This window comes from Balaenoptera musculus, chromosome 2 (genome assembly GCF_009873245.2).
Source record: "Balaenoptera musculus isolate JJ_BM4_2016_0621 chromosome 2, mBalMus1.pri.v3, whole genome shotgun sequence".
NCBI lineage: Eukaryota > Metazoa > Chordata > Mammalia > Artiodactyla > Balaenopteridae > Balaenoptera > Balaenoptera musculus.
Genome location: NC_045786.1, coordinates 143537088 through 143672075, shown reverse-complemented (window position 1 = coordinate 143672075; position 134988 = coordinate 143537088). Strand labels below are relative to the sequence as shown.

The 134988-nt window shown below is 45.9% G+C and overlaps 1 protein-coding gene across 5 annotated transcripts; it reads right to left on the bottom strand.

The window, feature by feature from the left end:
* Window positions 1-40313: 40313 nt before the first annotated feature.
* On the bottom strand, window positions 40314-131920 carry SUSD6 (sushi domain containing 6). Of its 5 annotated transcripts, none has more exons than XM_036841624.1 (6): window positions 131645-131920; window positions 89542-89746; window positions 50644-50841; window positions 49526-49664; window positions 45521-45939; window positions 40314-43572 (listed from the first exon to the last, which is right to left on the bottom strand). In XM_036841624.1, exons 2-6 carry the CDS (start codon window positions 89660-89662, stop codon window positions 43547-43549), a joined length of 903 nt encoding a protein of 300 aa, XP_036697519.1. In that variant the 5' UTR covers window positions 89663-89746; window positions 131645-131920; the 3' UTR covers window positions 40314-43546. The 5 variants fall into 5 exon arrangements, with proteins under 5 accessions (XP_036697519.1, XP_036697520.1, XP_036697522.1 ...); XM_036841625.1 differs by having other exon boundaries at window positions 89542-89681; XM_036841627.1 differs by lacking the exon at window positions 131645-131920 and adding an exon at window positions 131253-131531.
* Between the last annotated feature and the right edge of the window lie 3068 nt (window positions 131921-134988).

Below are 134988 nucleotides of genomic sequence, written 5' to 3'. Positions count from 1 at the left end.
ATTTATTTACTGTTAAAAAGTTTGTGACTTCCACAAATTGTTCATTAGTAGTTCCTAGTGACTTAATCTACTCTATTCTAAACAACTTGTCTTCTGCAGTGTTTGTTTTTTCGTGAAAACTGCCTTTCTCCCTACCAGATTTTCTTACCAACTTCTCCAATAAACACAAAGTCATCTTCCATGAGCAGAATTACTCTCCCTTCTATGTGATCCTACAATATTCTGTGTACACCCCTATAATTCCTTCACCACTGACTTATAATAAAGATATGTGTTATTCATGTTTTTGTCTCCAGGAATGCCTAGCACAGAAAAGACTAAGTATTTGTAGACCTGGGTTTGCATTAGCATTTCTTTCAGGTGTTCCTGTTCCTATATTAATGTTTCAACAAAATGACTTGGCATCTTTTTCCTAAGACATCCAAGTGAGTAGCAAATCTTTAGTAAAGGAAAAAAGATGCAAAGAAATTACAGATTAAAATAAACAGAGTTTATCAAAGCCATCTCTTTGGGAGACTTTCAGCATAACTGTGGGAAGTTTCCTTCATCACATCCCTGATTTTTATCTAACTCAGGAGTCAGCAAAGTATGGCCTTTGGGCCTAATCCAGCCTCTCAACTGTTTTTGTATGGCCTGAGGATGATTTTACATTTTTAATAATAGGGGGAGGGGAATCCAAAGAAGAATAATATTTCATGACACATGAAAATTATATAAAATTCAAAGGTCAGTATCCATCAATAAAGTTTTTTTGGAACACAGCCACTCCTGTTCATTTGCTTAGTGTCTATATCTGTTGTCCTGCCACAAAAGCAGAGCTGAATACTTTCGACAGAGACCATATAGACCAAAAAACCTAGAATAATTACTACCTGGCCCTTTTCGGAAAACGTTTGCATACCCCTGAGCTAAGTGATTCCTAAACTTCAAACTGCTCTGTAAATGCTTCACCCAACTCCCTTTGTCAGAAAGTAAACTCATAAACAAGGAGACAGGATTTGATCTTTATTTTTAAATAGTTTCTTTTGTTCCAATTATAAAAAGAAATAGATACTCATTGTCACAAAAATGTTCAACAGGAAGAATAATCGAAAGAAGGGAATGCTCACAATCTCCTCTCATCAAATCAACCTCTGCTTATATTTTGCTGTATTTCCTTCTTATGTGTGTTTTTTTTTCTGACTTTAATTTTTTTTCCAATTCAAAAGTAATACCTCATCATTTTTTAAAACATAGATATGAGAATTTAAAAGGTCATTCTTGGGGGCTTCCCTGGTGGCACAGTGGTTGACAATCTGCCTGCCAATGCAGAGGACACGGGGTTCGAGCCCTGGTCTGGGAAGATCCCACATGCCGCGGAGCAACTGGGCCCGTGAGCCACAGTTGCTGAGCCTGCGCGTCTGGAGCCTGTGCTCCGCAACAAGAGAGGCCGCGATGGTGAGAGGCACGCGCACCGCGGTGAAGAGTGGCCCCCGCTCGCCGCAACTAGAGAAAGCCCTCGCACAAAAATGAAGACCCACCACAGCCATAAATAAATAAAAATAAAATAAATTAAAAAAAGAAAAGAGTGAAAGTGTAAACAAAATTGTATTTAAAAAAAAATAAAACCCACCTCTTAACCTATGTCGCTTGTCAAAGCTGCCCCATCTCACCTTTCCTAAGCCAACACATTTAGCTACAGAGCAGGTAGTTTTTACACCCCAAGGTGCCACTTTCTCGAGCTCTCATTCACCTACAGCTGGACCTCCACCCCGCCTCTCCACTGAACTGCTCTCAACGTTCACCTTAACCTAATTGCAGAATCCAGTGGCCTCTTTACAATCTTCATCCTCCTTAATGAAAGCTGCCACCAATCTTTCCCTTACTGTATGCCAGGCATAGTGCTTGGGGCTTTGGATTTATTAGCCAATTCAACCTTTATACAACTCTCCAATGTCAGTTCATATCCTCTTTTCTTTTTTTAATATGTTGAAACCAAAGCACAAAGTCACACAGCTGGAAATGGTGGGACCTTGATTCAACCCCGTGTGCCTTTTCTAACTCTGTGGATCTAAAGGATTTTCTTTCCAAAGTTAAATGACTTACTCAAAGGGGAAGTCAAAACCTTATAGCATTTTTTAAGTCAGGAGAGCAAATTTTGCCTCATGGGCAAGTAACTTTAGCTATATTTTTGTCTCTGTGTTACAAAGATGCGGGCTAGAAGGTGTAAAAGGATTCAGCATCAACCCTTACTAGCAAGGACCGAAGCATCTAGGCTGTGTTACAGGTGACATCTACAGGGGAAGCAGCTGAGCCCATCAGCTAAACGTGCAGAGCTGGAATAAGACGTGTGTTGGAACTTCAGACTCAACACTTAGTTTGGGAAGCTCCAGAGACTAAAACAGGGCCTGGCATATCACAGGCACTCCAACCACATTTGTGAAGGAGAGAATCCATGACTTTCAGTATGGGGCTGGACCTTTCTAAGCCTCAGTTTCCGCATGTGAGAAATAGGTCAATAATCGTAGTTAATTCATAGGGTTATCATGAGAATTAGGTGAGATAATGCACGTAAAGTATTTGATCCCGTGCCTGGCACGCTCCACACATTTCCACTCTAATGAGTGATCCAGGCAGCCCTACCTCTCGAGTCAGAAGGGACAAAAATCACAGGGGAGGTTAAACTGCTATAACAAAGGGAACCAACAAGACTGGAACTTAAAGTACACGGAAGCTTCTTTTTTATGCCCTCAAATCCTTTGCAGGTAAATATAAAAGACAAACATTCCAAAGTGAAACCATTCATGGCATTCATAAAAAAGAGAGAGAAAGAACTGGACAAGGGCCTTTTCTACCCAAGAGGTACCCCTCAATGCTGGTTGTCCTCTACACCTACTCCACCCCACAAGCTGTCAGCAACTGGGGACTGACCAACTACCAGGCTCTTTCCATCTCTGATATCCAGAGGGAAGCCTCATCATAAGGGCAGAGCTGTGATCCAATAGACCTGGTACATTTATAAGAGAGGAATGGACACCAGAGCTATCTCTCCACCATGTGAGGACACAGCAAGAAATCCCCATTAGCAAGCCAGGAAGAATGCTCTCACCAGAACCTGACCACGCTGGCACCAAGCTCTAGAACTGTGAAAAAATAAATATTTGTTGTTTAACCACTCAGAAAAAGAAAAGAAGTAGAAGAAGAAGGAAGCCTCAGAATATCAATTCTCCATATACCAATTCCTAACAGAGCCATTGTGGTGGGGTACACATGTTACCAACCAGGGTTCTTGGCCTCCTTAATCAATAGAAATTGATACGAGGCCAGATAAGAAATTCAGGCAAGACTTTATTGGGACCCCTGCTGCAGCAGGAAGGAGTGAGAACAAACAACATGTTCCCTTGCTTGCTTGCTTGTTTGCTGAGGGGAGTGAGCTGGTTCCTTATATGGGGTGAGGGTAGGGGCGGGTCCAGGGGTGGGGCCGGAGGCGTGGCTTAGGTGGTTTGCCCCTCCCTCTGGTGGTGGTGTGTGCAGGGGGCATGCGCAGTACCCTGCTTTTGCTCCAGGCTCTTCAGAAGTGGCAGTTGGGCTTTTTGGTCTTTTTGTATCTTGTTGTCCATAATTTGCCCCAGCTGCCCATGCATACAGTTTTTTTTAGTCCCTTATAGTTTCTCTGTATTTTGTTGCTTGAGGAGATGTCTGTCCAGGTGCAAGGACTGCAGCCAAGTGTCCAGGTCCCAGGGCCCAGGGCCCAGCCTGTCTCACACATACCTCCAGAAAGAGACCCCCTCCCCCAGATCAGCCTCAGTCCTGGCAATGATTCCTTCCCTAGTATAATTAGAGTCAAGGCACACAGGACCATTCCGGTGAAGAATACCTGACATTTATCTGTTTGATAAATCAGAGTACCCAGAAGTGGGCCAAGTTTGGTCCAGAAGAAATGGCTTACTCTCAGATAAAGGGTGTGGAAGGGAATGGGAAGCTTCTTCCTGATCACTGTATCTCAAATAAGCAGTCTTCTGATTTAAGAGCTTGGATATTGAGTATTAATTCAAATGGCCTTGGCCTAAGGAGAATCGGGGTCAGATATCCTGCTGGTGAAGCAATTAGTCCATCCTGTTGAGCTCTGTGGAGATCTTGTTGCATCCACAGTGAGATATTATTAGGAACCAGAGCAGCAGAAACTTGGATCCTGGTGGAAAGCCAGTGACCAGGAAAGGCCCAGCACCTCCAGCATTAGCATATACGAACTAGTGCAGCTTCTGGGTTGAGGTTTGGGGCTTCCAGGTGATCTTGATGAGGCTGACTCTAATCTTCTCTGATGGTTTCCACCACCCTAAATCCTGATTAAGGCTCATGTGCTCCCAGACCCTGTTCAGAACAGCAGGGCACATGGTATAAATAGTTGAGTGTTGTATAAAATGGAAGCAAGGAAAGGGGCTGGAGGTGGAGACAGAGAGGAGAGTGGGGGGTCTCATCTACCATGTTAATGAGCTGAGACTTTATCCAGAGGACACTGAGTAGGTGTTGCAAGTTTTTATGCAAGAAGAAAATATGATTAGATTTATGTTTTAGAGGGGGAGGGCTGGGAGGGGGACAGTGGCCAGAATCAGGACTTTTTATATGACAAGGAACAGAATCCCTGGTACAACCATCTAAAAAAATGAGTTTATTTATTGGCTCGTATAACTGAGCAATTTACAGACAGGTCCAGCTGTAGGCTTGGTTTTATCCAGAGCTCAAGCAGAGCTCTGGCATCCATCTCTTTGCTCGACTTCCTCTGAATATCAGTTTCATTTCCAGAAAGGCTTGTTTTGTGTTAGCAAGATGCCAGCAGCCCTAGCCTCACAACCTCACACCTCCAAAGTCAGAGGAAGAGAGAGCATCTCTTCCAGGATCTACCAATGAAGCAACTCAGATCCTCCCAGAAGCTCTAGCAAACATTTCCTAATGTCTCACTGCCTTTCAGTTGGGTCATCTGCTCATCCCTGACCCTATCACTAAGGCCAGAGTGACTGGATCTTAGTCTGTTCGGGTTGCTATAAGAGAAGACCACAGATTGAGTGGCTTAAACAACAAATATTCATTTCTCACAGTTCTAGAGGCTGGAAGTCAAAGAACAGGGTGTCAGCATGGTCAGGTTCTCAGTGAGAGCCCTCTTCCTGCTATGTCCTCATAGGGCGTTCCTTGGTGTGAGCACAGAGAAAGAGAGACCCTGTGTCTCCTCTTGTTTTTATTAGGGCACTAATCCCATCATGAGGGCCCCACCCTCATGACCTAATCTAACCCTAATTAACACTCCAAGTCTTCACCTCCAAATACCATCACGTTGGAGGATAGGGTTTCAACACATGAATCTTAGAGGGACACAAACATTCAATCCATAGCAAAATATACTGATACGGACTTTAGCTAAGCAGGATCCATACCGCAAATGGGGACCCTCACCAGAAATGGTGGTGGGGCAGCTCCACTCAAACTATAGCTTACCAGTGGGGGAGGGGTGGTTCCCCAAAGGAAAAGCAAGAGATTGTTTTACCCAACAAAAAGGGTAAAAGGATGTTGTGGTAGCCAACTCCCAAGATAACCCCCAAGGATCCTTACATCTTGGTATCCACACCTAGCCTCCCACATGTATCAGGTTTGGTCTATGTGACCAATAGAATATAGCAGAAGTGAAAATGTTGGAAATTCAGTTTTAAAAGACGATGGCTTTAAAGTAAATAAAAACACTATGGCTTTTTATAAAGTTCTTTAATTTTGTGTCTATATGAGATGATGGATATTCACTAAACTTACTATGTTAATCATTTCATGATGTATGTCAGTCAAATCATTATGCTGCACACCTTAAACTTATTTGGTGCTGTATGTCAACTATACCTCAAAACGCTGGAAAAAAAAAAAGAAAAAAATCATTAATTAGAAATTAAAGTTTTTACTGAGCTCTGACTGCCACAGCAACAGTCAGCTCTACCCACCACCAGAGCCTCCTATCAAGCCTCTTAGATAGCCTCAACCACCAGAGAGCAGACAGCAGAAGCAAGAAAAACTACAATCCTGCAGCCTGTGGACCAAAAACCACAGTTACAGAAAGATAGAGAAGATGAAAAGGCAGAGGGCTATGTACCAGATGAAGGAACAAGAAAAAACCCCAGAAAAACAACTAAATGAAGTGGAGATAGGCAACCTTCCAGAAAAAGAATTCAGAATAATGATAGTGAAGATGATCCAGGACCTCGGAATAAGAATGGAGGCAAAGATTGAGAAGATGCAAGAAATGATTAACAAAGACCTAGAAGAATTAAAGAACAAACAAACAGAGATGACCAATACAATAACTGAAATGAAAACTACACTAGAAGGAATCAATAGCAGAATAACTGAGGCAGAAGAACGGATAAGTGACCTGGAAGACAGAATGGTGGAATTCACTGCTGCGGAACAGACTAAAGAAAAAAGAATGAAAAGAAATGAAGACAGCCTAAGAGACCTCTGGGACAACATTAAACGCAACAACATTCGCATTATAGGGGTCCCAGAAGGAGAAGAGAGAGAGAAAGGACCAGAGAAAATATTTGAAGAGATTATAGTCGAAAACTTCCCTAACATGGGAAAGGAAATAGCCACCCAAGTCCAGGAAGCGCAGAGAGTCCCATACAGAATAAACCCAAGGAGAAACACGCTGAGACACATAGTAATCAAATTGGCAAAAATTAAAGACAAAGAAAAATTATTGAAAGCAGCAAGGGAAAAACGACAAATAACATACAAGGGAACTCCCATAAGGTTAACAGCTGATTTCTCAGCAGAAACTCTGCAAGCCAGAAGGGAGTGGCATGATATACTTAAAGTGATGAAAGGGAAGAACCTACAACCAAGATTACTCTACCCGGCAAGGATCTCATTCAGATTTGATGGAGAAATCAAAAGCTTTACAGACAAGCAAAAGCTAAGAGAATTCAGCACCACCAAACCAGCTCTACAACAAATGCTAAAGGAACTTCTCTAAGTGGGAAACACAAGAGAAGAAAAGGACCTACAAAACAAACCCAAAACAATTAAGAAAATGGTCATAGGAACATACATATCGATAATTACCTTAAACGTGAATGGATTAAATGCCCCAACCAAAAGACATAGACTGGCTGAATGGATACAAAAACAAGACCCATATATATGCTGTCTACAAGAGACCCACTTTAGACCTAGGGACACATACAGACTGAAACTGAGGGGATGGAAAAAGATATTCCATGCAAATGGAAATCAAAAGAAAACTGGAGTAGCTATACTCATATCAGATAAAATGACTTTAAAATAAAGAATGTTAAAAGAGACAAGGAAGGACACTACATAATGATCCAGGGATCAATCCATGAAGAAGATATAACAATTATAAATATATATGCACCCAACATAGGAGCACCTCAATACATAAGGCAACTGCTAACAGCTATAAAAGAGGAAATCGACAGTAACACAATAATAGTGGGGGACTTTAACACTCCACTTACACCAATGGACAGATCATCCAAAATGAAAATAAATAAGGAAACAGAAGCTTTAAATGACACAATAGACCAGATAGATTTTATTGATATATATAGGACATTCCATCCAAAAACAGCAGATTACACGTTCTTCTCAAGTGCGCACGGAACATTCTCCAGGATAGATCACATCTTGGGTCACAAATCAAGCCTCAGTAAATTTAAGAAAATTGAAATCATATCAAGCATCTTTTCTGACCAGAACGCTATGAGATTAGAAATGAATTACAGGGAAAAAAACGTAAAAAAGACAAACACATGGAGGCTAAACAATACGTTACTAAATAACCAAGAGATCACTGAAGAAATCAAAGAGGAAATAAAAAAATACCTAGAGACAAATGACAATGAAAACACAACGACCCAAAACCTATAGGGATGCAGCAAAAGCGGTTCTAAGAGGGAAGTTTATAGCTATACAAGCCTACCTAAAGAAACAAGAAAAATCTCAAGTAAACAATCTAAGCTTACACCTAAAGAAACTAGAGAAAGAAGAACAAACAAAACCCAAAGTTAGCAGAAGGAAAGAAATCATAAAGATCAGAGCAGAAATAAATGAAATAGAAACAAAGAAAACAATAGCAAAGATCAATAAAACTAAAAGTTGGTTCTTTGAGAAGATAAACAAAATTGATAAGCCATTAGCCAGACTCATCAAGAAAAAGAGGGAGAGGACTCAAATCAATAAAATCAGAAATGAAAAAGGAGAAGTTACAAAAGACACCGCAGAAATACAAAGCATCCTAAGAGACTACTACAAGCAACTTTATGCCAATAAAATGGACAACCTGGAAGAAATGGACAAATTCTTAGAAAGGTATAACCTTCCAAGACTGAATCAGGAAGAAACAGAAAATATGAACAGACCAATCACAAGTAATGAAATTGAAACTGTGATTAAAAATCTTCCAACAAACAAAAGTCCAGGACCAGATGGCTTCACAGGTGAATTCTATCAAACATTTAGAGAAGAGCTAACACCCATCCTTCTCAAACTCTTCCAAAAAATTGCAGAGGAAGGAACACTCCCAAACTCATTCTATGAGGCCACCATCACCCTGATACCAAAACCAGACAAAGACACTACAAAAAAAGAAAATTACAGACCAATATCACTGATGAATATAGATGCAAAAATCCTCAACAAAATACTAGCAACAGAATCCAACAACACATTAAAAGGATCATACACCACGATCAAGTGGGATTTATCCCAGGGATGCAAGGATTCTTCAATATACGCAAATCAATCAATGTGATACACCATATTAACAAATTGAAGAATAAAAACCATATGATCATCTCAATAGATGCAGAAAAAGCTTTTGACAAAATTCAACACCCATTTCTGATAAAAACTCTCCAGAAAGTGGGCATAGAGGGAACCTACCTCAACATAATAAAGGCCATATATGACAAACCCACAGCAAACATCATTCTCAATGGTGAAAAACTGAAAGCATTTCCTCTAAGATCAGGAACGAGACAAGGATGTCCACTCTCATCACTATTATTCAACATAGTTCTGGAAGTCCTAGCCACGGCAATCAGAGAAGAAAAAGAAATAAAAGGAATACAAATTGGAAAGGAAGAAGTAAAACTGTCACTGTTTGCAGATGACATGATACTATACATAGAGAATCCTAAAACTGCCACCAGAAAACTGCTAGAGCTAATTAATGAATATGGTAAAGTTGCAGGATACAAAATTAATGCACAGAAATCTCTTGCATTCCTATACACTAATGATGAAAAATCTGAAAGAGAAATTATGGAAACACTCCCATTTTCCATTGCAACAAAAAGAATAAAATACCTAGGAATAAACCTACCTAGGGAGACAAAAGACCTGTATGCAGAAAACTATAAGACACTGATGAAAGAAATTAAAGATGATACCAACAGATGGAGAGATATACCATGTTCTTGGATTGGAAGAATCAACATTGTGAAAATGAGTATACTACCCAAAGCAATCTACAGATTCAATGCAATCCCTATCAAATTACCAATGGCATTTTTTACGGAGCTAGAACAAATCATCTTAAAATTTGTATGGAGACACAAAAGACCCCGAATAGCCAAAGCAGTCTTGAGGCAAAAAAATGGAGCTGGAGGAATCAGACTCCCAGACTTCAGACTATACTACAAAGCTACAGTAATCAAGACAATATGCTACTGGCACAAAAACAGAAACATAGATCAATGGAACAAGATAGAAAGCCCAGAGATTAACCCACGCACCTATGGTCAACTAATCTATGACAAAGGAGGCAAAGATATACAATGGAGAAAAGACAGTCTCTTCAATAAGTGGTGCTGGGACAACTGGACAGCTACATGTAAAAGAATTAAATTAGAATACTCCCTAACACCATACACAAAAATAAACTCAAAATGGATTAGAGACCTAAATATAAGACTGGACACTATAAAACTCTTAGAGGAAAACATAGGAAGAACACTCTTTGACATAAATCATAGCAAGATCTTTTTTGATCCACCTCCTAGAGTAATGGAAATAAAAACAAAATAAACAAGTGGGACCTAATGAAACTTCAAAGCTTTTGCACAGCAAAGGAAACCATAAACAAGACAAAAAGACAACCCTCAGAATGGGAGAAAATATTTGCAAATGAATCAACGGACAAAGGATTAATCTCCAAAATATATAAACAGCTCATTCAGCTCAATATCAAAGAAACAAACACCCCAATCCAAAAATGGGCAGAAGACCTAAATAGACATTTCTCCAAAGAAGACATACAGACGGCCACGAAGCACATGAAAAGATGCTCAACATCACTAATTATTAGAGAAATGCAAATCAAAACTACAATGAGGTATCACCTCACTCCTGTTAGAATGGGCATCATCAGAAAATCTACAAACAACAAATGCTGGAGAGGGTGTGGAGAAAAGGGAACCCTCTTGCACTGTTGGTGGGAATGTAAATTGATACAGCCACTATGGAGAACAATATGGAGGTTCCTTAAAAAACTAAAAATAGAATTACCATATGACCCAGCAATCCCACTACTGGGCATATACCCAGAGAAAACCGTAATTCAAAAAGACACATGCACCCGAATGTTCATTGCAGCACTATTTACAATAGCCAGGTCATGGAAGCAACCTAAATGCCCATCAACAGACGAATGGATAAAGAAGTTGTGGTACATATATACAATGGAATATTACTCAGCCATAAAAAGGAACGAAATTGAGTCATTTGTTGAGAAGTGGATGGATCTAGAGACTGTCATACAGAGTGAAGTAAGTCAGAAAGAGAAAAACAAATATCGTATATTAATGCATGTATGTGGAACCTAGAAAAATGGTACAGATGAGCCAGTTTGCAGGGCAGAAGTTGAGACACAGATGTAGAGAATGGACATATGGACACCAAGGGGGGAAAACTGCGGTGAGGTGGGGATGGTGGTGTGCTGAATTGGGCGATTGGGATTGACATGTATACACTGATGTGTATAAAATTGATGCCTAATAAGAACCTGCAGTATAAAACAACAAACAAAACAACTAATACTAAACTTTCATTGGGTTATTTGTATGGAAATATGTTAATATAAATGTTTCAGACATTACATGAAATTTCTAAAAATCTTATATTTGTATTTGTATGGAAATATGTATGGAAATATGTTAATATAAATGTTTCAGACATTGCATGAAATTTCTAAAAATCTTATATGTTCTGGTATAATGTTATAAGTAATAATCCTAGTTATTACTTTAAAATGTATATCTCAGAAATAACTAATTTTCTTGTCAACTGCATTATTATGAACTTTCATCAAATCTTTAACCGTGGTCATTTTTAAGTCTTTTGTCATTTACAGACAGTTCTGGGTGTACTCTGATGATTTTGCAAATATGTTCCTATAAAAGGGTTTCATCTTCAAGAAATTCATGGAAAAGACTCTGACAAGTACAGGTTTCTGGTAACTGACTGTACTGCTGAACTGAATGAATAAGCATTTTCAGAACTCTAATGAAAAACTGATGAACTCATAAAAGTGCTAACAAAAGATCAAGATGAAAAAAAAATTAATTACATGGGACTGAGTGAACTGATGAGGATGAGTATAATTTGTGTGACTTTCTGTCTGAATTTAAAAAAAAAAAAATCCCACAAGGACTCAGAGGCAAAGAATATACAAATCAATTTTCACTGCAAAGTAAAGGAGCTGTTACAGTGAAGGATTACTGGACTGAATGTCAATATTATGACATAGTATGAGTGTGTTTCATGTTTGGTAATTGCAATCATTGTTGCTTTTGTTGTGGTCATCCATGTACAATGCTTGGTGTCAGTCTATTTATCTCTTGTAAAAATAAAATACAGTGTGTGTGTGTGAAAAAAAAAAAAGTTAGAAAATGGATCAAATCCTTGTAGGTGGCAATATTTAGTTTGGGATTTGCTCTGTCTTCATGGCACTTTAGTTACTATGATCCTGGGGAATTTTCTAGACAAAAAATGCTCCCTGTTTTCAAATTCGTCAATCCATGTCTTATCAGTGGTTGTGTGTATAAATTTTATTGTCTGTAAATAAAGAATGTAGTGAGGGGAAGCATTTGGGACAAGACATAGGCTTTCATAGAAAAATAATCAGCTTGAAGCGTTTAACTTGAAATGAGAATTAAGCACACTTAGATAACTGTCTCAAAAAAAAAAAAAAGAAATTAAAAACACCACAAGGATTTACTGTATAACACAGGGAACAATATTCAATATCTTGTAATAACCTATACGTAACAGAAAATAATCTGAAAAATATATATATATTACTGAATCACTTTGCTGTATACCTGAAACTAACACAATATTGTAAATCAACTATACTTCAATTAAAAAAAAGAAATAAAAACTTAATTATGTTTTAAAAAAGACTATGGCTTTCATCTAGAACTCCTCCCTCCCTCCCTCTCTCTCTCTCTCACACACACATACACACACCCCACTCCCCTGTGGGGAAGGCAGCTGCCACATTGTGACCCTCAGGTAACCTATGGAGAGTCTAACTGAAGCCCCCAGCCAACAGCCAGAAAGGAAGGGAGGCCTCCCAACAACCACGTAAGTGAGCCTGGAAGCAGCTCCTCCAGCCCGACGAGCCTTGAGATGACTGCAGCCCTAGCTGACAGCTTGACTGCAGCCTCAGAAATGACCCTCAGAACCACTCAGCTAAGCCTCTCCCAGATTCCTAAGCCTCAGAAACTGTGGGAGATAATATATATTTGTGGTTTCAAACTATTAAGTTTTGGGGTAGCTGGTCACATAGCAGTAGATAACACAGATGGTGAGGCAAAACCAACAGTTGTGCATTAAGTGAATCATGGGATTGATGGGGCACTGGCAAAGGAAGGGGACAAATGGGAGTGATATTGAGGAGGCAAATTATAACAACTTGGTGATTGATTTGACATGGAGAGTAAGGGCGATAAGAATCAAATTTCACTTCCAGGCTGTAGAGTGGGTGCAGTAGAGGATACAGGAAGAAGGGGTAATGCCCGTGCGCTCACTCACGTTAGTTGAGTTGGAACATCCTGGGAGGAGATTCCATCAGGCAGCAGGACCCATAGGTCTGAAGCATAGGAGACAGATATGGGTCAGAGCAGTTTCTAAGATCAAGTTGAAAGGAATCCCCATATATATGACTAGGAAAATTTAAAAAGCCACTCAGGTTTTTGATGAGACAAAGACATGGAGGGAGTATTTTGTGAACAGATTAAGAATGTGTTTGTCTTGGAAGGAGCTTTCCAGTGACCAGTGGAGAAAAGCCCATCAGCCTATAAAATCCCAAGCATGAACACTATGGGGACGAGGGTTTGGGGAGACTAGCGGACTAGAAACTTACAATCTGGGCTGGGGCCAAAAGTATAGGGATAGGACTAATTTGCCTTCAAATTCAGACAAGACCCTGGCCCAGCTGGTGTGTGTCTACTTTTCACCTTATACATTTGCATATGTCAACATGGCTCACATACTCTGGATTAGTCCATCAAAAACACATTCTTGCTTTATTGCATTTAACATTTATTTGTAAATACATGTTCCTGGTTGTTATCATAAGGCACGTTAAGTGTATTTTTAGTGTTTCATTCAGTAAGTCATTTGCCAACCTTGACATGGCCCGGAGTCTGGGCTGTTGCCCCCACAGCTCAAAGGCATCTCGCCTGTCTCTAAACTCCTGTGGCCTTTCATCTTTGTACATCTCCTCTAGCAGCTGTCACAGGCTGCCTTGGAGTATTATTATTTGTGGGAAGATTATAAATTCTTTGATGTCAGAGACACTGTTTTATAAACCTTCGCAGCCCACTCAGTGAGAAGAACGATTCCCCATGAACCGTAAATTGTAGGAACCAGCTTTCACAGGACGTCACTTGCACTGTCTGGTCAGTGCCTACTCCTTGTCCTTGGGAAGCAGCACGTCCTGTCCTCATAGTAAATTCTCTCAGCAGTTATATTGCTGCTGCCTGGAGCTACTCCACAGGCATCACTAATACGCTCATCACAGATCAGTGAGGTTCTCTCCACCCCTGGAATTTGGAGTTTTGAGCTGAAACACCCCACACTGAGGCATCTTAATGGCAGCGTGCTGGAAAGAAGTCGGCTTCCCAGTCTGTGGCTGACATACCCAGAGCTGCCCTGATGCTGGCACCTTCTGAAACTGATTTAAACCTCCTGAATTTCATGAGATGTCCCAGCACCTTGCACTAATTTCCTCTTTTTGTTTCAGCTAGCTCAAGTTGACTTCTGTAACTTGAGCATGAAATAGCTTAACAGGCAAAATTATCTAGTGCAAGCAGCAAAAGATAGGTTCATCACTGAGGACTCAGAAAGTGTCTCATGAAATCCAAGGGCAAGAATGTGCCCAGGTCTGAGAAGTAGTCTGGAAACAGGAAGTGGGAACTGTCAAGAACTCAGGAATATAGTCTCCTTTCTCCTGTCTGTTTTCTGTTTTTGTTTTTACTTCATTTCCTCTCCCCCTGCAGCCTGGCTTTCCCTATCTCTCAATGCATATGGCAGAAGATGGACACATCATATCACCCAGGTTTTATATCTCCTCCATCCACAAGCAGATCCCAGCATGAGTGGAACCTCTTTGTCCCAGTTTCAAGTTCCCTGGAGAGGAAAATCTGATTAGCCCAGTTTGGGCGAGATGTGTATCCCGGTCCAATTGGAGGAAATGATATCCCATGGCACAAGCATGGCCATCAGAGAGCCCACATCATAGATGAGGATGAAGTTTAAGAGGGGCGTTGTAAACTAGGCTGACACCCCCAATGCTGAACAAACAAGCAGCTCAACTTCAAAATGGCCCAGTGTGCCCTGGATCTAACTCACAACCACCCACCACCCTTCCACCAGAGCAAGCCAAACTGGCTTATCTGTTTTCCTACACCAGGCTCTGCTCGGGTGAAGGTGTGTGAAACCACCTTGTCTGCCTGAGTCATGCCTGTTTTCCTCACTATGTCTAACTAGGAAGATGCCCTTATAATTACCTACTGTACCTGGTAGCATTTAGGAATAATTGGGGGCCTACTATGTGCCCAGCACTGTGTCAGGGTTTTCATAGACTTATCTCCTTTGACCTTCACATTAACCCTAAGATGCGTATTGCTGAGCCTATTTTATGGGAGAAGAGCTATGTCCCAAGAGGTCTATATAACAAGTTCAATAACTATTAGTGACAGCCGGGGATTCAAACCCAAGTCGGTCGAAACTCTTTCCACGGCCAAGGTCACCTTCATTATGGAGTGGAGGGGTGGATAGAGTTCAGCGATGTGCCTCTGCAAGCAGAGGCTGAAGGTGAAACTGAGTTCAGGCTGAGGAGCTCAGACGCTGTGGGTGCCCCCCTTCCTTTCTGAGGCTCTGACACTGACATCCCCGAGCCCTAACTCAACACACTGCCTCTCTGCCTCTCTGCCCCAACCTTCCCCAGGAAAATGGGGCCAGGGAGGAGCAGAGTTAACGTGATGGAACAACAGGGCCTGAGACCTGTGCAGTGGTTTCTCTTCTGAGTCGCAAAGCGTTTTATGAGCATCACCTGTTCCAGGAAGACTTAAAAGATAGGCTGAATGCAGAGCAACTGTCAATAATAATACTAGCTCGCATTTATTGAGTGCTCACTGCTCCCGACACTGTGCTCAGGACCTCGTGTGCATTAAATCACTTAAACCTCAAAACAAAACAAGTTTTCTTTTGTAAGAGAAGAACGAGGCTTATTGAAAGTAACTTCCAAAGGTTGCATGCACAGCAAGTAAATATTTTAACTCAAGCTGTTTATCTCAGAGAGCTCAAACTTTTACTACCATGACAGAGCAATAAATATTGGATATGTGCTGAAGAAAACTTTAAGGACTTACCCAGAGAAGTTTAAGGAAAGAATAATGCACATAAAGGGGTGTATGAGGCTAAGAAGCCACTTTCCCATGGAGGGGAAACCAGCTGAACTGAAAGGCAGCTCTGGGTGTGATGGGCCCCAAAACACACCAGGGAGCAGCTGCCACCTCCTTGACGGTGAGTCGAGGTTATGTTTACGTCGAGTTCTCAGCTGCAGCAGCTGTTGCACCTAGCTTGCCCATGTGTGAATGCCTGGGCTATGTGAACCCCTGGGGGACACACCGAGACTTCCCAAGGGATATCTGGGCACTAAATTCCATTTTAAGAGGCCCACCTGCCATTCAAGATCCTTGTCATAGTGTGGGCTGCTATAACAGAATACCATAGTCTGAGTGGCTTGTAAACAACAAATATTTATTTTTCACAGTTCTGGAGGCTGGGAAGTCCAAGATCAAGGCACCAGCAGATTAGGTGTCTGATGGGGGCCCTCTTCCTGGTTCGTAGACGGCCGTCTTCCCACTGTGTCTTCACGTGGATGAAGGCACGAGGGAGCTCACTGGGGTCTCCTTTACAATGTCACCGATCCCGTTACCTAATTATCTCCCCAAAGCCCCATCTCCAAATACCACCTCTTTGAGGGCAACATATGAATTTTGGGGGACACAAACATAAAGTCTGTGACAATCCTCCAATTTGATGTGAACTCCTTCCCAAGTTGATCTGACTGTGAACTTTCCCGTTGGTTCAGGCATCTCCTTTCCAATAGCCCCTTTCCCACTAGACAAAGATTCCAGATGAGTGAGAGGTTAACTTTCTTTTGTCCAGTGGGAGAGGAGCACCTCCGAGGTATCAAACGAAGGGATCATTAGAAATACTATTGGGTAGGTATCGAAAAAACAATGTGTCTAATAACAGGATTACAAATCCCTTGTGAGTCAAATGGTTTCCAATCCTTTGCTTTCAGAGTAATTGGAGGGGGACATAAGCAGGTTGCCAGCTAACACCTCATTAAGCATCATTTTTGATCATTCATAAAAAGGTTTTTTATGTATAACTCAAAAGGAATTTCACAAACTGAGTGGGATTATGGCAACAAAACTCCACCCATTCCCATCGACTTGTCTGTATAAACAATGTTCTTCAGCACTTAAATGTATAGATGTCTCTTTCTTGCAATTAATATTATTCATCCAAGGTTATATGGAACAAATAGCCCTATCCACCCCATTAAGAGATGTATTTCCAGTGAAATTACTTTTGAAATGGAATAACTATCAAAACTTGTAATATGTTTGTAATATTTTATGTTGTTTTGACCACAGGCAACTAAATTTTTAAAAATTTCTATTTATACACCTAATTTTGATGCATAGAAATATGAAGCAGTGCTTTAAAATACTTTCAGATATAAAAACACATTACATTGGGGTAAAATTCTATGGGGTCAGGGGAATGGAAGTGAGCTCAAGAAGAAAAGGAATGATATAAATTTTTGTCCCATTAGAAGAGCTGGTTCCTGTGTATTAAAATGGATCATGATGGGTATCAAATTGCAATGATATGCAGATACCAATGGATTTATTTAAAAGTGATCTAATGGTTTCATTTTGAAATGTCAATACTGAAATTACACCTGAAATTACATCCTTTGTAACTATTTAACTAGATGATGAAAGATTTTAGATGTCTACTTAAAAATGTGGGGAAAAGTACATAGCTTTCCAAAATTTGTTTAAAGGCTAGATGAACAGTAAGATCGGAAGACCACAGGCCTGAGCCACCGAACTCAACACATGAGCACAGGGGGTTAGATTTAAAAGGGTGAGTGTTGGGAGTTACCCCACCCCCAGAGAGACTGAGTCCTGGCCTCACCCTAGAGCCTCTCCCCCATTTCCCTTCAGGTGACATTCTACGAAGCACAGGGCTTTTCTCAAAGGCCCATTTCAGGGCCCTCTCGTGGCACCTGTAGCCCTTCCAGTGGGGTCACCAAGTCTATACAACCACCTTCTAAGTCAACAGCTCTCAAACTCAGAGAAACACCAGAGTCACCCCATTGGTGGGTCTGCTTAACAATGCAATTTCTGGCCCCTCCTTAGACCCATGGAATCATATTCTCTGGGGGTTGAGGAAGAAACTGTCCCAAATCTAAGCAGGAGTGGAACTCTCTGGTCTGGTATAAATAGCTGTTCTTTCTCAGAAGAATTTTGCATTCTTGATAAAACACTTGAGCAATTTTCTGATAGACATTAACAGGCTTTAGTACATTTTCTGGAACCTCACCACCCTACCATGGTCTTGGGAGGAGCCTACAGACTTTTAACCAGTCCTAGGAGGTTTCTGATAATCTTTAACCAGACATCCTTCTCCCCTCCCCCTCCTTCTCCCTTCCTTTCTCCCTCTCCCTCTCCCCCACCCCCTCCTCCTCCCTTTCCCCTTCCCTTCCTCTCTTCTTTTCTCTTCTTTTTTGCCTCCAGTATGACAATGATTATCTAAACCAACACTGTTCAATAGAAATATAATGAAAGCCACAAATGCAAACCACACATATTATTTTAAATTTTCCAGTGGCCACATTTTTTAAAAGGTAAAATGAAACAGGTGAAATTAATTTTAAAAATATATTTCATTTAACTCAGTATCTTCAAAATATTATCATTTCAATATGCAATTAATATAAAAATTATTAATGTGATATTTAAAATTTTTGCCAAATTTAGTCTTGGCAATCTGGTGTGTATTCCACACTTCAGCACATCTTTTTTAAATTAATTTTTATTGGAGTATAGTTGATGTACAGTGTTGTGTTTATTCAAGTGTTCAACAGCTGCATGTAGCTTGAGGCTACCATATTGGACAGCAGAGATTTAAACATTTTTATTATTTCCTTTTAAAATGTCTCTGAATTAGCTTTGAATTAGGAGTCTTTGAATTAGCTTTGGTTTTTTTTTTTCTATTTTTTTAGAAAGCTTCCTTCAGTGGAGGAACAAGGGTGTCATTGGTAAGAAAGTAATAATGATTCAAAAGGAACAGGGGTTGTGTGGCCTTGGCCAGGGCCCCTTAGCAACATTGTTTTAGGTCCTGTTAGAAACTTTGTCTGACTACCACCAGGGCTAGGAAGTGAACACAGGACCTGGTTTCCTTACTACAAAATGAAGCTACTTGTGGGATGTTGCATCCCCAAACCCTTTATCCCAAGCTCTGTACCTAGGTTGGAAATCACAGTTGCTATGTGTTATAGTGACCTGCATAGCTCAGAACCTTCAGGGAAGAATGGGACATTCCATTCTCCTGGAAAAGATTTCACATAGTAAAATTTCTCATGGTACATGGATTTTTAGAGAACGGTGTTTCTCAGCCCTATGTTGTTGATGTTAAATAACACAATCGGTTTTATGGTTCCTAATGGTAACAAGAGCTAAGTGAGATAATATATGCAAAGTGCCTAGTGCATAGTAACAGCTCAATAAATAAATGGCAGGTGCTCTTACTGTTGGTAGGAACATTGTTAGCATTAGTGTTATTCATCTAGGTTTCCTGTAAAATTATCCTTTCCTTCTGCTGCATGGGCTGCAGCCAGTTAAAGTTGGACAGTTTTTCTTTAAATCTTAGCCCACACAGGATTGCTCCATATAGAAGCACCACAGAGGCTCCTGGTCTAGGAGTGTCTAACACTTCCCAGAGCCACGAGTTATCTTTTTACCAGTGACCACTGCTTGCCTTACCTAAGACATCTGTCTTTGCTCTGTCGGGGCTTTACTTCTGGACTTTATTTTTCATGCACAAATCACCTAAAGGCTCCTTGAAGAAGAGAACCTTATTTTATCAGGAGCCAAGCCCTCATTTCAACCCTGCTGCACTGGGTCAGGGCTACTTGTCCAAAGTGCCCCCACCCTGACACACACAGGAGGTCCAAAGTCTCCCCAGGTCCTGTTTGTTTTTTCTATACAACGCCCACACCTGGATCTCCCACCTCCACCCTCGTTCACACCTGAGGAGACCAGGTAGTTTTCAGTGCCCTCCCTCAACCTGTCTTTGTCAGACAGGTTCTCCCAGCTCTGGAAATTTCTTTGAGTGTAGAACCCAGTTGGTGGTACTTCTTTTTTTTTTTTTAACAAGGAATCGAACCCATGCCTCCTGCAGTGGAAGCACGGAGTCTTAACCACTGGACCACCAGGGAAGTCCAATTTTTTTTTTTTTTTTGGTGGTACTTCTTGTTTTCAAATGCAATGATACTGGGATTACTAAAATAAAAATGTATTTATTTTGAGTGGTTTAATTGCTTTTAAATAAATTGCTTATTTTTCTATATGCATCTCATAGGGAAAAAAGTGGACTCCTCAGATAGGCAAGAAGAATCCAAAACACCCCCATAAGCACCCTCCACACATCACCGATGTGTAGGCAGCCTACCAGGGCACCTTCCCAGGCATTTTTATTTATTTATTTATTATTTATTTACTTTTGGCTGTGTTGAGTCTTCGTTGCTGCACGTGGGCTTTCTCTGGTTGCGGTGAGTGGGGGCTACTCTTCGTTGCGGTGTGAGGGCTTCTCACTGCAGTGGCTTCTCTTGTTGCGGAGCATGGGCTCTAGGCGTGCAGGCTTTCTCTACTTGTGGCACGTAGGCTCAGTAGTTGTGGCGCACGGGCTTAGTTGCTCCGCGGCATGTGGGATCTTCCCGGACCAGGGCTCGAATTTGTGTCCCCTGCATTGGCAGGTGGATTCTTAACTACTGCGCCACCAGGGAAGTCCCCCAGGCATTTTTTTTTTTAAGGCATCTGTTCTTTTGTCAAATCAAAATGAGGATCACCCTGTTGGCAGTATTACACCTTTTTTTTTTTTTTTTTCACTTAGCAAGAATATACCACAAACATCTTACTCAGATTTTGACACCACGACTTTAAGTAACTGCTTGTCATTTATGAATTTCATTTGCAGTGTTACTGAAGGCCTCGTGGCTTTTTCTCTTTGTGATGTTTTTTCAGCTCCGGAAACACAGCACTGAGGGGGTGCCTAGCGGGTTGCAAAAGTGTGACATACAGCTGTGCATCTCTCTCTGGCCAGGACAGGAGGTTGCTTCACCCTGTCCCTCTAAGCAGGACAAGCTTTCTTGAAAGAAGCCACCAGAACAGGCCACAGATACTAAGGGCTCAGCAGCGGTCAGTTGGACATATTTATCTTGTGGCTAATCTGCAGTTCCAAACGTCAAAAAAAACACTGCATTTTAACACGTTTGGGATCATGCTACACTTGACTATTAATTCTTTTCAAACTGCCTTTTTCCATAAATCAGGAACATCTTTTCCCATCAATAAGCATAATTTGAACCCCTCATTTTAAAAAATTGTACAAAATTGATAAACTATTGGCAACTGTTGAAGCACAGGAATAGGTACATGGAGGCCTGTTGAACTGTTCTCTAATTGTGTGCCTGTTGAAATTTTCCACAATAATTTTTAAAAAGAGGTTATAGTGTGCTCTTACAGTGCATCTTTAGTTTTCTGAGACCAAACCCTAGGGTTAGGGAGATTGAGGTGGGTGGCCAGCTTGGAGCATTAGACCAATTGGGAGATTTAGGGTAGATGGGCCTCACTCTAGAAAAGCCGCTGTAAGGTGGGCAGGACCGGAGGCGGAAGAGGAAGCAGAAGGGAGTGTGAGGGTTCGGGGGTGGGGATGGAGGCGGAAGGGGAGCGGTCGCTGTGCGCAGCTGCAGGGCCCCTTCCAGGGAAGCCACGGTTGCTGGTTTCTTCCTGCCTCTTGCTTAGGCTTTGGGTGCCCCAGCCTCTCTTTAGCACCTGGGCTGTGTGGGAGGAGTTCCCTCTGTTCCCGTTGGAGGCAGACCTTGGTTGCCCACAGATGCTCAGGATAGGGATGGGGATGGGGTGGAGAGGTCTCCCCAGGGAGCATTTTCTACTTGCTCCCGCCTAAGGCACGCTTCTCCCCTCCCACACATACTCCCCCGTGAGTACACGGTTGCCGAGTAACTCAAGGATACGGGGGAGAGGTGGTCGCAGAGGAGAATGGGGGCTGAGGAAGGGCAGGCAGTGAATTAAGCAAACATGCAACTTGTTCTAGAACCCAGGCCTTTCTGTGTGATTCCACTGAATTGATTTGACTCAGGACAGGCCAGCAAATGTGGGGGGACAAAAAAAAAAAAAAAAAAGAGGATTGATCTCTTACACAGAGAACTAAAACTTCTGGCCCTTCAGGCTTTTTGTTTTCTTTTCCTTCTTTCTTTTTTGCTTGCACAGTATTTAAAAACCAAAATAATAAACTTCTAACATTTGGTCTAAAACCAAAGTTATTACTGCTAACAATGAAAAATTAGGGGATTTCACTTTAAAAATTGTATTTTGGGACTTGTTTAAGAGCATCTGAAGATTGCAGACCCTTTGGCTGTGGGCGCCGGCTGCTGGGTCACCCCCTCCCCCTCCCCCAACCCCAGCAGCCTGGCCCCGGGGGATTTGAGCACAGGTCCCTTGGTTATAGACTCACAGAATGTCAGGAGATCATTTAGTCCAGAGTTTTCCAAACTGTGGGTCTCCCTTCATTAGTGGCTCTTGAAGTCACTTTATTTTGAGAGGAGAAGAGAGGAGAGGAGAATGCAGGCTGACAGAGGCAGCGAAAGTGCTGGTAAGATGTGTGTGCTGCAGGGAAGTGAAGTCCAAAAAAAAAAACCCCAAAAGGTTTGAGAATTACTGGATTAGCCTAATCCTCTCATTTTACAGATAAAGAAATTAAGGACCAGAGAAGGCGAATAACTGACCCAAAGTCACACAGCTAGCTAGGGTGACCGCTGGAGGAGGATGTAGGGTCCCTGAGCCCAGGCTACCCACCTTGCTGGGGGTTGGGAACACTGAACTCAATGTGATCAAATCAGGCTCAAGCCAATACTCTTCACTTATTAGAAAGGAAATGCCCAGGTCCTTAGGACAATGTTTCCTCAAGGTAAGGGACCACCTGTACCAGGATCACCCCAGATGCTTTTGACAGATGCAGATCCCAGCCTCAGCCACTTGCTCACCTTAGACAAGTTACCTAACTTCTCTGAACCATTTCCCAGCTGTGAGGTGGGGCTAGTGAGAGCGTCAGCCTCACAGCATTGCCTGGACGTGCTCCCACATGATTTCTGACATAACGGTGGTTACTATCACCTATTAATTCTCAGCTAGGAGCCAGCCATTGCACTGGACCCTGGGGGACAGAGATGACCTAGCCAGTCCCCCTCTTTAGGGAGCCCACAGTCTAACCACTGATCACACCGGGTCCTCCCTCTTCAGAGCAAGACTCCAGCTCCTAATGATTCAACGAGGCCTATGCCGTTTGTATTTTCCCCAGAACAAGTAGGTATTTGCACCAAAGAAAGGAGCCTCTTTCTGGTTGAAACCAACCTCTGGCTGGTTGAGGGAATTCTCCTATCCTGAACATGATAAAGCCCTTCTCAGTTTCCTTATCTGTAAAATGGGCTTTCTCCATCCTCGGGGTGGGGAGGACAGCGTGCAGATATTTGGGCTGAGTGCAGAGGCCTGGAGAGCAATCCAAGAAGGTGAGACTGGCAGGGACAAGACGTCCTGGGAGCAGGACCCCGTGCTGGCCCCTCAGGAAAAGTCCTGGACCTATGGGAAGGGCACCACGGGCAATGAAGCCAGCCAGGTGGGAAACCCCGAGGCCCTGCCCCACCCACCTGGCCCGCCAGACCTGTCTCCCCAGTAGGGAGAAGCTAATCAGAGACGTCCCTCCTCTGAAGCCTTCACCTTTCTCTTTCTTTCCAACCTTGACTCCCAAGGTGAATGGACACGGTTCTCCTGTTGATTCCAGCCCCCAGGCAGCAGGAAAACCAGCACCTCTGTTGTGACAGCTGCAGGGAGGGCCACAGAGGGAGGCCAGGAGGTGCCTCCCTCCCCATGCACCAGCCTGGCACCAGCAACAAAGCTGCCCTGTTGCCACTCCTGCAGGTGGCTTCAACTACGGGGTGCCGTCCAGAGAAAAGTCTGGGGAGACACGCCCCTCTCCTTTGGCAAGGCTTTAACTTCTTGCATTTAAGTTTGAATAAATGTAAAGTGATTATTTCACCTAATTGATACAGATCCCTTAACCCTCACACAGTCCTGTTCTTATTCCGAGGCAGCAGAGGAGACCCAGGCTGCCAATAGCGGCAGACCCGATACATTTGACCACTAAAGCAGATCATTTCTGAAGACCAGCTTTTTCTATACAACAAAATTATTTTCATCAAGAATCATGGAATAAAAAAAAAAAAAACATGGAATAAAACAAATAATAATGGCCAGAAAAGAAACACAGTGAAGTTTGTCTCATATTTAACTTTGTATATGAAAGCATATATATTTTTGGCGTCATTTTTTTATTCCTTATCAAACTATTATAGCAACAGTGTATGATTTGTAAGAGAGAAAAAACACACACAAAACTCCTGTCCCCTAAGGGGACCATGGAGAAATAAACACAAGAGAAGAAAAGGACCTACAATAACAAACCAATAACAATTAAGAAAATGGTAATAGGAACATACATATTGATAATTACCTTAAATGTGAATGGATTAAATGCTCCAACCAAAAGACACGAGCTTGCTGAATGGATACAAAACAAGACCCATATATATGCTGTCTACAAGAGACCCACTTCAGACCTAGGGACACATACAGACTGAAAGTGAGGGGATGGAAAAAGATATTCCATGCAAATGGAAATCAAAAGAAAGCTGGAGTAGCAATACTCATATCAGATAAAATGGACTTTAAAATAAAGAATATTACAAGAGACAAGGAAGGACACTACATAATGATCAAGGGATCAATCCAAGAAGAAGATATAACAATTATAAACATATATGTACCCAACATAGGAGCACCACAATACATAAGGCAACTGCTAACAGCTATAAAAGAGGAAATCGACAGTAACACAATAATGGTGGGGGATTTTAACATCTCACTTGCAGCAATGGACAGATCATCCAAACAGAAAATTAATAAGGAAACACAAGCTTTAAATGACACAATAGACCAGATAGATTTCACTGATATTTATAGGACATTCCATCCAAAAACAGCATATTACAATTTCTTCTCAAGTGTGCACAGAACATTCTCCAGGATAGATCACATCTTGGGTCACAAATGAAGCCTCAGTAAAATTAAGAAAATTGAAATCATATCAAGCATCTTTTCTGACCACAAAGCTATGAGATTAGAAATGAATTACAGGGGAAAAAACGTAAAAAACACAAACACATGGAGGCTAAACAATACGTTACTAAATAACCAAGAGATCACTGAAGAAATCAAAAAATACCTAGAGACAAATGACAATGAAAACACAATGATCCAAAACCTATGGGATGCAGCAAAAGCAGTTCTAAGAGGGAAGTTTATAGCAATACAATCCTACCTCAAGAAACAACAAACATCTAAAATCAACAATCTAACCTTACACCTAAAGGAACTAGAGAAAGAAGAACAAACAAAACCCAAAGTTAACAGAAGGAAAGAAATCATAAATATCAGAGCACAAATAAATGAAATAGAAACAAAGAAAACAATAGCAAAGATCAATAAAACTAAAAGCTGGTTCTTTGAGAAGATAAACAAAATTGATAAAACTTTAGCCAGACTCATCAAGAAAAAGAGGGAGAGGACTCAAATCAATAAAATTAGAAATGAAAAAGAAGTTACAACAGACACTACAGAAATACAAAGCATCCTAAGAGACTACTACAAGCAACTCTATGCCAATAAAATGGACAACCTGGAACAAATGGACAAATTCTTAGAAAGGTATAACCTTCCAAAACTGAACCAGGAAGAAAGAGAAAATATGAACAGACCAATCACAAGTAATGAAATTGAAACTGTGATTAAAAATCTTCCAACAAACAAAAGCCCAGGACCAGATGGCTTCACAGGTGAATTCTATCAAACATTTAGAGAAGAGCTAACACCCATCCTTCTCAAACTCTTCCAAAAATTGCAGAGGAAGGAACACTCCCAAACTCGTTCTATGAGGCCACCATCACCCTGATACCAAAACCAGACAAAGATACTACAAAAAGAGAAAATTACAGACCAATATCACTTGTGAATATAGATGCAAAAATCCTCAACAAAATACTAGCAAACAGAATCCAACAACACATTAAAAGGATCATACACCACGATCAAGTGGGATTTATCCCAGTGATGCGAGGATTCATCAATATACGCAAATCAATCAATGTGATACACCATATTAACAAATTGAAGAAGAAAAACCATATGATCATCTCAATAGATGCAGAGAAAGCTTTTGACAAATTTCAACACCCATTTATGATAAAAACTCTCTAGAAAGTGGGCATAGAGGGAACCTACCTCAACATAATAAAGGCCATATATGACAAACCCACAGCAAACATCATTCTCAATGGTGAAAAACTGGAAGCATTTCCTCTAAGATCAGGAACAAGACAAGGATGTCCACTCTCATCACTATTATTCAACATAGTTTTGGAAGTCCTAGCCACGGCAATCAGAGAAGAAAAAGAAATAAAAGGAATACAAATTGGAAAAGAAGAAGTAAAACTGTCACTGTTTGCAGATGACATGATACTATACATAGAGAATCCTAAAGATGCCACCAGAAAACTACTAGAGCTAATCAATGAATCTGGTAAAGTTGCAGGATACAAAATTAATGCACAGAAATCTCTTGCATTCCTATACACTAGTGATGAAAAACCTGAAAGAGAAATTAAGGAAACACTCAGATTAACCATTGTAACAAAAGGAATAAAATACCTAGGAATAAACCTACCTAGGGAGACAAAAGACCTGTATGCCGAACACTATAAGACACTGATGAAAGAAATTAAAGATGATACCAACAGATGGAGAGATATACCATGTTCCTGGATTGGAAGAATCAATATTGTGAAAATGACTATACTACCCAAAGCAATCTACAGATTCAATGCAATCCCTATCAAATTACCAATGGCATTTTTTACAGAACTAGAACAAAAAGTCTTAAAATTTGTATGGAGACACAAAAGACCCCGGATAGCAAAAGTGGTCTTGAGGGAAAAAAATGGAGCTGGAGGAATCAGACTCCCTGACTTCAGACTATACTACAAAGCTACAGTAATCAAGACAATATGGTACTGGCACAAAAACAGAAATATAGATCAATGGAACAGGATAGAAAGCCCAGCGATAAACCCACGCACCTATGGTCAACTAATCTATGACAAAGGAGGCAAGGATATACAATGGAGAAAAGACAGTCTCTTCAATAAGTGGTACTGGGACAACTGGACAGCTACATGTAAAAGAATGAAATTAGAACACTCCCTAACATCATACACAAAAACAAATTCAAAATGGATTAGAGACCTAAATGTAAGACCAGACACTATAAAACTTTTAGAGGAAAACATAGGAAGAACGCTCTTTGACATAAATCACAGCAAGATCTTTTTTGATCCACCTCCTAGAGTAATGGAAATAAAAACAAAAATAAGCAAATGGGACCTAATGAAACTTAAAAGCTTTTGAACAGCAAAGGAAACTACAAACAAGACGAAAAGACAACCCTCAGAATGGGAGGAAATATTTGCAAATGAATCAACGGACAAAGGATTAATCTCCAAAATATATAAACAGCTCATGCAGCTCAATATTAAAAAAACAAACAACCCAATCCAAAAATGGGCAGAAGACCTAAATAGACATTTCTCCAAAGAAGACATACAGATGGCCAACAAACACATGAAAAGCTGCTTAACATCACTAATTATTAGAGAAATGCAAATCAAAACTACAATGAGGTATCACCTCACACCAGTTAGAATGGGCATCATCAGAAAATCTACAAAGAACAAATGCTGGAGAGGGTGTGGAGAAAAGGGAACCTTCTTGCACTGTTGGTGGCAATGTAAATTGATACAGCCACTATGGAGAACAGTATGGAGATTCCTTAAGAAACTAAAAATAGAGTTACCATATGACCCAGCAATCCCATTAGTGGGTATATACCCTGAGAAAACCATAATTCAAAAAGAAACATGCACCCCAATGTTCATTGCAGCACTATTTACAATAGCCAGGTCATGGAAGCAACCTAAATGCCCATCAACAGACGAATGGAGAAAGAAGATGTGGTACATATATAGAATGGAATATTACTCAGCCATAAAAAGGACCGAAATTGGGTCATTTGTAGAGACGTGGATGGATCTAGAAACTGCCATACAAAGTGAAGTAAGTCAGAAAGAGAAAAACAAATATCGTATATTAACGCATATATGTGGAACCTAGAAAAATGGTACAGATGAACCGGTTTGCAGGGCAGAAATTGAGACACAGATGTAGAGAACAAACGTATGGACACCAAGGGGGGAAAGTGGTGGTGGTGGGGTGGTGTGATGAATTGGGATATTGGGATTGACGTATATACACTAATATGTATAAAATGGATAACTAATAAGAACCTGCTGTATAAAAAAATAAATAAAATTCAAAAAAAATAAAAATAAAAATAAAGTAGGTAAGTATAAAATGTCAGTATCAGTGACCTATTTAGAGGGGTGGCAGAGTGGGAGAGGTGGAAACACCAGGAGTACAAAAGCAGGAATGGTTATATACCAAGCCTCTGGGGAGCAGAAGTGGGTGTGGGGAGGGTGAGGCAAGGCAGATGGCTTTTTCCATTATTACTTGCCTTCTCTGTGTGTGTTTTTTTTTTATATATTATTTAATTTTTATTTATTTATTTATTTATTTATTTTTGGCTGTGTTGTGTCTTCGTTTCTGTGCGAGGGCTTTCTCTAGTTGCGGCAAGTGGGGGCCCCTCTTCATCGCGGTGCGCGGGCCTCTCACTATCGCGGCTTCTCTTGTTGCGGAGCACAGGCTCCAGACGCGCAGGCTCAGTAATGCCTTCTCTGTGTTTTAAACAATATGCTTGTAGTAATTTAAAAACAGAAAAAAAAATAAAGGTACATGATGACAGGTAGTAAAATTTTAAAAAATCAAAACACTATATGCCAATAAATTTGGAAAACATATATTTAAATGGATAACTTTATAGAAAAAAATCACCAAAATTATCTCAATAAAATGGAAAATCAAATTAAATCAATACTCACTCAGGAAATTGCACATATGGTTTTATAGGTCAGTTTTATCCAACTATTAAGAGCCAATAAACTCTGTAGTCTACAGTTTCAGAAAATTAAAGAGGGAAGTCAACAAAATATTGTTCCACGGGGTTAGTATAGCTCTGGTAGCAAACAGGGACAAGAAAAGAAATTTTCAGACTGTTGTCACTTACGAATATATGTCAACTGAAAAAAAAAAAAGCACAACATGAGAGTTGTGAGTTAAGTTTTATTTGGGGCCAGATAAGGACTACAGCCCGGGAGACAGCCTCTCAGATAGCCCTGAGGAACTGCTCTGAAGAGGAGGGGGAGGGCATCAGTATATACATGATTTTAGTGAAGGGGGTACGTGCAGCCAAGCACACATTTCGGCCGAAGGTCGCTGCTAGTCACAAGGAGCTGATGCCTCTGTTAATAATTTTAGTCCTTTTCTAGATATGAGAAGATGCAAGAAATTGAGCTCATAAAATCTCCTGAAAATATCTAAGTATCTGAAGGCCTGTTCTGCCAACTTTTTTCAGAGCACAGAGGGCCTCAGTCCTGATCTCCACCCCGAACTCCTTTCAGAGTGTATTGAGGGTCAGTGACGGCAGGGGATAGTGACTTCAGTCTTGCAGAACCAGATGGTGAGTGACAGTTTTTAATTGGCAGTAGATGCCAATTAAACAAAAACTGCGGTGTATTTTAAGACACACGGGCACACGAGTGACAATTTTAAATTGGCAGTAGATGCCAATTAAACAAAAACAGCAGTGTATTTTAAAACAGGCACACACGGCTACATGCTCTTATAATCAAGTTGGGTTTAGCAAGGATATGAGGATGGTTTAATAGTGATCAATTCTATCACTATTCAATATAATGCATTACATTAACAGATTAAAGAAAAACACGTTACATCTTATCTTTTCTATCAGCAAAAGCATTTGATAAAATTAAACACTCATTCATTATTAACAGCACTCAGCAAACTAGGAATTAAAAGACACTTAGCTATGCTAGCCTATGAGAGCCAGCCTATGAGAGAATGCACCTAAAGTCACACAGAAGGGGTTTCTTGGTATTTGCTGCCGTGAAGGAGCTTGCACACCTGAGGAAGAAGATGCTACCAGGGGCTTGTTTTGGAAGCTTGTATTAAGTATTTGAGGTAAGTTTCAAGGCAACATGGCTTTATTCTGGCCTAGGGGCTGTCAGAAAGTGAAGGCAGTTCTGTGATTGGAAATTTCCCTTTTTATCTAGGAGGCCCTCTCGATCCCCTTTTTCACGAGTCTCTCCCTGCTTCAGTCTCTACCCCTGATAATTATGACACCTAGAGCATGCTTTAAAATCTCCTAGGGTGCCCCTCCACCTACAGGGTAGCATTTAAAGTCATGAGAATGTCCCTCCCAGCCCTTTACCATAGAGCAGTCTCCAGGTCCATGCCACTGGGCAGCACATCCCCACACACACACCCTCCCTTCCAGCCACACCAAACTCCCCCCTGCTCCCCAACACCACAGCCTCTTTCAGGCTTCTAGGCCATGGCTCACAATTTTAGCTCAGTCCAGAAGGCCCCTCCCCTGCTCACCTTCTTTCTGCTGAGCAAACTCAAGTCCCAGATTAAATGTCACCTGCTCTGCAAAGCTCTAGTCAGTGGTCCTGCACTACTCCCCCCTATTTTCCCCTGTGCTGTCTCCCTCCTCATCCTTCCTGCAGCCCTTCTTTCCTCTCTCCTGCCCTTCCTCCATCTTCCTTTCCTACTTCAGTGAAATAATGAGTCTCTGGACCTGCCCTGCTGGGCGCTGAGGAGTCAAGGGTGAACTAGGAGGCCACAGATCAGTGACAAGACTGTTAAAGAGCCACGCACGAAAACCTCCAGGACCCAGCAGTGTCCACACCTTCAGCTCCACAAGCCCAGCCCCCAGCACAGGCCTGGCACTTTGCAGACGCTCAGGGAAAATCTGCTGCATGAAAGGAGTCTGTTGTAGGTTGAATTGCGTTTCCCAGAATGATACATTCAAGTCCTAACCCCCGATACCTGTGAATGTGACCTCACTTGGAAACAGGGTCTTTGCAGATATCATCAGGTTAAGATGAGGTCATATTGGATCAGGTAGATCCTAATCTGATGACTGGTGGAAACAGGGAAATTTGGACACAGACACAGAGAAGATGGAGGCAGAGATAGTGATGCATCTATAAAACAACAAGCGACAAAGATTGCTGGCAGCCACTAGAAGCTAGGGAGAGACAAGGAAAGATTCTCCCCCTAGAGCTCTCAGAGGGAGAAAAGCCCTGCTGACACCTTGATTTTGGACTGCTAGCCCCCAGAGATGTGAGAGAATAAATTTCTGTTGCTTTAAGCCATCCGGTTCGTGGTGATTTGTTACTGCAGCCCTAGTAAACTAATGCAGAGTCCCAGGGTCATTGCCCATGAACTCCTGGTCACATTCCCTCTCCACCGCCCCAGGAGGCCACAGGTGCCCAAAACTCTGCTGCAGGCTGCGTCTCAGCTTTCCAGTTTATCCCACCCGCCTGGCCTAAGCCTCCCTTCTCTGACCGGCAGAGGACTAGTGTCTAGTCTGACACTAGATGGCGCCAGCAGGCTGAGCCATCCCGGCTCCCTCACCATGGGCTGAGCTCCCAAGGCCAAGACAAGGAACAGACATCAACTTTTTAAGTTCTTCCCAAAGAGTTGGCTTTTGTTCTATCAGAGGGAGGAAATCAGATCCTTTCACCTGCAAACTGTCCTTCCCAGCCTCCGAGTTTGAGCTGCTGTGGGGAGAAATCAGAGGAGCCAAATTATTGCCCTCAACCTCCCCACCTCCCTGGGTTTTGCCCTCCCAGATGGGCTGTGTTCTGGTCCTTCGAGTTCCCCTACATCTTCCTATGGGAGGTCAACCACTTCTTTTTTCACCCCAGAAGCAATTCCCTAGAACAGGCTTTGATTCTCCCCCTGGACAAGTCTGATGGACCCTTCCCTGGGTCCTGGTCCCTCAGCCCCATACTCCTGGACCCTTTGCACAGCTCCCTACATTCTCTCTTTCCAATCAAAGCCCTTTGTGCATTTCTCTGTTCTTCCTTTTTTTCTCCTCCACCATAGAGATGTACGGTTGACCCTTGAACAACACAGGGGTTAGGGGTGCCCATACCCAGTAGTGGAAAATCTGAGTATAACTTCACAGTCCAATGTCCATATCCGAGGTTCTGCATCTGTGGATTCAACTCATGTAGTACCGTGGTATTTACTGTTGAAAAAAATCCATGTATAAGTGGACCAGCACAGTTCAAACCCATGTAGTTCAAAAGACCTGTACAGTCTTTTCAACCTTTCTGTCTGTTTTTTATTCCTTCCTATACAGTACAGTCAACCACAGAGACCTCAGACCTCTTAACCTGAACGACCTTCCCAAATATGTGAGCAATGGTCTCATTTCTTCCACACTAACTCAAGCCCACCTTCTGGTCTAATCATCCGAGGGCTGCTCTTCCCAAATATGTGAGCTTCCCAAATATGTGAGCAATGGTCTCATTTCTTCCACACTAACTCAAGCCCACCTTCTGGTCTAATCAATCATCCGAGGGCTGCTCTTCCCAAATATGTGAGCTTCCCAAATATGTGAGCAATGGTCTCATTTCTTCCACACTAACTCAAGCCCACCTTCTGGTCTAATCATCCGAGGGCTGCTCTTCCTTCTCTCACCAGGATGCCGGCAGTGGTCTCCTGGTTAGGTTTCCACTCTAGTTTATTGTCCACCAAGTTCTTTTCTAAAACACTCAGAGCCTGTCCTTCTGCTCTTCAAAATCCTTCTATGGCTCCCACTTGCCTAGGGGATCACATCCACATCCTTAAGACGGCAGTCAAAGTCCTGCTCCAGCTGGGGCCGTCATATCTTTCTAGCCATTTCCCTCACTAGCTTCCTCCACGCCGTCTGCCCCCTGGATACGTCACTGTGGGAGAGAGCCTTGGTCAGAGCCCCCTTTGGAAATTGAATGTTATATTAATTTGCTGGGGTTGCTGTAACAAAGTACCACAGACCAGGTGGCTTAAACAACAGAAATTCATTGTCTCAGTTCTGGAGGCTGGAGTCCAAGATCAAGGTGTCGGCAGGGTTGGTTCCTTCCAAGGGCCGTGAGGGAAGGACCTGTCCCAGGAGGCTCTCCTTGGCTTGTGGGTGGCCATCTTCTCCCTGTGTCTCCGCATCGTCTTCCTTCTGTGTCTGTGTGTCCAAATTCCCTCTTCTTATGAGGACATCAGTCATATTGGATTAGGACCCACCCTAATGACCTCATTTTAACTTAATTACCACTTTTAAGATGCTATCTCCAATTTCAATCACATTCCAAGGTACTGGGAGTTAGGACTTCAACATATGCATTCGTGGGCTTCCCTGGTGGCACAGTGGTTGAGAACCTGCCTGCTAATGCAGGGGACACGGGTTCGAGCCCTGGTCTGGGAAGATCCCACATGCCGCGGAGCAACTAGGCCCGTGAGCCACAACTACTGAGCCTGCGCGTCTGGAGCCTGTGCTCCGCAACAAGAGAGGCCACGATAGTGAGAGGTCCGCGCACCGCGATGAAGAGTGGCCCCCGCTTGCCGCAACTAGAGAAAGCCCTAGCACAGAAACAAAGACCCAACATAGCAATCAATCAGTCAATCAATCAATCAATAAATTAAAAAAAAAAAAACATATGCATTCGTGGGGGTGGACACAGTTCAGTTCATAACATGAACGGTTCCAAGCCATAATTTTTATTTTCTCCAGGAAGGCAGATGGAAATAACAGGCAATGAATACTGTTTATTGTTCTTAAGCAAAGCTCTTTGGGGAGCTGTGTGTCCCTTCCCAGAAGGCAAATTACTAATTTGTAACAAGAGAAAAGATCAGATACATTTGCAAAAATTCTTTGTGAATATTTTCTCTGTACCTAGGTATCATGCATTTTGTTTTTTTAAAGAAATAATTTAATTTTGAGCAGGTAATATATTCACTTGCTGCAAAATTCAAATGTACAAAAGGTATAGAAAATGACCCTTCCTCCCAAGTCATGCTCCGTCCCCAGAGGCACCCAATGCTGACCATATCTGGAATGATCCTCTGTGCATAGAAAAGGATGTACATTGACACATTTTAAAAATCCTTTTTTGTACACAAATGATAGCGTTCCAGCACCCTCTTCTGTATCTGGCTTTTTTTTTTTTTTTTTTTACAACACTGTATCCTGCAGATTAGTCCAGAGCTATTTTATTCTCTTTTTTTTTTCCTGTATTCATTTATGTTCAGATGTATCATATGTATTTAACCAGCCTATGTTGATGATTATTTATCTTCAAATTTTGGCTTTATTAGACAACTGCAATGAATAGCTTGTATACTTTTGATATTCCATGTATTATGTGAGGATATCTTTCAGAAAAATTCCTGCAAGTAGAATTTCTAGGTCAAAGAGTGTATTGTAATATTTTTTAATTTAAGTAAATAATTTTATTTAGAAACAAATTTACAGAAAGTTTCCTGAACCATTTGGGGAGTATGCTGTCGGATCCCCTTTAACATGTATTTCCTACGAACAAGGACATGCCCCTGCATAACCTCAATATAACCAACAGAACAAGAAATTAACACAGATACATTACTACCATCTAATCCTCACACTCCATTCAGGTTTTGCCTGTCGTCCCAATAACGTCTTTTATGGCAAAAGCATCTAATTTAGAATCATGCCTTGCATTTCTCTGGAACAATTCCTCAGTGTTTCCTTGACTTGTACGACCTTGGCATTTTGAGGACTACAGGCCAGCTATTTTGTAAAATATCACTCAATTTGGGTTTGTCTCATTTTTTCATGATTAGATTTAGGTTGCATTTCAGGGCATGTTATGGAAGTGATGCTGGGTTCTCTCATTGCATTCTATCAGGTAGTGCATTATTTTGATTTGTCCCCCTGGATGAAGTAATGTCTACCAGGCTTCTGTTTATCTATATGGACTCATGGTCTCCTATTGTATTCAATGGATTATGATCTATTATATTATCATCACTTTACTTTGATGCTCATATTGTTCCTGATTTGGTCAGTAGAAGCCCCTTCAAGAGGGAGTCCTTTGGACATGTACCCATGATTTCTTGAGCACTTTTTTTGCTCAATACAACAAAATATTGCAGGCTCATCTAGTAATCTTCCTGCCTGGGCTCTGGAAACAGCCATTTCTCCAAGAAGCCCTGGTTCCTTTTAGTGAAAAACAGTATTTAAATGTCAAGATCTGAACTCTAGATGTGCTCGCTGCTATTGAAGTGTCACTGCTCCCAAACCTTCTGGAAAGAGCTAGGGAATATCGGGGTGTGTGTGTGTGTGTGTGTGTGTGTGTGTGTACATGCATATGTGCATTATACCTATATTTCTATATCTATTTATGTAGATTGAAACCATGAAAACCTACCATTCCAATCTGACACTGCAGGGTTCATGGTGTTTGTTCTGTTTCCCATTCTGATATATGTAACTCTGCCCCCACTTAATGGCATTAGAATTGAATTGTTCAGTAAGAGAAGGGAAGAGGAGCTGCATTGTAATTTGATGGTTGTTGCCAAATTGCTCTCCACAGAGAATGTACCAATTTACACTCCCAGGTCTCTACAGTCTGGAGAGTCCTCTTCTTCATACTTCCCACCCCACAGCTCCTTGGGTTTTTTCCTTGTTTGGTTGTTGTTGTTTTCAGTTTTAATATTTTAAAAAATTGAAGTATAGTTGATTTACAATGTTATGTTAATTTCTGCTATACAGCAAAGTGATTCAGTTATACATATGTACATTCTTTTTTTTCATATTCTTTTCCATTATGGTTTATCATAGGATATTGAATATAGTTCCCTGTGTTATACAGGAGGACCTTGTGGTTTCCACAGCTCCTTGTTGACTTACTCCCCCTACCTGTAGTGTTAAAACACAATTCATCCTTCACAATGCAAAGCAAACGGCACCTTCCCTAGGGAGTCTCTGCTCTTCCCCCAAAGAAATGAACTCTTCCCTCTTCACTCCCCAGGCACTTTGCTGGTGCTCCATTAGATTTCTTTCTTTAAGTTCTGCCTTAAGTTTCAGGCAGCTATTTAATCTCTTTTCTCCCCTGTCAGTCTGCAAACTCTGAGGGCAAAGACTGAGTCTTATTCACTGCTGTGCCCCTGGAATCTAGTATCAGACTTTGTGTAAAGTGAATCCTAAAAAAAAAAATTTTTTTTTTTTTTTGGTTGACTGAATTAGCAAATGCATGAATGAACAAATGATTAGAGCAGGAGTGGGAATGGCCATCCCATAGAAAGGCTACAGCACCAAAGTCTCTAAAAGTCTTTGGAGCCGATGTTCAAGGGCTTCAAGAGGCCACCCCAGAAGCCAGAGCCGCCCCCATGCTTGGTGTGTTTGTGTGGAGCCAAAGTCCTTCCTTTACACACCCTAAATCACCCCAGATGTTCAGCCCCAGCCAGCAGGCTGAACCTGCAAGCAGGCTGCCTTTGTTGGAGGCTGGACTACCTGCTCCCACAGGAAGCTCTGCCGGGGGGAAGTCCACACTTGCCAAAACCGCCTCAGTTTTCTGCCAAGTTGGGAATCGTCTGCCACCCCAGGCTCAGGGACAGTTCAAGCTGCCCCAGATGGGCTGCTCAGGACATTCCTATGTTGTGAAATTTCCTTTTCTGGGGGCCGTAGGGCATCATGGGAAATCTGAAATGCCAAACAGCTGTCCACCTCTGGGCGTGGGACGGGATGGTCCCCAAGCCCTGTGATGCTCCTCTACCACCACAGAGCTCAGAGCAGCAACCCGGGCCCGTCTTGGGAACGTGTCATGTCTTGCCCAGGTTCAGATTAATTCCTTTCCTCAGGAATTTATCTATCATCTATCTTTCTCTCTATATATAATGCATTATTTAATTTAGAAGAGGAATCGCGGTTTTGATTTTTCATCTCAAACATGGATGTCTCGGACGTCAAACTTGGACAGTTTTCGATATATGTCTTTGTTACAAAGAGTAAGCAAATTATATTTTAAAATTCAACTTCAGGAATAATGAAACAAGTGTGAATCAAAGCACCATTTTCTGTCAACTAGCATATTTTTAAAAATGATAACTCCCCATGCTGGTGAGGTTGTTAGGAAAATGAACACTGCCAATGACAACATAATTTGGAATAACTTCCTTGGTGGGCAATTTGAGATATATCAAAAGACTCTAAAATGTGTTTCTTCTGATCTAGCAGTTTCATTTCCAGAGAAATAATTTAAAATACTATCAAACCACTGGTTATAAGAATTTAAAAAAAATTTTGGCAACATAGAAGTCCAAATTACCAATACGACAGAAAACTATACAACCATTAAAAATGAGGTCAATGAAATTTTATGAGATTAGAACAACACTGCCAGCAAGAGGTGGAATTATGGGTGATTGTAATGTCCTTTCTAAATTTTCTCAAATGCCTATGTGTTACTTTGGCGTACTGAAAGATATTTTAAGTAGTCTGAGAAAGTCCGGCCCTAGAGACTGTTACTACTTTTGTTCTTGTCTAGGGGTCTCCACTTTCCAAATTGGGAGGCAGGGGTTCAGCAGCAGGGCAGGAAATTCTTCTGCTCTCCTCCCATCCACTTTCCAACCTGAGGCAACCACTTCAAAGACAGCCCTTCCCCCAGCAGCTCTGCAGGTTTCGCGGGCTGTTGCCTTTGTCCCCCTCATCTGTCTGTTCAAGAGAAAGGCTGCAAGCCTGCGGTTGACCCCGTTTTGACAAGACTACCCAGCATACCTTACCTGATGGGAGGTGTTTCTGCACCTATTTCCCAACGACAGAGACAACTTACCTCTCACTGAAACAAGCAATCTTTCCTGTGTTTTTTCTTGTAGAGGAACAACTCCCGCCGCTTTGTGAATTTATGTCTTATCACATTTCTGCGTAGCTTAAATGCCTCCTCCCGACACCATGATGGGTGCGTCCCATCCTTTGAGATGAGAGTAGTTTATTATCCTCGTGAACAGTGTGCCATTTCCCTGCCCCGAAATTAGTGTTTTTCCTCTACCTGAAGATCTCTGGTGAGACAGAGACTCTGAGAGGCAGAAAGAAGGGGGTGAGGGCCTGGAGAGGCAGGCAAGAGTCTGATGGGGTAGGAACGGGCCAGGGGAGGGGATCACTCCAGCACAGGTATCTGGTTTTGAATTCAATCCTGGCTCCGCTTTGGGCAAGTTAGTTCACCTCTTTAGGCCTCACTTTCATTCTATATGGTCTGGGGCTCTGGGCAGGGATGGTACCCGCCTTGTAGACCTGCTGTGTGGGTTTCATGAGTTTATACACACGGAGTACTTAGAACCCTGCCTGGTACAGAGTAAGTGCTTTTTAACGATCAGCTTTTATCACCATTACTCTTATTGGTACAATACTCTTCTCTTCCTCTCCTTGCAATTAATGGCAGTCATGTCTGTGCGGACCCTTCTGAGGACTGGTGCTCTGAGGCTGAGACTGGGTGTTTGGCACAGATGCCCCTAGAATGTTTTCCCACCTGACACTGTGTGTTAGAAAAACACATCCTGACCATTACCCCGAGGGCAAATTTAAGGGTGGCCTGGTTTTCAATCCCAAAGTACCCTGTACATCTCTCTACTCACACCCTTACTACCTGTTGCAATTGCTCAAGTACTGTCTGTCGGCCTCTCCTACCTGGCAATGATGACCTCTTCACCTCTATGTCCTCTGCCCTTTCATCTCTAGATCTCCATCATTTCCCCTCCCCAAACTGTGCCTTCCATTTCCCCATCTCAGAGAATGGTGTTGCTGTTCACCTAGCTGCTCAAACTGCCTTATTTCCCACAAGACCAACAACTTCTTACATGGTCTCCAGGTACTTATGTTTTATCCCCCTAAATTCATTCTTCTTAAGAGACGGAGACAGCTTCCAAAAAAAACAAAACAAAACAAAACCAGAGCTTACTAAGTCATTCTATTACTTAAAACCATTAAGGCACTTGTTGCCCTTAGGATGAAGTGAAACTTCCCAGCTTGGCTGGCCGGGGCCTCCTACCATTGGCCTCTGCTTACCTCGTTCAGCCGGTCCTGAGCCACTCTGCCCTCAGCCCTGCGTGCGGCGGCCCTAGACTCCTTTCAGTTTCTCAAACTGAACGTGCTTTTCTGCTGCCTTCACACCCACACACACACCGTGTCCTGCTCCGCAGCCTCACTCTTCTGGCCCTTCGCATCTCAGCTCACGTGGCATTTCATCCAAAAGGTGTTTGACTGTCCCCCAACGTAACTTCGGTGATCACAGCCGTCACTGCACCGTGCTGTGACTGTCTGCTTTCCTGATACGTTAGGAATTCCACGCAGGCCCCAAACTCACGGTCCTGCTCACTGCCCAATCCCAGCTTGAGCGCAGTGGGGGGCACACTAAGAGCACTAAAAAAAAAAGAGAAGTGATGTATTTCCACTTATGTTTGTGGTCTCTCTTCCCTGTACCTTCATCCTGTCTCCTCTTACCAGGTACCTCTCCCCCCAGAGCTAGCGCTTCATCCCTTCATGAGCTCCTGCCCACAGGAGGGTTGCTGCAAAAACTTTCTGGAAGGATCACATCTCTCACAACTGCCTTCATAAGAACTTTTTTTTTTATTATTATTATTTAGAAATGCAGTTATATACATAGAACAATTAAAATTAAATTAAACTTTGTACAAATATTAAAATACTATCTTCACACCCACTGCAATGTACAGGATACCAAAAAATATATATATAAAATAAAATAAAGCAAACCCAAACTGATTGACATCCTGCACAGTCAATGATGCGTGTGTCATGTGAAACCATTGCAGAGATTCCATAGTGGTGTGATGAGAAGCCTGGGCAGGGTGTGGTGGGCTGCCAGGCAACCCTCCTCGTCCCTCTCTCCTCCCTGCTTGGCGATCTGAGTGCTTTGCCCCTGCATCTTCCTAGCCCTAGCAGAGGGCTCAGCCTTGGGGTTCTCATTCAAAATTCTACTAGATTTTCAACTGGCAGTTAAGAGGAGTCGCTTCCCAGGAAAGCTGAGCCTGCCTTTCCCTCTCCGGGGAACTGGCTACTCTACCACTCAGGTGCACACATCTGTCAAACAAAATCCTCTCAGGGCCCCTCACCGGACACCAGTAATGACAGGCCCTATGCTGAGAGCCAAGAGCCCTACCAGGCTCCACGAGAGACGCTCCCAGCCTCTCTTCTCAGCAAGCACATCTGGAATTAAGCTGTCAAGCCTGTGTCCCTTCCTTCCTGGGCCCGTTATTCTCAAGGTGGGGTGGGGGGGGGGAGGAGGGGAACAGGCAAGGATCTAGAAATATTTGCAGCATTTTCCATTCTCTATGTAAAGATGTTCCCTGGGAATGGAAGTGACATTGTTATGTAGAAAGCAAGTGGTTTGAGCTCCTCTGGGATGGGGAGGGAAAAGGCCGAGTGCTAGGATTCCTGTGCCACCACTAACTTAGCAGGAAAAGTGTACCTTTGTCTGTCTTGCCATCCAGCTTCTCCACAGAGCTTTAAAGCTGGGGGAGGGGGAGAGGAGGAGGGCAGGAAGAATGGGGATGACAACACGAGTTCTGTTTGCAAATGGAGTGTTAGTAGGATGTACTTTGAAATACCTTATAAAACCAAAAGAACTCACAAAGTGGCCAGGACTCGGCCCATTTCACGGTTCATACCCAGTGAAGTGGGAGCATAGCACACAAAACTCAAAAATGGCAGAAGATTGAGCCTACGTGCTGAACTAAGGCATTGAAAGGGATGGAAATTTTTAGTAATTTTCACCATATACTGGCCCTTGAAAGTCACTGGAATGTGACTGCAAGTTGCCAGGATATAAAACCTGCACTGAGTCAGCTCATGTACGCAAAAACAAACAAAACAAAAACACCCCCTTTTAAAAGTCCTTTGGTGCCAACCGTTCTCCTGGGCAAGTCCTCTGCTGGACTCCCCTGGAGGGGAGCCCGGGAAGTCAGACCATGGGCAGTTTTCCCCACCTGCTCCAGGCCCCTCTGGCAGCCCCCAGCACCACCTTGTCTCTCAGCCAGGCCCCACTCCAGGGCAGCTGTGGGGGGCCCTGATCCTTCGCAAGGGACAAAGGCCAGAAGCTCTAGAAACAGCAGCGCATGGCTGATGTGGGAGCAGAGAACTCACTGCGGCAAACCGTCATGGGTGTCAGCAGCAATGAGAGGCTGCCTCTGCACCCACAGGCCAGGGGACTCCGGGAGGCCCCAGCAAAGCCAGTGACATGGGGGATGTGGAGGGGAGGTTCCTGACTTTTCTCTCTTCCCTACCGGGTGGCAAGTCTGGGCTTGTGATCCCCAGGGTGGGCGGGCAAAGTGGAAGAAGGGTTCAGAAGGCAGGCTTTTCTTTTTTCAAGGGCCAAGCCGGTCACCTCTGTGGCTGAATATAACGCAAACAAAAAGTGCAATCTCTTGGGTGAAAAACCCAGAGTAATTATATAAAAAAAGGTAAGAGCTTCCATTTAAAAGAAAGATTCCAGACTAGAATTCAGGTGTTGGAAGATTGGGAAATGAAAGCTGCAGGCTCAGCAATGAGACTTTGGATGCCTCCCCCCGGCCCCCACTGGTCCCTGCTCTCTTTTGGAGGAAGACGAGGGCAGCCGGTGGGTGGAACAGAACCTGTGCAGGGTGAAGTGGCGGGGCCGGGGACCCTGCCCTCCAGATGGGCCCCGTGCCAGCAACGGCTAGCAGGCACGTCTCCAAAAATGGCCTCTTCTGAGGCCAAGGACAGCCCTGCTCCGTTCCGTCTCCCTCCAGCTCGCGGGCCCGGGCTGAGGGCACAGCACGCGAGGGCTCCCGCGGGGAGGAGGCCGACGCAGGCAGGCACTGCCCTCACCTGAGCCCAGGGAAGACCACAGGGGCGGCGAGCCCCCGGCAGAGCGAGAGCGGGGAGTAAAGTGCGCGTGTGAGAGTGGAGGCGGGAGGCTGAGGGCGGGCCATTCGTTCCTCTCCTCTTGGAGGCCACCCGCAGCCGCCCCGGAGCTACCCTGTTAGGTCAGGAACTGAAAACACATCGGGCTCTATTATTTTCACCACCCCAAACAGAGGCTGGGGGAAGGAGCGGAGGCGCGGTGCTTCAGAAACAAAACAGTAACACGTGCTCCTTCGCGCCCCATCTCCTGGAGGCAGCAGCCCTCTCAGCATCGGACACTCGGCGGCCGAGGGAGCGGCCCCAGCAGGGCCCCGGGGCCAGGCTGCTTCCAAACCACCTCCACCACCAAGCGGGGGGCGGGGGGGGGGTGCCGACTGTGCCTTGGGCCCTCCCGGTGCCGGGAAGACCAGGGAGTCGTCTGCCAGCTGTGACGAGCGGAGGGGCGGCAGGGGAGGGCGGAACGAGGAAAAGCAGCAGCAGCGAGGCAAGCAGCAGGATGCCTCCTGGGCACAGTTACTAAGGCACGTGACTGTGGTGAGGAGGGCCCTCGGGACCGGGGCGGAGCTGCCTGCAGCTGCCTGGGGACTCGGTCGGCGCCTCTCAGGCCCCCTTCCCTCACCACGAACCCAGAACAGGGCAACTGGCCCCAACTGCCAGTGACCAGACGGGCATCCCACGGCATCTCAGCAGCACTCCCGTCCCATGGATGATTCGCCTCAGGCCTCGGCCAGCAAGGAAGCCGGAGCTGCGCAGGATCAAACCCAGGAGGCCGCATGCAACTCCCCGCTACGCTCCAGGGAAAGAGAAAGGACCGAGGCCAGGAAGGCCAGATGCTGGAAGTAGGAAGTGGGAACTTGCATATGCGGAAGACGGGCATTATCAGCCACCGTCCTCCCCTCCCTTGGGATCTTCTGGATGCTTCTTGGAAACTCAACAGGGCCAGGCGCCGGCACCTCTGAGCTACAGAGCTGGGCGCTGGGATGGCTCCGGCGTGACTTTACACAGCCTCCCTGCTCAGCCAAGCAGTGCGCCACCAGTGTCAACCGAGGGTAAGCCAAGGGAGCCACACTCTTGCCCCAATTCGAGCCACTCTCGGATCTGCTCCTGCTAAGGGCAGCGGTGCCAGCCCCCAAAGGAAACAGGCCAGACCCAGGCCCGGCCCCTTGTGTGGCAGAGTGCCGCCACGAAGGCTTGCAGGACAGCAACAAGCCCGCATGACAGGGACACTGGACGGGCAGGAGGAAGGCACAAGTAAACGCAGCGCTCTCGGGCCCACGGGGGCTGCCGCCCAAGCGCTCGCTCGCTGGAGCAGACCTGGAGGGCTCAGGGCAAGAAAGGGTTCAATCCAGCACATTCAACGATGTCCCCGACACAGACGGGAAGGCTGGGCCAGGCAAAAAGCCAGCTCCTCCAACTGTCCAGCAGGCAGATGGTGAGAATCTTCCTTGAGTTTCCAGCCAAGGTGGGCCTGCAGGCCCTCAGAGATACAGAGATACACAGATACACAGGTGGCAGCTCAGGTATCCGGGCAGGGCAGCTGGAGTACGCGGTGCTCAAACCCACAGGGAGAGGGAGGAAGGGCACAGAGGAGAGAAGCCAGCGGCAGCCCTCATGCTTCTTTCAACAGCGGGATATCTGCGGGCAGAGGAGGACGGAGAGCACAGTGGTTAGCCCGTGTGAGTGACTCTGCAGCACATCTGACCCCGTCGCAGGGATCCCATGTTTAAAGAAATAAAATGCCCTACTCACACGCTTCTAGGTAGCCTAGATCCCTCACCCTTTTCTAGGCCTTCCTTGCTCATCTCTCCCTCTGCCTGTGTGACAAAATCTGAACATTCAGTCGGGTATTCAAACCCCTTCTGGTCCTACCACCTTGAACCCTCTTCTCTGCTTTAACTCTGCTGGTTTAGTTGCTTCTCTTTCTATCCTTATTCTTGCCCTATGAGGCTCCTGAGCCCTGGTAAGTCTCACCTCCTCCTTCAAGCCATCCTCCAGCTGTGTGATACTGAGTAAATCACTCCCCGTCTCTGGGTCTTAGTTGACTCATCTGTCACCCGGCTTAGATTGACACCTTAAGGGCCTGGCTCCCTTCACTACTGTCAGCCCCAGACAGCTCAGGCTTAGCCTGTAACCAACTCGATAAACTATGTGTCTTGTTTTTTGCACTCCTCATTCTGACATGGACTCTACCATTCTTGGTTCCATTTTTTCTCAAGTGTAGGCTCCATCTTCCCAACTGACTGACAATCCATGTGGGCAGAGAGCATGTTTCACAGTTCTTTCCATCACACCTGAAACCTAATCCAGCACCTGGCACAAGACGGGCTCTGAAAAACGCCTGTTCAATACATGGAACAAAGCAAGGGAGCAAGGAGGATAAGGGAGAAGAGCTGGCACCACCTTGGCTCCTTAGGAAGGATAAGGGCTGAGGTTTGTGTCCATACGTGCAGACACACAATATGTAAAGCTGGCTGCCCACGGGGGTCACTGGCTTCCACCTTTAAACCTTGGCCACCTATTTAATGGCCCCTTCCTAGCTCTATATCCCACCAAGAAAAAAGGAGGCATGCTGCTGATAATCAGGAAACCCTACACCTGATCTGCACTTAGGAATTTCCAACTTCTTTGCTTTCAGATATTCTAAACCGTACACATTAACTGTGCCCAGGACTCCCAGGAAACAGAGAGTTTTCTCTAAGGCTCTTTTACGGGGGGGTTGGTACATATAGAAGTCCTCACTTTCTAAAGGGAAATATCTAGATTCGGTCTGCATCCTGAACCACAGTGGGATTTTACATAAAGATGTTTTTTAAAGTGACAGAGTCAATCCCAACGTTCGACTCTCCAGGCTCCGCCAAAGGCAGAGGTGTCAGGAGGGGGCAATTTTGTTCTCTGGCTAGTTTGCCACAAAGGACCTGGAGTGACCTGGGAGGCAGCATGGCACCATGGGGCTATAACGCAAGTTTGGGAGCAGATCCGTCAACCTCAAATCCCAGCTCAGCCACCTACCGATGGGCAAGTGACTTAACCTCTTTGAGCCTCAGTTTCCCTATCTGTAAAATGGGGCTGGTAATAATACCCACTTCTCAGGATCACTGTGAGGTTTGACTGACACAGTGCAAGAAAACCAACTAGCACGGGACCTGGCATGCTCCTATTTAAAATGAAGCAGCTGGAATGCTCTGGGAGAGGCAGGCTCCAGTTTTCTCTGTCATAAGACCCCACACCTCCTTGTCATTCCTGTTCTTTCAGGAACATAAAAGTTATAACAAGAGGACAGGCCCCCACTCCACCTCCAACCGGCTGTCTACCCTTTGATTTAGCATATCCCTGAGGCCATGAATAGTTTCGGAGACTCCAAACCTATTAAAATTCACAGACAACAGTGAAAAGCCTCCCTATACAGAGCCCAGAGGCCTACCTGGGGCTCCGAGGGTAAAATTCTATTTTGTAGGATAATCCCCCAGGTATTATCTTTCTTTGCCCCCAGATACACCAATTATCAGGAAGGTTCGCAGTCCTTCCTCACTCCCAGCAAGGACCCTGAGCAGATAATCACGTATGATCAGCACAGAGCACCTACCATCTGTGTAGTCCTCCGACGTGAGGCTTTGTATGTCACTGTTCTCTGAATCTGGGGCTTCTTTGTGTGCCACGCGGCTGTTCCCTGAGCCGGCCACCCAGGAAGCGGGGGCTGCCTGATGCACCATCACAGTCTCCGAGCCCTGAGAGCCCCGGGCCTCACACAGTCCAGACTGGCCCGGGGCCGCCTCCTCTCCGCCTGCCGAGGAGCAGGCCCCCTGCTCCTGCAGCTGCTGCTCCCTCGGCCCGCTCCTCCCGCCGGGCCCAGACCCTTCTGACAGCACAATCTGCACTCTGGGGTCAGCGGGCGGCACGCAGTGACCGGAACTGCCGTACACAGCCTCCTCATACGACGGCAGCGCAACCTGGACTCCATCCACCATGATGGAGACCTGGTCCCCGGACACCCCCTGGTCACGCCTGCATCCGGAGGAAAGGACAAAGGAAGAATCAGAATACGTGCACAGGTGAATATCACAATATCAACACCACCAACCGTTTCTGACCACTTACTATGTACCTGGCATGGCACTAAGGGCTTTATACACTTTACCCCACTGAGTCCTCACCTGAGCCCTTTCAGGTAGATTCACCAAGAATGCAGATGAGGCTCAGAGTAGTTAAGTAACCTCCCCAGTCGCACAGCTGGCAAGGGAGGAAGCTAGGCTGCGAATCCATTCCACCTGCTCCCGAAGACTGTGTTCTTAACCTCTGGGTACACAGGCACCTAGCCCTCCGGTCCTGTGCAAAAACTAGGACGCTAGAGACCCAGAAATAAAGCCATTCACTCAGCACAGCTAAGACAGGAAAGTGGGAGAATGATGGCTGCAAACGCCCGTGAACATACCCCCGCCTGTACACTTCGAGCGGGTATACTGTGTGGTTTGTAAATGACATCTCCATAAAGCTCCTTTTAAAAAGAGGAGGAGGAAAAGCAGCACCGTGGTCTTGAAATGGGACACTGGACTCAAAAACTGAAGAATTTTATTCTTTCGACTCAGCCACTTTGCTTGCCTTTTATTTCATTTTTTTAACTTCATAAACTTAAAAAAATATGTGAATTGTAACACAAATATTAGACAAATACTGAAAAACGTACAGCTGATTTATTCCAGAGGTAACATGGCGTACAAGCCCTAGCTGGGTCAAGAAACAGAACACTGCCAGCACCGCCTACCCCACCCCCACCGTGTCCATTCCTATCGCCTCACCACCAAAAGTAACCACTATCCTGACTTTCATGAAAATCGTTCCTTTGACTTTTATTTTAGTAATTTTACTGCCTAAACATGAATCCTTCAACACCAGTTATTTCTGCATATTTTTGATCTTTATATGAATGGGACAGACAATAAATGCGTGTGTGTGTGTGTGTGTGTGTGTGTGTCTGGCTTTGTATTTAACTCAACATTATAACATTACGTTTGGGAGATTTAGCCATGCAAATACTTCTTTTCTGGATTACTTTTATACACGCACTTTTTTTTTTTTTTTTTTTTTTGCCACTGTGAGGCTTGCAGGATCTTAGTTCCCAGGCCACAGATTGAACCCAGGCCCCCCGGCAGTGGAAGGGCAGGGTCCTAACCATAAGACCACCAGGGAATTCCTGAACCATTTTGAAAATAAGTTATTTCTTACTAATTAAGACAGTAGTTAGCACACACCTCCCAAGAACCTCTTTTCCTATATAACTACAACAGTATTTACATCCTGGAAATAACATTGGTATAATACTGTAATACAAATGTTCCCAACTACCCAAAAATATATCTGCTTCAGCTGCTGTCTTGTTTGTTTTCATCCACAATCCAATTATGGATCATGCATTGCACTTAGTTGTCCTGTCTCTTGCATCTCTTTTAATCTAGAACAGTCCACTATCGTTTTCTTTCATGACACTGACGTTTGTTATAAGGTCCAGGCCAGCTGTCTCCTAGAATATCCCATGATTTGGACCTGTCTAATCATTTCCCTGGGATTAGAGTCAGGCCAATCTCTGCCTAGAACACTACACACCACAGCACTGTCTGTGATGTCGTGTCCTCTTCCATGTGTCACACCAGGAGACACATAAGGTCTATGGCTGGACCATATTATTATTGCTGGACTGTTTTATTCGTTCTCAATTTCCTCACCTGTACTTGCAGATAAAAATCTGTACTACCCAGTTCAAATGGCACACACACAGTGAGGAAGACAGAAGTGGCACTCATAAAAGTGCTCAGATGTTTCTGGGAAGAAGGGAAACTTTGATGACAGGGTGGCATCCAAAAGCAGAGTGCATTCTGGCATGTGCTTAACTTTCGTTATTCAAAATAACATTTTTTTTTTGTTTAAAAAGTAATAGATGTACAAAATTTAAACAGGGTCTATAATGAAACCCAAATCTCCCTTCCACTTAGGCAAAATCAGTTACTTTGAACACACTGACTAGTTAACTACCAGGGGAAAATGATCCCTAATTTGGATGAAATGAGGAACAGCTCGAGTTGACTTATGTGGCAGTAGCCAATTCTTTCAAATAAACAGTCCCTTCCAAATCTTCTCTAGTCTACTAATTGTGTTATTAACTACCTTTAAAAATTGGGCTTCCCAGGTGGCGCAGTGGTTGAGAATCTGCCTGCCAATGCAGGGGACATGGGTTCGAGCCCTGGTCTGGGAGGATCCCACATGCCGCGGAGCGGCTAGGCCCGTGAGCCACAACTGCTGAGCCTGCGCGTCTGGAGCCTGTGCTCCGCAGCCGGAGAGGCCGCGATGGTGAGAGGCCCGCGCACCGCGATGAAGAGTGGCCCCCACTTGCCGCAACTAGAGAAAGCCCTCGCACAGCAACGAAGACCCAACACAGCAAAAATAAAAAAAAAAAAAAAAAATAAAAAAAAAAAAAAAAATAGCTGCTACCCCCTGCCCCAAACAAAACAAAATAACAAGAAGAAAGAAGAATCACACACACAGTACACAGATATTAAACTGGTCCTTGTCTGTGCATTCCAGACCAGGAGCATTTTATTTAATGCAGTTTAGTCTGTTCCTTCGTGCCTGTGCCTGACAACAGTCACTGCGGAAGGGCTGTGGATGGACATAAACTGTTTTCTTCGGAGGGAACGAGGAAGGGCCAGGGCAACCCAAGCAGGTAAGGGGGCCATGCCAGCCTGGGAGAGTCCACCCTGAGGGACCCACCGGGGGCCAGGTCCCCACCATTGGCCATCCCCACCCCAACCTCACCTATCCAGTCTGGGATGATTTGTGGCTGGTGCACTCACCTGGAAAAAGGAAAGTGACAAAGGTAGGCAAGAAAACCACTTCCTCGGTTTCTAGTATGGTATAGTGCAGTGCTTGCCAATCCTAGCTGCACGTCAGAACCACCTGGGGAGCTTTTTAAAACACTAACGCCAGGCGCCCATCCCAAACTAAATAAATCAGAACGTCTGGGGATGGAGGCCCAGGTGTTGGCGTTTGTTTTTAGTTTCCCACAGGTGCCTCTATGTGCATCCAGGAGAGGGGAACAGGGAGACAGGGCAGTGGCTCACAAACATGAGCCTGCATCAGAAACGCTTGGAGGGCCTGAGAAACACAGAGTTTCTCATTCTGTTGGTCTGGGGTGGGGCCTGTAAATCTGCATTCCTAACAAGTTCCCAGGTGATGCTGATACTGCTGGGACCACACTTTGGGAACCACTGATGTAGGGGAAATAACATGGCACTAGAGTTGGACAGACTGGGGTTTAAATCTCACCTCTGTCATCACCTAGAGGGAGGACCCTGAGTGAATGACTTAACCGCTCTGAGCCTCAGTTTCCTAATCTGCAACGATCCTGTGAGGATGAAGACAATGTATGCAAAGCAAAAGCACAGTGCCAGGCACACCTGGAAGTTTAACACACGGCAGGGCCCTCCCCTTTCCCTGGGTGCACACAGACCAGCAGAGGCCAGCAGGCCCACCGGCGCCCCTCTGCCAGCCGAAGGCCAGCCTCCACCGTGACGCACGCCGCCCGCTGCCACTGGCTCACCTGCTGTGATGGAAAGACTTCAGCTTTGGCTGCAGCAGCACAAACAGCACCACGAGGAGGAGAATGAGCGCCACGGAGCTGGCAGTGGAAGCCACGATGGACAGCGTGGGGACCCCGAGCGACGTGTGGGCGTCTTTGTCTACGGGAACAAGCCATCGTCAGACGTGCTTTGTACCCTGACACACGGAACGTGAGCCCCACGGCTGACCTTGTCAAGGGCCCCCTGCACAGTGCCACGCTGAGACACGCTACGTATGGCCAGGGCCACTTTTGGAGTAACGGCGCAGAGTGGCTTTTACATCAGGGAAAGGGGACATTTCCCTATTCTGTTCCTGAATCTGAAATTCCCTTCACTTTGGACCTTTGAGGACCATCTAACACCTAAACTCACTTACCCCTAGAGATCTTACGTTTATAAACCCCATATGATCCTGTCCTCAGTAGCAGGCTGGAAGACATGAACCATCCAAATGCACACATCATTCCACCATCTGAAGTCCCACCCACGTGGCAGGAAAATTTATAAGAACAGGGTGGTAATAACAATCTGTTCTAAGATCCTGCAGCTTTAGTTGTAAACCTCAGGCCTGTCCCCACCCTTCTCTGGGGTGTCACGGTCTTGAAGCTCGAGTGGAAGCACAAAGATGGCTGCATGACACACTTTCCCGCAGGCAGCTGGATTTCCCGTCATGCGTGACAGGAGGAGGCGGAGGGGGATAGGTCTTCTGGCCAGCTGGACTGCAGCTCCGTAACAAAACAGTCCACTTCCATTCAAGGAAAAACAATACAAAAGAGACACTACAGAAGGTGCTCGCACTGTGCTCATGGGTTAGCAGAACACAGTCAAAGGTCACCGGCACTGGGCTAGGCAAACAAGAGACCCGGAGCATCAAAGGGACTTTACATAGCACAGCAGATGCCTCGGTGGCTCGGCTGAAATGCACTGGGACACGCACCAGCAATCCGAACGTCTTTCCCAGAGACATGAAATCCCAAGGGAAGGGAGGCTGCAGGGCATCAGAAGGGCCATGCTGCCCCAGAGGGAGCGGGCACCACTTCCCGGGAGCTAGAAGAAAGCAGAAGCCCAGCAGCAGCCCCCTCTCATCTGCCAAACTGACCCTCGTTGAGATGGCAGCTGATCTCCATGGCCGGCTTCCACTCGCCATTCTTACACGTCAGGTATTTGTAATCACCCTTCAACATGTAGCCTTCGGCACACAGGTACTCGATGACGCTGCCCGAGCTCAGGGGGTCTCTACAGGGCCGGGGGTGGCAGATGTAGCCACCATTCTCTGGCTCCGGGGGCAGGGAACACACTGCAAAGACAGAGAGGGCAGAGGTACAGTGGTGAGGTTTTCCAGCCGGACTGCCGCCAGCGGCAGAGAGGGGCAGCTCCGAGGGCTTCGGCAGGAAACACACCGGGAGCAAAGAGCCAGCCCCTTGGAAAGGCTGCTGGCCAAACTCTGCAAGTTCAGGTTGCCAATGACAGAGGGAGGCGCCCTGGCAGCAGGGGAAGCTTGGCTGCTTGCAGCACTTCCCCTCGCCCTCCCTCCCCAGCACTGTGCCTTAGGACAACGGCATCCATCACCGAACAGTAGACTTCAACAAAGCTGGACTTACAGAGATCTAGCGCATGTGGGATTTTTTTTCAGCATTTTATTTTTTTATGATTACAAATCGTGTATCCTTTTTTTTTTTTAACTCCCAGTCTATCCCTCCCCCTGCCACCCTTCCCCCCTGGTAACCATAAGTTCATTCTCTAAGTCTGCCAGTCTGTTTCTGTTTTGTAGATAAGTTCATCTGTATCTTTTTTTTTTTTTTAGATTCCGCATATAAGTGATATATATTTGTCTTTCTCTTTCTCTGACTTAGTTCACTTAAGTACGATAATCTCCAGGGCCATCCATGGTACATATGTACAATGGAATATTACTCAGCCGATAAAAAAGAATGAAATAATGCATTCGCATAATGTGGTTTTAATAAAACTTACTGAAATACACAACGAATCAGAGTGACAGGTGATAAAACACCAGTAACCTGCACAGGGGAAACATTAGCCTTGTTTCCAACATCAATACCAGAAAGGATTCCTTCGCATAATAAAAATGTGACTTCTTGGCATCAGAGGGGATTTCTGATGCATTTCCTGGGAGGCTTCCCAAGCCCCCGTGCACCACCCATTCCCTGACTAGAGCGGTCACTGGCATCACTCGTCTCTATCCCGCAGTAACGCCCATTATTTTTCATTCAGGTAGGACTGTTTAGTTTTAAAAGCACCTTCATTGACCTCCTATCTTATTTATTCCTCTGACAACTCCGTGAGGTAGTTATCATTTCTCCCTTTGAAGATGAGGACACTGGCCCACAAAAGTTAAATGACTTTTAGCCAAGTCAGGCAGACCTGGGAGCAGAGCCAGGGCTTCCGATTCTAAAACCTGTGCTCTTCCCACCAGCAGACACTGCTTCCACCCCAGGAGTGAGTGGGCCTTTAAGGAGTGCATATGTCAAGGTTGCCTCCCCTTTGAACAGGTCAGTTAGGGAGATGGCAAGTGGTACCTAAGTGTGGTGGGAACGCTGGTGTAGGTAAGTTGCAGTAATACGTCAGAGGAGCCGGAAGGTCTGAGCAGCCCAGGGAGAAGGCAGCCTCCCCTTCTGAGCCCGGACAGACACTGCAGAACTGAAGTCCCCCGGCAATGGATCATGGGGTGTGCCTAGCAAAAATAGGAGGGGACAGGAGGGGCATTATGGGATCACTGTTAGGAAGGCTGGGCTGGGGGAGAAGACATGCTGGCAGGTGGCCAGGCACCCACAAACTTCAACTTACCACAAGCCTTATTACCAAAACAGGAAAGACGAAAGTCTCTAAAGGACATTTGATTTTGCTGACAAATACCCTGTCCCCATTGTGACTACCACAAGGACATCGGTATGAGAATAAGAACTGCTGGGTTTCTTTTCTTCACTTCCTCTAACAGACCTGGAGTCTCTGACTGTCTGAGATACGGTGCTCTCCCTTCATGGGACCACCCACCACTCTCTCACCAAATACCACTTCCCTTCAACCTTCTATTAAGCAAGATGACTGCCAGCCAGGCTGCGGGGTGGATACTAAGTCGAAAAAGAGATGGTGGCTCCCTGCCCTTGGGCTGCGTATCACTGAGACTGGGAGAAAAGACTCCATAGTTAAAGCTATTAAAACCCTAGGGTAGGTCCACAGGGATCCAGAGAAGTCTGGGCAGCCTCTCTGACACCAGCAGATGAGCCCAAATAAGCCCCCTCAGTCCCCTCGAAGCACACACCTCCTCCTCCTCTAGACTCTTCCAACACCACCCACCTCGCCCAAGGTCTTGAACGGGAGGGAGACACAGGCGTCACATTCCTTCTGGTGCCTCTCTAAACTCTGGCCAAGTAGTTCAAAGAGCTGGCCAGCTGGATTTCCAAAGGAACCTCAGCAAACTGCTTTACCCCTTACACTTTCCCTCTTTTGTTCAGGGCAACAAGCCTGCCACAGATTCTCCCGGCTCTCCTTGGGTTGTGTCTAATTGGTTCATTTCCTCAGTGTAATTAATGATGAGCACCCGGGGGGCAGCTCCCGAAAACAGGAAGGACCCACTTACAGGTCCAATGTGCTGGGGAAGACGGTCCCAGGGGAAGGGCTGCTGATTCTAAAACCATTCCTGCTCTGCTGGGTACTTCTGCCCATAAAGCCCACATCTTCACGGAATCTCTGAGAGGGGCCCTGGACATCACCTGGCACCCATTTTATACGTGCAAAAAATGAGGTCTACAAAGAGGCGACTTACAATTGTATTTCAATTCAGCTAATATTTACTGATTACTGTGTAGGGATCATTGTGCTGTGCTCTGAAAAAGGATAGAAAGATAAGCACTTCAGGTACTTGTAGCCAAATAGGGGTATGACAAGTAAGTCCACACATATATATTTTAAAATTAATTAATTAATTAGGTTGGTTGCACCAGGTCTTAGTTGCAGTAGGTGGGCTCCTTAGTTGCGGCATGCAGGCTCTTAGTTGTGGCATGCGAACTCTTAGTTGCGGCATGCATGTGGGATCTAGTTCCCTGACCAGGGATCAAACCCGGGCCCCCTGCACTGGGAGCTTGGAGTCTTAGCCACTGCGTCACCAGGGAAGTCCCGACACATATATTTTAAAAGTTGTTTTCTTCATGGCTTCTGGGTTTTGTGTCTTGGGTAAGGACATTTTCCTAAACATACTCTCCAATATCTTCTCCTAACGTTTTATAGACTGGGTCCTTTGTTATGCAAATAATACCTTCATAGAAAAAATAATCATAGGAAATATATACATGGTAAAAATCCAAAAAGTAAGAGGGTGAACATGGAAAGTAAGCCCTTCTCCTTTCCTAGTCAACTCAGTGCCTCTCTCCAAAGATACTCCACACAGATTTATTCTAATACACATCAAAGAAAGGGATTAGTGTCACAAGAGAGGGAGCTGAGAGCAGGAGAGACCAACCTTGTGTGGGGAATGGCTGGGAACGGCTCGTGGAGGAAGTGGCATTTCCAATGGGGCTTGATTTCAGCAGGAAAGGAGGTGGTGGTTTGAAGCTAATGCACCAAAGTAGGACAGTGTAGATAAAGCCCAGAGAGCATCAAGTAGCCTAGGTTAGCTTGGTTGCATAAGAAAATTTGGCCGAATAAATAAATAAAATATAATAACAGTAGTAGTAGTAATAATAATAATAATAATAATAATATTGTGATGAAACCATCTTGTAGAGGGGCCTTGGCTGCAACAGGAGGTGTTTATACTATATTCAATGGGCAGAATTACAAGAGGAGCTGAATTTGATGTAAGATGGACAGAAGTGGAGAGAGCTTTTAGAGTAGGTCAGCAGTAGAGCAACCCTTGCATGGTGAAATAAACTGGACAAAAGTTCTCTTATGTTTGTCTATGAGGATCATACAAAGGAAACAAACTAGAGTACATTAGGTTCAGCGTCACAAAGGGACTGCCCCAGGTCCGAGGAAGAAATAAGGAGGCCTTAGAAGGAAAAGTCAGAAAAAGGCAAGATTGTTTTAAGACGCCAAGAACATAAGGAAAAAATATGGCCCTCTTGCCCAATCAAAGAGCAGAGTGGGAGAGCCATGGCAAAGAGCAGGTGCTGGAGAGGACCGTCTCGGTGACGCCTGGGGTTCACAGGAACGGGAAGGACATCAGGAAGAGCAAACAAATCATTCAGTGGCTTCCAGAAGCCCCTGTTCTGGGCAAGAGGCTGACTTCATCTGTGCATCAGGCTTGCTTCCGCTCTGACAACCCCAGGTCCGCAGGGGGAGTTTCAAGCTCTGTTCCTAGCCCCAAGAAGACGATGAACTCATCTGATTTGGCAAAGCTGCATAATTTTAAAAAGAGAAGGAGAAAGCCAGAAGATGGAAATTTTACAGAAAAAAATCAATTAGCTCTCCTTAGCTTCCTTCTCCGCTTTCCGTTCTCTCTTACACCCACTTAGGCCTCCAGTGAGCACGGGAAGCAGCGAGGTAATTCTCCAGGGGGCCCGGCAGAGTGCCTGGAGCGCAGCAGTCATTGAGCGAGAGACCATGTGACCAGCTGGTGAGGGTGCAGACGGAGGAGACGCAAAGCCATCTGGCTGATACTTCTACCCCAGAGTCCCCACAGCCTAAAACCATTAGCAGAAACCAACAAGAACCCACAGTCAGCACTTCTAAATGTGTTTTGCTTTTGCCGTTTTGGGGACCAGACTTTTAGGAGGAAGAGACAAATTAAAGACAAAACAAAGTCTTGTAAGATTCCATAACAAGGGAATCAAAACAAGCTCCAGGAATGGCCCTGGGGTCAAAGTATTCAGCTTAACAAACTGAACAAATACTTGAGCCCCTTTAAAACAAGGTGTGGGGCGTAGGGAGTGTGAAGATCAGCTTGTGGAGCGGAAGCAGACATGTAAACACCTCGTGCAGTTAAAAAGACTCAACACTAAGAGGTGTCCATCTGATGTCACTTACCAAGAAAACACTACACTCCCATACACAGTGCCTGAGGGCTTAAGAAACTGTGTCAGTGTTCACTGGCAGGTTTGAAATAATGTCGTTTTACACCAAAACCAGTGCAGTGGCATTTAGAACACAACTGAGCACAGACAAATAGGTGCTCAGTGAAGGTGTTCAAAGGATGGCCAGAGAAAAGCTTCCCTGGGAATTCAGGGGAGAAGGAAGTGGTTTCCGCAAACCCAGCACACCAACACGGCAGCTGTGGTCATCAGGGACACGGCTGAGGCAGTATCAGACGTGTCCCTGTGTGGCTGTAACTGCATCAAACAGTTAGAGCGAGCCTCTCCTCACAAGATGCTCTAGCAGGGCCACAAAAGTAAAGGAGACAGGACCATGCCCTCAGAAAGTTTACCGTCTACAGGACACAGACACGCGCACAGCCAACTCTGATGTAAATGAAAGAAGGAAGTGTCCAAAGGTGAGCTCTTCTATTGGCCTGGGGTGACCTTCTGGGTAGGGACATCTTTTCCATTCATCTGAGAACCGCTGGCGACCAGAGGAAGGTGAGAGCCCAGGCAAAGAGAAACGGGAGAAAGGGGAGGAAGGAATGGATGGAAAGCACACACCTAGCACAATACTGTCCAACAGAAATACGATGCGGCCACACAGGTGATTTTAAATTTTCTTAGTAGCCACGTTAAAAATGTACAACTGGTGAAATTCATTTTAATAATGTATTTTATTTAACCAATATACGCAAAATACATTTTTGATAGCTCAACGCATAATCAATATAAAAATTTATTAATGCGATATTTTATATTCTTTTCTTCATAGTAAGTCAGCACTTACAGCGCATCTCAAGCCACACTAATCGCATTTCAAGTTCTCAAGAGCCACCTGGGGCTAGTGGCCATTGTACAGGACGGCAAAGATGTTAGGGATCTGAGAACAGTGGGAAGGGTTCAGACCACACGACCGAGTGTGAGACGGGAGGCTAACAGCAGACGAAGACACCATGGAGCACTGAGGGTCCCTTCAGGTTGTGTTTTAAAGCACTGTTTATGTGCTTGCTCTCAAAGCCCTTTCTTGATATATGAAGGTCCAATTTCTACTTCGAGCCCTCGATGGTTTGCTAGGAACAGAGAGAGCCAGAGAAAAAGCAAGGCAAAAACAGCAAAAAAAAAAAAAAAAGGCATTCAAACATGCAGACTTCTTTTTGCACGTAAGACAAGGAAAATAATAATTACTGCAAACAGCGTTATTACGTGTGCCAGGCACTCTTCTGAGCTCTCTCTTTACACGAAGCAGGTACTACATTTTCTCCATTTTATAGATAAGAACAATGAGGCTTAGCTGAGTTGAGTCATTTGCTCCAAGCCACACATCTCTAAATGACTCAACAGGCGCTCTGGCTCCTGAGCTGCAGGCCTGACCACGAAGCCAAGGTGGGCCTGCAGAGGAGGGCAGGACACCAGGCTCCGTTCTGCGGCTCATCCCCCGATGGACTAGGCCTAGGGCCTTTGGAACATCTCGCTACTCTGTGAAAGGTGTGAGCTTGCTAGTTCAAAGGGGAGATGATTCTCCTCAAGAAAGCCTCCCCAGAAAGTTGGTACTGGGCATTCCACAGACAAATGCAAGGGGGGGATGGGGTATCACATCTGACCACAGTCTAAAGGTTCCTTCTGAGGCCTCCTTGAGAAGTCTCAGTAATTACAGCTCCTAGTCACTGACCTTCTACTATATGCCAAGTACCAGTCTAAGCACTTTACATGTTTAACTCATTTAAACTTCACAGAAACCCTGTAAGAAACATTATTATAACATTATACAGATAAGCAAATTGAGTGAGAGAGGTTAAGAAACTTGCTCAAGGTCACCCAGCAGGTCAGAGGCAGAGTCAGGATTTGAAGCCAGGAGCGGTGGCTTTCCACTCCACGGCGCTCCCTGGACAGCGGCAAGGGTGCTGAGCCCAGCTTCTCCTCCCACACCCGCACCTTGGAAAGGGAGCCACAGAGAGAGGAGCCCAGTGACGAAGACAAATCTGGGTGCTGCCTGTAGACACTGGTCTCTCTGGGACTCAGTCCACGCAGGCACTGAACCAGATGGCCTCCAAGTCTGCCATTGGCAAATCTGTCTAAGTTGGGTGGACGGCCAGCCTCACCACCTCCCGAGATTCCTTCATAAAAGTCCTACAGCCACCACGGTTTTGGACTGAGCACAGGGTGTGAGAAGCCCCAGGAGAAGCGCCCTGTCTGTGCAGAGGCTCCTGCATCCGGCGTCAGGGCAGATTCCTACCTTGGGCGCGCGGTGAGGGCAGAGGACCAGGCAGGCGGAGGTCAGTTAACTCAAGAGGGAACCAAGGGCTGCTTCTGTCCATGGCTTCCCCTGGCTTTCTGCCTTCCTGGCCCCACTCAAACAGTCAAAAGTCTAAAACAGGCTGCAGCGAGAGGGAAGAGAGGATTTCTCATGCCATTTGCAACCTTCCTCTCCTTTAAGACAAACCTTCCCAGCAGTCAGACAGGAAGCCCATTGTCCAGCCAGGATCCCTTTTCTCATGAGAACTTTCCACATGCCGGGAGGAGGGCCAGCTGTGGCGCTCAAGCCCTTCCCAGGGTGTGGCACTGGAGCCGGGGTGTAGGCTCAGTGGCAGAAGCCACCACGGCTTAGGCTGTCCCCACAGCTCCTCGCAGGCCCCCAGCGCCACCATCCTGAGAGGGGCCCAGCCCAAGCCCTGCTCCAGGGGCCTGGCAGCTCACAAATGGGTCTGGCTTCAGAGCCTGTCCCTCTTGTTTTAGGCCTGAGTCCCTCACTCCCCCCACCTCACAGGAGAGGGGACATGCCAGCCAGCAGGTCAGAGTGCACAAGAAGGAAGAACATTTTCTTTCCTGAACCCTGCCCCAAACGTAAAAACTCTTGCCACCTGGAAGTAGCCATCAAAGTCCCTAGTCGTTCTGAAAGAAGCAGCGCTGATCCTCTGCCTGGAAACCCTGACCTGAAGGTACAACGGGGTCACCCGACACCCAGCCCATCTTTCAAGACTCAGTTCCAAGGTCACCTGCTCCAGGACACTGTCCCAAAGAGAACTAAGCAGCACAGGGTAGAGATTACCAGCCTGTGCCTACAGTGAGAGCACCCGGGGTGTGTACCGCTCTGACAGTTTCCCACCACGTGGGCTCAGGCAGATCTTCCTATGCGCCAGTTCCCTCATTTGCAAGATGGGACACTAAAGGTATGTACCTCACAGGGGTGCTTTGCAGATTCATCACAATCATGCAGGTAAAGTACCTGGTAAAGGGCCTGTCACACTCCAAGTGTTCAATAAACAGCAGCTTTATTACTCCTCCTCTGTTTTCCCCTAACGTCTTCACACCTCTCTATAAACATCACTGTATTGTTGTCTCTGCAATTATTTTCTCACAGGTCAGTCCTTCCCCTACCTCTCCATTAACCCACCCACCTACCCAAGCTGTAGGGCAAGCATTTGTTCTGTTTCCTGTTCTGATTCTTGTATTCCCAGAACTCGGCACAGAATCTGGCAGAGAGTAGACGCTTAGTAGAAAACTGACTTGACTTGGAAAATTTTGCCCACATTTCAAGGCACTACCTTGTTTTTAAATGCAAAGGGTCACATGGTTTCCGATTTGAGATGAGTCAGGAGCAGGTAACAGCTGAAACAGGAGGGAAGGGGGTAGGGCACAACCTTTAAAAGAATGACACAGTCATAGGACAAGACAAAACTGGTTAGAACTAACCAGATCCACGATGGCGGAAGATTCCACTTCCAGTGGACCTTGAGCCTCATTATACGCTCATTGTAATGCATTAGCTAAATGGTACACCCACTAGCGCCATGACAGTTTTGAGGCCAACCATAATAGGTCAAAAAGTGGGCGGTGGCCCAATTCCTGGAAATCCCCGCCCCTTCCCCCAGAAATAGTTGGAATAATCCTCCCACTCATTAGCTTACAAAATTACCCCGCCCATAAAAACTAACCACCCCATATTTCCAGAGCCTCTCGCCTTCTGAGATGGCCCACTCTCTGTCTGCGGAGTGTGTTTCTCTCTAAATAAATCCACTTCTTACTTATCACTTTGTCTTCCACTGAATTCTTTCTGCAACAAGACATCAAGAACCTGAGCTTCATTAAGTCCTGAAACCAGGTGTGTGATCTCCATTAAAAGACCTTGGGTTCAAGTCCCAATCTCAGTTTAGGCTGGGATCGAGTCCTGGCACATGGGTTCAAGTCCCAATCTGAGCTGCACAGTTTCCCAGCAGAGAGACTCCCTCTGCATAGTACATCTCATGTTCTCTAAGCTGGCATCTACCAGTGAAAATATTCTCCCAGCCAACCAGGATCAGGGCCACAGAGAGTCAGAGCATGGTCTGATGGATGAATCTGGGTTTGACCTAGGGGCCTGCCCTGCAACCCTGTCAACTGCCTGAACTCTTCTGAGCCTTACTCCTTGACCGCCAATACCCACCTCCGTAAAGTGTTTGAGGGGACAGATGAAACTGTGTACCTGAAACTGTCTTGCATCATGCCTGGCACACAGTAGGCACTGATAAATTCTTTACATTTATTTTCACATTGTAAACTAAATTCTTACCTCTGGTTTTTGGAATGGGATAGGGCAAAGACTCTGGCAAAGAAAAGAAAAAGGGCTGCTTCAGAAATTTCTGGATATCTGGAGAGAGGACAGGCAAGAGAGCAGAGAAGGATGAATACCTTGGAGGGGCTTGCTTTGCTCCCTCCTCCTCCAGCTCAGTAATATGCCAGCCCCTTCCCCACTTCTCAGCAGAGACCGGGCTGCTCTTGGCGGACAAATGGCCTCCATATGGCCTGGTACCCCTTCACCCCCTCTTGTTCTCACAGCTCAGGGACCTGGGGGACATGCTGTCAGCTGGGACTGCACCCCCTACCCCACCCCTACACTGTATGACTGCTATAAAACGGGCAGGCAGGAGGACCACTCTCCTTCTCCTGCTGCTCCAGGCCTGGGCTGTACAGCATCTAAAGCCCCCCACCCAATGTAGTGACCTACAGAGCAGCGCCCACAATTGTCTGCCGCCCGCGCCCCCAGGATGTTGGGACACAAGCAGAGCTAGGGAGCCAGGCCATTCCACAGGCATTAACAAATGATACTGTGTTCCCTTGAGAGTGGTAGTTAAAGGGTTAAAGGGTTAAGAGAAAACAGATGTTTATTTTTTTCCTCATCAGCAATTGCTACTTCCTGGTCTCATCTCTGTCATCCTATCATCTAAGGAAGTTGCACATGAGTCAGCTCTCGCCCTCAGAATTCCTCACCTCCAGGAGGACGCAGGCTGGTCCTCTGGAGGAAGGCCCCAGTCAGCTGCTTAAGGCACTGTCCAACCTCAGAAGGATAATTGATGAGCGAGTGATAATTAACTTAGGAGTCGGGCTTGGAGTTTACAACAGGGTTGGACTCTTGGGTACAAAGCTCAGAGCTGTGGTTTCATTTCCAATTCTGCCATCTAATGGAAATGCTTTATGCCAAGTCTGGTGCCAGGCACACACAGTAGGCCTTCAAGAAACACAAATTTAAATTTAAAATAAATGTAGAGATCTCTGTTGTCCAACAGGGTAGAAGGGACTAAGAGAATTAACATTTATCACCAGGCGCTACACTAGGCACTTTAAAGTTGCCATCCTAATTAATTCTCCCGTCCTATGAGGAAGGAAAGTGAGGCTCTGAACAATTCAGTAGTGGCCTGAGGTTACACAGCCCCCCAGCAGTAGAGTCTGGATTCAAACTCTGGCTTGCCTTTCTCCCCATTATAGGGAAGCTCCCTGTCTACAGATGCCACCAGAAAAACTTACCCCAAGACCTACAAAAGTATAGCACGGGGGTGGGGTCCATCTGACAAATGTTATAGTAATTCCTGTTTGGAGAAGAATGTGGACTGGTGAGTTTGCTTGTGCCCAGAGGACTCAGCTCCTATCTCAAGTGGGGCCCCATTTTTCCAGAGAAGTGGTGGGGGGAAGGTAAGACAGTGTCCTTCACTAAGCTCTGAGCATTACAAACAATGGAGCTATTTAAGGAGCACAGATCCCAAAGCTGCAAGTGGGAGAGGGTATGGGGGCATTTTCAGCTAGGAACACAAGCCTTCCAAGAGGGATATGTGAAAGGAAGCTTGCCACTAAACGCAGAACAGGGACGCGAGCTAGAGTAGGTAGAGGGCTGCCCTTCTGCCAGCTGCCCAGAATACATAGGATCACTGGGGCAGCTCTGCCAAAGCCCAAAATAAACAGCCTCTGCCGTGTACCTCCAAACAGTGAGTCAGGCAGCGTCTTGCTTATGCCGGGTGCTCAACAAGCCACTGCTACTTACCGAGGCCCACACAACTGCAAAGAATGAAAGGAAACAATCAATAAACTCTACCCACAGACGGTGGCAGAAATCAGCTGAGGTGGCAGAAATCAGCTAGGGGGATGGCCTAAAACCAGCAAGCACCACACTTCTTTGAAAAACACTCACCAGTAACTGAGGGGTAAAGGCCTGAATAATCTTTCCTGAAAAAACAGATGTGACTGGGTCTCCCTGTGACAGACAAGGTGCAAATAACAGACTACGAGTCTAAGGCAGGCCACGAAGTGAGCCCTGTATATTCTGTAGGGGCTTGTGTCAGGCTGACCCTACCACAAGACTAAAGGAAATATAAAAGGGAAAAGCTGTTTTTTTGGAGGGGGGGTGGGTGGCATGGGGAAGGGGTCTTATCTTTATCACCTCTGAACCAACAAGTATAAGGAACACTGTGACAAACAGACCATGGGAAGACAGAGTCAAAAGTTACAAAGTCCACTCATCTGGAGAGTCTCCTCCATCCTGTGGGGGATGGGATTCTCTTATTTAAACACTTCATCTGTTTAAACCACCCTGTCTCACATAACCACCACAGGAAAAGGAGCTTGTCAGGCCTTCTTGGTTTCCTCTGCATCTCCTAGAAGGGGAACTTATCAGCCTGTGCTATCATTAGCTGATCAAAGGCGGTGAGGAGTCAAATCCGCCCAGAGGTTATTTTGTTCTTCCCTACTTTCAACTTGTGGATCTTTCTAAATTTCTGGACCAGATGGAGCCAGAGTACTCCTAGCAGATCCCTTTCCTCCCCCCAGGCAGCAAGGAAGACAGGAGAGCCTCTCACCTCCTGTGAATCCACTCAAACCCGCTGTCAGGTCCAAAGCAGGGCCCCTGGCCCCCAAGGTGCTTTCTCACACGTCTGGGACTGACCTCCCCTTTGATTTTAGCCTGAGTATTTACTAGCCTGACTCTGACATACTGTCAAGACTCCTTGATCATTAAACAGAGCGACCCCAAAACAGATTACGGAAGCTTTGGGGATGGAGTCTCAACCATGCTTTTATTTGTCACACTGAGGCCCACGCTCCTGTTACCTCCCCTGGCCTCTCTTGGTCTTTGGACCCCTGACCCTGGCAAGCCACTTTTGACTGACCGATTGAGATTCCTGGTCAGATGTTGCCTGTTGCAGCCTCACCCATTCTGTGCCTCAGTAGATAATCTTTTGTATTCCAAAGAATGACTTTCACCCAGAAGAGAGGTAAAAAACATTTGCAGGCACTGATTCTTATTCTCTCTGGATTTCACTCTCCTAATAGGAATGCCTTCCTCAATGTAACAAATAAATATCTATGAGCACCTACCAATGTGCCAGGTTGGTGCTAGAAATTCAAGAGCAAATAATTCACAGTTCTGTCCCTGAGGAGACTTCAGACTCTTTGGGGAGATAGATGAGGAGCCCCAAGTACCTTATAATAATAGTAACATCTACGCTGTTTATCCTCCAGAGTTCACGTAGGGATTACATGTATCCATCCATTCTTTCAACAAGTTTTTAGTAAGCACCAAAGCACTGTAGCAGGCAATGGGAGAAGAAGGGTTGGGAAGATGGCAAAGATATAGGCCCTACCCACTGGGAGCTTATAATAAATAATCACAATAGATACATGTTAGAAATCACTATGGACTACAATATGAGGTTCTAAAGAAAGATTAATCCAATGAGGAGGAGATCAGAAAGGAAGAAAGAAATGATAACAGAACTCCAATTCTAGGGGGAAACAGGATTGTGACCACGGGATAAAAGACTGTGACTATGGGATTGTGAGTGGGCTAAAGGAAGGGGGAAGAACACGCAAGGGGGAAGATAAGGGCATGAGCAGCAAAGGCAGAGGAGCAAGAAGAGGCGGGTGTGTGTGTGTGTGTCTGTGTCTGTGTAAAGCAGCAGGTTTAGCAGGAGATAGCTGGAAACTGAGAAAATCAGGCTGGCGCCAGAACAGGGAGGGCCCTGACGACATAGCTAAGGAATGAAAAAATCTTGGGTTCCTCTTCCATAAAATGAGATTTTAAGGACCTTTCCAGTCCCAAAATGCAAAGTCATGTTTCTACTAATAAAAAGAAAGCCTGCTCTACGGTACTAATCCAGCTGAAGAAGCCAGCCATCTCAATCTCCCTGCCTACCCTGGCAACTATTTTTCAATGGAGCTGGCTGTGCTGGTGCGGTGGAGTGGGCACAGGAGAAGAACAGAAGGGGAAACCACGTGAGTTTCCCAGTGCAGATGCATCACGCTTCTTAAGTTTGCCGAGGTGAAGGGGGCCAGAAAAAACTGGAGGGACTAGAGCGGAGAAAAGGAGTACAAAGACATCTCGCGGTCAATTTCTTTCCCAGGGTTCTCTCGCATGGCAGCAGATGGCCTATCCCTGAAGGACTGGATCTCAGAAAGCAGCTGCTCCCAGGTCCTGGTCTAACAGCTGGGGTCACAGGACCTCTCTGCACAAGCTGAATGCCAGAAATCAATGGGTTGCGTTGTGCCTGCACGCGTGAACTCTTGTGTCCAGGCTCCTGCCCTATGCCTGCCTGGAGCAGAGGACTGGGAAAAATAACACTACACACTTTGAAAGACTGCACTTGCAAATTAATGGAAAGATATAGTATTATAAAGTCCAATTTCATTTAAATTACCTTGACTTTGCTAGGAAACTACTGAGATGCTAATTATTTGAGAGATAAAGGACTCATCAGTGAGAGGGTCAAGGGGAGAGGGAGCAGAGGGACGGATCATAATCAGAGGAAAGCCCCTAACTGCCTCCGGCCCTCCTCTTCTTCCTGCCCAATGCACGGAGGAGTCTGACTCCACCATACCAACCAAAAAGCGGGCTAGATGTTCCATGTACTGGAAAGGGGGACAAAAATCCATAAAACGATGTGTGTGTACACAGAGGAGTGTAAGTGTATGATTACATAATTAGGCACATTAAAGTATTTATACTGCTGAGACTAAAAGCCCCTTACTCAAAGGCATTCCACCAAAGTTGAAAGGGGAAAAAGAAAATAGAAAATAAAGCATCTAATTGCAATCTTCCACAAAGCCAGACATCCCCAGCTGGTGCCACAGCTGAATTCTCATAATTAACATGTTGTAATGGCAAGTATGAAAGACACTGTATGCTTATCAACTCCATGCCGCGGCCAGCCAGGCATGGGAGAAGCCCGCAGCACTGCTACAATTAAAGAGATTTTTCTCTTTCCATTATAATGGTACCTTGGTGTAGGAGGTCGGTTATTTTTTCTTAAAAACTTAGCTGTTTAAAGCACACACATAATAAAACTCTATACCCACAAAGTCAGGGACTGAGACTGGAGAATATAAAAAAGTTCACAGTCTAGGAGCTGGTTTATTTTTGGTGGTTGGTTTTCTCTTACCTCCCCAAACGTGGGTCTTTCCCAGTTAGAGAAGGCTAGCAATGCTTGAGCAGCCTACACTTTTAAATAAATAAAGCCCATCTGACAGCTTAAAAATCATAGGTTAAAAGTATCTAAATAGAAAAAAAGATGACAGAAATTAGCATATAAATGAGTACAATGCAAGGGGAAAGGCCTTGATACATCAAGAGAGTAGATCAATACGGACTGTGTTCCAAAGGGCACACTCAGTCCCAGAAGGGTTGTGCACATTTACAGAAAGGGTTCTGTGGGACTTCCCTGGTGGTCCAGTGGCTAAGACTCCACACTCCCAATGCAGGGGGCCTGGGTTCAATCCCTGGTCAGGAAACTAGATCCCGCACGCGTGCCTCAACTAAAGATTCTGCGTGCCACAACTAAGACCCAGTGCAGCCAAAATAAATAAATAAAATAAATACATATATATTTTTTAATTTAAAAAAAGGGTTTTGTTTTTGCACAATTCTTGGTCACAGCAGAACCTGGTTTTAGATAGTCCCCCCCATTTCCCTGAAAAGATCCCCCCCCCACCAAAGTCAAATAATAGGTTTACATATTATAAGGAAGTTGTGTTCTCAGAAAGCCAAACAAGATGGTAAAATGCCTAATTATACTCTGCCTTTTACACTCTTGGACAACATAATTTGCGCATTTTTTTACATTATTCTTTAACTGTGTTTTTTCCTCTTCATAACTGAGCAGGGCTGTTGACTTAAGAGTCAGCAAGCGTTCAACTGACACTAATGATTCCCTCCTTCTGGCATGCTCATTGAGTTTCCAAATCTCTTCCTCTATTACATCAACTTTAAAAGTCCTACCCTTCTTCTAACTACCATCAGCGATGTCGTTTTCCCATTGTCAACCACCCTTGGAGCATAAACGTCCAGAAATTCAAGTTACTGCTACGGCGTACACGGCTGCGCAGGCGGAGGCAGCGAGGCTGCCCAGAGCGTGCCGCAGGCCGGCCGGCAGCCTCACCGCAGACCCGCCGCCAAGACGTTCCTTCTCAGCTGCTGCACCGAAGCCCAAACTCATCACCCAAAGGTGAGCAGGGTGTCGATTTACAATGCGCCGAAGCACAGGCTGTTCCTAAGACAAATGTTCAAAAGCTGACTGCTCAGCACTGCTTCAGAACTACCTCACGAGGAATCCAGTTTGGACCCCTCGCCCCTCGCTCCCCCAGCCCCAGAGGCCCGGAAGCATTCTGGTGAACCTGGAGAAAATACATTCTTAGGTAGGCCCAGATACAAATGAGGAATGTGTCCAAGGATCACGAGCACTCAGCAACACACACACCTGCACTTCACAAAGAAGCCGGGACTGCAGCCAGGGTGCAGAGGTTTGCACAGCACCAAGGGAAGTCAAGCTAGTCAGCACCTGCCACAGGCCTGTTACTCAGATGACAGCTCATCCTGGGTTTCCCCGGCCGCTTTGCCTTGTTGATGGCACACGCGCAATCAGGGATCCTGAGTCTTCGCAGATGCCTCCAGCCAGACCTTGCAGTGAAATAACGTTGGCAGAACAATAGTTCCTTCCCCACTGCCAGGAGCAACTTGGCCTACGGGAGACAGAATCCACGTGCTTCAAAGACTCCACACAAATGGGTGGGCACTCCTTTGGGGCTAGGCCATTTGTACTCGCAGCCCTTGTACAAAACTGAATGAAACCATACACCCCAAGACAGCATAGAAGTTGCAGAGCAACTGATTCTGAACTCTGGGCCTTCTCCTTTCTCCCCAACAATCCCCTCAATTTTCCCAGCTAGCCTCACCTCTCAGAGGGACAGAGAAAACACAAACTCAAAGACAGCTGGGCCTTCTGCAAATGTGGGCCTGGCCACTAAAGTCAAACCTCGCTTTACGGACCACCCTGTTACTCAACTGTAACAAAGTGATGACTCAGAATTACTTAGCAGTTTATCTACCAGCAATCCAAACAGAGTATCTGGGGCCTTAGTTTTCACAAAAAGGGGAAGAAAGCACTGGTCTTTTACATGAGGTAAAAGCTGAAGCTTCAAGGCTCTAGGCTAAGCCCCAGCACCTCTCCTGCACCAGGGCCCCAAAGCCCTCAGTGGAGAGAGCCAAGGCTGGCAGCGGAGCCTCTGCCTGGCCTACACCCTGGCCTGGTGACAGGCTGGGATGATCCCCAAAGAGGAACTGCTCACTTCCCAGGGCTGCAAACTTGACATCAGCCCTGGCCATGCTGTGGGTCCGTGCTGGGGAGCTTGGGGTGGGTCAGCTGGGAGTGGCAGGCCAGGCCCAGGCCCAGCAGCTGGTACGGAAACTGTGATTCCTTTTCTGACTCAGGCGAACTAGGCAGTACCTCCCTTGGCAATCATTTACATTTCCCTCTTTCTACTGGAAATTAATAGATCTTGTGATATGCAAAACATGTTTATGCTTGTTTGTCCCCACTGATACAATCTCTCTCAGCAAAAATTTATTTTCTCAATTTCCATTTTTCTCGAAGAGCAGCTACTAGACAGTCTGTTAGAAGAGCACTTTCTGGGCTTCCCTGGTGGCGCAGTGGTTAAGAATCCGCCCGCCAATGTGAGGGACACAGGTTCAAGCCCTGGTCCGGGAAGATCCCACATGCTGTGGAGCAACTAAGCCCATGCGCCACAACTACTGAGCCTGCGCTCTAGAGCCCGTGCTCCACAACAAGAGAAGCCACCGCAACGAGAAGCCCGCGCACCGCATCGAAGAGTGGCCCCCGCTCGACGCAACTAGAGAAAGCCCGCGCACAGCAACGAAGACCCAACGCAGCCAAAAATAAGTAAATAAAATACATTTTTTTAAAAAAAGAGCACTTTCTGACTGATACTCTTTGATATTATTTATAATGCAAAGTTACCGAAATTCCTTATTTAAAGTTGTTAAGGGGGTGCAAGGCACAGGGGATGGTAATAGTACTCAGCACTGGCAAGGATTTTGGAAACAGCACTCTTTTACTCCTGATTAGGCATGAGGTGACTTGTGTCACCTGGATCTGAGCAATCATCCCTGGTCAATCACATCCTAAAATGACCAGCTGGAGGGATGGAGCTCACTGCACCTTGTGCCTGGCTCCACTGGGCCCACCAGGGCACATCACACCTCCACGGTGGGCCTGGTCAAAGCTCAACTCGAGCTGGCACCTAATGGCTGGTCCTACTCAGCCAGCACTAACCTCATGGCCTGAGTTGCTGTGCCCTGCCAGGGGGAGCTGCAGGGGGCCAGAGGCCACAGGCACTGTGGGGCCGTGCTCACTCAAGACAGAAGCCTTCTACCAGGCCACCCCTCCCTCCCAGGACCCAAGTACAACTTCCTTCCAAGAACTGTGGATGGAGCTGGGGTTCTCCTACTGCCCACCTGGAGGCATATTCTAACTCACCCTGATCAGCTAATATTCCCCCAAACCACATTTTTCCTAATGATGCTCTCTTCTCAGAATCTTTGAAAGTCTGCCAATTTCTCTCTATAAGTCTGTGTTTCTCCTGGATACGCCAGGCTCTCCACAATTTGGTCTGTCCCATTTCTCCAACGTCAAGTCCCACTAGGCTACCCGTACTGGCCTTATTCACCCACACTCATGGCCTCAGATGGGCCTTCAGGCTCTTCTCAGCTCCTTCTTCCCCTCCTCTCAATATCCTTCATTTCCCTCCATCAACTCAAACCCCGCCCATAGTGCAAGGCCTGGTCTTAGTGCTTTCTTCTACAAGAATTTCCTTCCTCTGAACTAAAGTACCCAAGACTACACAATCTAGCCCACAGTTACACACCATTTTGTTCGCCATTGCTACGTGGGAGTTGGTCTTGCCTCTCCAGGGTACCGTAAGCAGCTCAAAAGAACAGAGAACCCACCTTCACCAGCCTGGGCACATTGAAGGCACTGAACAAATACCTGATGGAGCTTGTGTGCAGAAGGGCTGATACCTCTTACAACGTGGACTGATTAAATGCTTAAAAAGTCCCCAGCTCTTGCTTCTCAGGGAGCCTCTCCTCCCCACACCCCACTCCTGGACCCAGTCCTGGCAGACTCGGAGACTTCTGCCTGCAGACAGCCAGCATTCCAGCTTGCATCAAAGCGTCAAACAAAGGATTTCACAATGCCCCCCACCCCGCTTCAGACTCCAAAGCTCTTCAAGGGCACCCTGTTTAAACAAGAGGTGCAGTATATTTTTGGGAAATGATGAAGCAACTTCCCATAAGAGAAAAGAAAAAATTCCCCAAGTGCAGAAGGCTTCTTGGAAAACAAATAGAACAGCTTCCCTTGCCAGGGCAGAGAGAAAGGATTTGACATCCAGGCTCCTCGTCCTTGGCAAAGAAGCTTGCTGTGCGGGAACAGGGGAGACAAGCCGCACGGGGAAAAAGGAGGCAAATCCTTATGGCCAGATGTAGAACACAGCAGTTTTCAGAGTTGGAGGCCCAACCTAACGCCTCATTTCACACTGCCCAAGGTGCCACTGGGAGCTCCACCATCTTCTCTTCCTCTTACACACCTTAAGCAACAGACGTGACCCTATGAAGTTGGGTGCTAATGCAGTATCTCACACACACCAGGAACACTTCCACTTAAAAACAACGGCATAGGGAATTCTCTGGTGTTCCAGTGGTTAGGACTCGGTGCTTTCACTGCCAGGGCTCAGGTTCAATTCCTGGTGGGGGAACTAAGATCCCGCAAGCCGTATGGTGCAAAACAACTGCACGGTGACTCCTCTGGTGGATGGTAAAATCCTTTTGCAGTAACCACACTCTTGGACTTCCCTGGTGGCGCAGTGGTTAAGAATCGGCCTGCCAATGCGGGGGACACGGATTCGAGCCCTGGTCCGGGAAGCTCCCGCATGCCGCGGAGCAACTAGGCCCGTGAGCCACAACTACTCAGCCCAAGTGCCACAACTACTGAAGCCCGCACGCCTAGAGCCCGTGCTCCACAACAAGAGAAGCCACCGCAATGAGAAGCCTGCGCACCGCAACGAAGAGTAGCCCCCGCTCGCCGCAACTAGAGAAAGCCCACGCGCGGCAACGAAGACCCACTGCAGCCAAAAATAAATAAAATAAATAAATATTTTAAAAAAATAACCCCCTTTTTTTTTTAATGGGGGGGGTGGGTTTTGTAATTCATACATTAGGTTTGATTATAAGGATTGTTTTCTCACATATTGCAGAGTGTCTGCGTTTCAGGGGAGGGGGCATGAGCAAACTGGAGTAGAAGGAGAAAATTCCTATCATTGTGCTTGATCTTCAAGGCTTAACTAACTTCTCATATTTCATCTTTATAACCACTACTAATCAAACAGTACAGCAACATTAGCAGTACTCTTCAAATAAGAAGAAAGAAAAGCATCACCCACAAAGGAAACCTCTCAGGTCCATATCCATATAAAGACCTAATGTTTCCATACCTAGTAACCAGCATCTGTGTGTTCAGACCTCACTTCTTTGGCATAAGCCCCTTCTCCCTGAACTTGAGAATTCATGTCCACCTGGACTGTTTACATGGACCAGAAGGCAGTGTGAAACACGTCAAATCCTAGCTTTGCCCTCATCAGCAACACGAGCCAAGGAACAACTCTTCCCCTTCTGCTGTCTTACTTTCCCCACCTACCTGGTGACCATTCTCGAGAACCAACGAAAGGGCCATAAACAAGTTGCCAAAGAAAGTCAGCTCCTTCAGACACGATAACGATGTGAAGAAGGCTCCTGCAAGCTTGCAGTCTCGGACTTGAACCCCTTCTCAGTACGCACCCCAACCTCTTACAGCAGGCACGCAGGCCTGCAGTCTTTCCAGCAGTAGCCCCCTTTCTCCGCACCCACGTGGATTCCTGCTACAAAGCTCTTTCAGAAAATAAAAGTTAATCTACCTAATCTGCATCTCTAACAGATTTCGAGGGTTTGTGAAATTTTATTTTTTAAGCTGCTGAAGGGGAGGCAGGAGGCTGGGTGGGGCTAAATGGGAAAAACAGCACCATCCAGAATTCCTTCCCTGAGCAGGGCCTTTCCGCTGGCAGCATTAATGCACACATACAACTCGTGCATCACTTTTAAAATATGCCAGTTAATTTAAAATAAATGTCAATTTATTATTTTTCAAAATGAGCAATAACTAAATTGGTGGTAGTGAAAGCGAGGGACTAGGTGCTTTCATTCATCTGTTCAGCGCATTCCCTTCCTGCAGGCAAGATATGCTGGAAGAAAATTTATTAGGACGTCTACATCAGCTCCTTAACCACAAAAAAGAAATCCCCGTCTCTTGCAGCTACTAAAGAACTGGGATGCAAAATAACAACAGGAGTCAATCTGGTAAACAGAATTTATAGGGAAGGAACTTGTGGGGAAGGGATGGAGATGTAGCAGTTGTCCCCTAACGAAGCCACAAGTGAAACAAAGACTAAAAGAAATTAACTCCAAGTCTTCATTTTAATCGGAAACGCTGAGTTAGTGGGGGAGACAAAGATGAAAAAGGGATCATCTTCTCAGAATTTATATTTGAGTCTTGCAGGGACTGAGAGTCAAACAAGCTCTCAGATGGGAAGCAACATGTGAGACAGAGGGAAGAGCGTAAGTGAGGCACTGGGGGCACATGTGATGGTGTGTTCTGGGAATGATAAAATGCCTGGTGATGTTCCAGGACGGAGCACAGGCTAGGGAAGTGGCTAGAGAGAAAGCACAGACAAGGGTTACGTTGCTAAGGAGTACAGACCTTAAGAGCAAACTTATAGCAAGACCTGAATTTGTTTTTGTCTGTTTTAAGGAGAGAAGTATCATGCTAAGTCTGAGATTTTAAATTATTCTGGCAGCAAGGTGGAAGACAGATTTGAGGGGAGGGAGGTGGGGAATACACTGGAGACAGAGAAATCAGTAAGAGTCTGGTGAGAGGTGATGAGGCCTGGGATGTCAGTAGCGTTATTTTTTTCTTGGAGGGGGCCACCACTATACCCCTCACTGTAGTCAACCTGGTGGCTGCGTGCCCACCCACTGCCCTCACCCACCCAGCCCAGCCCAGCCCAGACACAACCAGGAAGAAGAAAGCTAGTGCTTCTCTAACAGGAACTCAAACGTCCAGGGCTTTAGAGAGGGGACGCGCTTCCAGAATCCCTGTCACTAGTGAATTCTGGTCCTCTGGACAGCAAGTTGGCAATGAACTAATGGTGAACACAAGGATCCAAAATGAGCATGTACAGCATCTCAAGGAGAGACTGCTGTATTCTGCAAAATGCTTGGCGACTATCTTGAACAAAGGGGTCTGGAAAAAGTGACTAAATCCCTGCCTATCCTTCCATCCCTTCCCACCCCACCCCCAAACCACCCCCCACCCCGTCCCCCGCCAAATAGAATTCTACTATAAAGGTAGATGTGGAAAACGTTCTATTCAGGCTATACAAATGTTTTGAGAAGGTGTAAAATTAAGCAGCTGACAGGCCTGGGAAATGGCAGACAGCACCCACAAAAGTACATTCCTAAACTTCTAGAAGAAAATATGAGCCCATCTTGATGAAATTTGGACAGAATTTCTTAAGCAAGTCAAAGAAAACATATTCCACATATACACACTACTATATATAAAATAGATCACTAATAAGGACCTACTGTATAGCACAGGGAACTCTACTCAATACTCTGTAATGACCTATATGGGAATAGAATCTGAAAAAGAGTGGGGGGCTTCCCTGGTGGCACAGGGGTTGAGAATCTGCCTGCCAATGCAGGGGACACAGGTTCGAGCCCTGGTCTGGGAAGATCCCACATGCCGCGGAGCAACTAGGCCCGTGAGCCACAATTACTGAGCCTGCGCGTCTGGAGCCTGTGCTCTGCAACAAGAGAGGCCGCGACAGTGAGAGGCCCGCGCACCGCGATGAAGAGTGGCCCCCACTTGCCGCAACTAGAGAAAGCCCTCGCACAGAAACGAAGACCCAACACAGCCATAAATAAATAAATAAAATTAAAAAAAATAAAATAAAAAAAATAAAAATAAAAAAGAGTGGGTATGTGTATATGTATAACTGATTCACTTTGCTGTACGTCTGAAACTAACACAACGTTGTAAATCAACTATACTCTAATAAAAATTAATTTAAAAAAAGAAAACATATTCCAGGAAGAAAAAAATATATGAATAAAGTAGCAGTGGTTCTCAGACCCCTTGTTCGCAAGTCCCCCTTACACTATCGAAAATTACTGAGGGCCCCCAAAGTTGTCTGTGTGTTATAGCTATCAGTACATACCACAGTTGAAAATAAAGCTAATTTTTACTATTTATAAATTCATTTTAAAATAATAATAGGGCTTCCCTGGTGGTGCAGTGGTTAAGAATCCATCTGCCAATGCAGGGGGACACGGGTTCGAGCCCGGGTCCGGGAAGATCACACATGCCGCAGAGCAACTAAGCCTGCACGCCACAACTACTGAGCCTGCGCTCTAGAGCCCGCGAGCCACAACTACTGAGCCCGCGTGCCACAACTACTAAAGCCCGTGCGCCTAGAGCCTGTGCTCCACAACAAGAGAAACCACTGCAATGAGAAGCCCACGCACCACAACGAAGAGTAGCCCCCGCTCACCACAACTAGAAAAAGCCCACGCGCAGCAACGAAGACCCAACGCAGCCATAAACAAACAGACAAATAAATAAAATTTTAAAAATAAATAAAAACAATAATAAACACAGAGTGATTGTGTCAACACATGTCATGTAGCCTCTGGAACTCCACGACACACCTGTGAAAAGAATGAGTGCAAAAAGGCAAATAGCATCTTAGTATTAATATGAAAATAGTTTCAACCTTGTCAGCCTCCTGAAAAGACCCCAACGACCCTTGAGAACCACTGCCACAGAGAAAGTTAAAATAATCTGCAAACTGGGAGAAGACAGTCAAGGAAAATACAAAATTCAAGCCACATGGAGATTCCATTTTATATCCATCAGATTGGCAGAAATTAATATCTAACAATACCAGCTGTTGCAAAGCATGTGGAGAACTAAGAATTTTCTTATGTATCACTAGTGGTGAAAACTCATACAACTACTCTGGAGAGCTACTTGGCAATATACAGAAAGCTGAAGTTGTACACTTCTAATAATCCACCAACTCCACTGCTACGTGTATATGCCAGAGAAATCTTGTATACATATTCAGGACACATGTACAAGGATGTTCCTTGCAGTGTTCCTAACAATGAAAAACTGAAGTCACCTGTATGTCCATTAATGAGAGAATGGTTACAAATATTCTGGCATATTAACACAATGGAATGCTATACTGTAGGTAAAACAAACGTATCAACATGGCTGAATTTCAAAAACAATGTTGAACAAAAAAAGGAGGCTACAGAAGATAACATGCAATTTAAAACATAAAATGATATTCTATATCGCTTAGGAATGCATGTATAAGTCTGTAAAACTTGTACATGTCATATAAAAAATACAAAAAAAACCAAACAAACACACCCCACTAAAACTCAACCTCCACAGACTGAGGGCTCTTAAAAAAAAAATGCATGTAGATACATGTGTAAGTATGTAAAAACAGAGGCATGGTTGGAAGGATACACACTGATTTAGCACACTGGCTATATCTCTGGAGAAAAAGATCTGAAGCAAACATGGTAAAATATTAAATCTGGGTGGTAAGTACCCAGGTGTGTTAGTCTCTGTATTTTTTTAATGTCTGAAAATTTTCATTGAAAAACTAAGAATGGGATAATAGATTTAAAGTGGTTACTACCTGAAACATATTGCACATTTACCATAGGTATTTCACAACACCCCAAAACTCAGGCATGTCACTTCTTAACAGGGTATTTAGTAACTTGGTTAAGTTTTCTAATTCTTCACAACCACCCTAGGTCCCATTTGGTCCCAAAACACAGACAGAAATCTTAAGATTCACCAAGACTGCCAACTCCTATGGAAGACACTGGATTACCTCTTCCAGGGCTCTCAATGTATATGACCCTCAATCCCAAAGAAGTTTCCTCCACCTACCCACTGACTGACCCCTGACTGTTCCCACTCCCAAAACTCATCTGAAAGCTAAGATACCAAACAGCATCTGTAAAAATGCTTTTCTTAAAAGTCAGAGGGGGCTTCCCTGGTGGCGCAGTGGTTGAGAATCTGCCTGCCAATGCAGGGGACACGGGTTCGAGCCCTGGTCTGGGAGGATCCCACATGCCACGGAGCAACTAGGCCCGTGAGCCACAACTACGGAGCCTGCGCGCGTCTGGAGCCTGTGCCCCGCAACGAGAGGCCACGACAGTGAGAGGCCCGCGCACCGTGATGAAGAGTGGCCCCCGCTCGCCGCGACTAGAGAAAGCCCTCGCACAGAAACAAAGACCCAACACAGCCAAAAATAAAATAAATAAATAGCATTAAAAAAAAAAAAAAGCCAGAGGCACATGCAGTAACTCTGAGCATGCACTGTTTTGAAGGTCCTCAGCCTCAACGGCCCCACCACCTGCCTTCAATTCAAGAGAGCAGCCAGACTGACCCAGCCACTGTCAGAGTCAACTTCACTTACATCATTTAATACCACTCCTCCCGTTCCTCCTTAGTTTAGCCTAAACACTTAGTCCTCAGGAGTGGGCCCTCTATGGTGTCAAAACCCAGATCCCCAGCCCCTAATGCTTCCTGCAACATGGAGGGCATTTCCTTGGAGTACAGTGTTTCTCAGAGGGCAGGCCACCCTCACCACCTGCAACAGTGTGTTAAATAGCTTCTGCCTCTGGAAGGGAACAAATGAAACCTGCACCCTTGCTTTCTTCTGTTCAGGAAAGACAACCCAAGGGCTGGGAGACTGATATTATTTTAAAACTTTTAAAGAATGCATATTGCTGGGCTGCACTCCAGACTGACTGAACGGTTCCTTGTGGGCATGGGGCGTGCGAATCTGGTTTTAAAAGCACAGTAAAGTTGGAAAAGCATCACCCCAGAGGATGTTAGTTCTCTAAATCTGATGAAGGACTCAAACCTCACCACCTTTTCTGTATCCCAGAGTCCTAGGCGGCCAAATACCAAACTCCCCTTTCCAGCTCTCCCTTGGTTTGGATCCTGCCTTCCCACCAGGCCCAGCGTTAAGTCTCAGCTCTCTGGAAGCCTTCCTGGATGACGTCAGGGTTAATTCTCTTCTTTCTAATAGCACTCAGTACCTGAACCACTCAAGGTGTATTCTGTCTTATCTTTCTCCCCAATTAGACTATGAGGACCTCAGTTTCTGGCAGAGGGCCCAGTGCATACATAATAGCTTCTTAACACTTCAGTGGTTGAAATAATGCTAAAGACAATGGCATGGGAAAGTCAGTGTGAAACACACACACACACACACACACACACACACACACACACGCAATGTAGTACGAAAAGTATTTCATTTGCAAAGGGAGGACCTGGGTTCAAATCCAGCTTTACCCTTTACTGGCTGTGATAAGTTATTGTGAAGACACCAGTATGACATGATATACAAGAAAGTGCTTTACATTCTGTCAATTGCCAACAGTAGTAAGCTGTTACAACTATTGCTACCCATTATTTCTCTGATCTCAGGAGGTGGTTCATACTATTTATTCCTGTTTAGAGCCAAGAAAGGAAAAACACTGAAATAGGCATCCTTACCATAAAAACACACAGAGAAAGCCTTAGAGACAATTCCCACGGTCTGTCTGCTGGAACCTCAGCTACTCAGGCCTCTGTGCTTCCACCAGGGCAGGGAGGAGGGGCAGGGAAACACTCAGTAACTAGACCGTGCCCGGCACACCCAAGAGGTCTGTAAATGTTGAGTGATGAAAAGCCTGCATACAGAACTTGGGACAAGAGAGCATTCTCCCAGTGACCCCTTCCCACCGGCACACCAAGAACTAGTAGAGTTTTATAGGAGCAAAAGGTGAGCGAGCCTGAGGCCCCCACGTGGGTGTCAACTGAAGGGCAGCAACAGTCTCAGCTTCTGGAAGTACTGTCAAAGCCGGTCATTAAAATCACCCTCAAACTGCTCTTCCAGTAAATGAAAAAGCAGCGTGCAGTATCCAGCTGCCTCAGATTAAAGCAGGGGAGTGGGGGGAAATGAGAAACAGAGTCAGGATTTCCAATTACTGCTAACATGAGGGTATTCAAAAGGGAGGAAATTAATGGAATCATCAAAAGGCTGGTGATTTCACTTAAAGTGAATTACATCAACCTCAGTCTTTCCCCGTTTCAAAGCAGACCTCAGGCTAGTCAGTGCTTGAGCTGCCTGAAAGCCACCCACGCAGGATCAGAGGGGCTAAGTGACAATCAGCCAAGGCTGGGAAATCTTTCATTTGCCCCTTCAGACAGAGGCTGGAGAGACAGGGTCAGACAATGGTTCTGAGGCAGGACGTGCTAATTTTCTCCAGGCCAGGAGTCCTTTAGTCTGCCAATACAAACAGCAGGAAATAAAGGCTGTAAATGGGGTCAAATTCAATCTGAAGAACAGCAAACTCCCCTAGGATGGCAAAAACATTCTGCAACTCACAGCTACCCCAGACAAAGTGGGCAAAAGAGAGAAGGGAAGAGGAAGAAGACTGGGGAGCTCTGGATGTGCCCCTCACACAGATGGCGTATGTAGGGCCTTTGTGATCTCCCCAGGCACACCCCAACCCCTACACACACAACGTACAAACATCAACGGCTGGCTCTGTCAGAGCAGAGAGTAGTTAAAATGAGCACAGAGGAAGAAGAGGGAGAAGGGCAAAAGGACAATTACACGAAGTTAAGCAGGGAGAAATCAAAGGAAAGGAAAAGAGGCACATGGATACATCCCTCTATTCCAGCCACCAGCGAATATTTTCACAGGCCTACCATGAGCACTGTGCCAGGCAGTGGGGAATGCAGGAGCACCTGGAAATGAGAACTGATCAGAGAGCCTGGGAAACACTGCAGTGGACAAGTGTGATGATCTGGAGTGAAGGGATCAGCACCCAACAAGGATGCTAAGTCACTCCTCTGTGGACAGTTTTATGGAAGCAGCGTAACTGTGGAGCCCAGAGGCTCTCTAAAAAGAAAAGTTACTCCACTTTCCAAACTTCTCTAGTTTCACTTTCCAGATGGGATTCTGGCTCAGTACTGCGTATCAATGGAAGTTCTCACCCACATTAAAAAATGAAAAACAAGTAACAAGCAAGCAGAAGTTCCTGACCCTGCAGAGGAAGCTGTCAGAGAAGGCATTAAAGAATATCCGGTATCTAAGCTCAAAGGGCCCTGGAGAGCTGGTCCAACCCTTACCTCACCGCTGAGCAAAGTGAGGGGCCTTCAGTTACTGCTCACTAGAGGCAGTACAGGGGCTGAGGCCCGGCACCCCGGCTCAGGGCCCTGCTCTTCATACCACGGATCCCAAGCCGGGGAAAGACTTTCTAAAATGCAGACTTTCGGAGCTCACCGCTGCCTAAGAGGGCAGAATAAGAAGTGGAGGGAGGAGATGCCCAAGGTGATGCCTCCAGGGCTTCACCAGGCCTGGTCCCTCCCGCTCTGCTGGATAGTCGGCAAGGACCAGAACCAGACTGGTGAAGGTTAAGAGGCCTGCCAGCGCCTCCCTTAATCATTTAACCTTTTCTCAGTTTTCAAGTTAGGCTGGTCCACCTGCAGCGTCCTATTTCTGAACTTCCTCTCTCCCCAGAGGTTCACGACCTCTCCAGCCCTCTGTCTCCACCTTATCAAATTTGCTCTGGAAGGGTTAAGTGAGCTTGTTCAGCCCCATTGTAAACCGGTGATTCTCAAAGTGTGGTCCCCAGACCATCAGCAGTAGCCTGTAAGAACTCAGTAGAAATACTGATGCAAACTGGAGGTGGAGGTGGGGCCCAGCAATCTGGGCCCTCCAGGGGATTCTAACGCACACTCAAATTTGACACCCAGTGGTGCTTATAACGTACATGCTTCAGCCCGTTGCTTCTCTCACAAGTAGGTGACTTAACTGGCACAGCTGAATGACCTGAACTTCAAGCCCAAGAGCCCACGGAGCTGCCACTGGGGGCAAGAGGAGCTTCCCAACTCAGCATCCTCTTCCCCTGCTTCCAAGGTTCAAGGTCTTGTACAAGAAAGTACACAAACTGTCCTTGAAGCTGTGACCAGAGGCTGGAAAGCACAGACTTGGGGAGAAAGATTTCGAGGACCCTGAAGGGCCTGACCTAGTAAAGTGAACAAAACGGAACCTCCTTTCGCCAGCTCTACACTGCTGAGACTAGACTTCAGAAGGGACGACGGTGGGCCAAAGGGCTCAGGCCTCTTCCTGACTGGAGAGTTGACATGACTCTGATCTGCCCAGATGCCATCCTGCCCCATGGAGGCTGCAGTACTTGTTCTGCAGGAAAACTGGCCTGGGTCGGACACTCAGGGAGTTGCCTGATCCCGCCTCCATGGGGCTTCACCACGGGACCTGCAGAAGACAACGGGCACCTGCTGTGGGTGCCCTGACACATTGGGTCACGTCGGGGTGGTGAGTGGGTTTCCACCGGTGTGTGCCACGGAGCAGGGGTACCGTGGTGCAGAATCTGGTGCCTCAGGTATCGCCAACCACGGCCTAAACAGAACAGGACCTGTGTCCAAACCTGCCGTAATTAGCCTTCTGCTTCTCTAGCTTATACCAGGCCCTCATTCCTAGCAGGGACTCTGGGGCTTCCCAGAGGAAAATGGATGTCAGATTTCTAGGCCTCTAAAAATCCTGACTACAACAACCTTGTCTGACATGACCATGTCTGTGAAAAAAAGACTTTTTTAAAGATCCCTCCATTTCTCCTCTCACCTTCCCTATTCTCAGGAGTGAGGCATTCTCACATTTGGAGGTCCAAGCTTTAGACTCCATAGATTTGGGCTTCAGACTCAAGATCTGGGGCTCTGTTGGAAACTTTAGTTTGATCTCCTGCACAAAGGGGGCTATCAAATGCCAGCCTCCTGCCCAGGGATGGATGAAGGATTAACTGGTTAGTGTTAACCAAGTGCTTTGAGCAATTCAGAAAAGAGATACTCTCTTTAAAACAAAAAAAAGAGCATTATAATAATCCTTTCCATTGGAATAGACTTTTATTATTTACCCAGAACTTTTACATATATTATCTCACCTAATCCTATCATTCACACTCTTAATTATTCCTGCAGGGCCAGGGTCTGCCATTACTGGTAACAGAATTTCTGTTACTGAGACGGACTGCAAAGCTTCTCAAGTGCCTGACAAATTGTTACTGAGACGGACCGCAAAGCTAAGAACAAGAGCATGGAGAACGGGTTCCTCTGCTGAAAGCCTCTCTCAAGAAACTCGAGACACTGGGACTTCCCTGGTGGTCCAGTGGTTAAGACTCCACGCTTCCGCTTCAGCGGACACAGTTTTGATCCCTGGTGGAGGAACTAAGATCCCCACATGCTGCGTGGCCAAACTGGAGACACATCTCTGCTGGAAGGCACAGCGGTTCTCTGCACCCTGAACACATCAAATCACAGAGAGTCCTCACCGCAACAGCTCCAGTCACGCCGGCCTGACCCCAGCTGAGGGGTCCTGGATACATGCGCATGCCCGTGGCCAGCTGCTGCTCTTCCTCTCTTCTCCCTTCCTGAGCATTAGGAACTTCCCCATGGAATTCCTGACGCAGAGATCCACATGGGGACCCTGTGCAGTGCATCAGACTGGCTGCAATAAGCCATCCTTGTCAGGCACGCCTCCCACGGGTTGGCTGGGCTGAGGTAAGAGGATGAAGGGCCTATCCTGAGTGACGCCCTGGAGGGGCGGCCTCACTGAGCCAGTCACTTCCTGTTCCCACAGGCAAATAGGAGCCCATTCTTCTCATCCCCATCTTCTCCACAACTTGTACCAAAATCAACACCCTCTGTCAGCCCTCCTTATTTCCCTGTTTAGACTCATTCAACCTTTAATCCATTAACTGGTGTTTGCTTTTTTCTTTAACCCTTTGATCTTTCACACCAAGCTTGTTCCTCCTCCACAGCCCCTACCCCTCCACAGCTCTGACAGCCAGCTAGGAAGGGCACCTACCTGCCCCCACCAGCATCCCTGGAAGCTTCCTCCAAACTGTGCTTCTGGTGATGTTCCGCCCCATCTCTGAACTCTGAGGCTAAGGATAGACTTCATTTTTCTTTTCTGAAACGCCAGCTTCCAAACATACTCCACCAGGGACATCCCTGGTGGTGCAGCAGTTAAGAGTCTGCCTGCCAACGCAGGGGACACGGCTTTGAGCCCTGGACCCGGAAGATCCCACGTGCCGCAGAGCAACTAAGCCCGTGCGCCACAACCACTAAGCCTGCGCTCGAGAGCCCGCGAGCCACAACTACTGAAGCCTACGTGCCTAGAGCCTGCACACCGCATCCAGGAGTAGCCCCCACTCGCCGCAACTACAGAAAGCCCACGAGCAGCAACGAAGACCCAATGCAGCCGAAAATAAATAAATTAATAAATTAAAAAACAAAACAAAACAAAACATACTCCACCAAAGTAGAAGAGACGACTCATTCATCCAGCAGGGTAAGAGGAAAACCAGTTTAGAGAACAGAGTATACTGGACTTCCAAAGTTTCAACAGAAGTGACACTGCAAGTTCCAAAGGAAGGAAGAGCCAAGGTGAGCACAGCAGACACGAAGCTAACTCTCTCCCTCTCCTCCCTCCAGACTGCCCCCAACATGCTGGCTGAGGTGACACAGAGTAACATAATGATGGTAACACCACAACCCTATATGGTAAGTATGTTATCCCAATCTCACACATATGAAAACTGAGGGACACTGAGAAACTTGCTCAAAATTAGACAACGTGTTAGTGGCAGAGTTAGGATTCAAGCCAGCCTACTTGGCCCAAGAGACTGCATTCTTAACCTCACTATGCCATCTTGTCCCCCTACTTGCCTCCAGGTCTCGGTGTACACTCCTCTCCTTCAGAGAGGCCTTCTACGACCACCCCTATCTGAATCAGGAGCCCCGCCCATGCGTATTCCAGTGCAGCAATGACTTCCCTGATCACAGCAAGTATCTCACAGAACTGGAGCTGGCACAGTCGCAGCACTCAGCAGGAGCTCAGCAAGTAACTGTGGATAAGTCAGAGTCTGAACCATCCCGTCCGCATCCCTGCTGGTATAGAGTACTGCTCCTGGCTGCAACCGCCCGCCTCTCACAGGCTGACTGTGAGGACCAACTAGGTGTGGTAACTTCCAACAAGAGCCAGTCCAGTACTTGGCCCCAGGAAGCCCCTTACGGCATTACCCATCTCCTGCTGTCCTCCCTGCCCGCCTTATATCAACGCACACTTGCTAAACGAGCTGATACCGCTTATGAAAACACCAAACCCAATCTGTCCCAGAGCAACCCTGGCAACCCTGGTCATTAGGGTTTGGAACAAGTCCATACAGGGTTTGTGTGTCATGATCTGCAGAACTAAGAGTTCAGGTTCCCCAAAGCTGAAGTCTTAACGAGCTGTCCAATCCCTTCAAATAATCAAAGACAGTTAAGATTCTAGGAGTTGGAATCCTGTTCATAGGAAAAACTCTCTGACATCCTCCCAAGAGAAAGGACTGAGACCAAAGAGCTCCTGCGAATTCCATTCAGCAAATACACACATGGCCCACTCTCCTTCCTGCAGACCCTATTAATTCTAGTGGTAAGGGGATGGGTCGGTGTCTCAGAGGAGGTTAACTTTGAATTTGATCTTAAAGGATGAAGTGAAGTACAGGAGGGAGGGGAGGCTGGGATTCCAGCCACAGGAATCTAGCCACTGAAAGAACAGCGTGAGGATAGGCTTGACTGTGCTAATGTTCAGGAAAGGGGAATAAGGAGTCCCCTTAGCCTTGACTTTAGGGACAGAGGTAGAGGGAGCTGTGGGTGGGGAAGGGAAGCCAAACCCATGCAAGCTGCCTTTCCCCCCCTCCAAGGTCAGTATATTATTAGAGCCAGCACGGTTCTCCCATGCATTCTTCCACATGACTTCACTCCCCATAGGTAATGAAAGCCTTCCTTTCCTCCCTCTTCGTCACCTAAAGGGACCCATGCTGGGTTCAAAGATCCTCACTGGGGCTGAAAGTTAGCGCACTCTGTGATGAACTCTTCTGGGCAGCCTGCCCAGTCCCACTCCCTTCCTCTCAGAGGAGCCCCACCACCTGCATCCCCTGAGGCATGAAGACACTTTCACACCCTTCTCCACTCCCAAGAAGGCTGTGGACAGGCTCTCACGGGAACCGCAGGTCAGGCTGCTGCTGCTCACAGGGCCGTGGACTCGTCCTGCTTATCCTCACGCACAGGACGGGCCATGATCCTGCACGATCCTGCCAGGAGTGACCCCCTCTGGGGTGATCACTGGCCTGGTTACAACAAAGCACAAAGGACTTTGTCTCTGCCTTCAACGAGCTTATATGCAAACACTTACAAAACCAAGAACAAAGAACACGAACTAAGATCAAGTGGCTCGTGTACAGAAGACTCAAAGATCAGAGACTGAAGGGGTCTACCGTGTGACAGGTATAAAGCAAAGGGCCACACAACCTACTGATGTCACCACCTAACTTCATGGACCATTAATTAGCAATTCGGGGCAACCGTGCATGGTTTTCAGGAGCCCGAGTGGGGCTGCACTGACTCCAGACACCACTGGGTCCTCTGCAATCTGGCCTCCAAAGGGAAGCAGAAACATCCAAGGCTTCTCTCCTGTCGGCCCCCGCACCTTGCTGTGCCAAGATCAGTGCTCGGCAAATACTGACAGGTGGCTCCCCACGCCCACTCAGTCCTTGTCTGGTGTGTGACAATCCCAGCGACATTCTCTCGTGCCTCCCACCATTGCCAGAGTCAACAAGGCTGAGCTGTCAGAACTCCAGCCAGTGACAATAAACACACAGGTCCCGCCCTCTCCCAGGGAGACATGTGTCCACTGCACGTGAAGAACTGATCATCAGGCCCATTGTATTTCATAAAGTGTCACTAGTTACTCAGAATAACAAAGGCTAGAGCAGAATTATTTTATAATCGTGCGGGAGTACTTGGCCATAACTTCCTGAAACACATTTCCCCTCCTTCGTCGAAACACCTAAAATACTTTTGTGAGTTTGAAAAGAAAAAACGTTTTGCAAAGAATAAACCTTGATGAGAATCTGTTTGTGTTCCCTGCACTACTTCCCAGAATTTTGAATGATTAAACAGTTGTACTTTTAAAAGATTTGGCTACTGGCAAAGCTAACAAGTTAAAGAAGTTAAACAAGGGAAAAACCTTGTCTCTGGGGAAGCAAGTGAATCTAGGCAGGAAGAAGCTTCTTACAAGAAGAAATGCTGTCAAATGTAGCTAAGCAGGAGGAGGCAAAAGGACTACCAAAATGGACAGACGAGAAGAGAGCTCCTATTTTTTAACTGTAATGTTGTATTCTCACGGATGTGTTTAGGAATTCTTTAAAATGTAATCCTTCAATCATGTATCACTGTGCTGATGAAATGAAATACCTCATTAAAAGAACAGACCCTTGGCATTCTCAAATTTTTAAGGTTTCAAAAAAACTCTGAAAGTTCCTAACAAATAGCAGCTTTGAGGAATCCCAGCTCTGAGATGCCAACAAGACAGCCTCACTGAAGGGAAGGGCTGACTGTGAGATGACCTAGCTGACCCCTCAGCACAAATATCGCCAAGGGCCACGGCCCCTCTTTTCTGCTTGGCTTCATGCGTGAGATGCCAACATGTGGCATTTGAGAATTAGGAACTTGTGAACTATGAAGAACTCATGCAGTACGTGTCTAACTCTGCTCAGGATGTACTGAATTGAATCCAAGAGAATCCAAGACACACGGAAGAAACAAGGAACTCCTTCCAACCCGAGCTAATCAGCTATGGTGTCAGAAGTGTAGACTGGTATCAGCTGGTGCTAGAATCTGGTCTTCAAATCTAGGAATTACTTCTTTGTATGCCAGTCAATGTCCTAAGTGCTTTATATATTCTATCTTATTTAATCCTCGCAGCAGTGTGTTAAGTAAGATTATCTAGTGTCTTCCCTATTCTAGGGAACATCGACAATGATGTCTGGAAGATTATCCAAGGTAATACAGGCAGCTAGGCATAGAGGCAGTATTCACCCTCATCTTCCAGTGAATTCAGAGTTCATGCTTCAGGTTGGCTGAAGGTGCGCTGGGTGAACAGGGCTGGGAGAAACCAGCGGCCAGCACCCCCCCTCAGTCACACCACACCATGGCAAAGTTGTCTCTAAACACTGCTGTCCCTCCGGGCCCCAGAGCTAAACACGAGGCGGGCCAAGGTCACTCCTGATCTGGCCCCAGTCCAGGCAGCCAGCTACACCAGTACCAGCCACCTGGAATGAGAGGGCTGCTCACATCCTCACAGGCTCATGCTGCTGGGGTGACGCAGAAGAAAGGAATCTCCCAGTGGGTAAGAGGTTGTCAAAGAATTCATCTGAAAACCTACCTAGAATAATTAAAGACTCCGAGCACTAACCCTAGTTGTTTTTTTTTTTTGCTTTTTTTAAGCACCCTGTGACCCCCTTTTGTGGAAAGAGTTGGGCAGGTAAGGATAACCTCTAAGCTTGCAATTAAGGACAGGGTAGTGAGGCACCTTTGTTTGGTAGGTGGAATCTGTGCCTAATGAGGGCTTTAACCCAGACGAGAGCCACTGAGGTGTTCGGTCTGGCGGACTCCTGGCTTCTTTTGTTCGAAAGTTACAGTGCAAAGGTCGTACCATGTGTTGGCAATGTTCTAAACATGGCACAACAATCAGCCTGCAGAGGGTAATTTCTCAATGTCTTTTCATGACGCCAGGGTTCAGCAAGCTCTGTAATGACCCATCCAGCCTCCTACCACAATCCCCAAGTCTTTTTATAGTCACAGGTAATTACACCATGGAGAGATTACATCACGTCGCCAGCAGGGTTTGCAGCTGACAGGAAGATGCTCTGCGGATGTTTTGGGAACTACAGCCTCATTTAGCAAACAATTTGCTGTGGTCCCTATTGTTCCTTTCCAAGAATAGAACTGCCTTGGCAAACCTTGTGCCTAAACTGGGACCCAAACCACCAAGGGCCACTGTAGATAAGAACAGAAACAACCACAGAGGTAAACATGGTAACCCAGAGATGACTCCTGCATCCTATATCCAGGGAAGAAAACAGATGGTGCCTCTCTTCCTCTGTCAAAATCACCCTCTGAAGGGTGATCTGAGTGCTCCAACAGAGCAACACAAGACACAGGTCTCAGAGAAGCCCGCCACTCAGCACAGGTAGTACAGTCCTCGGCAGAGCATGGGCGACACGGTCAGACAGACTGCACGCAAATCCAAGCCTGCCTCCCCACCTACGACTGCGTGTCTCTGACCAAGCTACTTAACTTCCCTCTGCCTCGTTTTCTCACTTGTCAAACAGCTACATGACCACCTAGCTCACAGGCACTCTGAGAACTTCACATGTGACGACACAGAGCCCGACACACAGGTGATGTTCCATACGCATCGTTTCCCTGCCTGTTCTCTCTTCCCAGTTCAGTGTATGTTACCTCTGACCCCAGGTCCCTTCAGAGACCGTGAGGCGAGCCAGGCCACCTGCCAACATCTCTCTGCCATAGCAGTGCTAACGGCCAAAGCCACATCATCCCGAGAGCCTAGCTCTCCACGTTTTCCATCTTCAGTGAACACTAACCGCCTGGCTTTCTCCCTCTGCCACACGGAAATGCAGGTGGCTGCCTGCCCTGCTTAGGTGCTTGTGTGACGTTTAACAAGGCCGCTAAGCGTTGTGGCAACATGTTAAAGGGAAAAAAAAATCAGAAACAAGTAAAATACTAAGTTTTTTTTCAATAAATATGCTCAGAACGGGGAGAGAATGGAAATTAAAAGCTTTTTACATGAGCTAGCTTGAGACCATCAAACTATACAAACATGGAAGGCAAAAGGGATTCCGGAAGTAATCAATCCTTCCTCAACTGGTCCAGTTTGACACCTCCTCCCAACCCTTCATCCCCAACCCAAAAAGTGACTCTGCATCTCCAGTTTCGTTTTTTAAAGACAGCAGAGGACGTCATCCACAGGAAGTCTCTTGCCCAACATGACTCAACAGGAGGTCAAATACCGTCTCTGCTGCTGTTGTTATTTAGGAATTACGCTGAGCATTTTTGTATGTCAAGTGCCTTCCAATCATTTTTATTACACAACACCAACCTAACATCCTTAAGTATCTTATTTCTGTTTTACAGGGCACACAAAGAGGTCAAGTGATTTACCTAAGGTCACACACACAGCAACTTTCTTAAGGTCACAGGTAAAGACATCTGGGAGAGGCTGCTACACAGTTGGGATCCTAATTCCTCTCTAGCCCAAGAAAAGCAAGTTGGGTAGCATGAGCACAGATCTTATTTTTAAATCTGGTCTTCCCCTGCAGGCTGTGACCAGGTGTGAAGAATAAGATATGCTTCCTTTTGCCACCCTGAAAAAGGGAACTTTATCAATAACTCTCTCCATCTCTGCTACAGGCATGACCATGGGGCAAGCTGAACCCGATGTCTCCGTAACCGCTTCTCTGTTATAACTCCAAATCTCCAGCTGCAGATAAGAGGAACCAGGAGGGAAAACAGAACTTTGAACATGACATATGTAACTTTTCCCAGAACTTTACCCCAAAACTCTCAAGTGCCTCTTCATACATGATTCTTTTTTCTAAACCTGAGCAATTATGGCCAAGACTAGAGGTGCCTGTGGGACTTATGACCAGAGACCGTGCAGGCCAACGCCCCACCGAGGGTGCGCACTGACCTCTGTCCCGTGGGATTCTCACCGTTGCGAATGTGCCGGGACACACAAGCATATCTACTAGAGCTCACTGGGTAACAAGCGCCTCATTTAAAAAGGCCTCTGGAATGGGTATTCAGGAGAAGCTGCAGGAGCAGGTAAGAAATGCAGGAAAAGGAAGAGGAGACCTTGCCTGACCTGAATTGCCTTTCCTCGACTTCAGAGTATCTGAGAGCCTTGGTTTCTTGGCAAGCTTGCTTGGCACGCTGCTCAGGGCAGGCACAGCCGTACAGGTGTGCTCTGGGTCTCAGGCCAAGGTGTGGGCACCTCCTTCCCCCAGAAGCCACTCCAGAGAGAGGGACAAACATCGTAACTTGGTGCACTGGATCGAAGAAATGATGAAACCCCTTCCCCCGCCTGCACCCTGCTCTGTGCCAGTACGTTTGTTTTATGGAGAGTAAAAAAGATTGGGCAGAGGGAGTGGGGTGGCAGGGGAGGAAGGATTCTTTGCAGATGGGGGAGGGAAAGAAAACAACAGAGCCAACTTTCCCATCCTGGTCTGAGCCCACACTACAGATATATTTTTCCATACTGGAGAATAATAATCCCTTTATTCAGCCAGTCTGGAAGCATCGATCCCTGATAATTGATTTCAGACCTTGAATGGAAAGTTGGGAAGGTGTGGGTAGCTGGAAAATGGGGTGGGGAATGGGAGGAGGAAGGGGGGAAGCCCATAAAAGAGAGAGTGGCGGTACAGGGGATGCCTTAATGTAGCTAAAGAGGCTGAAGGCATCAGACACAGAAGGCAGATGCTCTGCCCTCATATTGCCACGTAACATTCCAGGACCGCTTCCCCAGCAGAGCCCTGGGAAGAGGATGGTGGTGGTAGCGCACCAGGCACTAGGCGAGGTTCTGGTCCAGGCACTGCCATGAGCTGGCCCTAAGGCCCTGGGCCAGTGCATAGCCTCTGAGGGCCATCCTAGCTCTGCCCAGTCAGTCCTTCCTTCCTTCCTACTCTGACAGCCACTCCATTCATAGGCATTCTTACTGAGCACCGTCCGTTCCGGGCTGGGGGTAAGGTGGCAAACCTCTGTTATAAAGGGTCAAACATTTTAAAGCGTACATATTTTAGGCTTTGGGGGCCACATGGTCTATGTCACAATTACTCAACTCTGCCATCTGGCACAGGTGAGGGAACTGAGGCTTACAGAAGTAGAGACTCGCTCTCGGTCACAGAGCCCGCAAGTAGCAGGACTGGGCTCTGAAAACAGGCAGTGGATTCCAAAGCCGGCGCCCTTACCTGCACGTCGCACCCTGAATCCTGCACCTCCGTCCCACCCGTGACTACAGCCGGCGGAGGGGCGCGGTCCCGTCATCCCCGGCAGGCTCCTACACCCCCGCCCCCGCTGGCTCACTAGGCACCTCAGCCACCAGTCCCACGCCCTCAGCTGGCTCCCTGCTGCATCAACAGAACAGAAGCCCTCACCCTCTGCCCCCCGGCTAACGGCGCCACAGAGAATCCCTTCTCCCAGCCTTCGGGAGAAACGGTGGTATTGAGTCTTCTCCCTCCCACACACAGGAGGCAGGCTGGGGCTCACCTGAGGCGAGGCCGTCTCCAAGGAGGGTGCTAAGAATCACCAGCAGAAGGAACACTCCATGTCCCACAGAGGCCACGGCAAGCAATGAGGTGCTCTTTGGTGCTATCCTGCCATGGCACATCTTTCATCCGTCCAAGTTATTTTAAAAAGAAAAAATTTTAAAGCCGGAAGTAAGAACACTGAAGTCAGCCCTGGGTAGATTCACCTATAAAAAAGAAACCAAAAACAAGGACGTAAGTGAAAACTTTAGCCATAAGTTACTTACAATAGGCACTTTACGGTAAGGAAGCCATAATCACATACAAAGTTGAAAGAATTCTAGCAACTGAATCCCTACTGCCAGGAGAAGAGACAAGCACATAAGCGGCTTTCCGACTCCTCCCTGGGGAAATGCCAAGGCCCAAAGCAAGCTGCCATGGGCGTCAGCATCCGGGCGCCAGATCCTTGCGACAGGACAAGGAGACAAGCACCGGCTCACCTGGAGATCTGTCAGGCTCGGCAGAGCTTTCAGAAACTGCCGTGGCTCTGCCCTGCTGCCTGCCTTGGAGGCTCGAGCAAAGAGGAGGAGAGAGATGGCTGTTGACTCAGAGCTGCTACACCAGAGTCTGGCTTTGCCTTTGCCCCCGGACTCAGAGCAAGTTCAACTAACCAAAAAGAAAAAAGAAAAGGAAAAAAAAAAAAAAATAGAGAACACATGTCTTAAAGGGAGAAATACACCGCCTAGAGAAGGAATGCAGGCGGGAGCCAAGGGCCCCGGGCTTGGCTGGATGAGCCCCCTGAGGACCTGGCTCTGACTCGACAGCCACGAATCTCAAAAATGGACTAATTAATCAAGGCTCACCCAACACACCTGTGACCCCAGAGCCCAGATTTGTTGGCTACACTTGACAATGATTGAGCGGAGAACGGGTTGTAACTCTTAATTAGCCCCACCATCCACTCTAGCTCAGACAAAGACGTAAGAAGAATAGGAACCAGTATCTTAAAAAAAAATAATAATAAAATCAGGGATTAAGACTTTTCAGGATTTTTTTCTACTTGCCTTCAGGGAAGCAGAGGGTTGATGATACATTATGATATAGGCCTATTATATTTTAGTTAACCCATGTGACTTCATTTATCCTAGTTTATAACAGGTATTCCAAATAATAAGGTTACACTTCCTTTTTAAATTCCATATACACCTCCTTCTCCAACAAGGCTTTATGTAAATAGATAAAGGAGCCTGCCATCTACAACCCTAATAACGGATGTCCCTGAGGGATAACACCCAGACCTGACTTTAATCCATGTATGAAGCCTTGACTCAAGCCTATGCACCCCTTCTGAAGAGAGTTACTGCAAACAGCAATATGAATTGTCTCAGTCCAAAGGAAAAGCAGCTATGAGGGTTTTCAATGAGAATGAGCCAGGGGTTCAAGAACAGAGCTAGCCACTGGGTCTTTATCCACTACCCCCAAATAGCTGGAACTGTAGCGGTCCTCTGTCCCCAGCTTTTACCCAGATTCCAACTTGAGCCTTTACGGCTGTAGAACAGGGATGGTTCATGGAGAGCTCTAGGGGTGGAGTCTGTGACTGACCCAAAACAGTACACAAAACCATGTGTAAACAGTTTTGTGGCTAAGAATGGTAGAGTCAGAATGCCAGAATTCAAATCTATTTCCTTTATTATGACCTTGTGGCCAAATTACTCTCTTAGCCTCAGTTTTCTCATCTGTAAAATGGAGACAGTAACCATGCCATCATCTTCACAGGGTTGATGTAAGGAGTAGGATCAAAGTGCTCAACACAGTACCTGGCACTTAGCAAGTCCTCAGTAAACACCAGCGGCTGTTGCTATCGTAATTATTAATAAGATCTGAGCGTCGAGGACCTTGGAGGTCATCAGGCTTCACCTCCTCTTTTGACAGATGCCAAAACCAAGGTCCAATGAGTTAAAGGATATGCCCAGGGGCCACCAGCCAGTTAGCAATGGGTCCTTGGTGCTGCCCTTGTACATGCAGCCACAGCAGGTAACCCTACCAGGCAGTCATCATCCCCTCAAGGCAAGAACCAATGGATCATCAAGGATGACACCTGCCCGTGCCACGTCACAGCACGTGCACAACAAATACTTCTGCAGTGAATGGATGAGGCTGGATCAGGGTGACGCTTAGTGTTCCATGCCCGACTGGAGGAACGAGGAAAGATTACCCACAGGAGGGGATGCTAAGCAGATTGCTAAAGGACGTGTCTACTGGCAAAGGAAACGGAGACACCAAGTACAAGTGGCTCAGAGCAATGGAACCCAGCGCTCCGGCAGATGCTAGAGGCAGGGGCTAGGCTAAGTTTAAACTGTATCCTGAAGACCACGTGAAGCTTACGAGGATTATAAACAGGGAAGTTACAACACCAAATTCATTTAGGAAGGTCACTCTGGCAAGGATTTTAGAGGACTGGCGTGGTGGGGGGCTTACCAAGTGGTAAAGAATCTTACATTTCGTATTTTATAATTAATATAGAGCTCTTTGGAGAACCATGTGACAATATCTGTCCCCAAAACGCACACATTCTCTGACCTATCAATTCTACTTCTATAATCTGTCCTGAGAAATCACGTGCGCAATGATATATATGCAGGATATTCAGTGCATTATTTGTACTGGCACAAGACTGAAGGGTGACTAGTTAAATAAGTTGTCATACACCCACATAATAGAATACCACGCAGTGGTTTAAAAAGAACTGGGCAGTTCAGTCTGTACTAATATGGAATGACTTCCAAAATTAGTATATGAAGAAAACTATGTGTGTGTATGCATGTATTTTTAAAGGACACACACACACACACACACACACACACACACACACACACACACACACCTGTATGCACTGGAAGTCCCTCTCTGGAATTGACGCACAAGAAACTGGTAGCTACCAAGTGCTGTCAGCGAGGGAATCTAGTGGTTAACAGGGAAGAAAGCTCATTTTTCACTCTATGTATTCCCTTTTCATCTTCTTGAGTGTTATACTTTGTGTATGCATTACCTATTCAGACAGATAAAATACAGAATAAAATTAATGTAGCAAGGCATTCCCGTAAGCCACCTGTCTCCTCCCTCAACAAACTGACTGACACTCCCATAAACCTGACTGCTCTCTCTGCCAGGAATACAGTCAGTTCCAGGGCTCAGCACAAGGGTCACCTCCTGGAGGAATTCTTTTCTGACACGTCCGTCACGCCCGCCTCCAGTAGAACTAACCCCCTCCTTACTCCCAAAGTGCCCTGAGCACCCTACTATGACTGTACCTCTATCAAGCTATTATATCTGTTTATCTGTGTCACCTCACTAGGCTCAAAGTTCCTTGAAGGCAGGGACTGTGAATTACTCAACTTGGAATCTTCATAAGCCAGCACAGGGCCTGGCACCTGACAGGCAGGCAGCGAATGTCTGCCAAACTCATGAACACTGTGGGGAGGAGCCAGTATGGGACTGGGGAGAAGATGCACACAAATGAGCCCATGTTCTGTCTTGTTTTATAGAAACAGCTGGTTCCTCCCTTACTGCTTAAGCAGCTACCTGGGCCAAGGGACCGATTCCACCATGAAGCCTAAGACCTGATCAAGTGCAAAACAAATGGGGTGATGGAAACGGGGGCTCTGCAAAGAAAAGAGAAAAGATGAACAGAGGAGAGTCAAGGAATGTTTATATGCAAGACTGAGCCAAGGGTTAGTGCTTCAGAAATAATACAGAGAAAAGTGAATCCCCACAGCCCCAGGATATCACCCAAAATGGGAAAACCCAGCTACTATGAAGAAAGGGTCACACGACATCTAATCATTTTCAGAAAGAATCCACTTAGAACACAGAATTTTGAAAAACAAAATAAAACCTGCCCTTGAATCATGGCTTTAGACCAAGTGAAAAGAGGAACACTTAGAACAAATTAAGACTAAGTATTCATTATTATCCCTAGAGAAACACATAGACGAAAACGTAGTTAAAAAAAAAACAAAAAACAATTCATTTCGCTTCAGTATTCCGCTGGTGTGTTAGTGACCACTTCCCCTGATTTAAAAAAATTATAATTCAGAGATAAAGTAAAATGGTGGATGTCAGGGGCTAAGGGGAGGGAGGAATGGAGAGTTACTGTTTAATGCGTACAGAGTTTCAGTTTTGCCAGATGAAAGGAGTTACGGAGACGGATGGTGGTGATGGCTGCTCAACATTATGAATGTACTTCATACCACTCTTGTCTGGCTTCCGTTTTCACACCTAAAAACAGCTCAAAGGTCTCTCTCAATCACAGAATTCTCCAGAGCAGCCACGCTTCTCTTTGTATAACCTATCTTTTCCTCCAGCTTTTCCAAAACACGGGGTGGGGCGGTGTCATGGGAAGTCTGCGTTCACCCTTCTGACTTTCCTTCATGGGACCAACGCTGCCGCCTCAACAGCCTGTGGCAAGGGGAGACCCCCGTGAGCTAGACTGCCAGCCCCTTAAGGTCAGGATCTGGCCTTTCCCCACCTCTGCGAACCCAAAACATCAAAAGCTGAGTGACTGCTCTGCTGAACGTGATGCCACGAACACTCGTCTCCTGTCCAGAGTGATCCTCCAAGAGGAAGGACACTGCCCTTAAGCCACAGCTCTGAACCTGGGGAAGAACCGTCCCACATCTCTGCCTCTGTTTCCTCATCTATAAAATGGAGGTGCTGCTTGCTTTGAATATGTCACCAGTGAATATCTCACCAGTCTATAGTGAGGTTCAAAAGGAACAAAATATAAAAGACTGCTTGCTCTTTAAACTGGTAAGACTCAGGTCCTCCTATTTACAGTCTTAGCCTATAAGCCAAGACAGCAGAGGGTGATCTGAGGAACTGCTCATAAAAAAGATGATGATAAGCATGGCAGGCTTCTGGTGTTGAGGAGAACCTGTAACACGAGCTCAAAGTTCACACAATTCGCTTACTTGTTGTTGCCACAGATGCTTCCAGATTAACCAAAAAGCCTGCCTAAGGTGAAATGTGTCCTTAGAGTCACCTTGAAAACTGGCTCATAGCTTAGGGAGGCAGCAGCAGCTGGGGGAGGGGCTGGGAGTGGGGAGCCATGGAACAGCCAGGGCACCCAGCCCCCTCGACACGCAGGGCCCAGATGTCCGCAGCTCAGGCGTCTGGGCTGCCCTGGGGCCTATCCCTGCGGGCGGAGGATGTCACAGTCCTGCTGAGGCGCAGTCATGTCACGCTCTAAGGAGCGCTCCTCTGTGAAGGCAAAGGGTCCTGACTCAGCCACGCTTGGTGCCCAGGGGCTAGGTGAGTTTCTCTACATCTCTGTGCGCTCAGTCTCCGTTTACATGTAATACTCAGGACAGATTATTTCCTAAACCATGGCCATCTCTCCATTAGTTACAAGAGGGAATTGGGCAGGTACAACCAACATAAATCCTTTTCTTGCCTCAGACTAGTCTGGAAAGGGGATGGTGGTGGTGGGAGAATCTAGAATAAGAGTTTGTTCCTTTGATTAATACTACCATGTGCTGGGGGGAGACAAAGGACAGCTCATGAAGTTGGAACACAACTTAACCAACCATTACATTTCAGACTGCAAAGATAAGAAGTCCTAACTCTGGAGTCCAAAGTTCCCCAGAGGGTGTGATAAGAGAAGGGAATAATGTGCTGGGAGGCCCCCCCTTACCTCTCCCTTTCTCCCTGCAACGTCCCCCCTCTTCACTCCCACTCACCCTGAAATGGCTGGGCCACAACACCAAAAGGTATCTAAATGTGTATCAGATCTTAGTACCTCCCACTCCTCCCCCACAAAATGACAAAACTGTGTTACTTCTAGATGTCTTCAGTTTACTTTTTTCCTCCCTGGGGATAAATGGCTCCTTCCAATCTTCCTAACCTCTGTATCTTCCCCTTTCTTTTGTGCCACCAGCAGCTGAGTACTTCAATAGGCACGAAGTTGTCTATCGGACTTTGAGATCCTTGAGAGCCATAAGTTACTTTATCCATTTCCTTTTCATCTCCAGCTCCAAAGTCCAAAGGACACAAACATCAAACTCTTGTTAAAATTTGCCTCCTACAGGCACCTCCCTGGTGGCGCAGTGGTTAAGACTCCACGCTCCCAATGCAGGGCGCCTGCGCTTGATCCCTGGTCAGGGAACTAGATCTCACATGCATGCCGCAACTAAGGAGCCCACGAGCCACGACTAAGGAGGCTGCCGCAACTAAGACCTGGCGCAACCAAATTAAATAAATAAATAAATAAATAAAATTCCTAAAAAAAAAAAAAATTACTTCCTACAAATCACAAAAATAACCCTCAGCTTTTCTCAGAAACCACCGAAGCCAGGGTAGGGTAGGTGTTTGAGGCTTTTTTGAATTGCTTTAGTATTCCTTGTATTCTTGTCTTACTCCCCAGAACTGCTCACTACATCCTCTTGTTGTCCCACTTTTCCCCTATGCTACTGCTCAGGCTTCAGACAGCAGGGACACCAGCAGACACACTAAACCTCCCCCTAATAGTCTCCAGAATCTCTTTTCTAGAACCTAGCAGCAGGATGACTGCAGCATGGATCTGAATGCAGGAGACAGCCCTTAAGTCCCAGCTCCACCAACCAACAGCGGATTGGCCTCAGGCAAGTCAATCATTCTTCCTGGTCCTCACCGGGTAGGTCTGGATGATCCCCAAATGCCCTCTGAGTTCTAAGGAATCTGGAATGTCTTCCAGGGAAAAGGAGAAGCCCAGACGTATTTCTCCTGAAAACATAAGTCAACAAAAGCTCTGACTAGAAGGAAGAAATGTTAAATCCATCCTCTTTTTTTCCGCAGAGCAGTCCTTTCCCCCTGCATCTCCCCAGACCTATCCTAGCATCTATCTCCCTCTGCATTGCAGCAAACTCCGGAGACTCCAACTTTTCCATTTAGAGCTTAATCAATCCATCAGCACATTTGTATAGGCCATCCGTACACAGTGTTCCTAAACTGCTTTCCAAAAATAACAAACATCTGACAAAAAAACCCCAGCCTCCACACACACACACACACACACACACACACACACACGGATCACTGCAGAGTTGTAGAGGCCCAGAAAGAAAGAGAAAATGCAAGAGAGAAGGACACAAGAGAACAAAACAAGACAGGCTCAAGACAGGACAGAAAAAAGGAGAGAGAAGGCAGAGTGCCTGCTCACAGGCACTTGGCTCAGGCCATAAATTTCCAACACTGAAGGCAGGAAACCACTTCTTCTCTAGACTGATGGGCTAAACTAGAACCAATCAGTTCGCCTCTTGATGCCTCTGTTTCCTCATCAGTAAAACGAAACAATTCAAGTACTTCTCTCTCAGAGAGGCTGGATCCGTGGAAAGATTCTGGCAGGCTGGGCCAGAATCGCTGGTCTGCTTGAATATTATTAGTTAGGTGGCCTAGGGCAAGTTATTTTCAGTTCCCATCTATAAACTGGATAAATAACACCCACCTTGTTGGGCTGTTGTGAAGTGGAAATGGGATGAAGGTGAAGGGTCAGGACAGTGTCTGGAACACTGGGCCCTCAAATCAGTGCTGTTGAAGGCCCTTTCCTGCTCTAACAGGATGTTACTGAGCCCCCACTAGACTCCCGAAGGGCACTGTTTCAGCTGGGCTGAAAACACATGCCCCCAGACTAGGCTCAAAACACAGTTAGTTTAGATGAAAGAAGAGCCAAGAGGTTAAACAAATGAACCTCCAAAGGTCTCTCCCATGAAGTTCTGAAAATATATATTTTTTAAGGAACTTAACATTCCCTCCCCCAAAATTAAGTAATCATGTATGTGACTATACTGAAGTGATACTTGTGTCTAGAGGGACCAAGGAGGTTTTCTAGCCTGAATATGCTACAGGAGAGGATAAGGGCACAGAGCTTACATGTCTGAGATACACACACACACACACACACACACACACACACACTCATTACCTCATTATATAGGTGCCATTATGCCTATTTTACAGATAAATGGAATCAAAGGGGCCTAGAAGACTTTCCTCCTCTTGCTTTCCTACTGCAAAGGGCTCCCTGTTCTTTTTTCCAAATTCAAGGTCAAGCTTATTTGCATCTCCTCTGGGAAAACTCTTCAATTGAGCCCACAAGCATGGAAGGCGCTTCTGAACCCACAGCATCACTGCCTGGAAGACTGGGAGAACCAATCATATCCTTCCCCAAGGCCCACTCACAGTTCCTTAACTATTGTATGCTACATTTACTGCAAGTAGTAAATTCCTGCAGAGCACCAACTCCGCCTCCTTCTGTGCCCCAAAGTGCTCAACATTTATTTGTTCAGGAAGGGGGAAAAAAGATAAACCCCAAACCCATAATTTGTATAGGAAATACAAGATGGCAAAGTAGCAGCAGATATAAAACAGGAGGGGAAAAGGGTATATAAAGTCTGAAGTTTTGCCAGGTAGCAAAACAGATGCTTGGTAGAAGTGGCTGTAGTTGGTTCCTAGACCCAGAGATACATCTATGTGTCATCTCACCCCTCTGCTTGGTTCCCATCAGAGCTGAGTGGAGCAGGCTTCAATACCCACTTGGCAAATAAAGTCTGGGAAGCTGATTTGCTAAATCTGATTTCTTAGGGCTCAGTGTTTGCAGTGACTCTACTGCAATTCAGCAAATATTTACTGGCTGTCTTCAGTGCAAGGCTTGGGTGATCACAGAGATGAAGTGGGGCACAGTTCTTATTCTCAAGGAATTCACAATCTACGTGAGAGGAATTATATGTTTATCTACATAACACTGTGAAACTGCTACTAGGGTTTGTGTTTTTGTTTTTTGTTTTGTTTTTTAATTTTAAAAAGTGCTATGATAACACAGAGGAGATAAGAACAAAGGCTTCTGGTTGGGAGTAGGGGGAGATGACAGAGAAAGCTTTGAGCTGGACCTTGAAGATCACACACACTGCCCCTGCGCTCTCGGGGCAGTTTTGCATGCACAGTGCTAATTATAAAGAGAGAGAGAAAGAAAAAAAAGAAATGGAAGAACAATTCACCAAAAGGATGGCAGAGGGTGAGAAGAAAAATAAAGTGATAATTTTGTCTGCCAAGAGTCACTGAATGCTGCTGTCTGGTAACAGGAAATAAAGATCTGTCTATATACCTTCACTCAAGGGGATATTTCGGTGCTAGATTTTGGTTTTCAAAGAGTATGTACTCATAGCTGTGTAGGAAACACCTCCTCCAGGTCAAAAATAGCAAACCCAAAAGAACTGGTTGAAGCAGTTGTGTTTACTTTTTACTGTCTCTGTGGATCGCTTTCCAAAGGCTCCCAAGTGGAAGGGTATAAACAGGTCTGTGTCACTTCCTGGTTCTCAGGCCTTCTGCTACATTCCCAGTCAGTCTGGGAATGCTGCCTATTTAAAAATAAACTGTAAAAACTCACCAAAAACCCCAACTCTACTTTTTCCTCTACTTCATTCAATTTCACTGTAATTAAAAGGGGCTGAGCGAGAGATGAGACAAAAATGACCACAGAGAATGAATTTTCAGGTGAAAACAAAAATATAGGCTTACTGAGTTCAAGGTCAGGGGATTTGGATTCTACTCATGTTCTGCCTCTAAGTGGAAAACCGGACCTTGAAAAAGCAAGATGCTTCATCTCTCTGCACAATAGCTGCTTCAGCATCCTCTTAACCCCACTATAGTTCTCCAATCTTTCTGGACCTCAGTTTCCTTATCTATAAAATAGCACTAATAATAGCTACCTCATAGGGCTATTGTAAGTATCATATGGGAAATACATATAAAGCACGTAGTATAGTGTCTGGCACTCAGTAAGTCATCAAAAATGGTGTTATAGTTATCACCATCTATCATTACTGTCATCATCATCTGAAAATGGAAGGGCTGAGCTAGATGACCACTACTTGAAGAACTTCTCTGGCTCCAAAATCCTATGATTCTTTAAGTCACTTTCTCCTTTTCTTTTCCTTTTTTTCTTTATTTTCTTTTCTATTTTTTTTTTTCAGGGGGGTTAGATGGAAAGGAAGGGAGATCAACTTGGAGAAGCATGACAGTTACTGACACATCCTCAATGTTTATGTTAGAAACACTAGAATATAATTAAGGAAATCCATCAATGAGCTTGAAGAGGGCATGTTACCCTCCCCAAGGGAAAAGTCTACCTATGACTCACATTAAAGCCACAGCACATGGCAAGTTCACCCACAACTGCTGCCTCTACTCCCATGTTCAAGAAGGACAACACCCTCCTGGGCCAGCACAATCCGACTTCATCCACCTTATCTTTAACTGTGAGCAGCTCCTTAGGGAGCCCGAAAAGACAGCATGTGGCTAATCCACCCACTTCTAATAATAACTAATCCCCCCACAAAGTATTCCTGTTTTAAACAAAAAAGTGCCTTCTCCTTAATATAATTTGAATGTGGTCAAAAATCAAATGCCCTTCCCCGAAAGTTACGAGTGTAATCAGAGATGTTTGGATTTATCAAAGCCAAAGTGCTAAACTGTAGTTAAATTCAGATGAAATTAATAAGCGTTTTCTTTTATTCATTCAGTGTCCATAATGTGCCAAAGGCTGCAGAAGATGCCAGAAACTAATAGGATGGGATGAGTGAGAACAATAAAGGATGACACCTAGGTTTGGGGCCTGTGACTGTGTGAAATGGTAGAAGCTACCACAGGAGGGAAAGAACACAGGTAGACAAGCAGGTTTTGGTGAAGAATGTGATGAATGTAGTTCAGGTTATTTTTGGGTGGGTTGAACTGTAGGTACTTGAAGGATATCCAGGTAGAAAAGTATAGCAGGCAAGTTAGAAATGAGTATGAAACTCTGCAAAGTGCTCCGAACTCGGGGTATTGCCCTGGAGTGATTGGCCTGAAAGTGATGGCTGAAACCATGCAAAATAGATGATGAGCTCACCTAGGTGAGAGAGATGGGCGAGGAGAGAGTCAAGCCAGAATCCTGGGGAGAACACTAACTTTTTAAAGCGGCATATCAAGGAAGGAGAGACCATGAAAGACACTCCAAAAAGCACAAGGAAACCAGAAGCCTGTGCATCACAGCTGTCAAGGTAGGGACAGAGTGATTCAAGGAGGATGTGAGGGGGCACAGTGGCAGATGCAGCAAAGGTCCAGTAAATAAAAACTAAAAAATACCCACTGGATCTGGCCACTAGGATATCACTAGTGACCTCCTCAAGAGCACATTTATTAGAGTGGTGAGGGCAGATCATGTTGACTTTAACATGAATTCAAAGTGAGAAAGCAGACACAATAAGGGCCAAACAATTGGGGGTGGGTGGAACTGGAAAACAAGGGAGAAGAAACACTGGATGATGGCTTCTGGCTCCAAATATATTATGAGTTGTACCTTCTCAGTTAACCCAAGGATTTCAGTTAAAGCTTCTGGAACTGCCCAGATAGCTGCGAGACACCCTCCCCCCAAACCTAATCGAGAGTCCCTCTGAATGGGCACCCAGACACACACACACTATGGTTGCCAAAGCTATGAAGACGCTGGGGATGAATATTTAAGACCTGCCTGCTTCCTTAATGTTCAACAACAACAAAAGCCTCTCCAGCCCATCACCCCTTTTCCAAAATTACTACCTCTTCTGTAGGATTCATGAGTGAGAAGAAACAGTCAACCTAATGGCAGGGCCAGAGAAGTGGACTTAGTGTCTCTCAGGCCTTAAGGTGCTCCATAAATATGGTCTCAGTTTCTGCCATTTCCCTCCTTTCTACTCAAATGTCAGCTGAGTATTTTCCCCTAAGGTTCAGGATTCCAGAAGCGTGTTCTTCACCTCCATCTACTGAAGCTTAACAGCCCCAGTGAGGTACACATTTAGAACAAACAAGACACTGCCTTCTGGCTCCAAATGTTCTCCATCTTGTATAAGTTCCAAAAAGCCTCCTAATTTATAACCAAACCATGACTCTTCCCGTCCTCCTCCTTACAAATTACCCAAACTTCCTGTAAGTTGTCAAGGTTGGACTGCGAGGCCCCAAGCAAAAATGAGAAGCAGGAACTTGCCTACTGTTCCTTCCCCTTTGATTAGTCCCACGCCCCAGCCCCACCTCTGCCCTTACATGACCCTCTCATTGTACAGAACCCCTCCACCAATGCCTGCATGCTCTAGGTCTAGCTCCAACCATATCTCCAGTTTTCTCCACAAGGGGTTCTAAGTCAGGACCGGAGAAGAAAGGAATCTGGTTAACTCACAAGAAGGAATATTCCCTTAAATCTCCAAATACAGACTCAAAAGTTATCTCAAATTAGTCAAAGCTCAGGCAGAGGTATCAAATGAAGAACTTCATAAAGTCCAGGTATCATCTTAGAAGACGTTAAGAGAGACTGTGATAAACACAGCAGATAAGAAAGAAACAGCAGACTATACTACAAACCTACAGTAAGCAAGACAGTATGGTACTAGCACAAAAAGAGAAATATAGATCAATGGAACAGGAAAGAAAGCCCAGCGATAAACCCACGCACATATGGTCGTCTTATCTTTGATAAAGGAGGCAAGAGTATACAGTGGAGAAAAGACAGCCTCTTAAATAAGTGGTGATGGGAAAACTGGACAGCTACATGTAAAAGAATGAAATTAGAACACTTCCTAGCACCATACACAAAAATAAACTCAAAATAGATTAAAGACCTAAAGGTAAGGCCAGACACTATCAAACTCTTAGACGAAAACACAGGAAGAATGCTCTGTGACATAAATCACAGCAAGATCCTTTTTGACCCACCTCCTAGAGAAATGGAAATAAAAACAAAAACAAACAAATGGGAACTAATGAAACTTAAAAGCTTTTGCACAGCAAAGGAAACCATAAACAAGATGAAAAGTCAACCCTCAGAATGGGAGAAAGTATTTGCAATGAAGCAACTGATAAAGGATTAATCTCCAAAATATACAAGCAGCTCATGCAGCTCAATATCAAGAAAACAAACAACCCAATCCAAAAATGGGCAGAAGACCTAAATAGACATTTCTCCAAAGAAGATATACAGATTGCCAACAAACACATGAAAAGATGCTCAACATCACTAATCATTAGAGAAATGCAAATCAAAACTACAATGAGGTATCACCTTGCACCAGTCAGAATGGCCATCATCAAAAAATCTACAAACAATAAATGCTGGAGAGGGTGTGGAGAAAAGGGAACCCTCTTCCACTGCTGGTGGCAATGTAAAATGTAAATTGATGCAGCCACTATGGAGAACAGTATGGAGGTTCCTTAAAAAACTAAAAATAGAACTACCATACGACCCAGCAATCCCACTACTGGGCATATACCCTGAGAAAACCATAATTCAAATAGAGTCATGTACCACAATGTTCACTACAGCACTATTTACAATGGCCAGGACATGGAAGCAACCTAAGCGTCCATCGACAGATGAATGGATAAAGACGATGTGGCACATACATACAATGGAATATTACTCAGCCATAAAAAGAAACGAAACTGAATTATTTGTAGTCAGGTGGATGGACCTAGAGTCTGTCATACAGAGTGAAGTAAGTCAGAAAGAAAAAAACAAATACCATAACACATACATATGGAACCTAAAAAAAAATGTTCTGAAGAACCTAGGGACAGGACAGGAATAAAGACACAGATGCAGAGAATGGACTTGAGGACACGGGGAGGGGGAAGGGTAAGCTGGGATGAAGTAAGAGAGTAGCACTGACACAGATACACTACCAAATGTAAAATAGACAGCTAGTGGGAAGCAGCTGCATGGCACAGGGAGATCAACTCGGTGCTTTGTGTCCACCTAGAGGGGTGGGATAAGGAGGGTGGGAGGGAGACCCAAGAGGGAGGGGATATGGGGATATACGTATGCATATAGCTGATTCACTTTGTTATACAGCAGAAACTAACACAACACTGTAAAGCAATTATACTCCAATAAAGATGTTAAAAAAGAAAAAAGAAAAGAAACAGCATAACTTAATAAGGGAATCTGATATCTCCCTCATTCCCAACACACATCTTTCTTAAGGAGCTTACTGACTTCGTTCAACACATATAATGAGCACCTACTTACCCTAGATTCACACGAAAGGTACAAAGATGGGGGAAAGCGCATACCTTTAAAGAGTTTATAGTCTACTGGGGGAGATAAGATACATACACAAATAACTATAATGAGGTAAAAAGTGAAAACACATTGGAGATATATAGCCAAAGTGTCAAAGACAAAACAGGGAAGTAAGCTGGAGCCAGAAGAGGGAAATGAAACGGTTAATTACAGAAACAATCACAATGTGAGTTTTAGTGTCATACAAAAGGGAGTTCAAATCCTGATTCTGCCTCTTGCTTCTTAGGGGTGCTAGGTGTACTGCTTTACCTGCTGTGAGCCTCTGTTTCCTTATATATGAAATTGGGGTAGCAGACATTCAACAATAGGCAGCACAGGGCAGTGATCCTTGAAAAAAGGGGAAGAAATGCAGTGAGTCCTACTAGTACCCCAGCTAATCCCCTAAAGGAATCTTCAGGTCACAGAGTAGGGAGAAAAAACCTGAAAGTGTTCAACAATTTCAATGAGTTGAAGAGACAGAGTTGGGAATTTGGGGATGCCAAGGTGGCTAGAATGTGCAGGGCAAAGTAACTGAAAGGAGGGAGCTGCAAAGAGAAAAAAGTGCACAGATCTGCAGAGGCTGAGCATACTGATCTGTGCAGGTGTTTGAGGAAACAAGGCTGAGGAAAGAACCAAAGGAAAGAAACAGGCAGCATAACCCCCAGCACTCACACAGAGCCAGAAATTTACATGTTCCCCCCTGGCCAAAGTGGAAAACATCTCCTAACCCACAGGGCATTGGAAGGAATCTTCAGAAGGGTTTGGCCACAGCAGTGGGACCATCCTAGCCCTAGACTAAAGGCTGTTATGGACCCACCCTAACAAAACTGAAAAGCAAGCCTTGAAAGGATCAAACCAATTCTAAGTACTAACTAAATTGCTTCTGAAAACAAAGCTGAAGAGTTTTTAAAGGATACAGGAAGTTCCAGCACCCACCAACACACAACTCACTATGTCTAGCTTCAAATCAAAAACTAACAGGCAGGGCTTCCCTAGTGGCGCAGTGGTTGAGAATCCGCCTACCAATGCAGGGGACATGGGTTCGATCCCTGGTCTGGGAAGATCCCACATGCCGCGGAGCAACTAAGCCCATGCATCACAACTACTGAGCCTGCGCTCGAGAGCCCGCGAGCCACAACTACTGAAGCCCACGTGCCACAACTACTGAAGCCCACGCACCTAGAGCCCGTGCTCCGCAACAAGAGAAGCCATCACAATGAGAAGCCCGCGCACCGCAACGAAGAGTAGCCCCCACTAGCTGCAACTAGAGAAAGCCCACGTGCAGCAACAAACCCAATGCAGCCAAAAATAAATAAATAAATAAATTTATTTTTTAAAAAAATTAACAGGCATGCAAAGAGGCAGGAAATTATAACCATGACATATGGTCACATGAGGAGAATAATCAAACAATAGAAATGGACAAGGAAATGACAGATGATAGAGTTAGTGGACAAGGATATTCAAATCTCTATACAAATATACTCTGTGTGTTCAAGAGAAAAAAGGAAGGCATGAGCATGATGAGGAAAGAAATGGAAGACAAAAAGAAGACTCAAATTGAACTTCTAGAGGGAAAAATACAAATATCTGAAATGAAAAATACACAGGATGGGATTAACAGATTAGACACTGAAGAGGAAAAAAATTAATGAACTTGAAAGCATAGCAATAGAAACTGTCCAAAGTGACATACACAGAACATCAGTCAGAAGTGTTGACAATATCAAGCAGCCTAACATATATATATAATTGGGGCACGGGGAGGGCACATGGGTAGGCACAAAAATTTTTTTTTTAACAATGGCTGAAATTTTTCTAAATTTGATGAAAACTATAAACCCACAGATTCAAGAAGCTCATCAAATCCCAAGAAGCAGCACAAAAAGAAAACACAACAAGGTACATTGTAATCAAAATGATGAAAATTAGCATTAAAGAGAACATATTAAAAGCAGCCATGAGGGGGTAGGAGGAGAGACAATGCATTCAGAGGAACAAAGAATTACAGCAAGTCTATTGTTATAAACAACGCAACCCAGGAGGCAATGGAGCATCATGTTCAAAGCACTGGGAAAAAAATCAGTCTGACGCTGGTTAAGGAAAAGCTGACAAGAACTATGAAGTTCCCATCACGAATGCTTTCTGTGCTCTGCAGTAATATTTCTCAGGCAGGCCTGTGCTGAGCACAAGATGGAAGCTCGGTGGCCTTACAAACATTTGCAAGTACCGTATCCTATGAAGAGTAAAAAGGGGTAAAGACTCTTAGGTTCATACAGAGCCATGTTTTACCCGTATTTTATACCTATGTACTCAGAACATTACAGACTATAGCTCTTATGTAGTCATATTCCTTTACACACTGGAAAAGAGACAAGAAAGGTCTATCAGAGGAGTCATCCCATAGCAGAAGAAAATCAAGAAATAAAAAGTAAATCTCATGAAGGAATGAATTAGCCTCACCAGCATCAGGCCTGACAAGGCCTCCCTCTCCTCACGTGTACACTTCTATTGGTTAATGTGTCTGACTGGCCTTTACAGATTCAGATAAAAGGTTTTCTTCAGAATGGAAGAATGCTCCTTGAGAAGCAGGTAAGAGTAACTCAAGAGCTGCATGAGAGTCACTCGATTCTTAGCCATGCGACCCAGCCCAGGGTAGCACAGCCTCCTCCTCATTAAGCACCTGGGCCGGCACCCCATTCTTCAGAGTCCAGCCTGCGGCTTTACCCTGGAGGGACCGTTAAAATGGCAATTTATCTGTTCTGGGCATTGGTTGTTTCTGGTCTCTCCACTAAACTATAAGGTCCTGGGAAAGCTGGGGCCCCATCTGTTTTTTATGCTTTCTTTGTAACTCTGAGACCACCACACTCTCAAAAAAAAACCCAGTATAGGTGCCCAAGAGGGACCCTCCTTCCCAAAATACTTTACTGCCTGAACTAGCGGTTTTCAACTGGGGACACTTTTACACTCCACCCCAGTCCCAGGGTTCCTGGCAACATTTGGAGGCATTTTTGATGGTCATAACTTGGGGGGGTGCTATTGGCATCTAGAGGGTAGAGGTCAGGGATGCCACTAAATATCCCACAATGCACAGGACAGCCCCCAGAGCAAAGAATTTGGCCCCAAATGTCAACTGCACTGCAGCTGAGAACCCTGGCCTGAGTGGGTCAGCACCGAGCTGCAGCAGATGCCAGTAGATGTGCATGTCTTGCAAATTCCCTCACACCACTGGAAAGCCTCTTGTCCTACCACCTGTCCCCTGAGCCTCCCGCTGTCCCTAACTCAGGCTTACAGGCCCTCGAGAGAGGAGCTTAAGGGTTCAGACTTCTGGGTTTTCACCCCATCTCTGCCACTAGCTGTTTGATACTGGCTGGACATGTCACAAAACTTTTCTGGGCCCATTTCCTCCTCTGTAAAATAGAGAGGTTGGAAAAGATGACTTAAGCGTTCTTCCAGCTCTATTTGAAATGCTAGCTTTGGCCTTATCATGAGCCAAAGAGAAAGGGGAAGGACCCAGCTTAGTCGTGAGTATGCATATCAGAGGACAGAGGTTCTTCTATTGTGGAAACCAAACCCGGCCAAGGGGAGCTCCAGAGAAGCCTGGAGCTCAGGTATGAGCGACCCAGAAAGGGCTCTGCAAACACTGGCTGCAAGTCCAGCCCAGGCCCTCAGGTTTAAATTATGAAAGTCCTTACTAGCCTCCCTCCTGCCTTTCCCATGTCAATCTTTTTCACCAGTGTTAGGAGGAGGAGGGGGAGGCTAGGGCCACTGAAGAGTAGCACCGGCATCACCTGGGAACTTATTAGAGACGTTGAATCTCAGCCTTCATCCCTGATCTACTGAATTAGAATCTGCATTTTAGTACGATTCCCCAGGTGACTCCTATGCTAAAGTTTGAGAAGTCCTGGTTTAGGGTATGCTGCCCTTCTATTCTCTGCTTTGTCATCTCCTCACTTGTAAAGATGACTTTCAAGACTCTGTCCACAATCTACCCTAACCCCACCTCCTTGCACACCCTGTGCACATGTACACACACGCGCGCACGCGCGCACACACACACACACACACACACTTCAGAACTTCCAAATCCAGAGTCACCAAGAGTCATGGGGACAGGTTCCTTTCTCCTTGCCTCTTTCCTACATCCACACAAGGGGAGAAAGAAGCTAGGCTTGAAGCACAGGCCAAATTAGAGCTTTTCTGAGTGATTCAGCCCACCCCTGCTGTTCAAAGATTCCCCAGGAGGAGGGATGGAAAAAGGGAAGGTGAATCCAAAGGTACAAACTCTGATGGGAAGAGATTCATCATTTGCATCTGAACAGAGACCAACAGGGGTCCAAAGTTTCATTTCTAAAGTTTTTTTTTTTTTTTTTGCTGCTGCTGCTGTCTTACATTACAGAAAGATTCTTGGGGCATGGGCTAAAGGGCAAAGCACACACACAGAGTAAACAAAAACGCAGCAAGGGTTCTCCCGGGGGTGGGGGCAGCTAGAACAAAGCAAGACCATGCTGAAGGGTAGCACAACAGAGCGCTGGAACAGAGGACAGAATGTGGGGGGCAGGGGGGCTGGACTCTGCTGAGAAGTCAGTGTAGTGGAGGAGATTAGGCTGCTGCTCGCCCCTCACCCCACCGGCTGGCATAAGCAGCAGATGGCCCAGCCCCAGGCAGCTGGCAGAGACAGCCATCTGCACGTGCCTGCCTGCCCCTCCCCCAAGGCTGAAGATGGGGAGGAGCAGGGCAAGGTCCAGGCCCAACCCAGGTGGACGCATCATCTGGAAAGCGCACCCTGGGGGTGGGGTGGCAACGTCACCCAATGCTCTGCCACCGTGAGATGAGCCTCAAAAACAACTCTAGCATTATCCAAGGTTCTCTTGCACTGACCTTTGCTGCCTCTGGTCACCTTCTTTACCAGGAGCAGACTCATGGGTCTGTCTTGGGATCCTAACACAGTACAGCCTGAAGTCCAACCTATCCGTGTTAAGAGGGAAAAACTGAGGCCTAGAGCGGAATTATGACTTGCCCTGGGGACACAGAGCTTGTTAGTGGCTGAACCAAAACTAAGTTCTCCCAACTCTCACTAATAAACAAGGTTCCCCAAATATCTCCCAATCAGAGTCTAACCACTGAGCCCCCTCAGACAGAGTGCCAGCCCCAGCACTGTTCACTGTGCTCTGTCCATTCTGAGCCCCCAAGGAATGGCTGCCGCCCATTCGTAATTCTGCCAGATTAGGAAGTCCAGCAGCATTAGTCTCCAAGAAGTGTGTGTGTGTGTGTGTGTGTCTGTGTGTCTGTGTGTGTGTGTGTTTGGAAACGAAAAAGGGCTGTTCTGAGAGCTGAAGGGAATTATCAGCCAACACAGAAACGGAGGCGAGTCCGAGTTACTGCCAAACCAGACTGGCTTAATTAAGACCCTCCCACCCTCTTCCCCAGGAAACCCACCCTCTCCTCTGGCTGGTCACACTAACCCAGCTATAAGCAGCAGTCATTTCAGGGAAGCCGAAGCCCTCTCAGTTGACCTAGCCCTGGGGGATGGGCCATCAGCCAGGGAGCCAGGCCCCTGGAGCTTCGGCACACCAGCTGCCCTTACTGTCACCTCAGCATCCACCTTCAACAGCATTTGCTCCATAAAGGTCCCCCAGCCTCCAGCCCACTCTGGATCAGTGTGCGCGCGCAGTGGAAGAACACTCATGAGCTTTTCAAATGTAACCCTCTACAGAACCTAAATAGAAGGCACAGTTATGCAACTGCAAAGCAGAATTCCTCTTCTTATAAAACAAAGATGCACGTCCACAACCAGCTATCTGGTAAAAGCTGGGTGGAAAGAGGCTAAGGAGCATTGAGGTTAAGTTGATTTACTAACCTCATCTAGATGCCTGGCAAACGCCAGCTTCAAGGCCCTGAAGCACTGGTATAATGAAAGCATCCTAATGATCAGAAATCTTTCCTGCCCTAAACGCCCTCAGATGCTGCTTCTGACCCTACACTCCAGTGCTATCACCATAGGCTCGTCCTGGCCTTTAGGGCTAACACCAGCCCAGGACCCTGGACATGGGTATTCAGGGCCAGAAAGTAGCCTGCCAGAAAAACTGACTTACTCAGGAGCTGAAAAGCAACGTTTGGTCCAGTACAACAAAGGGCCATAATGGGCACCTTGTACCCCAAACTCCTTCACAGCCGCCACAAGGAAGCTCTGGGTAGAGGGGCGTGGGGTGTGCAGTAAGGGTAGGGAATGGGGACACTACTTCCTTTACTTCTGCCCAAACCACACCCCTTTAGAACCTGCCCTCCTGAAAGGCAAATGCAGTTCTGACTTCCAAACCTCACTGTCTGAGAGAACTTCTGGTCTTCTCTCTTCGCGCTTTAAAACAGACGACTGCTCCCCTAGGGAGAAAAAGCAGCTGTAAACACAGGAGAGGGCAGACGAAGAACCCTGCTAGGAGTTCCAGAGGAACCATTATACTACTGTAAAAAGGCTTCTCAGAAGAAGCAACACAGCCCATTCCAAACAGAAAAACACAACTTCCTTCAAAGTACTTGTCTAAAGGGTAACCTTTGGGCAGATGATTTCCCTACACTCCATGATGCCGCCTCCTCTACTCAACACTAAGACCTTGACATGTAAAGTGAGGTAGTGATTTTCTTCCTGGGAACCTTAAAAGTAGCAGTTCACAACTCAGTCTACCTGCTACTGTCTACTGCTATCATCATCATCATAATCATTAAAGGGCTAAACTTCATTACCAAACTGCTGCAAACATTTAAACAAATTTAAGCCATTATGTTTTTAGGTAGACTGAAGCCACAGTGTTTACTAGTGGAGAGAGAATGGGAAGAGGGTATAAATCTGAGACGCGCAGCCTGGCTTCTGCACTTATTACTTTCCAAAAGGAATAGCAGTTTTCAAAGGCTCAGGATTCTGGGAAATCACCCACTGGCTTATTATACCTCTCCATCACAAGTAATGAGGCTGCCACCCCAAAACCCATTTGCCAAAAATAAAAGATCTAAAGAAGCGTTTCAGAGAAAGTTTTTGAGAAGAGAATTCAAGCTGGTTTTATTTTCATACAAGCTACAATTAAATGGCTTTGCCTCCGTAACCACACTTCCTACCTAGAATTCCAGGAAGTTTAGGTGTGCCTCTCAGATTTAGACTGGATTACAGGGAATTTAGCTGGCTGAAACTGGTCCCAGCCCATAAATGTTACTAACCTGTTTTCACAGTCCTAGTTGGATCTGAGAAATAAAGGGGCGGGTGGGGGGGGGGGAAGGAAGGCAGGGAGTCAGTGCTACACTTATAATTCTGCCCAACTCAGAAGAGGAAGACACTGCTTTTAATTTCATGCAAGATTCTATTATTAGAAGGAAAAATGCAACATAAGCCATAAGCCCCATCAGTGACAAAGCAAAGTAAAAAACATATTTACAGAATATATTTAAATCCCTAAACTTCCCAGAGGAATCAATACAAACGCCATTAATACAAATAAATCAAATCATGTCTGCTCACCGTTGCCCCTAATGGTCTGTTCACTTAAGCTACAAGCTTCCCTGTAGCACCTTTCACACCCTCCTTTTGAGAGGATTCGTCACACGTGCATCTGGCCTCACCACAATTCCCCAAGAACACTGGCCAACTTCTAGGATGAACACATTTTCCATGTGAACCGGGTTTTCAAGAGAATGTCAGAGTGAGGCAAGCGCCTGGGGGACAAGCCTGACTCTTTCTGACCTTTCCATTTTCTCTCAGGTCTCCAGAGCCCTAAAATTCCTTGATGGTCTTCCAGCCTCCAGCCCATGCTCTGCTCCAGGCCATCCAAAATCCTGCTAGGAACCCCACTCCCAAGCACTGTCAGATCACCTTTCACCTTCGTCCACTCCGTGAATCATCATTTCCTGACGGTCCTCTATATAAAGCTTGCAAAATGTACAGAAAGCACAGGCCCCGGCCCACCAGGAACTTTCAGTGGAGCTGGAGAAGCTGCCTACACTGACAGCAAACAATCAAGGCACACAGTAAGGCAAGAGTACCTATTTCAGTAGTCTATGTGGGTACAATAAAACACTAAGTCGGGACTTTCCTGGTGGCCCAGTGGTTAAGACTCCACACTTCCACTGCAGAGGGCATGGGTTCGATCCCTGGTCTGGGAACTAAGATCCCACATGCTGCGCAGTGCGGCCAAAAAAAAAAAACAAAAAACACAACCACTAAATCGTAAGGTATGAATTTTAGAAAATAAGGAAGAACAGCAACTACTTGACAGTTATGGACAGAATAATGGGAGAAAAAAAAAGACACAGAAATGGATCTGAACCAAGACAATTAAAGAGGGCCGTAAAAAGGAAGGAAGGGAGATCTGATCTGAAAGCCTTGAGTGCTGAGTAAGTATGGAGATAGAGAGAATTTCTGGGGCTGGAAGGCTTAAGTAAGCATGATAAATTAGGAAGGTAGGGGTGGGGAAAGAAGTCAACAATCAGGGAAGAACAGAAAAAAAAAATCCATCTGAGATCCTTCAGGGCAAGGGACAATTCTTACGGTTTTCCTGGTATCTATCACATAGCAGACTCTGGTTATTCCACAAAGTATTAAGTATTCAACCGAATACTTACGATAAGGCCAGATTGTACAGCTATGAAAAACAGGCAGAGAAATTCAGCTTTGGATCAGTAGGTAGTGGGGAGCCAATGAATGTTCTCGAGCAGGAAACATGACCTAATCCAATTCAACGGGCATTTACTAAAGGCCTACTATGTGAGAGGCACCAGAATACTCGGTCCTCACCCTCAAGGAGCACCGCCACCATGGGAAGGGATGGTAATATGACCTCCCACACACAGGGCTGCATTCTCTTACCTAGTCTCACTTGAGATAAGAACAATGTTAACCGGACATGAACCTGGCAAGAGAGCCCTAAGTAGCCTGGGAGGCCAGACAGGATGATAAGGTCTGGGCCAGAGTGGTGGTGACAGAAACCTACAGAAGAAAGAACTGGCAGGAGCTGGTTACTGACTAGACAGGAGGGGCTCATAAGAGGGGAGTCACGATGACACAAAGTCCGAGAGCAGGATGACTCGGATTTCAGTTCCCAGATGGTGACATATCTTCAGCCCATGCTTTGGCCCACTGACCGCCTAATGCTAAGGTCAGTCGGCTCCACCATTCTGCCCGTTTCTGGGAATGAGGGTTACACACTCCATCCTACCCATCCACACACAGTTCTTTATGCTAGTTGTGATTTCCTGTAATTCCCATTTGCAAGGGGGTAAAGGAGATCGATGAGGAGTTGACAATTCCTTTGTCCATCACAACAGTAATAAATACATCTCAATAGTCCTGCCCTAAAGTTTTACTGGAAGCTCTTATTCCGGGAAGAGGAGAAAAGGGGGAGGAAGCACTACATTTTAAAAGCCTTGAGGCAGTGTTCTCCTTACCCAGTGAGTTTTCCTCCTAGACAGAGCCTCCCCAGCGACATTTAGCAAGGCAGAGGCAAGAGATGGAAAAGTATCAACCCTGAGAGCCAGTACCAGTTCCTACAGAGAAAAGAGGCCCAAGATCCCACCCCACCTGGCTACGTGAAAAATGAGCACACAGTCAGGAGGGCAGAATCAGCATGCAGCAGGCCCAGAACACTTGAGTACACAGAATCCATGGAAACAAGTAGCTGGCCTTCCACAGTAACTGCTCTCTAGGGGAGACGACACTTGAGGACTGGCCAAGTGCTCATCCCAAAGTAGAGCTGCCCAGTGTAAGGCTCTGAGCCACAGGAGGGCCAGCTTGGCTCCCAAAAAGGTGGCCCCTCCTCAGAACCCTGACACCCTGCCAGCCACTGCCATCCCTGATCATCCTAGACAAAAGCAGCACAATAACAGGTGAACAGTGGTGACCTCTGGAAGGAAAAATCACAGCTGATTTTCTCCCTCCATGATTGCAAGTAACCTGTATTTCCTATTCTTTCTTCAAGAAACAAGTAGAACTTGTGGTTTCTTAAATTTTTTGAAAACAAGTAAGTTGATGGCGGAAATGAATTTGACATGTGTACCATTACAAAGGGAAAGTGCAACTTAGCCCTCTTTCCTAATCATTAAACAAGAATAAGAGGAAAAAACGAGTGCAGACTGAATGAAGAACAGTTATTGGTTAAAACAACTTGGTGGATTCTCTGACATTTTCTAAACAAGTGCTTCCCTCCCACCTGTGACATATCCTGACTGCCTGAGAACAGTCACCCACACCCTTCACACAGCGGCTCGGAGAACTAAAACTGGGATGCTGAGAATATGTTATCACAAAGCTTTTTCCCAGTGCTTGGTTTAGGCTTCCTATGGTTGGCAAAAGGCCTTTCATAAGCCGGTGGCTTGGCTGTGTCAGTGGGAGAGGGACGTTTTGTTACCCTGCAGGACTCTACTCTGTAACTGGGGTGGTCATACTCCCAGTAACATGAAACCTCAGGATAATAAAAATAACAACAATAATAACAACATGGTTATTATTACCTGGAACCTGACTGCCTAATCACTGCACAGGAATCTAAGCATTTTCCATCTAATATGTGATTTAATCTTCACAAGAACCTTAAAAGGTAGGTACTACTACTATCTCCATTTCTGGACAGTGGTTAAATAACTTGTCCAAGGTCACAGAGATAGCAAGGTTACAAACTAAGCAGTCTGACCCCAAAGCATATAATCTTGCTAGAGGTTCAAATCAATTCCATGTTAGATAATGTAATTCATTTTAAATATTAAAATTATCCTGGATATATTATGGAATAAGAGGCAAAACTTCCATTCACTAGAAAAAGAAAACAGGAAGCTTTGAAGATTGTTCATACTGCTGCTTGCAGCTCTGCACCCTCTTGAGTGGGCTTGGACTTGGCTTCCCAGCTCTACTTCAGAACCTAAGCAGAGGGAAGTATTTTAACATGCAGACCAACTCTAGGGCCCCAACAAGGGAAGGATTCCTCAGGTATAGTGTGGATCAGGTGATTCTAAAGCACACATTGAGAAACACTATTTTGGGGTATTCTAGGAAACTTTTTTTTTTTTTTTTGGATTTATTTATTTTTTTGGCTGCGTTGGGTCTTCGTTGCTGCGCATGGGCTTTCTCTAGCTGTGGTGAGCGGGGGCTACTCTTCGTTGTGGTGCACGGGCTTCTCATTGTGATGGCTTCTCTTGTTGCAGAGCACGGGCGCTAGGCGCACAGGCGTCAGCAGTTGTGGCACACGGGCTTCAGCAGTTGTGGCTCACGGGCTCTAGAGCGCAGGCTCAGTAGTTGTGGCACGTGGGCTTAGTTGCTCTGCGGCATGTGGGAATCTCTCCGGACCAGGGCTTGAACCCGTGTCCCCTGCATTGGCAGGCGGATTCTTAACTGCTTAATAGAAACTTCAACACCAAAAGGCTGAGTGGGGAAGAGTTATTTTTTTTTAAATGTGTGATTTTTCGCAGTCCCAACACAAAGCTTGTTGCCTAGGGCTTTGCACTCATTTGTAAATTGAATAAAGATGCACTCGCTTTAAGGTTTTGCCTCTCTGTGTTTTAGTCAGAGTTAGTAAGTGTCCATCCACATATGTGAGCTCACCAATTTTGTCCTTCCTCTTCGGCTTAAATTATCTATGTCAATTGCATTACTATCCAAGAAAGATGGCTCCAAGTTCGGAAACGGTTTTGGTAATTTGATTAAGTTGTACAGAAATGCTAATGCTTTCTTGGGCGCCAGTGACCTTTCCCTGATCCTTTCTGGTCTCTGAGGGTTAAGTCCTGGCTGCTGCCTCCCCCTGAGGTGGGGCCCCCTCTATTCTCTGATTTCCTCAGGGTCTTCACAGAGGCCACACAGTCCAGCCAAGACTTCAGATTGTCTGCTTCTGCTGCTACTTACCAGCTGTGCCATCCTAGAAAGTGTTTTTTATCCTCTTTTGGCATCAGTTCTCACAACTGTAAAAATGGGTATAATATAAGCAACCTACTCTGAAGTTGCTGTGAAGATTAAACAAACTAATATATATAAATCACTTGGAACAACGCCTGGCACACAGAAAGCACTCAATACGTGTTATCTTTTATTATGACTCCACCTTGCAATATTAAGAAAGTTTTGAATGAATCTAGAGTCTTATATTTTTGAAGCAGTCTCAATTCATTATTACTACAATCAGCCCTCACAATAACCATTTACGTGAGACAGGACTTAAAGTTTATGGATGCTTCCTGCTATGAGGAAAAGGAACTGACCTGGCCTGTTACTCATGAGCTGTTTGCTCATTAGTCCCAGTCACTGGGTCAGAGACCCACCTCCGTCATCTTTGGATACCACTCCCCACACACATGCCAGCAGGCGTCAGTAAATCAAGGCTGAACTGCACTGAAGGTTTACAGCAAGGGCGAGCTGTGTTATAAACAGAGCAACCCCAGCCTTAAGGCAAGGAGCAGGGGAACAAATCAGAGTCCCTGTTCTGGGGACTTCCTGGCTACCCTGAACACAGAGACAAGAGGGCTAATTTCCTAGTCCTGACCCCCACCTCATCCCCGAGAGAAAAAGGAGCAGCTGCAGGAGAGGAAGCAGCCAGAGGTCACTTAGAGGGAAATGGCAGAACTGTCCCTGCACAACCTCTGAGGCAGCAGGGAGTCAGGATAATATAACACGGCATTACCCAGCCCCTCCTGCCGGGCCAAACGGGGATCCGTAAATGCGGTGTTTCAAAGGCGAATAATGCTGCCTTCACTAGCTGAAGTGGGAGTTGCTTTTGAGTAGAGTACAGGCCAGTCTATAAACACCAGGGATTAAAAGGCTTCCTGTAGGGCCCAACTGCCACCGGCCGAAAGACAGAGTCTATCTGGCCCTCCAAGCCCCAAACACACTCCACGGCACTTCCTTCAGGGAAGAGCTGCCATCATCCAATGGTACACCCCCTCAAAGTGAAACCATAACCCCTTTTTTTCTTCTTTTTTTCCACTTCAGATCACTTTGCTAAGCAACCTCTCCTTTCCACATCCTTCACCCAGCACCATTCACTTCCCAGCACCCTCCACAGCAGCTCCCCACCTGACCCTGTCCTCTGCTCTCCAGGCATTTGTTTTCTGTCTCCCTCACCACCTCATCCTCCACCCCAACAACTTCCTAATACACGCGCATTTTATCTGCCATGAAAACAACACAGGCTTTGGAATCCCTCCAACCTTGGTTCAGGCTCCACACAGTTACTTACAGTACTTAACTTTTTAGAGCTTGGTTTTCTGATCCATGAAGTGGAGACAGGCCCTCCTAGGTACAACACCTAGCACAGGGCCTGGCACAGAGCGGGCACTCAATACTTCCTGCCTTGTCCCACTCCCCACAGGATTTTTCTTCTTCCTTCTTTCCTGGGCTCTGTGACCCTGATACAGTCACTCTTTCTAGGTATCACACCTGCTACATCCAAAGGTCTCAACTCAAAGGAGTGACTCAAATGATGAACATTTTAGTCCCCGATGTTATCTGTGTAGCAGGCACATTCTGGGCACATGGTCCCATCAGCAACCTTCAAATTACACTAAAGAGAGGACTGGTCACCTTCTATCTCCCCACCACAAATGACCCATTTAATGAGAAAAGTAACCAGAGGGGATGGGAGGACACGGAGTTGAGAGTCACTTGTGGCCAGAAGCAGGAGATAAATAAAGGCCTCTGTAAGGTAAGGGTAGCATTTCCACATGCAACTAAAAACCCCAAAAGGAAAATTCCCGTAATTCCACATTTACATGTAAAAATTTTAAATCAATTCTGACAGCAAGAACATCTGCCAGTTTTGCTAGAAACACCATCTGGTTCATTTCTGATAAGCCCCAGGCACAACTTCACACAGGCCAGGAACTGCCTACAGTTTGGTTCCCAAAAGGTGGCATCCTCAATGACAGCTCCAAGGCAGTGTGCCATTCCTCCCTCCCTGGAGCCCTAAGGCTGCTCCTGCTAGCTCATGATTAGACCTGAAATAAGCCCAGAGCTTGACTCTTTTGTAAGTACCTCCTCCAAAACTTCCAGGCATCACCCTTATAACCAGAATTAATTTAAGCAAGTCTGTCTCCAAAAACCCGATAAATACTACAGAAACATGACAAACAGCAGGAACAACTTGTGTTTCAGAGGGGCTTTCATAAGCCAGGTGGGAGGGCAGCTTCTCCACTGAAGAGTCTTATTTTTCAATTAGCTAAGAGTAAGAGGGTCCCCTCCACGAGGTCTTTAAGCTCCTCCAAGTACCTGCCTTTTGTCAAGCCAACAGGAAACACTTTGATGCACTTCATGGAGGTCTTCAGGCCACCATAAATAAGGAAAAGAAAGCAGCCTGGGAGTCAGAGCAGACTTGTCTCGAGGTGCAATGACTTGGTTTGTGGTGCCTCAACAGCAGGCCTATTCTTCAGATCCTGATGGGGAATTAAGCATAAAATGTGAACCCAACACCTACAGCAACGATATACCCCAAAGAAAAATGGACTACAAGGTTCACCAGCCACCACTAAACACAAATGGAAAAAGGTGTATTTGAAACACATGAAAACAGGATAAAAACTATCATGTGCAAGAGTCTGTACAAATATGCACACCCCTGGGACTTCCCTGGTGGTCCAGTAGTTAACAATCCGCCTTCCAACGCAGGGGACGCGGATTCGATCCCTGGTCAGGGACACATGCCGTGGGGCAACTAAGCCCACCTGCTGCAACTACTGAGCCCATGCACTCGGAGCCCGCACGCCACAAACAGAGAGCCCACGTGCTGCAACTACTGAGCCTGCGCACTCTGGAGTCTGCTCACCACAACTAGACAGAAGCCCACACGCCGCAACGAAAGATCTCACATGCCACAACAAAGATCCTGCGTGCCACAACTAAGACCCGACGCAGCCAAATAAATAAATAAATATTCAAATAGGCACACGCCCTCTTCTAGTCCACTAAGCAAACCTGGGTTGGTGGAACTTTAAACACTGTACTGCCTGTATTGTTCACCAATTTTTGGTATTTCATGACCCCTGTGAAGACACAGCAAGGCAAATGTGGTAAAGAGAGAACTGAGAAGGCAAGGGTGAGAAGCAGGCAGTACAAACCCAAGGTGAGAAACTGAGGCATAATCAGCTCTGGCCTCACAACTGGGTTTGGGGATGAGAATCTCTCACTCTCTGAAAACAATGCTGGGCAGAAATCACTCAGCGTTTTTTCCTCTCAAAATGTGAATACACAGAACAGGAGCCCACAGCGAAGCTCCAAACTGATTTCCCACCAAGTGTGGCTTCAACTCACCCATTCAGCCGCACAGACAGGCAGCTAGCTGAGGAGCAGGGAGGAAGCCACCGGCAGTACCAAAGTGGTGTGGAAACAGGCCTACCCCACAGAAGCTGAGCGTCCTTGTGCCGGCCCTCCAGGGCAGAAGGAGGAGGGCTGGGAGGCTGTCGGCGTGGACTCCAGCAGCAGGGCAGTTTAACAGAGAAGGCCAGACCGGAGGAGCTGAGAAAACTGAACCCACAACAAGGGCAGTGGTCAGGAGTCCACCACCTGACAAGCCAGGAGGATGTGAAAGAAAAGCAAGAGGAAACAAGCCCCTCCCTTTTGTCAATCTGGATGCGGTCCATCTGCCTTAGAAAGTAGAGGAAGGATGTGGCCCTAAACTGGCCTCTCCCCTTCTCGGAAAAACTGACCCTCGATAATCCCCGCTGTCCAGACCAGCAGCATGTTTCACACCCAGCACCTGGCCGGTGCTTCGCGTCTGCTCATCGGTGAGACCTCCCTGGGTTGCCACCTTGGCCGACAGGCCGCACAAGCATAAGCATCAGCGTCACCACTTCTGCTGCTAACTCAGCCCTTGGCCTTAGGACAGCACACTTGTCCTAAACTACTCCGTGCCTCACATTCTGTAACTTTAAAGTGGGCATCACTCCCACCTCACTTCCAGGGTAACTGAGAGGATAATAGCCAACAACAGATAATATTTACTGAGCACTTACTATGAGCCAGGTACCAGGCTAGTTGCTTTCCATGTCTCCTCCAAACCCCCCTATGTAGTAGATACTGATGTTAACCCTCATTTTCAGTTTAAGAACTGGGGCTTAACAAAGAAACTTATCCAAAGTACACAAGCCAGACAGAAAATCTAACACTACAAAAAGCAAGGGTCAAATACTAATTAATACCACTTCTTCCCCAAATAAACTGCCATGAGTATCTTTTACTTGTCAGACACTGAACCTAGTGTTTTAACTATCCCATTTTATTTGATTTTCATAACAACCCCATGAGGGGTTACATTTCAACATAATTTTAATTATTTAAGTTATACATGCCAACAGTGAAAATTCAAATGAAACAAAAAGAAAGTTTAATAAGTTATAGTTTCCTGTTACCCTTTATCACCCCAGAATTCCCACCCCAGGTAATCATTAATATTCTGGTAGGTCTACCCCTCTAGAGATAGGTAGTGGTAATATTATCATCTCCATTTTACAAGCGATAAAACTGAGCGTCTGAGAGGTTAAATTTGCTCAAGGTCATACAGCTGCGAAGTGGCTGAGCTGAGATGGGAAGCAGGGCGAGTCTGGTCCCAAGGCCCGCTCTCCTCCGCTGCCTCCCACTCAGTACCCACTCCTCGAAACAATCGTCCATTTTCATTCACCATAGGAAAGGGGGAAGCTCTGCCTGGCCCACAGCCAGTCTCACTTCTCCACTTTCCCAACCAAATGGAAACAGCAGACAGGCTGTCCGAGCACACCCTGCCCCAGGAACATTGGCACTGCTTTATGTTTTTCAAATCTAAGCTGTCCTGATGAGGCAGGACCTTCACCTCCAACCTCCTCACTGCCCAGACAGGCTCACCTTCTGCCTCTGAAAGTAAGGGCAGGACAATGGGGAAGAGGAGGTCAAGCCAGGCCTACAGGAGACCTTGGATCCCCCTGTCAGCAAGAAAGGACACTCTTCAGGAGCCCTTAGGAGTACTGAAGCGAAGACAGTCCGCCTTTGGAAACAGCTGCGGGGGGCATCTCAGGAAGGCCTGGACCCGCAGTTGGCGCCTAGAGTCAGAACTCACCTGCAGAAAGACAGAACAAGACTGCAACGATGCTGATACAGACTGCAGAGCCCTCAAAATCGCCAACACAGAGCCCTTAGAACCCGAGGGACTTAGAATCGCCAACACAGAGCCCTTAGAACCCGAGGGACTTAGAATCGCCAACACAGAGCCCTTAGAACCCGAGGAACTTAGACTTTCTGCTCTGGCTCACCCCCAAACGGACCTCTAATAACCTGAAAACTGCATGGGTTTCTAGATACCAGGGTTTTGCCCCTGTGGCCTCCCTGCTCCTCCAAAAAATAAAAGTAAAAACCTTCTCTGACTATATGGCAATGCTTTTTCCTTAGTTAGGAGATGAAATTTGCCCTTTCTAATTACACACACTTTCACATCTCTGTCCCATCAGTACACAAAAACACACCGACCTTTAGAGTACCTATGTTGAGATGGGGGTAGGGACGAGGCAAGGGGTTGTTACATTGCTTTTCACACACAAGTTAAAATTTATCAAGTCTGCAATTCCAAGAGCTTTCCTATTTCCCAGCAGGATACCAATGTTTGATTCAACCTCAGCCCTGGCTGACTCAGCATCCCTATTTACAAGCACAGTGGACGCTAAATGTCCATTGGTTACCAAAGGCCTTGGCTTTCCCATTTGTAAAATGGGACTGAAACCTTCCTCACAGTAATTATCTGATTTCTTATGTGAAAGCACTTTATAAAATAAATAAATCTTTATTGCTATTAATATGAATGCCCAACCTACATAAGTAAATGAAGAAGAAACTTAAACCACCCCTTCCCTCCTCAAGGGGTTTGACATCTATGAGGGGAAAAGATTAACCAAAACACTGGAGAACAATTCAAAATCTTGGTTATACTGTGCTGCAAAGAATCCCTGTGGGGAGATGATTATATAGGAAAGAGCATCCGATACTTGTTCAATTAATAAATTAGTTCAGATGCACTGCTTAACAAACATCTACTTGTTACCATCCACAGAAAGTTTTACCAACACCAAAGGCTCTGGAATCTGTTCATTCACTGTCGCACACATCCCAAGAAAAACAGTCAGCATTTGCAGAGAGCAGCCCTTCTTTCAAAGATGTGATTTTTCAAAAGCATTCACAGACCTTCAAATGAGATGACCCACACAATTATATTTTGTAATTCCAGGAGCAAAAGAACCGCCCCCAGAAGAGCTCAGTTGTGGAGAACAAACAGAAACAAGCCATCCTGTGTTAACCACTTCCTGGCCTGCAGCCAGAGTCACAGTGGATAACATATATATATATGTAAAAAAGGCCAAACCAGTAGATGCACACATGTAAATTGGCTTTAGGGTATGACTGATGCCTCCTGAGGCTTTTAAAAGAATGACAGAGTTTTCCAGAAACAAAGACCTGCACTTGAAAATTAGAAGGGGTGAATCTCTGGTCTCGGATCAAAATTCGTAAGGGGTCCTATAGATTGTTTTTGACTGGCCTTGCTAAAACATTTTGGACAACAGCCAATACCCTCTCTTTCCTTCTCCTCCTCCCACCTCCATGGTTCCTGAGCTGTCTTCTTTTCCTGCCACCAGTCAGAGTAAACTTGGTGAATGTTAACAGCTTTTTATCACCTTGTTTATATTTGTTTTTCACTCAAACCAAGCCTCCCCCCAAATGTTTCTTTTTAGAATTTCATCAATAATACCACTCTTACATTCCTTGTCATCAAGGCTTATGGCCTCAAGGTCACCTTGCCCTCTCACCCTTTTTACTTTAATCCTCTATACCTGGTCAATCCTTCTCAACCAGTCAATTAATCCAGAAGCTGAGTATAAAGAAGTGGACAAGACAGTCACTGACCTCAGGGAACTTCCAGTCTCAGCCTAGAACCTGAGCCTACATGGAGATGGCTTACCCACAGAGGTAAAACATACGGGGATGTGCATTTATTGGGACCCTTATTTGTGCCAGTAGTGTACTAGGTCCTTTACTGCCCCCAGCAAGTTATAAAGCCAGATATATCAGGAAGAGACGCAAATTAACATATTTAAAATTGAGGCTTGAAAGAAATGGAGAAAAAAGGATTCCCTAAGGAATTCACACCACTGATCCTACCTATTTCCCTTCTCCCAATTTCTCACTGTTGAATTCACACCCGCTTTTCTCTCTAAACTAAAAAAAAAAAAAAATACTTCAGGGTCAGAAAACATTCCCACATTAAAAACTGGTTAGTTAAGTAAAGCTGGAAAACCGGAATCCTCACACCAGACCAAACTCCAAACTCCTAGACCGAGCTTGCTCCACAGAGAAAGGCAATTTGCTCTCTTGCTAGGGAGGCCAGGAGGAATTCTCCAAGGGTATTTTTCAAGTCCTCCTCCCTTCCAGGGTGGTTGCTGGTTTGGAGCACAAATGTCCCCGAAGAACCCAGAGCCACTCCTTCAGCGTAGCCAAGCTGAAAGCCTGCTTTACACAACAGATCCCTCCAACGCTACTGTCAAATTAAATAAGCCGCGGGTACTCCCCCAGACTGTTAACTTCTGGAGGGCAAGTGCTGTGTACATTTTGTTCTGGTTCACAACTGCATACCTAGCACTTAACCACCACGGGCATTCACTAAATACCTGCCACACAAATGACTTGACTTCCTTCCTTCCTCTTGGTTTCTGCAGCAACCCTCTACCCACCTCCCACCAGCCTGACATCACAGCCCAACCAGATTTTCAGCTCACAAATTATGAGAACTTGAAGGTGCATGTAAAGGGGAAAATAAGATGGACCAATGAAATCTTATGAAACCCAGAGCCTGTTTTTCTTGCCATCCTGCTGTGTAACAAGCAAAATTCCCACAGGACTGAAACAAGGAGGTAGATGGCCTTCCCATGGCAGAGTGTCTACCTGGGAGTGGATGAGAATCAAGGATTGATAAAAGTGTGCACCAGCCAACATACCATTTGTTAATTCTCTAAAAATGTCCTGAGCATGCCAATTGAAAGAACAACACCCACTGAACACCAAACTACTCACTGGCTTTCTGGGATGGAGAGAGCTAGCATATATGACATCTCAACCCGAGAAGTCTATTTCCTTCCTGGCTGGTTAGAGACACAGTTAGGGACGTGTGTTCACACTGCATTTGGACAGGTGGCTGACCCACATAAAATAAACCTGAGGATATCAGAACCACAGTTGTGAAGGGTTTCAGTCTGCTACGAGGGAGGGGCCATCAGCCGTCCTAGACAGCATCTTCTCAAATACTGGGCAGTCCTACTACATCTAGGATGCCACCAGCACCTACCTGCCACTGTCCCACCTGGGTGAGCGAGACCCAAACGGGAAAATGACTCAGGAACCACATCCCATTGGCCTGGAGTCAGGTGGTGTTTTCTAAATTGTAAGGAAGCACAGTACAGAGATAAAAGAGTTAAGCAGGCCCAGCCTAAGCACAACTCCCATTTTAAGAACAGTTCTTAAGAACTGAATTTAAAGACTCATTCCCTTTTGTAATTTCACTATCAGACTCAAAACCACAATCACAGAAGGGATAGGAGTTTGTTCCTAACGATATGAACCACATACCCTTCTGGGCTCCAATCCCCTTTCCTGGAACAGGCCCAGAGAAGAGAAGTTGATCACACTGGGATAGAAAAAGTACCAGACTAGGAATCTGCAGCCCTGGCTTCTCCCCTGGCCCTGTCATCACTCAGGAAAATGAGCTCTGAGCAACCATTTCCCATTTTTCTATTCTATAAAGTGAGGCTGTAAAATGAGACCATCCTCGGAGTCCCATCCTCCCAACTCTAGCATTTCATGAGCTCTCTCTGGTCACATGCTTGGCTTGTTGTGCAATAAGTTTTGGTAACATCTGGATACTACAGTCAAGCATTCAAATCTTCAGATAAGAGTCCTGTCTCCTCACTCAGCCTTTTGAGACTCCTAGTACTTGGGAACAGAATTTGTATTAACAGGTAGAGCCCACTCCAAATCTAAAACTTTTGGCAGTGAACAGTGGCAGGGAAGTTATGGCTGCATTCATACACATTTACACACACACACGAGGGAACTTTCTGGAAAAACTGGTCCTTGGACTTGGCTCCAGGTGAAGGAACCTGAAACAGGTACAGGGGAAGATGATTCAACTTCCTAGTTTTTGTCTGGCTTGTTGGACAAAGGGCATGTGCCCTGTGTCCCATGTGTTTCCGAGGTAGAACTATCTTGACCCTCTGACCCTTAAGTGGCCTACACATGCACACTTTCAAGAGCTTCTGGGAGGGATCTAGGAGCAGGAAAAGCAAGACCAGCTATTGGTCACGAATGCTAGGAATTCCAATTAGAACAAGAGTGAAAGAAGGCACTGCACTATTTCAGTACTGAGGCTGCTATGATGTAAAACCACCCAGGGGTAGATTAATCTGTAGAGGAAATGACACTCCCAGCAGCACCATCTGTTCCTCTTTGTGTCTGGCCTGATCTATATTTTAAACCTCGGGTGCAACTAAGGTCCACCAGTAAGAGCCCGTAAGAGCCATTCTAAATAACATTCCTTCTCAGGCCTGCGTTTAAACCACGCTCACAGCCCCTCTCCCTCCCCCGCTCACGGGCTGGCTCTCTATTCAGCAAGCATGCCACTCCCCAGTCTAGCAGCAGCCTCCAAGCAGGTGCACAGAACCCTCGCATGGAATTTTTCATAAGGAAAGGGAAAACTTCTGAGAACTATAAATTACATTGATAAGGAAGGCTCTGTGGGGTTCACGGTAACACTCTCTCCAAAAGACACAATGATGCAATTTACAACTGAGGCTTCATGCTGAAACCACCCCCCCCCCCTTTTTTTAAAGCAGCAGTACATGTGCACTGAATTTAGGCACTAATGCATCTGTCAACTCTCACTACTGTTTAAAGTTCTGCACCAAAGATTTGGAAACAATGCTACTGGAGAGTTCAAACCTCTTAAACAATATATATATATATATATATATATATATATATATATATACACACACACCCACACCCACACACACGTGTATATATATACATGTATATATACGTATATAAATACACGTATATATATACATATATACACGTATATATATGTATATGTGTATGTAGCACCTTTTCTTAATTCAGGGCAATACCCTCAACACCACAGGACCAAGAGATTTCGCTATACTGTTCTTGCCCAAACAAACTACATAACCAAGTAGAACGTTAACTCCAAAGTAGAAATATGGATGCAGCTTTTAAGATATCTCCCTGAGAAATGAAAACATATGTCTACATGAAACCCATGGGTTCACGGCGGCATTATCCATAATAACCAAAAAACACAAACAACCCAAATGATCAGCTGATGAATGGATAAACAAAATACGGTAGTATATCTAAACCACAGATTGTTCAGCAATAAAGCAGAATGAAGTAGCGATATATGCTGCAACATGGATAAACCTCAGCAACATCATGCTAAGTTAAAGAAGCCAATCATTAAAGACCGCATATTGTATGATTCTATTCAAATGAAATGTCCAAATAGGTAAACTATAGAGAGCGGATGAGTGGTGCCCCTGGGCTAGAGGGATTATAGAGGAATAGGGACTGACTACTAATGGAGTTTCTTTTGGGGGTGATGAAAATGTTCTAAGATTAGATTAGATAAGATTATGGTGATCGTTGGACAACTCTGTAAATATACTAAAATCCACTGCCTGTACACTTTAAATGGATGACCTTTATGATATATAAATTGTCTTAAAGCTGTTTTTAAAAAATGTCATATGAGAAAATAAAATCACCCCTCCAAAAAAAAAAATCTCCTTGAGCAAACTTAGAAATAATCTAGATGTATGAGAGAGGGTATTTAAATCACAGCTGATCTATTTGATGGAATTTTATAAAGCCACTAAAAATAATTATAAAGGCTATGTGTTATTACAGGAAAATATTTATTCTATAATGTTAAATGAAAAAAAAAACGAAATACAAAAGTGAATGTTACAAGGACTACCAACTAAAAGAAAAAGTAGAATACATGGAAATGTTTGTGTTAGGATGGTAGAATCATAGTGGTTCCCCCCCTCTATTTTTCAAACTTTCCGTAATCTTGTCCCAGTGTATTCACGATTAAAAACAAAAAAAACCCCTCAGTCCTCCCTCAGTTTGCCTTGACTACAACTTAAAACGCAAAATAAGCAAAACCACCTTGTTCTCTTTTTCAAGTTCCCTTTTTTAAACTTCCATCCACTTAGTTTACTGAGATCAACTAAGAACAACTCAAAGAAGGAAGAATGGGGTAAACACTCCTCCTCTGCTATTCCCAGAAGCTAGTTTCATTTTCCTGGCTTTGTCAGAAACCAAAGCCTAGTCTAGCCAAAATTTCAGCAAGGAGAGTCTACACACAGGGCAACTCATGTTCTGTTCTTAAACTTCTGTGGGTGAAGCAAGTCACTGCTGGCAGGAGGCTGGATTTGGAAAGATCAGACTTTCCCCCTCCTTAAAAAAGGAGAGAAAGAAAGGGGAAGCTGGGAAAAAGCCCCTATTTGTGTCTGTTCTCTGAGGTTTTGTGTCCAATCTCCAACTACAGGAGGAAAGAATCCTGAGTCATTTAATCTTTCACCACAGAAGATCCTCTTCTGAGTAATAAAGAATTGTCAGTCACCACCTCTGCCATCTGCAAACCCACTGAGAACCTATTACTATCATCAGGAATCCCAGGCTACCTGTCCCCAAATCAAGCAACGGGGCTCTGCCAAAAAAATAATAATAATAATGGTACGTGTGTATGGGAGGGGAGAGTACATTTAATGGCACACTGCTATCAGGTAATTTTAAGGATCCACTAACACTGGCGACAGTAAACAGGGAGTTACATCTGTTTCTGCTTGAGAAAAATGCTTCAATAATATCCTGTCTCTGGAGTACTGCATGAATTCTTGGCACGCGGCTTCAGATGCTTCAAGTGTGGCTATTTTCCTTTTTCGAGATATAAGAGCCAGGGAGGGAGAATACATCACAGGCAACACGAGAGTCTGTGAAACCCGTTCAGTTCTCACCACAGTCGCTGCATTTTCTGCTATTGCATTTTCTGCTCCGTGAGTCTCTTCACGGAGACTCAGCTGTCCTCTAGCCCTGACAGCAGCACAGGTGGCCTTTCACAGCTGAAGTGACCCAACTCGGCACCACCGAGAGGCCTACCAACAGAGTGGAGACTTCCACACTCAGGTAAGAACCAGAGGATGAGAGAGCAAATAGAGGAATCCTGCTGGTTTCTAGGCCAAAGAACTAAAAGGGAAAGAAAAAGCACAGCATCACAGACACAGGTGAGCATAAGAAAAAGGAAACATCCACAGGTGCCCGACAGGCTCTGCCACTAAAACCTAACCCTTGTAAGAGGTGCCTCTTTCCCCAGTACCTCTACTTTTTCAGATAAAGGTTTCACACGGATATACTGGAACTTACAGCCATCTAAGGGAACAACGGCTGCTGCCTTGAATCCTAGCTGGGGCAGGAGTGAACACATCTTGATGCTCAAGGACGGTCACCCCCATGCTGTCCTGAAACTGTCATTAGTCTCAGATCCACAGCTGTTAGCAGCTTCAAATACTCATCACACACATCCCCCCAGACCCAACCCTGAGCTGCATCCTTCATTCCCACCAATGGGGAAACAGCCCTACCACATTACAGGTATCATTTCTCACTGCTCTAGTTTCCAAGTTTCCTGCAATGTGGCAACATAACTTAAAAATACTAATTTTTTAAAAACCATTCCCATTAAGTGAAGCCTCACCACGGTGGGATATGTGGGTGGCTCCTAGACTGAAGCCATCTTGAGGAGAAACCAGGGGAAAGAGTCTCTATTATCATACAAGCAGGTGTCCTAATCCTCAACACTCAAGTCTGCACCACAGCAATATTTGCTTTCAAAGTTAAAAAAAAAAAAAGACACTGGGCTTCTTCCTCTCCTTGTTCCTTCCCATCTTTCTCCTACTGCTTGAGGGAATGCCCTCCACAAGACTTCCCTACTGTCTAGGTGGATGAAAGAGGGAAAATGAATCCTGCTCGGCACCTTTCACTAGGAGATCACATGTCAAATTTAGGAGCTCAGTAAAACGCTTCATGCATGGCAATTACACAACTGGGCCTAGTGGGTCTGCAGACATTCAGGCCTCCAAGTAGGCATTTCAGGCCTGTAAGCAGGCATCACATCCCTGCTGCTGTCTCTCGGTGAATCGTCCGAGTAAATGGGGAACTAGAGGGGAAGACAAGCACATGTGCTCTCTGGCCTTCCTTCTCTGCCTGCAAGAGGCTCTGCTAAAGACATTCTCCCCAGTCCACTTGTTTTGGTACGGAAATGAGGAAGATTACGTGGCTCACTAATTTTTAAAAAAATACTGTAATTCTCTGAGCCCACAGACAGATACCAGTAGTTACCTGGCTATCAGAAGAGCTAAGAATGCGGAAAGAGAGTACTAGGAAAGATTTAAAACATAAGGCAAGTTTTTTTCTGGAGGATGGAAAAGCATGGAGGAAGTGAAACAATGCTGAGTAGCAATAAAGTTGAAATAAGTTCTTACTTTTAAGAAGCCAGATAAATTATTCCCTTTGGACGGTGCATATGTGTGTGTATGGAGGGGGAGGGTAGCTATACGAATTGCTGCCCTGGGAACGGCAAGGGAGGAAATCCCTTGCCAGGAGACGCACCATTACATAAGAGCACAAGTTCAGTCACCACATAATGGAGACCTGCCAGGAAGCCAGACAAAGTGCTGAGGTCTCTTCATCTGCCAGCCTGCATCTGTAACACCTCATTCTACCTTTCTTCCTCTTCTTTCTATCTGCCCACATGCTGGGCTTTGAGAAGGCAAGCCTCAGCAAATAAGTTGAACTGCCATATGACAATGGGTTTGCTCTCCGGGTTTAAGCACTGCAGGCCAGAGGAGAGGCATGTCCTACGCTGAGCACTCAGGGACCTGTCCCCGTCTAGCTGTAGGTAAGGTTTGGTTTCCTATGCCATTTCTACTACAGTATGCAAAAGACCACCCTGTGGACAGGGAGTTCTATTTATCAGGAGTGGTATCAGTACTGTTCTCTATTTAACGCACTGGTCAGGACTTCCTTAAGCAGCAAATGGCCACCAATGAAAATTAACAACATAAGCCAAAATAAATAGACTTAAAAACCATGAACTCCGTAAGAAATGGCAGGGTTCTGTCTTATTCACTGCAGTAACCCCAATACCTAGCACAGTGCCCGGCATATATTCTGTATCACAAATACTTGTGAGTACTAAATTAAAAAAATGAATGAATGAACACACGAATGTTATGCAAATATACCATAAATGTGTACCTTGGAGAAAGAAATAAGGATGCGCATGATCTGAGAAAGCCTGAGGAAGTAGTGCTTTGGAAAGAGTCTAGAAAGACTCCAGTTTCAATTTTACCAAATGGTAAGCAAACTAGAAATTAACAGTATAATCTAGTAGTTCAGGGTGAGGGCTCTACTATGAGATACCTTTGTGACCTTGGGCAAGTTACTTGTTTGGCTTTACTCTCATCTGAAAAAATGAGAATAATGACAAAATCTACCACAAAAGTTTGTTGTTTATTAAATGAGATCAAGAAAGTAAAGTTCTTGGCACAAAACTCAGTTCACAGTAACTCCTCAAGAACTTTCCCCTGTTATTGCTATTATTTTTTCATTATTAAATATCTCCTCTACTGAGGAGAAGGTAGATGTACTCCCCCTCCCCAAAACTCTGAAAATTTTCATTTCTGGTTGAATATTCATCTAGCTAAAAATGGAAAGCCCAGAAAATTCAAAACTCAATGCCAAGCACATGTCTCTACTAGCCTCCACTAGATGGTGACAATTTGGGTGTGGAATTCCCAAAACAGAAAAGGTGTATGTATGCATTCACCCCATTCATACATATTTTTTAAATCAGAGCAATGAAAAGAACAGAAGTGAATTAACCAGTGTAAAGGATGGAAAGACACTCTTGTCACCTCTGCAGACGTAGAAAGGGTGTAAAATACCTACGGTTTAATTGAACTGGGTAGTTTCACTGCACCTCTGTACAGAGCACACACAAGCCCAGTTAGCAAGAGCAGTAAAGCCCAGCGAGCCGCCTGCCACCAGGGGACATTCTATGGGAACAGCAGCAACAGGCCTCACTGCTGAACTTCCCTCGAACCAGCTGGAGACTTGTTCTCGACGCCTCTTTTCTCCTGGGTCTTACGGTCCCCAAAACCACCTCCCTCTCCTGACCTCCTTACAGGTAACCTCCCACTTCAGCAACCCCACAGTCACAACCCTGTGGGAGGGTCAGACCGACACCAGTATTTGTCTCTAAAAACCAGAAGTGAATAAAGAAAGTCTACATACATAAACAGGAAGTGGTTTCGGTGCGTCTCAGCCCGGATACTAAGAAAAGTTTTTGAGATTAAAGACCAGACGAGGCGCGGGGGCTCCAGAAAGCTCCGGTGCTCGCACACCCGGGCTCCAAGGTGCCCTCGGAAGTCCACCATCGCTAAGCCAACCCTGCCCCAGCGCAGGACCCGCAGCTTTAGTTGGCTTGACGGGAAAACAGTAACAGTAATAAAGACAGCCAGCCTGTAACTACCTCTTCTCCAGCGACCTGCAAAATGTGGTCTCCACCCTGAATTCCGGGTCGGAGCGCGACCCCGCACGCCCGGCGAGGCCCGGGCGGCGCGCCTCGATCCCGGCCACCAAGCTCCCGGCCGCAAGCCGGCCGGCCGGTATTCCTCCCGGCCTCGGCACAGCTCCCCCCCGCCGCCCTCCCGGCCCACGCCGGCACCGGGCTCGCCGCCGGGCGTCGGGGTGACAGCCGGGCCGGCGCAGGAAGCGCGGAGAGCAGCCGACGCGGGGCGGCCGTCCGGGCTCCCCAGCGTCCCTCCAGGGCGGTGCGCCGGTCCTGCACCCCTGACAGCCGGCCGAGGGCGCCAGTGACACAATGCCCGGCCCCACCGGCCCCCGGCCGCGATGACAACTCACCCGGGGAACGGCGCGGCGACCTCCGGGAGGCGGACGCTCGCAGCGTCCGCGGCGCCGGGATCCGCTCCGCCGCCTGCGCGCGCCCGCAGCCCTCTTGGGTCTAGGCGAGACCCCGAGTGCCCTTGTCTGGCTGGCGCTGGCCGGCGCTGCGGGAGGAGGAGGCTGGAGGCAGGGGACGAGGATGTCGCCGGCTGAGGAGAATGGAACGCGGCGGCCGTAGCAGAGGCAACGGCAGCAGTACGCGCGTCACCGGCCCAGCTGTACAGCGCGGGAGGGGGAGGCCCGCGGAGGGGGAGGGGAAGGGGAGGGCGAGAGGCGGGGCCAGGCGCGCACGCAACCAGCGCCGGCGTCGCGCCGCCGCGACCGCCCCGCTGGGAAGCCCCGCCGGTCGACGGCTGGCAGCACGCACGCGCCGCCCGTCGGCCCGCACGCCCCGCGGGAGGCGAGACAGGGTGGGCGGGGGGTGTCCTTAAAGGGACCGTCACGCCAGCGCTGCTAGAGTGGATTGGGCGGTTGTACAGATTCAGACTGCGGTGCCTTTGCGCTGCACTCTCCAGTTCTTTTACTATTATTATTGTATTATTATTTGGATTACTGTTATTTGCAAAGAATTGGTTTGCTCTCCGGTCGACAAGGCGCTTTCATTCCTGTTGCCTCCTTAGCTCAGGAATCCCTCGCCAGGCCTGTCGCTAAGCGGTACTTCTCCCTGTGAAGCGGTATTCCTCAAACTATGTTGCAAAGCCTACCCACCTCAAAATTGTCCCGGGGGTGCAGGTGTAAAAATGCAGATTTAGGGTCCCACGTCCCGCCATTCTGATTCGAAAAAGCTACGACTGGACTCTGGAATCTCTTAAAAAGCATTCCTAAGGGATTCCTCAGCACACTAAAAGCACGCGACAGATCTCAAGGTTCAGAAAACTGAAGTTCAGAGTGCGGACTGGCAGAGTCCGGGCTAGAACCCCGCCACACGCCTAACTTTATTTCCCATACTGAGCCTTGTCTCCTGGGGCTATTTTCCAACATATGCTAGTTTGTGGACTTTATAGCTACAGCATCTATAGGTGATCCCACTGCGGCCCTAGGAGATACGTCCTCTGTATGTGTTTACAGGGCTTGTGACCCCTTAATGACAACGGTTTTGACTTTGTGGCCCAGGGCCTTGAACAGTGCCTGTCTCAGAGGTGCTCAATTAATGTTGAGGCGTTCCTACTTGAGAATCAGTGCCAGAGTCTGCACTCGGACCCAGAGACTTCAGCCTCTGCTGCAGATTGGGTAAGGCAGGCTCTCCTTTCTGATGCCCTTTGGACACCCTCTCAGGGCCTCTCACCTAGCCTAGTTCTGGCAGGTTCTCTGGAAGAGTGCTGTGAATTAACAGGTTGAATTTTTGAGGTAGCTCAAACAAAGCAAGCAGGGTGTCGCACTGACCCCCGCCCCACCACCATGCACACACACCCATCCCAAGAAAACCCTCCCATTCTGGGCCCCACAGAGCCTATGGCTGCTGCTTCCTTTTCCATAAGCCTGTCTTTGTTCTGCCTTCTTTCCTCCTTGAGTTCTGTTAAAGAGAAACCCCACAGGCCCAAAATGGCGTCGCTTGTGCTAAAGCCCGTGATACCAAACCTAGATTTACCACCTAACCTAATTGCAGTTTTGACCTTCACCATAGATGTAATCTTAACCAGTTTGGAATCCTCTGGTCAGCACCAATAAGGTGCTGTCACATAGTAATCTGTCACATGGACCCTCTCCATTCCCCAGAGGAAGAAGAGGCAATCTGCATAATAAAACCCTTGGCAGTTCTCTTCCCTCCCACCAAAAAAAAGACCTTCGGGCCTAAAAATTATCCTTGCTTTTCTTTTAATAATAGCTCCCTTGCCCCAGCCTTCTTCCTATAAAATCCTTCCATTTTGTACAACTCCTCTGAGCACGCTTCTAGTTGCTAGATGGGATGCACCGTGATTCCTGAATCATTGAATAAAGCCAATTAGATCTTCAGATTTAGTTGGTTGAATTTTGTTTTCTAACATCTCCTAGGTCCAGACTCACTGCAGAAGATGGACACCTTCCCTTCCGGCTCATTTCCTCCTCTACTGGGATCTCACTGCCCAGACCACTAAGGGGGTTGAAAGCAAACATTAGATCTGCCTGGATCTGCAACCGAGTTCAGCAACCTGCTGTCGGCTGCAGGAACACCCCAGGCAGACCCAAGGCCCAGGAAAGCAACAAGGGGGTTGGAAGCAAAGGAAGGGCTAGGGAGGAGTTAGAGAAGACAGATGAGAGAAGAAGAAAAGAAGAGCAGGCAAATCATCCTGGAAGGCAGCTTGACATGATGGAAGATGGGTTAGGCCAGGCATTGGAGCCCCTAGTTTTGCACTGCAGTCAGTTTGGCCACTAACTGATCGGTGACTTCATGCAAGACCCTCTACCTCACATTGTAAAATGGCTTCTGAGACCTTTGCAAATCTGTTACTATCTAAAAATCTTATCCTGGACATCCCAGTGTCCACTGAACAAAATCAAACTTGGAGCATGTCTTGGACTGTGTCTGGTGCACCCTACCATCTGGCCCAGATCCTCTCCATCCCTCCACACATCCCACGCTCCAGCCTCCCCACACCACCTGCATGCCTCTAACAAGCCACCTACTTTCACACTTCAGAGGCCATGCCCACACTGTTTCCTCTGCCCGGAATGCCCTCCCCAGTCACCCTTTGCAACCTTTCTAGAGCTTCCCTTCTGCTCTTCTGTGGCATTTTGGGTGATCCTCAGTTTAGCACATATTTCCTTCTGCTTTATATTGCCAGGATCAGGGATGAATCTCTTTTCTCCCTTTGTAAATGCTGGCTCCCCAGCCTCTCCTCTCCCACCACTTCCCCTCCTGCCAGGTTCCACTGGCCTCCTCTATAGGGCTGAGCAAAAGCTCCTGTTATATTCTGCCTGGGGGTCTTGCTCGTCTCACCTGCAAAATGGGGATGGTACTCCCTGGCAGAGGTTAAATATTTTTAGGCCATTAAAGAGATAATTCCCAAGATGAGAGTTAAGAATAATTTAAATTTAGAGATTCTCAAGTGGGAGGAACAGTTGATTTTTTTTTTTAATTTAAAAAATTGTTTTAAAATTTGTAAATATTTTTGAAAATTTAACAGATTTACTGAGATATAATTCACATACCATACTACTCACAGTTTAAATACATAATTGTATATTTAAAATGTACAACTCAATGGTTTTCAGTATATTTACAGAGCTGTACAACCATTACCACAATCAATTTTAGCACATTTTCATGATCCCCAAAAGAAACTGTATACTCATTAGCAATCACTCCCCATTTCCTTCCACCC

Excerpts from the sequence above, each read along its gene's own strand:
- SUSD6 (XM_036841624.1), bottom strand. The coding sequence starts at position 89,662 with ATGTGCCATGGCAGGATAGCACCAAAGAGCACCTCATTGCTTGCCGTG. Across the intron at positions 49,665-50,643 it reads CAGCTGCCATCTCAACGAGG|ACAAAGACGCCCACACGTCG; the intron begins GTCAGTTTGGCA and ends TTGTTCCCGTAG. Across the intron at positions 45,940-49,525 it reads AAGTCTTTCCATCACAGCAG|GCGTGACCAGGGGGTGTCCG; the intron begins GTGAGCCAGTGG and ends CTCCGGATGCAG.